Below are 123,878 nucleotides of genomic sequence, written 5' to 3'. Positions count from 1 at the left end.
GCGTGAAGCCAGAGCGCCCTGCCTGCTGCCTCGATTCCCAGAGGAACCAACCCGGCACCGACCAGCAGTGTGACCTCTGCGGCCACAGATGGTAGACGAGCGGAAACCCCCTCTGGTCTCCCTGTGCACCACCCTCCCAGCTCCATTGGTATCGGAGAGGGGGTGCGGGAGGATGGAACCTCCAGACCCCGATCTGGACGCCCGCGAGTAGCCAGCAGGTTGTCCAGCCGGATGGACAGGTCCATCAGCTGGTCGAAAGGGAGGGTGGTGTCTCTATAGGCCAGCTCCCGACGGACGTCCTCGAGCAGACTGCAGCCGGTAGTGGTCGATCAGGGCCCTGTTGTTCCATCCCGCGCCGGCAGCCAGGGTTCTAAACTCCAGGGCAAACTCCTGATCGCTCTTCGTCTCCTGCCTCAGATGGTAGAGGCGCTCACCCGCCGCTCTGCCCTCATGCGGGTGGTCGAAGACTGCCCGGAAACGGCAGGTGAACTCCTCAAAATGGTCCAACGCCGCATCTCCCTCTCTCCACACGGCGTTGGCCCACTCCAGGGCTTTCCCGGTGAGGCACGAGACGAGGGCAGACACCCTCTCATGGTCCGATGGAGCTGGGTGGACCGTGGCCAGATAGAGGTTAAGTTGAAGGAGGACTCTCATCGTACTTCTGTGGCAAGGAGAGACGGATCCCACTGGGCTCAGGCAGGAAAGGGGCGCTCAGGAGAGACGCCGGTTGTGCTGGTGGAGGCGCTGGAAGAACTGTCTGTCTCTACCAGCGGTCCATTGTCTGGACAACGCGATCCATGGCAGTGCCCAGATGGTGAAGCATAACCGCATGCTCCTGGACGTGCTCCTCCACCTCCACGGCCGGGGTACCTTCTCCTGCTGACTCCATAGGTGGTCTGAGATTCTGTAATGGGTGCGTGTTGGTGGCAGGGAAGTCAGGCGCAGGAGAATCGAACTTGGTATAAACGGAGTTGTTTAATCAGTGCTTCACAAAACTCCAAAACCAAAATTACAAAATAAATAAAAGTGGGTACAAAACCCATCGCGCACCAACACATAATACACAAACATATAATCAAACAATATCTGACAAGGATATGAGGGGAAACAGAGGGTTAAATACACAACATGCAATTGATGGGATTTGAACCAGGTGTGAAGGAAGACAAGACAAAACCAATGGAAAATGAAAAATGGATCAGTGATGGCTAGAAGGCCGGTGACAATCGACCGCCGAACACCGCCCGAACAAGGAGGGGGGCCAACTTCGGTGGAAGTCGTGACAAGCTCAGAGTTGTCTGAGGGGCCGGTCGCAATGAAACCCGCCACCCCTCTACAGTTTTTAATTGGGAAATACCCCACTATGGAAAAAGACAAACTGGGTTTCAAGAAATGGCATGATTGGACAAAAGACGCCTCTGAATATAGATGGCCCACAGATGGGTCATTTAATAAAACCAAGTATCAACATGTACAGAATATCATGTAAAGAAGACCGGTAAATAAAACCAAGGAAAATAAATAAATCCACCCTGTTTTCTGTGACTGCTTTAGCAATGTTGAAAACTGAAGGTAACCTATTCTGGACTCAACAGAACCTGAACCTGCTTAAAGAAACAGTTAACAAAGATCAAAGACCCTGCCTCCGTCAAGACAGAGAAGTTTCCTCTAGAATGCAACGCCCCACCATATGCTCCACCACCCTCTCCCTACTGCGGAGATAGGTTTAAAGGAATTTCTCCACTACTCCCAAATGAACTACTAGCTCCAGGCGATAAATCTTCTCCACCACCGCCACCGGGTAGAATGTATCAAGAACTAGGGGATATATGGAATGATGCCAGGGCACACTCAACGCTTCTCTACCCTGGAGTTGCCATGGAAAAGGACCTCATGGCAGCTCAAGAAAATAAGGTGCAGAGAGAAATGGATAAAGCTGTTGACAAAATCAGACGACATTGCGATGATGAAGACAGAGACAAAAGGATAAGTGGAAGTAACTTAACAAAGGGAAAGAAGAGAAGAGGAGATAAGACGAGAGCGAGAGAGCGGAATGTGAAGAAAGAGCAAGTGAACAATACATACATATCAATACATATCCTGCCTGTTTGGCCGTGTCTGGGGGTATCATCAGATGGGGCCAAAGTGTCTCCTGACCCCTCTTGTCTCAGCCTCCAGTCGTTATGCTGCAGTAGTTTATGTGTTGGGGGGCTAGGGACAGTCTGTTATATCTGGAGTATTTCTACTGTCTTATCCGGTGTCCTGTGTGAATTTAAATATGCTCCCTCTAATTTTCTTTTTCTCTCTTTCTTTCTGTCTCTTTCTCGGAGGACCTGAGCCCTAGGACCATAATTTAGGACTACCTGGTATGATGACTCCTTGCTGTCCCCAGTCCACCTGGCCGTGCTGCTGCTCCAGTTTTAACTGTTCTGCCTGCAGCTATGGAACCTTGACCTGTTCACCGGACGTGCTACCTGTCCCAGACCTGCTGTTTTCAACTCTCTAGAGACAGCAGGAGCGGTAGAGATACTCTCAATGATCGGCTATGAAAAGCCAACTGACATTTACTCCTGAGGTGCTGACTTGTTGCACCCTCGACAACTACTGTAATTATTATTATTATTTGACCATGCTGGTCATTTATGAACATTTGAACATCTTGGCCATGTTCTGTTATAATCCTCACCCGGCACTGCCAGAAGAGGACTGGCCACCCCTCATAGCCTGGTTCCTCTCTAAGTTTCTTCCTAGGTTTTGACCTTTCTAGGGAGTTTTTCCTAGCCACCATGCTTCTACACCTGCATTGCTTGCTGTTTGGGGTTGTAGGCTGGGTTTCTGTACAGCACTTTGATATATCAGCTGATGTAAGAAGGGCTATATAAATACATTTGATGTGATTTTGATTTGATTTACATAAGACAGTGTGAAGAAAAGAAGAGAGAGGAGAGAGAATGCGAACAATTAAAAGAACACGAAAGTGGAACTGAAGATGAAGAAGAATATGGGTCTTGCGAGAGTCACAAGGACTCCCGAGTGCATGCCGGCGGCCAACAGAACATAAAACAGAAACTGGATCAATCGAGGGAGACATTGAGGCGCCTATCAAACATGGTGGTGCAAAGTGAGGTAGCACCATTACAGGGTGAATTTAAAAACATACAGCCCCGAACGTCACAGAGACTGGAGAGGAAACAACCTGAATGGATGAAGACACAGCCAGGTGAAGATGACCGTCCTGTGGGAACTTACCCTCTGGTGATAAAACCCTCTGGTACAGGACAACCGTACTATGATTACAAACCATGGAGTTTTGGGGACTTGGACACGGCAGCGAAACAATTGCCCCGCCTATCTAAAGGAGCAGACAGGTGCATTCACACCTTTGAGACTGTTATAGCCTCACACCAGCAGCTGTGCCTGGGTGACCTCAGAGCTCTCATGGCTAAGGTCCTGACCCCTGGACAGTGTGACACTGTTTGGAATCAACTACAACTTATCAAGGCCATGTCGAACTGCCGTTTACCCATTTCAGACAACCGGCAGTTGAGGGAAATGTTTCCCACCACCGGAGACGTTGCCAGACTGGGTTAACTTCTTTTCACTGATATGATGATATCCTCAACTGGATGGATAAACTTTAGACAGAGTGGCAAGGAGAAGCCACTGAGAGGTTTGACTCCTCTGATACCACTGAAAACCTCCTCTATGCCAGACTCTGCAGGAATCTCCCTGAGTGGGTCAGAGATAAACTGATGAATGTTGTGGGATCGGACAGATTTGAAGGCCCTACTGAAGAGGACCACATTAGACATCACTTCAGAGCCTGGAACAAGATGAAGACTGAAGAAAAAGCAAAGAAGGCTGGCCTTGACACACAAGAAAGCCCAACTGGACAAAGGAAAAACCATCAATCTTAATGGTGGCTGTAACCCCAGCTGCCCTGTAGCAGCAACCTCCTCCACCGCCTGCTCCACAGTTTACCCAAGCACTTGCTACTCAGTTCCCTCCTCAACCATATGGGAACCCACAACCATACCTACCCACACAGAGACAACCGCGGGTGTGCTGGTACTGCGGTGTGGCAGGCCATATGAGAAACATGTGCCAACCACAGCAGCAGCAGCCACCCTGGCAGCAGAGAGGGAGAGGTCAATGGAGAGGGAATGCTGGCAGAGGGAACTTCCAAGGTGGTAGAGGTAGAAGACCAGCCTACACTGGACAGCCTCAGCCTGCCTTTTCCCAGACTCAGCCAATGAATGGTCGACAATATGGATGGCCCAACAGCCTCCTGCGACAAACCAGGTGTGTACCGCAGAAAAATCAACAATAGGGATGCCCTGACCTCCTTCGTCAGTGTCACCAGTACATATTTCCAGATGGTACCAAAGAACCAATCATTACAGCTTCACCTTATGATTCAACAATGTTCTGTTGTTAACCCAGCACAACTGCATGTGTCTCTGGAAGATCGAGAACCACACAACTGTCCTGATTTGGTCCAACCTGACTAACCTTTACGATGAACTTCTTGAGCTCTCTGATGTTACTCTCTTTGTTGATGGCTCTGTCTTTATTGACAGGGAGACTGGTAGGAAACATGCAGGGTTTGGTATAGTCTCACTATATAGGACATTGTTGATTGAACAGCCCTTGCCTGAACATTGCTCAGCACAACAAGCTGAGCTCCTGGCCCTTACTGAAGCATGAATATTAGGTAGTGGTTTGACAATTAACATTTATTCTGACTCTGCATACGCCATTGGTGTTTGCCTCTCCTGTGTTGGCGTTTGGAAGGGTAGGGACTTTGTCTGATACCCCTATTAAACACTGTTTACAGATTGAAGCCCTGCTGGAGGCCATGTTGCTTCCAGCTGAGTTAGCTATTCTTAGCGTCCATGCCCACACAGGTAACACTGACAGCGTTAGTTTGGGTAATGCAGCTGATGCTGCTGCTAAGAATGCTGCTTCCCGCTGCCATACTCATGCTGTTCTGCTTGCCTCCCCGTGTACGTCTGAAATCACTGATCTGGACCATCACCAGGCTGCGGATGCACTTAATCTTCCCTCGTGGGAGTCTAGAGATAACTCTAGGGGCCCCGATGATCTGTGGATCCCTCTCTGGCAAACCAGTTCTGCCTCTACCTCTCGTCTCCTCTGTGTGTCGCCTGGCCCAAGGGGTGGGTCACGCGCCAAGGGGGGAGATGGTAAGACTAATATCTGACACCTGGTTTTGTCCAAATCTGATTGAAATTTGAAAAACACACATGTTAAATGTACTACATGCATGCAATAGAACACTGGTTACGGTACCCCCCTGAAACCAGGGACATTTCCAGCGCCGGCCCGTTCACCCATTTAGCTATGGAAAGACAGAAAGAGATACTGCCTGGTAATAACTGACTGCTTTACCAGGTGGGTCAAAGCATTTCCAACCTTGCACTGTGATGCCAAAACAGTAGCGAAACTTCTGGTAAGGGAAATTATTCCTAGATTTGTTATTCCAGAATTTCTTTCCGCAGACAATTGACACCCATTTCACAGGAGATGTGGTTGCACAGGTGGCTGGCCAATTGGGGATAGATCTGAAGTTTATTTGTATCTACCACCCACTGTCATGCTGGAATAAAGGATTTGGAGACAGACGCAGGAATACACAATAGGGTTTTTTAATAATCCCCCCAAAAACATGTATACAAAAACACTGGGATGTACCCAAACAAAAGAGCAAGGGTAAACCTTGTTAAACGATACGGGACGATACCTGTAATACACAATATATAAAACACACAGCATAACAGCTGCACCAACGCATACAGTTGATGTCGGAAGTTTATATACACCTTAGCCAAATACATTTAAACTCAGTTTTTCACAATTGTTGACATTTAATCCAAGTAAAAATTCCGTGTTTTAGGTCAGTTAGGATCACTTTATTTTAAGAATGTGAAATGTCAGAATAATAGTATAGAGAATGATTTATTTCAGCTTTTATTTCTTTCATCACATTCCCAGTGGGTCAGATATTTACATACACTCAATTAGTATTTGGTAGCATTGCCTTTAAATTGTTTAACTTGAGCCAAACGTTTCGAGTAGCCTTCCACAAGCTTCCCACAATACATTGGGTGAATTTTGGCCCATTCCTCCTGACAGAGCTGGTGTAACTGAGTCAGGTTTGGAGGTCTCCTTGCTCACGCACACATTTTCAGTTCAGCCCACACATTTTCTATAGGATTGAGGTCAGGGCTTTGTGATGGCCACTCCAATACCTTGACTTTGTTGTCCTTAAGCCATTTTGCCACAACTTTGGAAGTATGCTTGGGGTCATTGTCCATTTGTAAGATCCATTTGTGACCAAGCTTTAACTTCCTGAGAGATGTCTTGAGATGTTGCTTCAATATATCCACATAATTGTCCTACCTCATGATCCCATCTATTTTGTGAAGTGCACCAGTTCCTGCCGTAGCAAAGCACCCTCACAACATAATGCTTCCACCCCGGTGCTTCACGGTTGGGATGGTGATATTCAGCTTGCAAGCCTCCCCTTTCCCTCCAAACATAACGATGGTCATTATGGCCAAACAGTTCTCTTTTTGTTTCATCAGACCAGAGGACATTTCTCCAAAAAGTACGATCTTTGTCCCCATGTGCAGTTGTTAACCGTAGTCGGGCTTTTATATGGCGGTTTTGAAGCAGTTGCTTCTTCTTTGCTGAGCGGCCTTTCAGGTTATGTCGATATAGGACTCGTTTTACTGTGGATGTACCTGCTTCCTCCAGCATCTTCATAAGGTACATTGCTGTTGTTCTGGGATTGATTTGCACTTTTCACACCAAATACATTCATCTCTAGGAGACAGAATGCGTCTCCTTCCTGAGCGGTATGATGGCTGCTTGGTCCCATGGTGTATATACTTGCGTACTATTGTTTGTACAGATTAACGTGGTACCTTCAGGCATTTGGAAATTGCTCCCAAGGATGAACCAGACGTGTGGTCTACATTTTGTTTTCTGAGGTCTTGGCTGATTTCTTTTGATTTTCCCATGATGTCAAGCAAAGAGGCACTGAGTTTGAAGGTAAATCAATCCCATTTTTCCCATGATGTCAAGCAAACTGAGTTTGAAGGTAGGCCTTGAAATACATCCACAGGTACACCTTCAATTGACTCAAATGATGTCAATTAGCCTAACAGAAGCTTCTAAAGCCATGACATCATTTTCTGGAATTTTCCAAGCTGTTTAAAGGCACAGTCAACTTAGTGTATGTCAACTGCTGACCCACTGGAATTGTGATACAGTGAATTATAAGTTAAATAATCTGTCTAAACAATTATTGGAAAAATCACTTGTGTCATGCACACAGTAGATTTCCTAACCGACTTGCCAAAAACTATAGTTTGTTAACAAGAAATTTGTGGAGTGGTTGAAAAACGATAATGACTCCAACATAAGTGTATGTAAACTTCTGACTTCAACTGTATATATACAGTACCAGTCAAAAGTTTTAGAACACCTACTCATTCAAGGGTTTTTCTTTATTTTTACTATTTTCTACATTGTAGAATAATAGTGAAGACATCAACACTATGAAATAGCACATATGGAATCATGTAGTAACCAAAAAGGTCTTAAACAAATCAAAATATATTTTATATTTGAGATTCTTCAAAGTAGCCACCCTTTGCCTTGATGACAGCTTTGCACACTTTTGGCATGATCTCAACCAGCTTCATGAGGTAGCCACCTGGAATGCATTTAAAGGAACAGGCGTGCCTTGTTAAAAGTTTATTTGTGGAATTAATTTTCTTAATGCGTTTGAGCCAATTGGTTGTGTTATGACAAAGGAGGGGTGGTAACAAAATATAGCCCTATTTGGTAAAAGACCAAGTGTCACGCCCTGGTCAAAGTATTTTGTGTTTATCTTTATGTATTTGGTCAGGCCAGGGTGTGGCATGGGGTTTTTGTAATTGTGGTGTGTTTGTCTTGGGGTTTTGGTGGTGGTATTGGGATTGTAGCTTAGTGGGTTGTCTAGCAAAGTCTATGGCTGTCTGGAGTGGTTCTCAATCAGAGGCAGGTGCTTATCGTTGTCTCTGATTGGGAACCATATTTAGGCAGCCATATTCTTTGAGTTTGTCGTGGGTGAGTGTCCTGAGTGTCTTGATGTCCTTGTTTGATGTTAGTTGACACAAGTATAGGCTGTTTTCGGTTTTCGTTTCGTTTATTGTTCGTGTTTAGTCGTGTTTACGTTTGTTTAAATAAACATGGATCGCAATCGACACGCTGCAGTTTGGTCCGACTCTTCATCACCACTAGAAAACCGTTACAGAATCACCCACCACCAACGGACCAAGCAGCGTGTTAACAGGCAGGAACCACAGGAGAGGCAACAGAGGCAGCAGCAGCAGGAGCAGCAGCAGCTGCAGTGGGAGAGGCTGCACCACCTGGAGAAATGGACATGGGAGGAAGAACTGGACGGTAAAGGACCCTGGGCTCAGCCTGGAGAATATCGCCGCCCCAAGGAAGAACTGGAGGCGGCGAAAGCTGAGAGGCGCAGATATGAGGAGGCAGCACGGCGTAGCGGATGGAAGCCTGAGAATCAGCCCCAAAAATTTCTTGGGGGGCTCAGGGAGAGTGTGGCAGAGTCAGGAGTCAGACCTGAGCCAACTCTCCCTGTTTATCGTGAGGAGCCAAGGAGGAGACCAGAACCAGAGACTGTGAAGGAGTTAATGGGGAAATTGGAGGAGAGAGAAATGAGGGAGTTGCTGTGTTGGTGCTTTTTGCATGGAATTCGCCCGACGGAACGTGTTGGGGATTTGATGGCACCTGGGTTAGCGCTCCATACTCGTCCTGAGGTGCGTGTTAGTCGGCTGGTGAAGTTGGTGCCAGCCTCACGCACCAGGCCTCCTGTGCACATCCCTAGCCTTGCACATCCTGTGCCAACACTGCTCTCAAGATCTCCAGTACGCCTTCACGGTCTAGCCCATCCTGTGCCACCTCCACACTCCAGTCCTCCGGTAGCAGCTCCCCGCGCCAGGCTTCCTGTGCGTGTCCTCGATCCAGTACCACCAGTTCCAGCACCATGCACCAGGCCTTCAGTGTGCCTCGCCTGTTCAGCGCAGCCAGCGCTTTTCTCCTCTCCTGCGCTGCTGGAGTCTCCCGCCTGTTTAGCGCAGCCAGAGCCTTTCTCCTCTACAGTGTTGCCGGAGCCTCCCGCCTGTTCAGCGCAGCCAGAGCCTTCCTCCTCTACAGCGCTGCCGGAGCCTCCCACCTGTTTAGCGCAGCCAGAGCCTTTCTCCTCTCCTACGCTGCTGGAGTCTCCCGCCTGTTCAGCGCAGCCAGAGCTGCCAGCCTGCATGGAGAAGCCAGAGCTGCCAGCCTGCATGGAGCAGCCAGAGCTGTCAGTCCGCATAGAACAGCCAGAGCTGTCAGTCTGCATGGAGCAGCCAGAGCTGTCAGTCTGCATGGAGCAGCCAGAGCTGTCAGTCTACATGAAGCAGCCCGAGCTGCCAGTCTGCATGAAGCAGCCAGTCTACATGGAGCAGCCAGAGCTGTCAGTCCGCATGGAGCAGCCAGAGCTGTCAGTCTACATGAAGCAGCCCGAGCTGCCAGTCTGCATGAAGCAGCCAGTCTACATGGAGCAGCCAGAGCTGCCAGTCTGCATGAAGCAGCCAGAGCTGTCAGTCTGCATGGAACAGTCAGAGCTGTCAGTCTGCATGGAGCAGCCAGAGCTGTCAGTCTACATGAAGCAGCCCGAGCTGCCAGTCTGCATGAAGCAGCCAGTCTACATGGAGCAGCCAGAGCTGTCAGTCCGCATGGAGCAGCCAGAGCTGTCAGTCTACATGAAGCAGCCCGAGCTGCCAGTCTGCATGAAGCAGCCAGTCTACATGGAGCAGCCAGAGCTGCCAGTCTGCATGAAGCAGCCAGAGCTGTCAGTCTGCATGGAACAGTCAGAGCTGTCAGTCTGCATGGAGCAGCCAGAGCTGTCAGTCTACATGAAGCAGCCCGAGCTGCCAGTCTGCATGAAGCAGTCAGTCTACATGGAGCAGCCAGAGCTGTCAGTCCGCATGGAGCAGCCAGACCTGTCAGTCTACAGGAAGCAGCCCGAGCTGCCAGTCTGCATGAAGCAGCCAGTCTACATGGAGCAGCCAGAGATGTCAGTCTGCATGAAGCAGCCAGAGCTGTCAGTCTGCATAGAGCAGCCAGTCTGCATGGAGCTGCCAGTCTGCAAGGAGCTGTCAGTCTGCACGGAGCTGTCAGTCTGCCAGGATCCACCAGTCAGCCATGATCCACCAGTCTTCCAGGATCTGCTGAAACCACCAGCCAGCCAGGAGCTGGTAGATCTATCTACCTGCCTGAGCTTCCTCTCACTCCTGAGCTTCCTCTCACTCCTGAGCTTCCTCTCACTCCTGAGCTTCCTCTCACTCCCGAGCTTCCCCTCAGTCCCGAGCTGCCTCAGTCCCGAGCTGTCCTTCAGTCCCGATCTGCTCCTCAGTCCAGTGGGGTTCTGGGTGAGGACTACTAGGCCATGGTCGGCGGCGAGGGTGGACTATCCAGGGACGAAGGGAGAGGGGACTAAGACATTAAATGAGTGGGGTCCACGTCCCCGCGCCGGAGCCGCCACCATGGACAGACGCCCACCCGGACCCTCCCTATTGTTTTGAGGTGCGTTCGGGAGTCCGCACCTTAGGGGGTTCTGTCACGCCCTGGTCAAAGTATTTTGTGTTTATCTTTATGTATTTGGTCAGGCCAGGGTGTGGCATGGGGTTTTTGTAATTGTGGTGTGTTTGTCTTGGGGTTTTGGTGGTGGTATTGGGATTGTAGCTTAGTGGGTTGTCTAGCAAAGTCTATGGCTGTCTGGAGTGGTTCTCAATCAGAGGCAGGTGCTTATCGTTGTCTCTGATTGGGAACCATATTTAGGCAGCCATATTCTTTGAGTTTGTCGTGGGTGAGTGTCCTGAGTGTCTTGATGTCCTTGTTTGATGTTAGTTGACACAAGTATAGGCTGTTTTCGGTTTTCGTTTCGTTTATTGTTTGTAGTGTTCGTGTTTAGTCGTGTTTACGTTTGTTTAAATAAACATGGATCGCAATCGACACGCTGCAGTTTGGTCCGACTCTTCATCACCACTAGAAAACCGTTACACCAAGTCCATATTATGGCAAAAACAGTTCAAATAAGCAAAGAGAAACGACAGTCCATCATTACTTTAAGACATGAAGGTTAGGCAATCTGGAAAAAATCAATAACTTTCAAGGTTTCTTCAAGTGCAGTGACAAAAACCATCCAAGCACTATGATGAAACTGGGTCTCGTGAGGACCACCACAGGAAAGGAAGACCCAGAGTTACTTCTGCTGCAGAGGATACGTTAATTAGAGTTAACTGCACCTCAGATTGCCGCCCAAGTAAATGCTTCGCGGAGTTCAAGTAACAGACACATCTCAACATCAACTGTTCAGAGGAGACTGCGTGAATTAGGCCTTCATGGTCGAATTGCTTCAAAGAAACCACTACAAAGAACACCAATAATAAGAAGAGAATTGATTGGGCCAAGAACTGCCGTGTCTTTGTGTATGCAGAGTAGGTGAACAGATGATCTCTGCATGTGTGGTCCCACCGTTAAGCATGGAGGTGTGATGGTGTTGGGGTACTTTGATGCTAACAGTGTCAGTGGTTTATTTTGAATTCAAGGCACACTTAACCAGCATGGGTACCACATCATCGATACGCCATCCCATCTGGTTTACGCTTAGTGGGACTATCATTTTCCAATTGAGCTGGTTTGCGATGAGTTGGACCTCAGATTGAAGGAAAAGCAGCATATGTGGGAACTGCTTCAAGACTGCTGAAAAAGCATTCCAGGTGAAGCTGGTTGAGAGAATGCCAAGAGTGTGGAAAGCTGTCATCAAGGCTAAGCATGGCTACTTTGAAGAATCTCAAATATAAAATATATTTTGATGAACCCTTTTTTGGTTATTACATGATTCTATATGTGTAATTTCATAATTTTGATGTCTTCACTATTATTCTACAATGTAGAAAATAGTACAAATAAAGAAAACCCCTTGAATGTGTAGGTGTGTCCAAACTTTTGACTGGTACTGTATTTATATAATTGTTTACATGGAATTTAGCATAATGATTATGGCTTCATATGGCAGGAAAAAGCTGTTTTCGGTGTTGGAAAAATGCAACATTCTCCAACTTCTGGACTGGTGGCCTACCTCCCCTCTGGACCACACCCAAGCCATCCTCACATACTTTATACTTTGTGCCCCCTCAGATTTTTGGGGTGCATGATGCCACTTGGTCAATAGCGATTTAATGTTATTTTTTAATCATCATTGCAAGTATTGGCTAAACAGGAGGAACACTTCTGGCTATATGACAGCAACTATACGGATTATATCATCAAACAAAATGCTAATTGTTTTGTCCCCAATGCAATGTGTTGACTGCATATTGATTGTGCTACTACGGCAATATCCGTTACAACAGACAGAGAAGGTTGTAGCCTTCACAATATTTTTGGAACGTTCGTTTAAATCGCAGCTGTTCATAAATATGAGGAAGAGACATAGGATTCATCATCATATCGATCAAATTGGTTGATGGTTCAGAAGAGGGTGATTAAAGAGTTTTCTGAAAGTTTCCAGAGAGGCGGTGGCGAAAACTCCCTTTTTCGTAACATTAGCCTTTTCCCAATGCTAAACTACATCTTAATTTATCCATCATCGTTGGTGTGGCCCATATGCTGCCGTACAGAGGAAAGTACAGGCGCGAGACCAATTGATGCAGTTAAATCATCGTTGGAACACCCATTGTAGGACTTTTATTTTGAAAAAGTGCCGGAAACGCTGTATCTCTCGTCTTTAAACTCGTGTTTTCGTCACTGTACTGAACGGACTCATCAACAGAGGTAGATTACTTTTTATATAAACCAACATTATGCCCAAACGTTGATTATTGGCTTTTCATGTAGCTCTTGTTGAAGGGAAGGTCATCTCTTTGCATTTTGAATTCAGCACTAACTATAGGCTACTGTAGTCGCGTGCTTGCACAATTCAACTTTCACCTACTTTCATCTCTTCAAGCTCGTCGACTGCTTGACAACTACAATTAAGGAAGAACATAAATTCAGTTTAAACATATGTGTTTCCTCCATCATGGATAAAGCAATGCAATAACTAAGGTAGCCGATTAAATCAAATCAAATGTATTTATATAGCCCTTCGAACATCAGCTGATATATCAAAGTGCTGTACAGAAACCCAGCCTAAAACCCCAAACAGCAAGCAATGCAGGTGTTGAAGCACGTTGGCCAGGAAAAACTCCCTAGAAAGGCCATAACCTAGGAAGAACCCTAGAGAGGAACCAGGCTATGAGGGGTAGGGCGCAGAGTTTTAAAACTCAACTCCAGGATTTATGATGGAGTTGAGTGGTGACTAGTGTTTTTATCAAAAACTCCTGATTTCAGCACTCAAAGAATAGGCTGCAATTACACAAGTCACCGCTCAACTCCATCGTAAATCGTGGAGTTGAGTGTAGTCTGCTATTACTAAGGGAGCTTGTAAGTAAATGTTCAGTTGTGTTTTTGCATCCTGAATATGTGAGCCTACTGTATGTGTGTGCATTGAGAAATATTATTTCTTTCCAGGTAATGCTGCGGTGTCTTGTTAGCAGGTGCCTTTTGACCAATCCCGTTGCAGGTCAGACAAGAAAGATGTCAGGAGGTAGTCTTGCTGGGTCTCAAAGCAGTCTTGCAGGGAAGGTTGCCATAGTCACTGCCTCCACAGATGGGTAAGTAATGGCTGTACCAGCTGTTTTGCTGGGGTTATATTTCATTTGTTTATAGTGAATTGCTCTCCTGCTCTATGTTCCTTATAGTGATTTCTGACCTCTTGACCTGACCTGGAAATTATATCTGGACAATTAGTTAGCCTATATTGTGTAACTAGGGTCTCTAAGGTATATCTACACTATAGGGCCCAGAGATTTCCCTGGTTAGGTCATCCTTGCAGGAAAACTCTGGGCCCTACAGTATGTCATGCAAAATATACATATTTCTCCTACTGACTGGGACTTGTGGCATCTCTTCCAGAATCGGTTTGGCTGCAGCCCAGGCTCTGGGGCAGAGAGGGGCTCACGTTGTGGTGAGTAGCAGACGGCAGTCAAACGTCGACAAGGCCGTGGCACTACTGCAGAGTGAGAAGATACAAGTGACCGGGACGACTTGCAACGTTGGGAATAGTGAAGACAGAGCTAGACTTGTTGACATGGTAAAGAAAACCTCCATACAGTTTGGTCCCATTCTAACGGTTGCATCCAGAGTAAACATCAATTGATCATTCTGGCTTGGCCTTATACAGGTCGATTTAATACATGACCACAGGCATCAGTCATAAGCCTAAACTGAATTTCAGTGTTGTTATTTTCTGTTTTGATGTTTAGACAGTGGAACAGTGTGGTGGTGTGGACATCTTTGTTTCGAACGCTGCAGTCAACCCTTTCTTTGGGAACATTATGGACTCGACAGAAGCAGTCTGGGATAAGGTGTGTGTGCCTGGCATCCCTATTATCTAGGTCAGTGTTTTTTCATCTTGTACCTGGCTCACGTCGTGGTGAGTAGCAGACGCCAGTCAAACGTCGACAAGGCCGTGGCTCTACTGCAGAGTTGATGATTTGAATCAGGTTTGTAGTGCTAAGGCAAACACAAAAATGTGAACCCCTTTGTGTCCCCAGGGTCAGGATTAAGAAACAATCATTTGGCCTCCCGGGTGGCGCAGTGGTTAAGGGTGCTGTACTGCAGCGCCAGCTGTGCCATCAGAGTCCCTGGGTTCGCGCCCAGGCTCTGTCGTAACCGGCCGCGACCGGGAGGTCCGTTGGCCTAGCGTCGTCTGGGTTAGGGAGGGCTTGGTCGGTAGGGATGTCCTTGTCTCATCGCGCACCAGCGACTCCTGTGGCGGGCCGGGCGCAGTGTGCTCTAACCAAGGTTGCCAGGTGCACGGTGTATCCTCCGACACATTGGTGCGGCTGGCTTCCGGGTTGGATGCGCGCTGTGTTAAGAAGCAGTGCGGCTGGTTGGGTTGTTTATCGGAGGACGCATAACTTTCAACCTTCGTCTCTCCCGAGCCCGTACGGGAGTTTTAGCGATGAGACAAGATAGTAGCTACTACAACAATTGGATACCACGAAATTGGGGAGAAAAAGGGGTAAAAAAAAAAGAAAAAAAGAAACACTCATTTAAATAACCAAACACAAAATGCATCAAATAACCATACATTTAGGAAGATATAGTTTCACTTAGTCTGAGAAGGATCATCCATAGCATATGAAAAAAGTGGTATTTGTAAAAATAAAATAAAAAAGAGTGTTGCAATATCAGCTGATTTTTATATTGTGCACTTCACACAGATCCTGGATGTGAATGTAAAGTCGGCTTTTCTTATGACCCAACTGGTGGTGCCTCATATGGAGAAGAGCGGGTAAGAGAGAGAACGAGGAATAGAAAGTTAGGAAAGTGTTTTGTGAGCTATAACATATCTGTTTTCCAGGGGTGGGAGTGTTGTGTTTGTGTCCTCTGTCGCTGGGTACCAGCCTATGCAGGTAAGTTCTTCTGATTTGACCTCTATATTCCTCTTGGTTTGATCATTAGATCAATTTGCATTGTTATGGAGAATTCTTACTTTCTTTGACCTCCCCACCACCAGGCACTGGGCCCTTACAGCGTGAGTAAGACAGCTCTGTTGGGACTAACCAGAGCCCTGGCCCCTGAACTGGCCCATAGCCACATCCGGGTCAACTGTGTGGCCCCTGGTGTCATTAAGACCCCCTTCAGCCAAGCAGTGAGGACCCCCTCCCTTTCTATTCTGTCATCTTTACCTGTGTACCCTTTTCACTTCACCTACCCTCACTGCTCTTCCTGTCACACCTTTTATCCTTTGTTTCCCTCTATAATTCATACAGAGAAGGGAGTTTTGACGATTCTGTGTTCTCAGTTGTGGCAGGACGAAGACGTTGTGGACGAGTTCAAGAAGCAGCTTTGCATTAAAAGGTTGCCTTCAACTTCATACTTGGTTGTATCATTTAGGATACATTCTTACCCTCGAGAGTTATTGTTTTTGTGATGTGTGGCCACAAGTGCCTCATTGTGACTGAATTGGGAGAAGGTCTGTGTTTGATTATTGATTTATTTTAGTGGCGTACACCATGAAGTAATCTGACACTATTCATCAAGTACAAAATGAAATGCATAATCGTAGCATGTACAACTGCCACCTTGTCACATAAGGTTATTTCATACAACAAAAAAATACATCCATTCTTGTAATATTCTCCCAGGTTTGGAAAGCCAGAGGAGATCGGTGGAGTAATCGCCTTCCTGTGCTCTAAGGATGCGTCTTACATCACTGGAGAGACGATCACTGTGACTGGAGGGATGAGCTGCAGACTGTGAGGCTGATTGACTGGAAAGTGTTAATAGAATCTGGTGACACTCAACGGAAACAATGCTTTTATAATATAATGGACTGTAAGACAGGAAGATTCACTATACAGTTGTCATTTCTTTCTCTCAAAATCAAATGACACAGCCAGGAAGCGATGGGGAAGTGGACAGTCGCCACCACATATTCTTTCTGGGTATGTTTTCCAGTGGGCACTATACAGTGCATTCAACAAATAAACGGCATGTTTTTTTGCTAAGCTTTTAAAGCTCCGTCACAGCACATTGTAAGCATTTGAGCTCACAAGCAGCGTCCAAACTCAGGCCAGTTTATGACTACACTGCTATTCATGTTTTGGATTATTGTACTTGATTAATAGAACTACATGGTAATTAGCAAAACCAAGAGAAGTGTATAAAAGACAGCCAAACCAGTTTAATACTTTGTAGTTTACACAGTAATAAAAAGACATTGAATGTGAAAAAGGTATTACTTTACTACTTGGCAGATGCTTAATTTACATTTAATTCATGACAATCTTTAATGAAATTATAGCTTAAACAGTTATTAGAATACAGTTATGAAAAGTCTGACAAGATACAAAAGGACACATTAAAACCCCACTCATTTACAGAGAATTGACAATACTTGATTGAAAAATACATTAAAAATATTTTCTCCAAGTTGTTATCACAACCAGGCATCAGAATCTGAAGATATTGAGCTGAAATAATCAGTTCAACTCTTGACAATTACTTAAATTGTCAGCCAATATGAGAAAGCTCTTGCCTCAGTTATCGCAGCCATCAACATTTGAAGATACAAGTATGACCCCTAAAAGAAAATGTGTTGGGACATCTGAACTCCTGACAATGACAGCACACAGGCTGTAAGTATTGGTGACATAGGTTAATCCTCTTGATTTCAAAATAAAAAAAAAGTCACAGGTTTTTAAATAATGCTTATTGCAAAGTGATTCAGATACAAAGAATCCTAAAACTGCCAATCATTCACTTTTACAACCATGGTTGTGTTCAGTTGGCCAAAATGTTTTTGCAGTAAGAAACATGTTCCTATTGGAAAAGTTCAGATGGTACCCTTCCCGTTTCAAAATTCATATTTTGCTCCCCATGGACGGTGAAAGGATTTTGCCGTACGTCTGTGAATTATTGAGTGTGTCATCTGTGTCCGTTGCCGGGAAACAGCAGGTCGGGCCAGGCTGGGCTTCCAGAACTCCCTGAGGGTGGGTACATAGGTGTCGTGCTTGGTCCTATAGTAGCGCTTCCTAAACAGCTAGAAGAGACAGAGCACATTAGAAAGACAAGGTAGTAGTCCATTTTATTATCCCACAATGTGAAATTTGTTTGTGGTCATTTTAAAAAGACATGCCAAACATGATAGCAGCAGTAGGGTCTCCGTAAGGAGGAAACATTTTGAAACAGAAATAGAACCTTTACTTTTTTTTGTGGTCTTCTGATGCAAAATGTTTTGTTACGATGTAACCTACTGAACATGAGGGGGGGAACTAAAGGTGCATCTCGATATTCTAAAGTAACTTCAACAGGATCAATTCTTACCCTGCCTTTGAAATTCTTTGTCGCCTCATCCTCTGAATCTCCTATGACGTCATCATTGTCACTGGTTACTGGTGAGGTCAGTATTTCTAGATGGAAAAACATAACAAATCTAAGAGTGTTACTAGGTTACCATTGCACTGTAAACTAATTCATAAACAGTACAATGAGTTCATTCTCACAGAAATGATCAAACATTTATTATCTTTTAGGGGGTGGGGAGATTACCTGTGCTTCTCATTTGAGGCAGAGGAACAATAGAGGGAGAGCTAACTGAAGGAAGCAAACAGTTCCTGAAAAATGGGAGGTGTAAAAATGAGTAAATGTCATACATTTCTGTTCGTATTGATAATCTTTTTACAATATAAATCGTTATGGCTCTAGTTTTAAGTATTAGTACTAGTAGTATTTTACTAGTTTAGTTGCCAGATCTGTTTGTGCTTTAATCAATTCCACAATTGTTTGTCGATCATTCCATGTATGAAATGACAATGAACAACAGCGGAGTTGGCTAAAGAAACCACAGCCAGATCTGGCAACCAGGCTATCATAAAAAAAAAAGTAGTCTTGGTTGTTTAATTAATCAGCACCAGACTCTCTTACTCTTTGTCAGCTGATGCTGGAAGCACCACATCTAGGGTCAACGAGCTGTCATTCAACTTCCGTTGCTGGGTCGAAGGAAGCCGACGCACAGTTATCGTCAGCCTCTTGTTCTGTCCCCATGGAGATCTACCTGCTGTTGGTGTCTCGTTGCTGCAAGAAGGACTGTGAGGTTGTGACCTCACATGTGCAATGATGTCTGTGGAAGTCAGTCGGGGGATGAGCACTCTGGGTTGGTTAAGCAGACATGATTTGATGTAAGAGCAGAGGTGCTGGTCTTCCGGAACCTTGAGGCCTGCAATCCCCAACTGATCCAAACAGTCCCTTTGAAGGTCCCTCTCAGTCTCTTCCTCTGTATCACTTGTCAAATCCTTCTCTTCACTCCTCCTCTTCCTCCCTCTTCTCACGACTATCACCTCCTCGTCCTCTTCAGATTCCACCTCAGTATATTTTGACCTTGCCGTTGACTCGGCTTTCTTCTCCACTTCTCTTGAATCCGATTGGATAGTAACGTCTTCCTTGCAAGTTCTTGGCCTGTTATTGGCTGAAGCCATGACTGGCAGGTCTTCGTTGCAAATCCCACCTATCACAGGCGTGATGGGCGATGACCTGTTTTGTGTCTGTCTGTGATTGGTCAATGGGGTTAAAGACTGAGGGTTTGGGGTGGAAACAAAGGCAGGCTTAGATCCTGATTGTTCGCTTTGCTGAGCTCTTCCAGAGGGAGGGAGAGATAGGGATGAGAGGATGGAGTCGCCCATACAGGGAGGAAGAGAAGCTGAAAGGAGATAACAGACTGATGAGGTTAGCTGATACATTAAACACCTAACCAGGTGTTGTGAGATATGGCTGGTGACGCCAATGTAGTCGGCCTGGAACGCGCCCTATGTAGACCCACCTGCCAAATCCAGGTGACCCAGGCAGATCTGGTGCTGGAGCAGGGTCCTCAGAAGCTGTGGTTGGGAGGCAGCCTTCGCACACTCCTCTAGGACAGGAGGGGCAGCAGTGAGCCAGGACACCGTCTGAGCCAGGTTAGGCACGGGGAGAAGTTGGTTCAGTCTGAGCAGGAACTCCCACAGCAGTTTCTCCAGTTCCTGGTCAAACTGAGGGCCATACTCTGAAGGAAACTCCTCCTGAAGGGAAGACGAGAGAAGAGTGAGGTGGGGGAAGAGAGAGAGAAAGGGACAAACAAGAGAGAGCGAGAAGGGGGGAAGTTCCTAATTTGATGGTCTCTCAATAAAAGCTGTTCATTTAAACATTGATACATTGCATCTGGGAGGAGGCAGTTTCACCATGTAGAACAGTGCCCTCTCTGTGGGGTCTCTCAGGAGGACTTCCACCAGGCCATGCAAGTTGGTGACTGCGGTCTCAATCTTCACATCCTTCTTCTGCAACATAGGCATACAAAAACATAACTTACAGCAAACATACTGTATTTCTCACAAAATGATTGGGGAAAATGTGTTAAAAAGGTGATAAAGGCCCATTCAAATACCACACTTGTGGTACAGAGAATTGCTGACTTAGAGGGGTCAGTATTTGACTGTCACTCACCAGTGCAGAGGAAGGAGTGAGGGCACGGATCCTGTCCAGCTGGGGAAGGATAACCGCTGGATCTGGTGGGTCCAGGCCATGACACACTTCTAAGATCAGCTATAAACAACCAGAGCAGTGAAAATTAGGGACTGAACAGAGATAGACAACAGCTCATACAGTGGAAGCACATACTGTATACATACAAGGTTGTATTCATTAGGACACACCATAGTAAAAGAAAACAAAATTGAGTCTCTTATTGGACAAGTTGAGATAAACAAACATTGTGGGACTGTTTTCTTCCGTTAGGTGCCAAAAGAATACAACCCTTTGCCACTACAACATAACTGTCCCAAAAGTCTCACCCACCCGTGCTCTCAGCCCCAGAGCCAGCTTGGCCTGGTGTCTAGATGTGAGCAAGCCAGGGACTGTCTCACAGGTTGACGTCACAAACTCCTCCAGCGTCCCATAATGCATCACATCGCGTTCCTTTATCACCTTCCACATGGCTGCAGAGACCAGCCGGAGAGGAGGGGCTAGGAGGCGTAAGGAAGATAAGGGGAGGGAGATGTCTGAGGGGGAAAGAGAGGAATGAGTGACTGGCTGTTCTTTAAGTAATTCCTGGATTACTGAGCAGAACTTCTTATTTTAGTTCAAATGTGTTCGATATGATATCAATGGCTCATTGTTACAACTGTTTATTGGAATTACAATTCTACTCAAAAACAACATATTACTGACAACTTCCTACCAGAGTAACCACACAAATATCAATACAAACAATATTGGGCAAAATGATACAAATGTAAGTAGTTGTTAGTAACCATTTACTACGTTAGCCAAGCTAACGTTGATGACACCAGAATTTATTGACTGGGTTGTAAAACTGTCTGGCAACTGTCAATGTCACTGATTTTACACTGACTAGCGGTCTTGTTTTACGAGACTAATTACTACTGGTATAAGAGATGGTTGAACAAGCTAGTATGGCATCCACCGTGGGGTTTGGATAGTTCTGAACTGATTAAAGTAATTTAGCCTGCCACGGCAGTTAGTTATGCCGTGTCTTCACTGTCAATGGTTGCTAACTACTGCTACTAGTTCACTAGTGTCAATGCAAAGAGAAAACAGTTAGAAACAAAATATAATCAAAGGTAATTACCCATTTCAGATAACTTCTTTGTTGCCATATCGTCCAGTCCGAATTTAGGCAAAGTTAGCTCGATTTCTATAGCTGGGATAGTTAACGTTGTATGCTAACTAACAAAGTGCTTATTCTGAGATTGCTGGATATTGTTAACGACGAGGTTACAACAGTGACTAACTAGCTATACAAACTGAAAATATGCAACTCTTGAAGTTCTGTATCTACTACACTGACTTTGAAAGTTTGGACATTTTAAGAAAAAAAACAATCTGTGTTCTTTTATATCTCAATCACCATGTCTTCTCCCGCCTTGTCCAGGATACTTTCCTTTCAGGATGTGACGTAATGTGATGGCTCTCGCAGTAGTAATGCCGCGTTCAAAACAACTGGGAACTTAATTCCATTTAAATTGAAGGGGATTTATTGGCATGGTAAACATATGTTTACATTGACATAACAAGTGAAATAGAGAATAAACTAAAGTGAAATGAACAATAACAAATTAACAGTAAACATTACACTCACAAAAGTTCCAAAATAATAAAGACATTTCAAACGTCATATGTCTGTATACAGTGTTGTAATTATGTGCAAATAATTAAAGTGCAAAAGGGAAAATAAATAAACATAAATATAGGTTGTATTTACAATGGTGTTTGTTCTTTAACTGTGATTGCACATTGTGGTATTTCACCCAATAGATATGGGAGTTTATCAAAATTTGAATTTCTTTCAAATTCTTTGTGGGTCTGTAAAATCTGAGTGAAATATTTGTCTCTAATTTGGTCATATATTTGGCAGGAGGTTAGGAAGTGCAGCTCAGTTTCCACCTCATTTGTGGGCAGTGTGCACATAGCCGGTCTTCTCTTCTCTCTTCAGATAACTTCTTAGTTGCCATATCGTCCCGTCCGAATTTAGGTAACGTTAGCAAGATTTCTATACTTAGCTAGGATAGCTAAGCAAGGCTATACTCACTGAGTCTGTACATAGTCAAAGATTTCGCTAACAGTCACAGTGGTCAGGTATTCTGCCACTGTGTATGTTTAGGGCCAAATAGCATTCTAGATTGCTCAGTTTTTTTGTTGTAAATTCTTTCCAATGTGTCAAGTAATTATCTTTTTGTTTTCTCTTGATTTGGTTGGGTCTAATTGTGTTGCTTTCCTGGGGCTCTGTGGGGTCTGTTTGTGTTTGTGAACAGAGCCCCAGGACCAGCTTGCTTAGGGGACTCTTCTCCAGGTTCATCTGTCTGTAGGTGATAGCTTTGTTATGGAAGGTTTGGTTATCGCTTAATTTGAGGTGATTGAAGAATTTAACGTCTGCCTAATTCTGCTCTTCATGCATTATTTGGTGTTTTACGTTGTACACTGAGGATATTTTAGCAGAATTTTGCATGCAGAGTCTCAATTTGGTGTTTGTCCCATTTTGTGAATTATTGGTTGGTGAGCAGACCCCAGACCTCACAACCACAAAGCGCAATGGGTTCTATAACTGATTCAAGTATTTTTAGCCAGATCCTAATTGGTATGTCAAATTTGTTTTTTTAATGCATAGAACGCCCTTCTTGCCTTGTCTCTCAGATCGTTCACAGCTTTGTGGAAGTTACCTGTGGCGCTGATGTTTAGGCCGAGGTATGTATAGTTTTTTGTTTGTTTTAGGGCAACGGTGTCTAGATGGAATTTATATTGGTGGTCCTGGCAACTGGACATTTTTTGGAACACCATTATTTTTGTCTTACTGAGATTTACTGTCAGGGCCCAGGTCTGACAGAATCTGTGCAGAAGATCTAGGTGCTGCTGTAGGCCCTCCTGAATGGGGTACAGAAGCACCAGATCATCAGCAAACAGTAGACATTTGACTTCAGATTCGAGTTGGGTGAGGCCAGGTGCTGCAGACTATTCTAATCAAATCAAATTTCATTTGTCACATGTGCTGAATTACAAAAGGTTAACCAATAATACAGTTTTAAGAAAAACAAGTGTTAAGTAAAAAATAATTAAAGACCAGCAGTAAAATAACAGTACCGAGGCTATATACAGGGGGTTCCGGTACAGAGTCAATGTGCGGGGGCACAGGCTAGTCGAGGTAATTGAGGTAATATGTACATGTAGGTAGTTAAAGTGACTATGCATAGATAATAACCGTCTGCTTGAAATGTTTAGATTTGATAGGGAAGCCGAGAGGTCAAATATACTGTTTAGGTTTTCTACAGCTAAGTTTACACCTTCACTATTACAGTGGAACGTTTTATCCAGGAAGTTGTCTAAAAGGGATTGAATTTGTTGTTGCCTAATTGTTTTTTGGTATATTTCCACACTATTTTCCTTCCAGCTATAGCATTTATTAATATTATTCTATTCCTTTTGCTTTGATGCCTCATGATTGTTCAAGTAGTGTGTTATTTTGCTGTGATCTGATAGGAGTGTCAGTGGACTGACTGAACACTCTAAGAGACTCTTGGTTGAGGTCAGTGATAAAGTAGTCTACAGTACTACTGCAAAGAGATGAGCTACAGGTGTACCTACCATAGGAGTCCCCTCGAAGCCTACCAATGACTATGTACATACCCAGCATCCGACAGAGCTGCAGGAGTTGTGACTCGTTTTTGTTGGTTATGTTGTCGTAGTTGTGTCTATGGGGGCATATGGCGGAGGGAATGCTGTGACCTCTAGGTAGGTGTTTGTCCCCCTTTGTGGTGAGGGTGTTGGGATCTTGTCCAGTTCTGGCATTTAGGTCGACACAGTACATGTCCCTGAGCCTGGAAATTGTTGATCTCCCCCTCTAGGATGGAGAAGCTGTCATTGTTAAAGTATGGGGATTCTTTGGGGGGATATAGGTAACACACAAGGACATTTTTCTCTGTTGAGATCATTTCCTTATTAATTTCTAGCCAGATGTAACATTTTCCTTTTTTGACTAATTCAATAAAGCGGGTTAGGGCTGCTCTATACCACATTTGCATACCCCCTGAGTCTCTTCCCTGTTTCACACCTGGTAGTTTGGTGAATGGGACTACCAGCTTTCTGTAACCTAGAGGGCAACCAGTGAGTCTGTCTCCTTTATACCATGTTTCTTGTAGGATGACAATGTCTGTATTTCCAATTTATTTGATGAAGTCTGGGTTCCTGCTCTTTAGGCCAAACACCTTGTATATTCCAGGATGAGATAGTAAAAGCTTTCTGTTCCATAGTGTCTAGTGTTGTTTTGTGTGGTTTAGGCCCGGACCATCACAGTAGGTGTGATCAGAGCATGTTGAGCATCTGATACATACTTCTTAGGTCACAGGATGGGGCTTGGGTGGGTGTATTAGTGTGGGTTGGACGTGTTGCTCTTCTCACGGCCTGGGCATATGTCCTGCTGTCATGTTGAGGTCCTTGCCGCAGGGGGGCATGGGGTGGGCAGAAGGGGCATAGGTCTGATATGGGGGCCTACATAGGGTGTGGCCGCAGGGGTGGGGGGCATGGGGTGGGCAGAAGTTGCATAGGTCTGATATGGGGGAGGCCTATATAGGGTGTGGCCAGGGTTTGCTTGGGGTGGTCTTAGCTGGTTGGGGTGTGGCTGGTGATGCTGTGGTCTGGCTGTAGCTCCTCTTGGCATGGGTTTTCTCGGTGCAGGTTCTTCTGGAGGGGGTCTTTCAGGACTGGGAGGGTATCTCGCTGGTCTGGGTGTAGAGTCCATTGTTCTGTTGCTCCTGTCTGAGGTGCTGGGGTTACGGTTGAGGGTGACGTCCTACCGGGTCCTGGCAAACATTGGGATTGCTGCCTTGTAGAGGTGGACCTGGTCGTAAAGGCTTTTCAATTCCAGGGTGGAGTGGTGGGCCAGGTAGACATTAGGTTTTGAGGCACAGTCTCGCAAAATGCTTGCATTCACCCACTGTATGGTGGCAGAGTGAAAGTATTTTCGTGGTATCAGGGTGGAGACAACCACTTGTGCGTTGGGGAAAGTGGAAGAAGCTTTTTCAATCACTCCCTTGAGTGCTGTTGCCACCCTTTCCTGCTGGGCCCTCAGGTCATTTGTGCTCATGTGAATCTTGATGTGGCTGGGGGACCCTGGTGTCTCTTCTGACAACAGCTCCAGGGCATGCCTAGTGTTTGGGCACCAGAGTTTAGCCACTTTGTGTCGTCCTTCAGTTCCATGTGTGCCTCTTTAAGTTCTCCCACCTCAGTCCGTAGAGCAGCCAGCTCTCTCAGACAGCCGTCCATCTCTACCTTCTGCCCTCCGGGTCTTGTTGGGGGGGGGTGTTGCGCTGGCCTGCTTTGTAGGCTTGTTCTGTCTGGATTGTGTGGACTAGCTCTCTGAGCTCCACCATGTCTCTCTCCAGCTCTGTGAATGTATCCCTCTCAATGATGGAGGAGCAGTGCAGTTGTGGGACCTGGGTGTGTTCAGTGCTGGGGGGGGGACTATCCTCGTCTGCAGGACAGTTTGAAGAGGTGTGATCAGGCTCACTCAGGATGGGGGAGTCGTCACAGTGTGAGAGCTTTTCCTGGGCCAATACCTTCTCTCTTTACATTGGGGTAGTTCTAATTAGCACTGTGCCATGACAGGGGATGGTTTGCTTACATCCCTCTCTTTGTAGCAGTCAGCAAATAGTGTCTCTGGATTGTCTTTGAGAAGTTTTTTTTTGTAGTTATTCCTTGCAGGGTTATTTTTAATATCCATGGGGTACTGTATTGATCTCTGGACAGGGATAAGCCATTGGGGCTTCTAAAGCCTCTGCGTTTGGGTGGGGGGCTGTGAAACTCTACTGCTATTGTTGGGCTCAAGAGTGTTCACACTTCTGACTTCACACTGTTCTGTCTGTCCTAGCAGCTTGGTAGCTTAGTATGCTTATTTACTTAGCTTTATATAACACAATTACCTAGAGATGATTGTCTTTTACTTTTGGGCTTCAGAAGTAGCTTCAGACTGAATTTTGTGTTGGAACGTCATCTGAACGGAAATCTTTGACTTCCAACTTCAGTGCGTTCACAATAACAGGGAACTCAGAAGAAATGAGCTCTGACTGGGAAAATCAATATTTATTTTAAATATTTATTTAACTACGCAAGTCATTAAGAACAAATATTCATATTTCCAATGACGGCCTACACCGGACAAACCCGGACGACGCTGGGCCAATTGTGCACCGCCCTATGGGACTCCCAATCACAGCCGGTTGTGATACAGCTTGGATTCGAACTAGGGTGTCTGTAGTGACTCCTCTAGCACTGAGACGCAGTGCCTTAGACTGCTGCGCCACTCTGCCATCCAACTCAAGTCTTGTTTTTGAGCTCAGACTTTCCAGCCTGATGATTTTTTGACGTCAATATTTGACCTATTTTTTCAGAGTTCCCAGTTGTTTTGAACCAGACATAAGGAACACCATTTGGGTATTTTTCCATGTTCAAAACAACTGGGAACTCAGAAAAATACGAGGTCAAATCATGACGCAAAGTTAGAGCTCTAGAAAGAGGCCTGAGTTTCCGAGTTGGATAACTAACAGTTCAAATCCATTGCCCCTGTGGGAGTTCACAGTTGTTTTGAACACACTGGGGTCAAAAACCAGAGATTTCCGAGTTCACAGTTGTTTTGAAAGCGGTAAAAGTAACATTATCACGCAATCAATGACCCCGAAGAATCGTTTGATCAGTGGTAGGCTTGATTACCAACAACGACGAGACGGCCTACAGGGAGGAGGTGAGGGCCCTCGGAGTGTGGTGTCAGGAAAATAACCTCACACTCAACGTCAACAAAACAAAGGAGATGATCGTGGACTTCAGGAAACAGCAGAGGGAGCACCCCCCCTATCCACATCGACGGGACAGTAGTGGAGAGGGTAGTAAGTTTTAAGTTCCTCGGCGGAGCGCCTCTTCAACATCAGGAGGCTGAAGAAATGCGGCTTGTCACCAAAAGCACTCAAAATTTTACAGATGCACAATCCAGAGCATCCTGCCGGGCTGTATCACCGCCTGGTACGGCAACTGCTCCGCCCACAACCGTAAGGCTCTCCAGAGGGTAGAGAGGTCTGCACAATGCATCACCGGGGGCAAACTACCTGCCCTCCAGGACACCTACACCACCCGATGTCACAGAAAGGCCATAAAGATCATCAAGGACAACAACCACCCGAGCCACTGCCTGTTCACCCCACTATCATTCAGAAGGCGAGGCCAGTACAGGTGCATCAAAGCAGGGACCGAGAGACTGAAAAACAGCTTCTATCTCAAGGCCATCAGACTGTTAAACAGCCCCCACTAACATTGAGTGGCTGATGCCAACATACTGACTCAACTCCAGCCACTTTAATAATGCCACTTAATATAATGTTTACATACCCTACATGACTCATCTCATGTGTATATACTCTACTCGATACCTTCTACTGCATCTTGCCTATGCCGTTCTGTACCATCAATCATTCATATATTTTTATGTACATATTCTTCATCCCTTTACACTTGTGTGTATATAAGGTAGTTGTTGTGAAATTGTTATTTTAGATTACTCGTTGGTTATTACTGCATTGTCGGAACGAGAAGCACAAGCATTTCGCTACACTCGCATTAACATCTGCTAACCATGTGTATGTGAAAAATCAAATTTGATTTGATCAAGACGTTTTTCAAACCGTGTGCTACCGAAAAAGAGATCCCACTGATTTCGCTATGGTTCCGGTGATTTCTTCGATTCCAAGTTAGTTTCAAACACCGATCTCTAGTTGATACCATACTTACGATGTAGTTAGGACTTTTGTTCATTGAACGGTATCTCGAAACACTGCTGCACTAAGATTTGATTGATATTATGGAGAAAAAAAACGTTTATATGAACGCTGATTTTCATTGTTGACCAGCAGGTGTCCCTGATCTACATTGTGTTAATCTCCGAGTAATAAACCGTTTCTCCGCTTTTCGGCACAGTTTGTTGAAGCCCCAAAGGTTTTAGAAAGCCACCGTTTCACATTACTAGTGACGTATGCTCTTCATTAGTATTATCGCAACTTCACTGAAAGGGTAGAAAACTGCTGAAAGGTAAAACGTTTTACAAATATGGAATTGAATGCCATGGCACAGTAAATGATATATGGTCAATGTTATCATCTCTCTCACGCACGCACACAGAGAGACAACTTTGCCCTATGCGTCTGTATCTGATTCATCGTCATAGGTCACTCACGGCAAAGTCCATCCAAAAGAAATTGGTGAGTCAGACACGCAGAAATCGAGAGGCCACAGCACTGACACAACAACAGGAGGAAAAACATAAAAAGAGAGAGGAAGATAAAGTGGGATATGGAGACGACGTCATCACTGATTAAGTAAGTACAGTTGCTTTCTCCTAATTTACCACATTTTGGGTTGCAACAGCTCATTCTCAGAGTATTTACGATAGAAAATATCTCTTTGGATTTTCATTTGTTCAATCAATTGTTATATTTTGAGATTCTGATTTGGTAAGCACGCTATTGTATAATACTATATCACTCACCGTTGGCTACTTGTTTAGGTGTGGGTTGTTGAAGGACCAGGGTAGGGATCATCAACTATAATGAACAAAAATATTTTTTATTTAACCAGTTAAACGAGTTGAGAACAAGTAATCATTTTCAACTGCGACCTGGCCAAGATAAAGCAAATCAGTGCGACACAAACAGAGTTACACGTGGAATAAACAAGCGTAGTCAATAACACAATAGAAAAAATAAAGTCTATATACAGTGTGTGCAAATGGCGTGCCGCAGTGTTTCGAGATATCGTTCCGATTTACGTTCCAGGAACAAAAATATAAACACAACATGCAAAAATGTCAAAGATTTTACGGAGTTAAAGTTCATATGAGGAAATCAGTCAATTGAAAAATGTATCAGGCCCTAATCTATGGATTTCACATGACTGGGAATACAGATTCATCTGTTGGTCAAAGATACCTTACAAAAAATGGGCCTTACAATGCGCCTCAGGATCTCGTCACGTTATTTCTGTGTATTCAAATTGTAGCTTATATGCCTGCCCATGCCACAACCCCACCTCTATCATGGGGGCTGTTTGACATCAGCAAACCGTTCACCCACATGTCTCCATACATGTAGTCTGCTGTTGTGAGACCAGTTGGAAGTAATGTCAAATTCTCTAAAACAACATTGAAGGTGGCTTATGGTAGAGAACTGAACATTCAATTCTCTGGCAACAGCTTTGGTGGACATTACTGCAGTCAGCATGCCAATTGCACGCTCCCTCAACTTGAGACATCTGTAGCATTGTGTTGTGTGACAAAACTGCACACATTTTAGAGTGGCCTTGCACCTGTGTAATGATCACGCTGTTTAATCAGCTTCTTGATATGCCACACCTGTCAGGTGGATGGATTATCTTGGCAAAGGAGAAATGTTCACTAACAGGGATGTAAACAAATTTGTGCACAAAATTAGAGAGAAATAAGCTTTTTGTGCGTCTGGAACATCTCTGGAATATTTTATTTAAGCTCATGCAACATGGGACCAACGGTTTACATGTTGCGTTTATATTTGTGTTCAGTGCAGATTCAGCCGTGGGCCAATTTGTTCTGGTGCAGGTGGTTGGGGGGCCGGGACATAATACAAAATGTAGACTTCAAATTGAACCCAAGAAGCCTAAAGTTATATATTTGACTATAACATAATCATTTCAAACCTTGATTACATTTGGGAACATTGTCCTGCGTCGGATGCCGGCTTTCGGATGGGTTGTTAAAATGGGTGTGCCCTGACTGTCTGTGGTCATTCAAATTCCCATAGCTCTTGTAAGAGTAGGGTTTGTTCACCCTGTTTTAATGGCTAATTTCCCAACTTGGCCAAATTCCTTCATGGCCACCTAATCATCCCCCTCATTCCTAATGGGCATATATCACTCCTCACCTCTCCACGTGATAGCTGATGTGTGGTGAGAGTTCTGGTACAAAAATAGTCGCTGTGCATCACTGAGGTTGGTGCTGCACATTGATGGAGGATGAGGTGAGTTTCCCCCTACTATGTAAATACTTTGAGTACCTCAGTTGATAAAGTGCTATACAAATAACAATAATTAATTGGATTTATATCACATACAGTATGTCTCTCTCTTATGCAATACTTGGGAACAGATTTCCCAATTTAAATCACTTGGAGCTGATTTCCTTGTGTTTTAACAGTTTTTATGGCCATCAACGAAAAAATAAATAATTAAATATCATTTTTTTTCCTTTTTCGGGCCACCAGTTGGGGAACCCTGGCCTAGGGAGTTGGCAAAAAGGCACAGTGACAACAAAGCACTGGAACATTTATATAATTGGGGCCTCAAATTGGAGTTGGACTTATTTCCACACTTTGTCTCACAGACACTGTATTGTCTCTACTACCACATTCATAGACGCTAACTGCTGTAGCGCCTATTGACGATAGTGTGTTCTGACCAGGTGAGTTTAGCTAAATTCCCCAACGCTTGCTGTAAACATTATCACACATCACTTGTGGTACTGTTTTGGAGACATAAGGAAGTATCTATCATGTCAGCGAGAAATGTTTTTCAAAAAACAAAAGTTTAAATTACTACACACCTTTTTTATAGGGTTAGTGCTCACAGCCATATCTCCATGTTACAGCGCTTGTGTAGTAGAAGTGTCTTTTTTTTCTTCGGATGGAGGCACCCATAGCTGTATATATCTGTGCAAAACTGCTACAGTTACTGCATATTTTATTTATTTGAAGGGTTCTTTCTCGCTGATGAAAGAGCCATATGTTTCGAAACCCGTATCGCAAGCGATGATTATTGAATTTTTCTGAACTTTAAAACACAGCGTCTGGATTGTTCACACGAGCCAGTAGTGGGCGAAGCTAATCGCTTAAACCTGTTAGGGGAAGGCAGAATGCCTCCTAGAGTTTTCGAGAGCTACACTACATGACCAAAAGTATGTGGACACCTGCTTGTGGAGCATCTCATTCTGAAATCATGGGCATTAATATGGAGTTGGTCCCCCCTTTGCTGCTATAAGAGCCTCCACTCATCTGGGAAGGCTTTCCACTAGATGTTGGAAAATTGCTACGGGGACTTCCTTCCATTCAGCTACGAGCATTAGTGAGGTCGGGCCCTGATGTTGGGCGATTAGGCCTGGCTCGTAGTCGGCGTTCCAATTCATCCCAAAGGTGTTCGTTGGGGTTGAGATCAGGGCTTTGTGCACTTCCACATCGATCTCGACAAACCATTTTTGTATGGAACTGCTTTGTGCCGGGGCATTGTCATGCTGAAACAGGAAAGGGCCTTCCCCAAACTGTTGCCACAAAATTGGAAGCACAGAATCTTCTAGATTCCCCCAGATTTGTCCGTCGGACTGCCAGATGGTGACGTGGTTCATCACTGGAAGAGAATGCGTTTCCACTGCTCCAAAGTACAATGGTGTCGAGCTTTACACCATTCCAGCCAACGCTTGGCATTGTGATCTTAGGCTTGTGTGTGGCTGCTCGGCCATTCTATTACTCTTACTATCTCTCAGTGAAATATTTGTAGACCAAATCAATCTTCCATAGAGCAGTACAAATGTATACACTTGTATCTATGGACTAGGTAGAAGTTGTCCCTAACCACTGATACAGAGTCAGGTTGTACATTCCCTTCATGGTTCAGGTTAGGATTGGTGTGTGTGGTAATCTGATACAAGAATAGGGCAACTTCAAGCCTTCCCTGAGATCTGGTTGCGTGACAATGACCGTAGGTGTTGATAAAACCGCATAAAAAGATCTGGGACCAGGCAAGGCAAATTCTACATTAAGCTGGCTGTGTCTGGCCTTGTGAACATCTTCTTACTCCTCTTCCTCCACAGGTCTGTGACCAGGCGGGTGTGGTCGTCGGCCCCTGCCCATCAGAGACCATTCAGGGTGTGTTCCCATGACAGGGGCACCAGGAAGGGCATCACAGCAGGAACCCTGGAGGAGCTGAGAGAGAGGGTGAGAGAGATGGACATGATGAATAAATAAAGAAAAAAAGGGTTTCCTGTTGTTATAAGGCCATGAGTGACCATGTGACCTGAACAGGAAAAGCTCTGTACTGTAGTTGTATAAGGACAGGTCTGGGATCTGAAGCACTTGCCAGAGAAGAATGTATTTGTGCCTTCAAAATACACTGTGACTGTATGTCCTCTGACTATATCTACCTTTGTTGCTACCCCAGGTGTGCCAGGCCAAGATGCTGTGTTTGTCCAGTCTGACTGTGGTGCTGGTGTGTGAGGAGGATGGGACAGTGGTGGACTCTGAAGACTTACTGATGTCTTTGCCAGACAACACAGTCCTCATGGCCCTGGAACCTGGACAGACATGGAAAACTCCTCCGGTAGGGGTGTCCTGATCTACACTACCGGTCAAAAGTTTTAGAACAACTACTCATTCAAGGGTTTTTCTTTATTTGTACTATTTTCTACATTGTAGAATAACAGTGAAGACATCAAAACTATGAAATAACACATGGAATCATGTAGTAACTAAAAAAAAACGTGTTAAACAAATCAAAATATATTTTATATTTGAGATTCTTCAAAGTAGCCCCCTTTGCCTTGAGGACAGCTTTGCACACTCTTGGCATTCTCTCAACCAGCTTCACCTGGAATGCTTTTTCAACAGTCTTGAAGGAATTCCCACATATGCTGAGCACTTGTTGGCTGCTTTTCCTATACTATGCGGTCCGACTCATCCCAAACCATCTCAATTCGGTTGAGGTCGAGGGATTGTGGAGGTTACGTCATCCGATGCAGCACTCCATCACTCTCCTTCTTGGTCAAATAGTCCATTCACAGCTTAGAGGTGTGTTTTGGGTCATTGTCCTGTGGAAAAACAAATGATAGTCCCACTAAGCCCAAACCAGATGGGATGGCGTATCGCTGCATAATGCTGTGGCAGCCATGCTGGTTAAGTGTGCCTTGAATTATAAATAAATCGCAGACAGTGTCACCAGCAAAGCACCCACACACCATCACACCTCCTCCTCCTCCATGCTTCACGGTGGGAAATACACAGTGTCCCACAAAGACACGGCGGTTGGAACAAAAAATCTCAAATTTGGACTCCAAACTAAAGGACCATTTTCCACCGGTCTAATGTCCATTGCTCGTGTTTCTTGGCCCAAGTAAGTCTCTTCTTATTATTGGTGTCCTTTAGTAGTGGTTTCTATGCAGCAATTAGATCATGAAGGCCTGATTCACACAGTCTCCTTTGAACAGTTGATGTTGAGATGTATATGTTACTTGAACTCTGAAGCATTTATTTGGGTTGCAATATCTGAGGCTGGTAACTCAAATGAATTTATCCTCTGCAGCAGAGGTAACTGGGTCTTCCATTCCTGTGGCGGTCCTCATGAGATCTAGTTTCATTATAGCGATTTATTGTTTTTGTGACTGCACTTGAAGAAACTTTAAAAGTTCTTGACATATTCCCTATTGACTGACCTTCATGTCTTAAAGTAATGATGGACTGTTGTTCCTCTTTGCTTATTTGAGCTGTTCTTGCCATAATATGGACTTGGACTTTTACCAAATAGGGCTATCTTCTGTATACCCCCCTACCTTGTTACAACACAACTGATTGGCTCCAATGCATTAAGAAGGAAATAAATTCCACAAATGAACTTTTAACAAGGCACACCTGTTAATTTAAATCAAATCAAATCAAATTTTATTTGTCACATACACATGGTTAGCAGATGTTAATGCGAGTGTAGCGAAATGCTTGTGCTTCTAGTTCCGACAATGCAGTAATAACGAGCAAGTAATCTAACTAACAATTCCAAAAAAAAACTACTGTCATACACAGTGTAAGGGGATAAAGAATATGTACATAAGGATATATGAATGAGTGATGGTACAGAGCAGCATAGGCAAGATACAGTAGATGATATCGAGTACAGTATATACATATGAGATAAGTATGTAAACCAAGTGGCATAGTTAAAGTGGCTAGTGATACATGTATTACATAAGGATGCAGTCGATGATATAGAGTACAGTATCAACGTATGCATATGAGATGAACAATGTAGGGTAAGTAACATTATATAAGGTAGCATTGTTTAAAGTGGCTAGTGATATATTTACATCATTTCCCATCAATTCCCATGATTAAAGTGGCTGGAGTAGAGTCAGTGTCATTGACAGTGTGTTGGCGGTAGCCACTCAATGTTAGTGGTGGCTGTTTAACAGTCTGATGGCCTTGAGATAGAAGCTGTTTTTCAGTCTCTCGGTCCCAGCTTTGATGCACCTGTACTGACCTCGCCTTCTGGATGGCAGCGGGGTGAACAGGCAGTGGCTCGGGTGGTTGATGTCCTTGATGATCTTTATGGCCTTCCTGTAGCATCGGGTGGTGTAGGTGTCCTGGAGGGCAGGTAGTTTGCCCCCGGTGATGCGTTGTGCAGACCTCACTACCCTCTGGAGAGCCTTACGGTTGAGGGCGGTGCAGTTGCCATACCAGGCGGTGATACAGCCCGCCAGGATGCTCTCGATTGTGCATCTGTAGAAGTTTGTGAGTGCTTTTGGTGACAAGCCGAATTTCTTCAGCCTCCTGAGGTTGAAGAGGCGCTGCTGCGCCTTCCTCACGATGCTGTCTGTGTGAGTGGACCAATTCAGTTTGTCTGTGATGTGTATGCCGAGGAACTTAAAACTTGCTACCCTCTCCACTACTGTTCCATCGATGTGGATGGGGGTGTTCCCTCTGCTGTTTCCTGAAGTCCACAATCATCTCCTTAGTTTTGTTGACGTTGAGTGTGAGGTTATTTTCCTGACACCACACTCCGAGGGCCCTCACCTCCTCCCTGTAGGCCGTCTCGTCGTTGTTGGTAATCAAGCCTACCACTGTTGTGTCGTCCGCAAACTTGATGATTGAGTTGGAGGCGTGCATGGCCACGCAGTCGTGGGTGAACAGGGAGTACAGGAGAGGGCTCAGAACGCACCCTTGTGGGGCCCCAGTGTTGAGGATCAGCGGGGAGGAGATGTTGTTGCCTACCCTCACCACCTGGGGGCGGCCCGTCAGGAAGTCCAGTACCCAGTTGCACAGGGCGGGGTCGAGACCCAGGGTCTCGAGCTTGATGACGAGCTTGGAGGGTACTATGGTGTTGAATGCCGAGCTGTAGTCGATGAACAGCATTCTCACATAGGTATTCCTCTTGTCCAGATGGGTTAGGGTGTGCAGTGTGGTTGAGATTGCATCGTCTGTGGACCTATTTGGGCGGTAAGCAAATTGGAGTGGGTCAAGGGTGTCAGGTAGGGTGGAGGTGATATGGTCCTTGACTAGTCTCTCAAAGCACTTCATGATGACGGATGTGAGTGCTACGGGGCGGTAGTCGTTTAGCTCAGTTACCTTAGCTTTCTTGGGAACAGGAACAATGGTGGCCCTCTTGAAGCATGTGGGAACAGCAGACTGGTATAGGGATTGATTGAATATGTCCGTAAACACACCGGCCAGCTGGTCTGCGCATGCTCTGAGGGCGCGGCTGGGGATGCCGTCTGGGCCTGCAGCCTTGCGAGGTTAACACGTTTAAATGTCTTACTCACTTCGGCTGCAGTGAAGGAGAGACCGCATGTTTCCGTTGCAGGCCGTGTCAGTGGCACTGTATTGTCCTCAAAGCGGGCAAAAAGTTATTTAGTCTGCCTGGGAGCAAGACATCCTGGTCCGTGACTGGGCTGGGTTTCTTCCTGTAGTCCGTGATTGACTGTAGACCCTGCCACATACCTCTTGTGTCTGAGCCGTTGAATTGAGATTCTACTTTGTCTCTGTACTGGCGCTTAGCTTGTTTGATAGCCTTGCGGAGGGAATAGCTGCACTGTTTGTATTCAGTCATGTTACCAGACACCTTGCCCTGATTAAAACACACACCGTATCAGCGTATTCGTCAATGTTGTTGTCTGACGCAATACGAAACATCTCCCAGTCCACGTGATGGAAGCAGTCTTGGAGTGTGGAGTCAGCTTGGTCGGACCAGCGTTGGACAGACCTCAGCGTGGGAGCTTCTTGTTTTAGTTTCTGTCTGTAGGCAGGGATCAACAAAATGGAGTCGTGGTCAGCTTTTCCGAAAGGGGGCGGGGCAGGGCCTTATATGCGTCGCGGAAGTTAGAGTAACAATGATCCAGGGTCTTTCCACCCCTGGTTGCGCAATCGATATGCTGATAAAATTTAGAGAGTCTTGTTTTCAGATTAGCCTTGTTAAAATCCCCAGCTACAATGAATGCAGCCTCCAGATAAATCGTTTCCAGTTTGCAGAGAGTTAAATAAAGTTCGTTCAGAGCCATCGATGTGTCTGCTTGGGGGGATATATACGGCTGTGATTATAATCAAAGAGAATTCTCTTGGTAGATAATGCGGTCTACATTTGATTGTGTGGAATTCTAAATCAGGTGAACAGAAGGATTTGAGTTCCTGTATGTTTCTTTCATCACACCATGTCACGTTGGCCATAAGACATACGCCCCCGCCCGTCTTCTTACCAGAAAGATGTTTGTTTCTGTCGGCGCGATGCGTGGAGAAACCCGCTGGCTGCACCGCTTCGGATTGCGTCTCTCCAGTTAGCCATGTTTCCGTGAAGCAAAGAACGTTACAGTCTCTGATGTCCCTCTGGAATGCTACCCTTGCTCGGATTTCATCAACCTTGTTGTCAAGAGACTGGACATTGGCAAGAAGAATGCTAGGGAGTGGTGCACAATGTGCCCGTCTCCGGAGTCTGACCAGAAGACCGCTTCGTTTCCCTCTTTTTCTGAGTCGTTTTTTTTTTTTTTGGTCGCTGCATGTGATCCACTCGGTTACACTGGTTGTAAGGCAGAACACAGGATCCGCATCGCGAAAAACATATTCTTGGTCGTACTGATGGTGAGTTGACGCTGATCTTATATTCAGTAGTTCTTCTCGGCTGTATGTAAAGAAACCTAAGATGACCTGGGGTACTAGTGTAAGAAATAACACGTAAAAAAACAAAAAACTGCATAGTTTCCTAGGAACGCGAAGCGAGGCGGCCATCTCTGTCGGCGCCGGATGTCCCTGCATTCCAGGTGAGTACCTCATGAAGCTGGTTGAGAGAATGCCAAAAATGTGCAAAGCTGTCATCAAGGCAAAGTGTGGCTATTTTGAAGAATCTCAAATATAAAATATATTTGGATTTGTTTAACTTTTTTTGGTTACTACATGATTCCATATGTGTTATTTCATAGTTTTTATGTCTTCACTACTACTTTACAAAGTAGAACATCGTAAAAATTAAGGAAAACCCTTGAATGAGTAGGTGTCCTAAAACTTTTGACTGGTAGTATAGGTATCTCAACTTGAATATGTTTTGTTAGCACAATATGTCCATGTGTGCACCCTTGGCAGATGATTAAAGAAAAGCAGGGTTCTGAGTTTTTCTCTCCCACATGACCCGATCAGGAAAATCTTAAAGGCCCAGAGTTTTTCCTGGTTAATAATGTATAATATATGCCATTTAGCAGACACTTTAATCCAAAGCGACTTAGTCATGCGTGCATACATTTTACCTATGGGTGGCCCCAGCGTGAAACAAACAGTAGCAGTGCATGGGTAAAATCACTGGGGAAGCCAAGCCAGAAAAAAGCCATATTACAACCCACGTGTTGTGATAATTGCGTTGTTTGTTCTATAACCTGCTAGTTCATATGCCTCGCGACCGTGATATATAGGCCTAAGGCCTAGACAATACGAATACACAGTGGCAGAATAAATTAAACCACACCTTTTGTTTCATCACAAAACCGGAGAGCAACCTCTGTCCGGTGAAGTCCACAAAGCATATTACATGTAACAAACAGTTAGGTGACCTACTGTTTGACCTTGCATGGTCAAGCAAGTTTATGTTTCCAACATTTTCAGACTACTAAATATCTATTGATTTAGAACCTCGGAGAGTTACCACCATTCTAGCACCATTTCAATTTCTACATCATCAAATCATGCTTAGTCTAATACAGTGACAACTGTATTTAGTCCAATCAGCGTAAGCGAAGTATGTGGCTATCCATGGTTCTGATTTGTGTGTGTGTGTATCTGTGTGTGCGTTCGTGCAAGTAGAAAAACATGTTGACTCACCCTACTTGTTGAGAAAGGCCAATGCCATCCTCTTTCATGTTGACGAAATGGTCTATGTCATACAGTACACACTTGTATTTTTTGTTTTCCTAAGCTACCTGGCTAAAATGCTTGCTGGCTAACCTAACTTCCTTTCATGGGCAATGTTAGCTATTTAACGTTAGCCTTCTACATCTAGCTACATATTGAACTTACATCCTCTCAGGCCAGGGCCCATTGTATACATTTATGGTTGGATCAGAATCGGCATTATAATCATTGGCCAGTACGGAGAATTAAGTAAAACCACAAGTCCAAATCCCTGTCTTCATCCATGGCTAATTTAGGAAAGGGACAATTTTAGCTAGTTAGCCACTGGAGGACAACAACACAACGAGATGCAACAATTAAAGTTGTTTTTGTCAGTGACGGTATTGCTCTCGATGTGATTGGAGTGAAGACAAATCCAAACTGGCTTCCCAAAACATTTTTTTGTGTGTGCCAGGACCATTCACAGTTGAGTTCACTCGGTTTAGCTCAACGCTGATTGACTATTTTTTTAATCAAGGGAGGCCAAACGCTAGCTGGCATCCCTTGCATTCAATGCTACGGGCGGCAACAATCTTATACTCTTTTTGACCTGACAGCATCAGATAGATGGCCTACACATATAGAGAAAACCCGCTGAGCTCTAAACCAACAATGCTACCATCTCTTCTGGAGTAGGGTGCTGATCTTGGGTCAGCTTTGCATTTCCCCCACTAACCTGATCCTTAGATCTGTACTTAGGGGAAACTTCACCCTGGAGCGTCTCTCCCTCTCACACCATATCCTATGCTAAACCTACAGGGTACAACGCTCTCTAAAGCCCAAGACCCCACCCAGCCGCGGACAGGAAAGGATATAGCCCGCGTGACCTTTGACCTGTACCGGCAGAACCCCAAGGACGTGTTTGGCTCCCTGAACGTAAAGGGCACCTTCTCAGGCCGGTACTCCGTCAGCGCCGACTTCAAATGTCTGGGGCCCAAGAAAGTCCTCAGGTGAGTAGAGTAGAGTAGAGTAGAGTAGAACGGGATGGGATGGGATGGGAGGAAGTCTTGTCCCTGGTGGAATGTGTCTGTAACAATGGTAATTTATAATACTCTCTTTCCCCATTCTCTCTCTCAGAGAGGCCCTCCGCGTGGCCTCCACTCTCCTCCAGGCAGCGGGTCACATGTTGATCACCTCAGCTAATCTGATCAAGCGGCTCATCGAGGGAGCAGAGTTCTGGCAGCCCCATAGGGCGGAGGTTGCAGAGTACTGAGACAGTTGAGGCTGTAATTAAGGCTTTTGAGGGTAGAATTGAGTATGTACAGGTCCAATCTTAACACGAGCTCAAGTTAGGACATGGCCCTATAAAGTAGAGAAGAGATCCGATGTTTATTAAAGCTGAACACAACAACCACACTTGTAGTAATACCAATGGCTGCAGCGCAACATTCCTATTTGTCTGTTGAATTTTAAATACTGTACCATGTGTATGATAGCGTGATGCAAGGTTGTGATGAAGCTATGTGTAGAAAGACAATTACTCAAATGGGTGTGTTGTAAAATAGGATGTATCTATTTCTATAAATCTTGGGAATTTCCCATGAAAGTAAGGAATTGAATTTAAAAAAGAGTAGGCATACATTTTTTACTTTCTTTGTAGTTTCTAATCACTGTCTCATCTTGTGTTGAAAATGCTTTCAGTTGTTACATTCAGACGGTCACCTGTCAACAAGGTAGAGGTTCATGATCCAAAATATAAAAGATACCCAATTGCAGAACAAGGAGAACAGTTGTTTTTATTCACAAATGGGAAGAAACCTGTTCACCACACAAAGAACCAGATACGACTCCACATACTAGCTCTGAAATCAAAATAAATGATCTACTTTCTTACTACCAATAAGACCACACCTTAAGCTATGTCCCAATAATCTCTGTTCTCCCAAAGTGTGCACTTGTTCAATTCCCTTAATGGACTCCCCCCTAGCCCATGTCTTACATCACTCCAATGATTTTAACTTTATGGGGAGAAATGAATGCGCAAGTGCACACTTCAGGAGGAAGGAGAGATTATTGGGATGCACCCAAGGACATAGGTTGTCGCAGGTCTGGTAGTTTCCCTAATTCTTTACACTCTGAACATATCAAACAAGGAACATCAATGCAATGTCATAGAAACTTCCCAGCATAAAATCGTGATGGAACTTGAAACATGAATTGCCATTTGAATGAATAACTGAACAGGAAGTGCCAGTTTCAATAGTGCTACAACTAAAGTAGACTAGAACATCATAAACATAACAACTTGTAACATAAAAACAGAATGCTGCCTCATTCGTGACAATTCCTAATATGTAGCCCTTTTCAGCACCCTCCAGGCCTCTCCAGCATTACAGCAGGGGTGTGACTCAATACTCGGCTTCCTTTTCCATCACTGCAGACAGGTGAGTTTCAGATTTCAAGTTTCAACAAATAACATTTCACCTGTTAGGCCATGCTGGATCAGTGCTCCTAGAGGAGAGAGCACAAAGGAGAAGAAGCCTTTTTATACTATTGAGTACCCCAAGTCTGTCCCAGCGGTCACTCCAGCTTCACGCCATTCATAGGTCTCAAAGTCCCAGCTCCATCCTCCTCCCTGCCAGCCTCCCCATTAGCACTATGAGTCACGGTAAGCAAAAGACGGCACGGAGGAGGACCCTGATGGACCGGTTTCCTCAGTCATCAACCAGTCCCTCTGCCGTTGCCTCTGCTTCCCCCTAATCTGCGCCAGGACCTTCTGGTGCTCTTCCCCACTCATCCAGCGTTCCATGCCCTTCTTGACGTAGTAGCGGGTGTCTCCGAACCACTGGGTGAGAGCTTTCCGCGAGAGGCCTGTCTGCTGCTGCAGCTGCGTGTAGTCCCCTTTGGTGGGCCACTGGCAGGTGAGGAAGAAGTGTCTCAGGAGCTCCAGCTGGGCTATTGTCTTGTTCTTCGGCCACGGGCCCATTTTGAGAACTTGTTCTTCTCCGTCGTCATCGATGAATTTGGTGATCCCCACCGCTTTCCGCTCCTCCTTCAGTTCCTTCTTGACGTTCTTTGTCCATCTCTTAGCTCCAGCTCTGGCCGTTTTCTCTTTGTCTGCTGCTCCAGTCTTCTTCTGTATGTCCGCTGGTTCTATCTCTTTTTCCTTCACCTTCAAGTTTGACCTAATCTGGTGGGGGGTGTTAGCGGGGTTGCCATGGACAGGGTTACCATTGCGGCTCCTGCTTAGGAAGTCGACATCATCTACTTGACAGACCCTTTTCTTTGCCGGTGATGGTCTGACCCTGCTGTCAGTTGGCGGTGGTGGTTGTGTCAGACGCTGAATAAGCTGTGTCTGTGACGACAGGAGGTCGTTGGACTGTGACTGGCCGTTCTCTTCAGACTCTGGGTCGGCCTTGACGCGGTGGTGGAGCAAGAAACGCCGGTTGCAGAACCACTTGCGGATGTACTTCATGTGGAGCCTGGTGAGGGCCTGCAGACGCTGGAGCTCCTCCTTCGGAGGATTTGTGTTACGGCCGAAGCTCCGCCACAGCTCTGAGTGAAAATCCTGACAGTGCCTCTGGGGTTTGTCGGGGGCTTCGAGGGTTTGCCCTGTGGTTGTGGGGGGCGCCACTAAGCACAGAGGGAGTGGAGGAGAAGGGTGTTGCAGATTGGAGTTATTGGGTGCAACAACAAGGTGGTGTTTACGGCTTTTTCGAGGAACGGGTGAGGAGGACTCGAAGGACAGGCTGCTAAGCTGATTGGAGGTGGAGACAGGTGAATGTTCGATCCTGTTTCTCCCATCATCCTCCTTACTGAGGGGAGGCAATACCTTCTCCTCTTTCTCTTTTTTGTCCTTCGCCTGGTTTGGTCCGCACATCTTGCACCGTGCCATACAGATCTCTTCTGCATCCCAGCTGATCCCATAGCGGAGCCGCTGGACCATAAACCACACTCTGACCTAAGATAAGGACAGGATAAGATTGGTTGTTTTCACAAGACATGTGCTGCTGACTCCTAATGACTAAAGGAAAGAAGCTGAGCAAGGACCATGTGTTGGTAGTTTGCCCATGCTATGTAGATGTCAACTAGAAGTGGACAACCATGTATCAGGGCAAGAGGACTGGGGACTGTACAGGGGACTATACCTGGTCCAGATGTAGAGAGCAGCTCTGGGCGAGCGATGCCGTCTCCCCCAGGGTCGGGTATGGGAACACGTTGAAGGCCTCTATGAGATAAGTCACACCGTCCAGTTCCTGGGTCTGGTCTGAGCACGCCCACAGGAGCTTCAGGTGCTCGGAGACCAGAGGCAGACACACCACGTGGTTCTGGTTGAGGCCGAAGGGAGCCGGAGCCAGATTGTAGGGGGATGCTGTGCCTGCCCTCCCCTGACTTTTGGGGGACATGATCCCTGTGCCCCCCTTGCTGCTGTCAGCGGGGCCTACGGGAGGGAAGGGAGTTTGGTCAGGGATGGAGGCTGGGTACCGTGGTTGTGGTATAGGTGTAGCTGATGTTAGGGCTGGAGCTTACTCACTCTTCTCTGTGAGCTTAGCAGCTGAAGCTGGATCCAGATGCTTGTCCAGCTCTGCTGTCTGCTTTGTTCTGGTCATCACAGCACTCTTATGGTAATAGATATATAATTTAAAAACTCCTACCTTTTTTGTATATTCTTTTCATAATTTAAACAACAAAGTTGGCTAGCTAGTTTGCTACTATAGTTTGAACTGCTTTGGACAAATTAGCTAGCTACACTTCCATCCAAGTGTTTAGGTCATTGTCATGTATTCCGTGCATGTGTGCGTGTCATGCGTCAGCGCGCTAACCACTGGGTGTGTGCAATGCAATGTAAGCTACAGTACTTGCTACTGTTAACCAACAATGCTAGCTAACTATTTGCTAGCTACAATAGCTAACTGGGATTCATAGTTAGCTAACTAGCGCTACTTATGACTGTTATCATCCCAACAACAAATATTTATCTAACTTACCAGTACTTACCAATAGATACCATTAAACGAACTCGCAGTATGGCTAGCTAACGTTAGTTTGCTGTGCTTCACTGTTGTTTCTCATAACATGGGCACCGTATCCATGACCACATAGCTAGCTAACTTTAAGCGTCAACCCTAGCTACATGCCACCGATTATTATTTTTGATTAAAGGATGGATGGATTCAGGTTTACATGTAAACTCGCACTTTGTCTCCCCCTGTTGGCTATGTTGTACATCTAACATGAGTTCCATTCATTTATGCCCTGGGTCTCTTTCTCCCAATTTCCACTAGATACAGTGGTGGAAAAAGTACCCAATTATCATACGAGTAAAAGTAAAGATACTGTACCTTAATGAATCATGTAAAAATGAAAGTCACACAGTAAAATACTAGTTGAGTAAAAGTTCAAAAGTATTTGGTTTTAAATGTCATTGCTAAAATATAACGTTACTTTCAGTATCAAAAGTAAAAGTATGAAACATTTCTTATATTAGGCAAACGATGTATTTGTTATTTAAATTTATGGCTAGCCAGTGGCACACTCCAACACCCAGACATAATTTACAAACGAAGCACTTGTGTTTAGTGAGTCCGCCAGATCAGAGGCAGTATGGATGACCAGGGATGTTCTCTTGACAAGTGCTCGAAATTTGAGCATTTTCCTGTCCTGCTAAGCATATGAAATGTAACGAGTACTTTTGGATGTCAGTGAACATTTATGGAGTAGAAAGTACATTATTTTCTTTAGGAATGTTGTGGAATAAAAGTAAAAGTTGTCAAAAATATAAATAGTAAAGTACATAGACTTAAAAAAACGACTTAAACAATAACCCTTACCTAACTCTTACTTTAACCATTTAAAATGTCAACTTCAATGGTGTAGCTATGTCTCAAGAATTCAGGATGGCACTGACCAATTCCACAGCCACAAAGTCTAAATTTAGTACAAAAGGTATAAAATATGTGTGTTATACATAAGGTTAGCAGTGTGGTTAGGATTAGGATTAGGATTAGGATTTAAAATACAATTTTAAGAAGAGAAATTATAGAAATGGACAGGGTTTAGACAATATTGGCCATATTTAAGTGGATCAAAATGACTGCAGGCGACTGCTCTACAAAGCACCTTTTATCAAAACGACTCATTATTTGAAGATCGGTCAGTCACAATTTACCCATGATGCATTGCGGGTTTGAGCCTCTCGAACATGGCCTACGACTGTTGCTGTGTTAATGATACATTGGAGCTGAAGATTCGAATCACGTTCTTTTACCACTACTTTACGCACATTTTGGTGGTCATCCAACCTCGAGTCCGTTCACATTTCCCACTGTCCACCATGAATGATAATTCTTCAAGTTTTCACTTAGGGCCCTCAAAAGGCTAGGGACGGCTTTGACTGCATGTGCTGGTATGGATGTGGGTACTCAGACCCGCAAGCCACTGAGGGCCCTCATGAAGACTACAGATTTTTTGTGGCCCCCACCCCTATCCAAGTTGGCATCCCTGATTTAGCTCTTCTTGAGATGCTGTTGAGTTTTGGCCACATGAGAGAAGCATGTGACCATGTGCACAATCATCCTAAAAACCTCCTAAGAAATTTGGTGGTGTTTTTTGTCTTCCAGTAATGTTATACTATGCTATTACTACAGTATATTTGGGTATGTTATGTAGAATACTATCATTATGTGATCTTGCAGCCATCCCTAAATCAGGGATGCCAACTTGGATAGGGGTGGGGGCCACAAAAAATCTGTAGTCTTCATGAGGGCCCTCAGTGGCTTGCGGGTCTGAGTACCCACATCCATACCAGCACATGCAGTCAAAGCCGTCCCTAGCCTTTTAGGCTTTGACCTAACTTTATTAAAACAAGCACCATTCGCCAGAGTAACATGTTCTCAGGAGGTGATCCAGCCATTGCCAGACAGTATGGAGAGCAGCAGTGGGGATGCCCATGTGTAGAGGTCTATCACTTTTAACAGCAGTCTTACCACCACCAAAATCTAATGAGTGAGTCTCACCAAGGTCCCATGTGCAAGTGTGAGAGGGTTATCGGTATGCCATATATAGAGGAATTCTGTGAGCTTGTCTAGGCAATATCTTAAATGTATTGAATTCAGTTTGGATCCCGACTATTGTGCTGCCATGCTATGTTGTCGTCATAGGTCTCTCTTTATGTGGTGTTCCTGGTGTCTCTCTTGCATTGTGTGTTTTGTCCTATTTTTATTTAATTTTTAATCAAATCAAATCAAATTTTATTTTTCACATACACATGGTTAGCAGATGTTAATGCGAGTGTAGCGAAATGCTTGTGCTTCTAGTTCCGACAATGCAGTAATAACGAACAAGTAATCTAACTAACAATTCCAAAAAACTGTCTTATACACAGTGTAAGGGGATAAAGAATATGTACATAAGGATATATGAATGAGTGATGGTACAGAGCAGCATAGGCAAGATACAGTAGATGATATCGAGTACAGTATATACATATGAGATGAGTATGTAAACCAAGTGGCATAGTTAAAGTGGCTAGTGATACATGTATTACATAAGGATGCAGTCCTATGTATCTACGTATGCATATGAGATGAATAATGTAGGGTAAGTAACATTATATAAGGTAGCATTGTTTAAAGTGGCTAGTGATATATTTACATTTTCCCATCAATTCCCATTATTAAAGTGGCTGGAGTAGAGTCAGTGTCATTGACAGTGTGTTGGCAGTAGCCACTCAATGTTAGTGGTGGCTGTTTAACAGTCTGATGGCCTTGAGATAGAAGCTGTTTTTCAGTCTCTCGGTCCCAGCTTTGATGCACCTGTACTGACCTCGCCTTCTGGATGACAGCGGGGTGAACAGGCAGTGGCTCGGGTGGTTGATGTCCTTGATGATCTTTATGGCCTTCCTGTAGCATCGGGTGGTGTAGGTGTCCTGGAGGGCAGGTAGTTTGCCCCCGGTGATGCGTTGTGCAGACCTCACTACCCTCTGGAGAGCCTTACGGTTGAGGGCGGTGCAGTTGCCATACCAGGCGGTGATACAGCCCGCCAGGATGCTCTCGATTGTGCATCTGTAGAAGTTTGTGAGTGCTTTTGGTGACAAGCCAAATTTCTTCAGCCTCCTGAGGTTGAAGAGGCGCTGCTGCGCCTTCCTCACGATGCTGTCTGTGTGAGTGGACCAATTCTGTTTGTCTGTGATGTGTATGCCGAGGAACTTAAAACTTGCTACCCTCTCCACTACTGTTCCATCAATGTGGATGGGGGTGTTCCCTCTGCTGTTTCCTGAAGTCCACAATCATCTCCTTAGTTTTGTTGACGTTGAGTGTGAGGTTATTTTCCTGACACCACACTCCGAGGGCCCTCACCTCCTCCCTGTAGGCCGTCTCGTCGTTGTTGGTAATCAAGCCTACCACTGTTGTGTCGTCCGCAAACTTGATGATTGAGTTGGAGGCGTGCATGGCCACGCAGTCGTGGGTGAACAGGGAGTACAGGAGAGGGCTCAGAACGCACCCTTGTGGGGCCCCAGTGTTGAGGATCAGCGGGGAGGAGATGTTGCCTACCCTCACCACCTGGGGGCGGCCCGTCAGGAAGTCCAGTACCCAGTTGCACAGGGCGGGAACGAGACCCAGGGTCTCGAGCTTGATGACGAGCTTGGAGGGTACTATGGTGTTGAATGCCGAGCTGTAGTCGATGAACAGCATTCTCACATAGGTATTCCTCTTGTCCAGATGGGTTAGGGCAGTGTGCAGTGTGGTTGAGATTGCATCGTCTGTGGACCTATTTGGGCGGTAAGCAAATTGGAGTGGGTCTAGGGTGTCAGGTAGGGTGGAGGTGATATGGTCCTTGACTAGTCTCTCAAAGCACTTCATGATGACGGATGTGAGTGCTACGGGCGGTAGTCGTTTAGCTCAGTTACCTTAGCTTTCTTGGGAACAGGAACAATGGTGGCCCTCTTGAAGCATGTGGGAACAGCAGACTGGTATAGGGATTGATTGAATATGTCCGTAAACACACCGGCCAGCTGGTCTGCGCATGCTCTGAGGGCGCGGCTGGGGATGCCGCCTGGGCCTGCAGCCTTGCGAGGGTTAACACGTTTAAATGTCTTACTCACTTCGGCTGCAGTGAAGGAGAGACCGCATGTTTTCGTTGCAGGCCGTGTCAGTGGCACTGTATTGTCCTCAAAGCGGGCAAAAAGTTATTTAGTCTGCCTGGGAGCAAGACATCCTGGTCCGTGACTGGGCTGGGTTTCTTCCTGTAGTCCGTGATTGACTGTAAACCCTGCCACATGCCTCTTGTGTCTGAGCCGTTGAATTGAGATTCTACTTTGTCTCTGTACTGGCGCTTAGCTTGTTTGATAGCCTTGCGGAGGGAATAGCTGCACTGTTTGTATTCAGTCATGTTACCAGACACCTTGCCCTGATTAAAAGCAGTGGTTCGCGCCTTCAGTTTCACACAAATGCTGCCATCAATCCACGGTTTCTGGTTAGGGAATGTTTTAATCATTGCTATGGGAACGACATCTTCAACGCACGTTCTAATGAACTCGCACACCGAATCAGCGTATTCGTCAATGTTGTTGTCTGACGCAATACGAAACATCTCCCAGTCCACGTGATGGAAGCAGTCTTGGAGTGTGGAGTCAGCTTGGTCGGACCAGCTTTGGACAGACCTCAGCGTGGGAGCTTCTTGTTTTAGTTTCTGTCTGTAGGCAGGGATCAACAAAATGGAGTCGTGGTCAGCTTTTCCGAAAGGGGGGCGGGGCAGGGCCTTATATGCGTCGCGGATGTTAGAGTAACAATGATCCAGGGTCCCAGCCCCCGTCCCGACAAGAGACTTTTTGCCTTGTGGTAGGCCATCATTGTAAATAAGAATTTGTTCTTAACTGACTTTCCTAGATAAAGGTGAAACAAAATACAAATATTGTGTCTTACACTGGCTAGATTTCGGTTAACTTGTAAGGCAGGACTTTGTCTCCCCCTGCTGGTTAAATTACCCACATCACAATGTTGTCCCATTGAACTTCCATCTTTTCATGTCCCTTAATCACATTTCATTGACCTCATCATTGTACAATAAATAACGTAAATATTCAGTTGATTGAATGTAAATGCTGATGTTTCTGTCCAGATATTTTGAAATGGTTAATTTACAAACAGGTCTGAGGAATACATTGCCATTTTCTTGACAGTATATCAATGCCAATATATCAAACAGTACAGTTTATTTATGTACTGTATTTTGTATACTATATTATGTGGATATTTCTGTCATGTTAAGATGTACTCTTAAAATGAACAATAAACAATGTACTAACAATAAACAATGCTCTCTGAGTCAAGATCACTCTCTGAATCAAAATACAACAACTTAAAAAACACAAGCCTACGCAACATAAACCAATTAAACAGTTGTGTAGCAATGAGGTTTGTGCAGTAGGCTATAGGCCCAATACATTATCACTGCCTATTGGCAATGCTTGCATTGCCCTGCTAATGTTGTTCTTCTCAGACCATCTTGTAATCATATTTAAACATGTTAGGTGTATGATCACACTGGTAATAGATCATTTATTGTATTACTTGTGAGGCACAGCTGAGTGAGCATAATAACGACATTTTGTTTATACTGGACCGATGGCCTGCATCTGATGGTCAGTCTGAGGGGAGAGAAGGAGCAGTGGTGAGGCTGCCTCTCACCGTCCCTCCGCTCTACCTTCCCTCCACTGGGGAAAGGGGACAGTTTTCCAGCTGATGTCAAAACCTATTTCTGCCTCATGCACAAATTCATGTTGTTAACCCTATGACCAGAGAAAGTGAAACAGTCCTTCACATTAGAAAAGACAAGCCACTAGTAATAACAAAAGCAAGCTTATCGGGAACACTTCGCCATCTATACTCCTTCATTGCAGCTGCAGTGATGGTTGCAGCGTGAGTGGAAGTAGGGAGAACATGCATTTTATGGCTTAACATGTTGACAGTGCTGAATAACAACTTAAACGTGAACTTACTCATGAAAACATCCGCTCTTTGCTGTATTCGTTGAGTCTCTTTGTAGTCTGGGTTATAAACTCTCACAGTATACATTTTTGCTGTGCATTCCAGGCTTATTTTTAGTCTCTGGCTCAAGGAAACTGTGCAGATAGGTGATCTGAGCTAAAGTGTTGTAGTCTTATAGGTGCACTTGATTTGCTCTCTGGACCTACAGGGTAGGCCGGGTTCTACATTCAAACACATGAAATGGTTTAAAATTGGAATACTTTGCCTTCCTTTTGCTGGGACTGCTGAATAAAGTGCACCTACTGCCAAATATATGAAATAAATACAATTAAATAAGGAACGCTAGGCTTCATCACAAAGTTTCTAAACCCAGTTGACAATGAAAGAGAAGTCAATGAAAGAAGTGAAAAATTCTACTTTAGCTGTTAATTTTCTAGATTCGAGACAATGTCTTAAGTTGTTGAACATGTTATTACTCCAACCTCGTCAAAGTAACAAACTGGGACGTTTTAATTTTCGTTTTAAAAAAAATATATCAAATGAGTGCCTTTGATTTGACAGCTTGCACATCTTGCGCTGTTCGATGCGAGACGACCGTTAGACCCGATGGCGTGTTTCTGCGCTTTATCGTTGTTTTATTTGACCTAAATGCTTGGTGATCTAGGAATGCCTTGGAGCTGGACCGGTCGATGGTGACCAATTGCTCTAAAACAAACGGTGAAACAACTCATATGGAATGCTCTTTATTGGTCAGAACCAGGGGCGCAACTTTCACTGGGGCGGACATGTCATTCTGAAATTGCATTTTCAGTTTTATTATTGGAATGTGATACAAAACAAGGCAACGGTGTGCTTTATGACCATGCGGACGACCCCGAGTGGTCGGGTAGGCTGTTTGGAATGTTTATCTGACTGGTCAGAACTGACAAGACTGAAACAACAACAAATGTGGCTTAAAAACTGCATGACATGTTTGACTAATACCAAATTATATGAAAAGGAATCATCCTGGAAAACACTATGAAGTAAAGTAAATATACAGACATAATGAAAACTAGTCAGTTGCACACCTTAAAATAATAATGCATAGACAACATTCTAGCAAAGTAACTGAATATCCAGTAAAGTAATAATGTGAATACTGATTGAATGGAGATTCTATCTAGTCTAAATTAAAAGAAATTCGAGGTAACAATCAAAGCTGTCCTGCCTTCCTTAGCATCAAAACATACTGTAGGGAATTCAGGAGGGAGCCCTAACAAGGACTCGAACCATGTCCAGTGACTGTCAAGCCAACACCTTAACCATTAAGCTAAGAAGTCCGAACCTCTTGACGAAGTCGCTAGGTGTTGTGTTAAGGTCGCTACAATACTTTGAATTAGGGTTGCAAAATCCTGGTTCCTTTCCCAAAATTCCCAAGTTCTCCAGAAATCCTGGTTGGGGGTTTGCTGGATTTCTTGCTTTTTCTGCCATATTCTGGGAATCTTCCAAGTTCCACTCAGGACTTCTGGAAAACCTGGGAATTTGGGGAAAGTTACAGGAATTTTGCAACTCTATATTTTGTATTCCACAACAGTTTCCCGTCAACCTGCGGTGTGTCATTTGACTGACCGGGTTGCTGTTGTAGCTGTACAGCACACGAAACTCCTGTTTGTCAGTATTTTCATTCAGTATCTATTTCCTCCTCGCCTTAATATTTGGTCCGCATGAGAATAGCAGAAAAACTAACTTTCTATGGGGAAAACGACTGGAATACTACATCATTGCAAATCTTTAAGTGCAATATATATTTAAGTTATTTTGAAAAGGATAAAATAATCTAAAATATTTTAAATCGGCAGTATTGGTCATTATTATGAACATCTGAATCTCTTCACTGTATGTCCACTTGACTCAGAATTTGTTGACTATCTAAAATAATAAAAGCAGAGGTTTTTAATGCTTGCAATCTCAATATAGTACATACTTCATACAGTGAAATACTGTATATTAATTTATGGCATATGGTTTTCAAACAGCATGGCGATGAGATGTCTTGAAAAACAGGGATGTACATAGAAGTGTTAGGAAAATGGGGGACTGAGAGATAAAGAGAGAGAGAGAGAGCGCAAGATCACGTGAAATGATAGGACATGGTCGATAATATTGGACATAGAGAGAAGCCTGTACTCACCGCCCCCAGAGCGGAATGGGAATGATTGAGCAAGATGACAAAAGAAAAACCTGGAAATACGTCCTGAAGTGCCCTCAGTTCACTTATTACCAAGAAATGTACATTTATGGCAGTTTAGAATAAGTCAAATTAAAATTGAATTATGAACTGGGTGGATTCGAGCCCTGAATGCTGATTGGTATGACAAAATGTTTATTTTTACTGCTCTAATTATGTTGGTAATCAGTTTATAATAGCAATAAGGCACCTCGAGGGTTTGTGGTATATGGCCAATATACCACGGCTAAGGGATGTATACAGGCACTCCGCGTTGCGTCGTGTGTAAGAACAGCCCTTGGCTATGGTATATTGGCCATATACCACACCCCCGAATGCCTTTTGCTTAAATATGACTCTTAGATAAGGGATTGTTTGATAGTATTATCTAAAAAGGTTTTGGTTTTGGCAACCAAACATTTATTCTAGGTTTAAGTTTCTCAAATGACTGATTCTTACTATCAATGGTATGGTGTGTGTATATGTGAACCAGCCTGGGCCTCGCCTAGTTATCATTCCCAAAGACGGTGTTGAGCTGCTGGGTGACCCTGATGAAGGTGGTCCTGCGGCTGAGCTCCTTGAGCTTCCCTGCACCCACGTAGGTACAGGTGGAGCGTACCCCACCCAGGACATCCCGTATGGTCACGTCCACGGGACCCTTGTAGACTACCTCTACCGTCTTCCCTTCAGATGCCCTGGGGGAAGAAGAGGGAACGGTTTCGCGATCTCTTACGCTTCCCCAGATTAGAGTCCTGTCCAGGGGGTGTACTTGTACATCAAGCTGCCTCATGCTACAGAAACAGGAGATAGGTTCCTGGCATGCCCCCGTGGGCCGTTCTGACTCAGACAAGGCTTACTTGTCCAATACTGACTTACTACTTATTCTTTCCCTAAAGTGTGCTACAAAGTTAAAAACGGCTAATTTCCTGCTTTGTTGCCAGTAGCATCTCTGACCTGTACTCGGCCACGCCCCCAGCGTGTCTCTTCATGGCCGTGTCGGAGCTCATGCCGTAGAACAGCTTGTACTTCTTCCCGTTCTTCTCGATGACCTCTCCCCCGCTCTCTGAGTGGCCGGCCAGCATCCCGCCCAGCATCACAAAGTCCGCCCCGGCACCTGTGAGTCACACACAACCACAGCACACAGCCAATCAAAATGCAGAGCAAATCCAGCCGGGGTCAGACACATAGTACTCTGTTGTAGAGTCTCTGTCCATGGTTGAAGGCTGATTAAAGTAGGTACTGTGTGCTTTGTGAGCTGAAAAATCGAATTTGACCGTTACAAAACTCACCAAAAGCCTTGGAAACGTCACCAGGGCAAGTGCATCCACCATCCTTTATGAGAGAAACGGAAATCGGGAATAATAAGATCGTGCACATTTTCAGACAAAGTCTCTGCCTACGGAACAATCTTTGTATGTACAGGGACACGCCTTGTTTGTAAATAAGAATATAATGTTTTAAACACTTGCACATTAATGTGGATGCTACAGTGATTACAGATAGTCCTGAATGAATTGTGAATAATGACGAGTCATAGCGTCCACATTATTTGTAGATGTGTTTAGAAACATATTCTATTCTTATTTACAATAAAAGTGACTCCAAAATGACACAATACATTATTTACCATTCATTTGTATTGGGCACAAATATAATCGAAAACGCAAACAAAACAAACAGCAAATGCATCCAACAAGTTTGTAGAGTCACAAGCTATATGTATTCTGCTTGGAATATGAGACAAAATACAAAATGTTTGACTACACTATAAGTGAAATTGTCCCAATACTTTAGGTCCCCCAAAATGAAGGGACTATGTTTTAAAAAATGCTGTAATTTCTACACGGTTCACCAGATATGGATGGAAATACCCTCAAATTAAAGCAGACTGTCTGCACTTTAACCCCATAGTCATTGTATAATTTAGAATCCAAAGTGCTGGAGTACAAATCAACACAAAAAAACGTGTCACTGTCCCAATACTTTGAATGTACAGTTCATTCAGAAAGTATTCAGACCCCTTGACCTTTTCCACATTTTGTTACGTTACAGCCTTATTCTAAAATGGATTTGTTAAAAATCCTCATCAATCTACACACAATAGCCCATAAGCAAAAACAGGTCTTTTGATTTTTTTTTTAGAAATGTATATGTTCCAAAAACAAATTGAAATATCACCTTTATATAAGTATTCAGACCCTTTACTCAGTACTTTGTTAAAGCACCTTTGGCAGCGATTACAGCCTCGAGTCTTCTTGGGTATGACGTTACAAACTTGTATTAACTGTATTTGGGAAGTTTATCCCATTCTTCTCTGCAGATCCTCTCAAACTCTGTCAGGTTGGATGGGGAGCGTCGCTGCACAGCTATTTTCAGGTCTCTCCAGAGATGTTCGATCGGGTTCAAGTCCAGGCTCTGACTGGACCACTCAAGGACATTTAGAGACTTGTCCCGAAGCCACTCTTGCGTTGACAACAACCCTAAGCACACATCCAAGACCTGTTAGAAGGTGAACCTTTGCCCCAGTCTGAGGTCCTGAGTGCTCTGGAGCAGGTTTTCATCAAGGATCTCTGTTCTTTGCTCTGTTCATCTTTCCCTCGATCCTGACTAGTATCTCAGTCCCTGGCCCTGAAAAACATCCCCACAACATGATTCTGCCACCACCATGCTTCACCATAGGGATGGTGCCAGGTTTCCTCAAAACGTGACGCTTGGCATTCAGGCCAACAAGTTCAATCTTGGTTTCATCAGAACAGAGAATCTTGTTTCTCATAGTCAGAGTCCTTTAGGTGCCTTTTGGCAAACTCCAAGCGGGCTGTCATGTGCCTTTTACTGAGAAGTGGCTTTTGTCTGGCCACTCTACCATAAAGGCCTGATTGGTGGAGTGCTGCAGAGATGGTTGTCCTTCTGGAAGGTTCTCCCATTTCCACAGAGGAACTCTAGAGCTCTGTCAGAGTGACCATCGGGTTCTTGGTCACCCCCCTGACCAATGTCCTTCTCCCCAGATTGCTCAGTTTGGCCGGGCGGCCAGCTCTAGGAAGAGTCTTGGTGGTTCCAAACTTCTTCCATTTAAGAATGATGGAAGCCACTGTGTTCTTGGGGATCTTCAATGATGCAGACATTTTTTGGTAACCTTCCCCAGATATGTGCCTCGACACAATCCTGTCTCGGACCTCTACGGACAACTCCTTCGACCTCATGACTTGGTTTTTGCTCTGACATGCACTGTCAACTGTGGGACCTTCTATAGACAGGTGTGTGCCTTTCCAAATCATGTCCAATCAACTTAATTTACCCCACGTGGACTCCAATAAAGTTGTAGAAACATCTCAAATATGATCAAAGTAAACAGGATGCACCTAAACTCAATTTCGAGTCTCATAGCAAAGGGTTCTGAATAATTATATGAATAAGGTATTTCTGTTTTTGATCTTTTATAAATGAGCAAAAATGTCTAAAAACCTGTTTTCGCTTCGTCATTATGGGGTATTGTGTGTAGATTGATGAGATTATATTTAAAAATATATATATTTTAGAATAAGGCTGTAATGTAACAAAACGTGGAAAAAGTGAAGGGGTCTGAATACTTTCCAAATGCACTGTATGTGTGTATAATGATGTTCAGGGTGTATAGACGTTTTATAAAGACTGTTGAGCCAAAAGGATGTGAGTGTATAACTATAGGTGTATAATAATAATGGAGGCTAACAGAGATGATGTGTCCTCCCAGGCCGTGGGCAGCATCTGCACACTCTATCACAGCGCTCAGCTGGGGATAACCCACCCCTGTTTTCTTACGGGTGGTGCACACAGAGCCTACAGACAGACATACATACAGACAGAAAGTTAGGTGTTTATCAGTATGATCACACTAAGGCTTCAATTCAATACGACGATCCAGAAAAAACAGCAATGTGATAGTCCCCAGTTTATGACATCACCTGGTCCGATGCCCACTTTGATGATGTCAGCGCCAGCGAGGATCAGCTCCTCCACCATCTCCCCGGTAACCACATTCCCCGCCTGTGGCAAAGACAACACAATCACTTTAAATGGTGCACTACTATATAGTGCACTACTTTCGACTAGTCCTATATGGCTTCAATTGACACCCTGAGTGCACTACTTCAACAAGAGCCCTCGGGAATAGTGTGATTTGAGACGTATCAACTATCATCAATGTCATCACTGTAAAAACACTCCAAAAGGCCTAACCAGAGTTCGCCCAATGGAAAAGACAGCGTAGAGGAGTCACTGACCATGATGGTGTGTGTCGGGTACTTCAGGCGCACGTCTTTAACAAAGTGGACAAAGTGCTCAGAGTAGCCATTGGCCACATCCACACAGATGTACTGGAGCTGAGGCACAGCGGCTGTGATCTCACCCAGCCTGTCAAAGTCCCCTTCGCCTGTCCCTGTGCTGACTGCCATACTCTAAGAGAGAGGGAGCGAGAGAGTCAGAGAGCGAGAGAAAGAGATAGAGAGACCAAATGAACACATCATTCAAAAACAAGAGGAGTCTTGTCATACAGTTATTACAAGGAGTCATACATTGGATTGCAACTGATATTGTTTCAACGTACCGGTACACATTCTGGATTCTTTGTTGCAAACTCCTTCCAGTTATCTACTGAATAGTGCTTGTGAATGGCAGTGAAGAGTGTGAACTGTGGGGGAGAAAGAGAGACAAGAACACTTACTTTACAAACACCTTTTAAAGTTATAAAACCTATGTGTACAGAGACTTCAGAAAGTATTCAGACCCCTTGACTTTTTCCACATTTTGTTACGTTACAGCGTTATTCAAAAAATGGATGAAAAAATATAAAAATCCTCAGATCTACACACAATATCACATAATGACAAGGTGAAAAAAGGTTTTTAGAAATGTTTGCAAATGTATAAAAAAAATAAGGAACAGAAATACCTTATTTACATAAGAATTCAGAGCTATAAAACTCAAAATTGAACTCAGGTACATCCTGTTTCCATTGATCATACTTGAGATGTTTCTACAACTTGAATGGAGTCCACCTGTGGTAAATTCAATTGATTGGACATGATTTGGAAAGGTACACACCTGTCTATAGAAGGTCCCACAATTGACAGTGCAAAAACCAAGCCATGTGGTCGAGGGAATTGTCCGTAGAACTCTGAGACAGGATTGTGTCGAGGCACAGATCTGGGGAAGGGTACCAAAACATTTACGCAGCATTGAAGATCCCCAAGAACACAGTGGCTTCCATCATTCTTAAATGGAAGAAGTTTGGAACCACCAAGACTCTTCCTAGAGCTGGCCGCCCGGCCAAACTGAGCAGTCGGGGGAAAACGACCTTAGTCAGGGAGGTGACCAAGAACACGATGGTCACTCTGACAGAGCTCTAGAGTTCCTCTGTGGAAATGGGAGAACCTTCCAGAAGGACAACCATCTCTGCAGCACTCCACCAATCAGGCCTTTATGGTAGAGTTGCCAGGCAGAAGCCACTCCTCAGTAAAAGGCACATACATGACAGCCCGCTTGGAGTTTGCCAAAAGGCACCTAAAGACTCTCAGACTATGAGAAACAAGACTATCTGGTCTGATGAAACCAAGATTGAACTCTTTGGCCTGAATGCCAAGCGTCACATTTTGAGGAAACCTGGCAACATCCCTATAGTGATGAAGCATGGTGGTGGCAGCATCAGGCTGCGGTGATGTTTTTCAGTGGCAGGGACTGGGAGACTTGTCAGGATCGAGGAAAATATGAACTGAGCAAGTACAGAGAGATCCTTGATAAAAACCTGCTCCAGAGTGCTCAAGACATCAGACTGGGGTGAAGGTTCACCTTCCAACATTACAACGACCCTAAGCACACAGCCAAGACAATGCAGGAGTGGCTTCGGGGCAAGTCTCTGAAAGTCCTTGAGTGGCCCAGCCAGAGCCCGGACTTGAACCCGATTGAACATCTCAGGAGAGACCTGAAAATAGCTGTGCAGCGACGCTCCCTATCCAACCTGACAAATATTGAGAGGATCTGCGGAGAAGAATGGGAGAAACTCCCCAAATACAGGTGTGCCAAGCTTGTAGCATCATACCCAAGAAGACTCAATGGTGTAATCGCTGCCAAAGGTGCTTCAACAAAGTACTGAGTAAAGGGTCTGAACACTTATATAAATGTGATATTTCAGTTTTTTATTTTTAATAAATTAGTAAACATTTCTAAAAACATGTTTTTGCTTTGTTATTATGGGGTATTGTGTGTGGATTGATGAGGGGGAAAAAACTATTTAATACATTTTACAACAAGACTGTAACGTAACAAAATGTGGAAAAAGGTGTCTGAATACTTTCCGAAGGCACTGTACTGTATTTGTAGTTTCCTTTCTATGGGAGCCAGGAGGGGATATTTGCGGGAGTAGAGGTTGTTTAGTATTAGAAGGTTGGACTGAGGGAGGAGGTTGATGATTGCTTTTTGCTATCTATACCCAATGATGTATATACACACACTATGTATTTCTCTATGTCTATACCTTGGACAAAGCCAGAGCCATCTCAAAGGTGCCGACAGTGTCCATGTTGGCTGCAACAATGGGGATTCCTCTGTAGCTTCCCTTGGAGTTCCTGAAGGTGTAACTTCTCATCAGGTCCACCTGGAGGAGAAGGACAGACAGACAGGCAGACAGACAGACAGGCAGAAAAGCAGGCAGACAGGCAGAAAAGCAGGCAGGCAAAAAGACAAAGACAGACATACGTACGGAGGGACAGACAGACGTGTTATAATTTGAGAAAAAGCCTTCATTTTTATTGAAGAGCGATACGCTGTGTTTGTTTGGTACAAAATGGGTATTTGAATACAACAGAACAATACATAAAGAGTACAAAATAGGACAAAGGAGTATTGCACCTCACTACGGGACTTGAGTGTGCTTCGTTTCGGACGGAGAAGTACATCCTTGAAGTCCAACTTGATGTCATTCTCAATGCGAGGCATTTCTACTGCTGGTTATCTGTAGTATGGACACGTATCTATTTCTGCTCTGTCTGCAATGAGATGGACAAAACGAACAACAGAATAGAACAGGCTGTCACACCAACACAAGGTTGTGTTGGTTACTTTCTAAATGTAATCCGTTACAGTTACTAGTTACCTGTCCTAAATTTTAATCAGTAACGTATTTTCTGGATTACCCAAATCCGTAATTACTTTGTTACTTTTGGATTACTTTCCCCTTAAAAGGTATTAGTAGAAGACAAAAATAATCCATCAAATACATCTGGCGTGTGATCATAGCGGTCTCTGACTTGTGGTCAGACTTGCTCAGGCAGAACAAACATCCTAAGTGAATAGAACAATAATCCAATAAATCATCATCTAGTTTTTCAAAAGTATCTGTAATCTGATTACAATATTTTTTGCATGTAATGTAACTGATTAAATTTACATTTTTTTTTGTAATCAGATTACATCTCAGCTAACATTATGATAACCATATGTTTCTTAGAGCTTGGTGAGTGTACTGTATGGTCGTCCTATGGTTATTTTGCATACAACCTTCTCACAACTTTCTGGGAATGGTGCAGGGTAGTTGCTTGGCTTTGGAACATTCTCAGCACATTTAACGAACTTGACAAGAAACATTATTTTCTTGGTATTTCATTAGGCTACTTTAACAGAACGTTTCCTTAAAGTTAAAACATGGTTACGTTCTAGGAACGTTCTCCAACTGGTTTGACATTGGGTATGTTCTCAAATAGGCTAGTTTAGAGAATGCTAAGAAAAAATATATGTGGGAATTTCCGTACTTCAGCATAACATTTCCTACAGGTTTCCTCATGGTTCTAGTTAAAATAATCAGTGGCGTCAAACTCATTCCATGGAGAGCCATGTGTCTGCAGGTTTTTGTTTTTTCCTTTCATTTAAGACCTAAACTACCAGGCGAGGGGAGTTCCCTACTAATTAGTGACCTTAATTCATCAATCAAGTACAAGGCTGAAGCGAAAACCGGCAGACACTCGGCCCTCCATGGAATGAGTTTGACACGTGGTTTGAATAGACTAAAATGAACAGCTTTGCATGCGTAAAAAAAACATGGAATTCAGTAAAAGTTTTAAGAAAAACAAAAACCTAAAAAAAAACTGTAATTTTTGTTTTCAGAGCGTTAATAAAACCTCCCAGGAAAACTTTCAAGGAACCATAGTAAAACCTTTTCAGAACCTCGCTGCAACCTAAAAATAAACGTTCCCAGAACAGGCTACATTTTCACTTCTGTTCTCAGTGCATTTAAATAAATTAGTAAATCAGTTTTACCAGTCAGGAAACGTATGGACTTGCTCCCAGAAACAATGTCCAACCAAAAACATACGTTCCCACAACTTACATGTAATCACTTACCACTCCACAACCCTCCCCATACACACGCACTCACTCAAACTTAACGCACAAATGCACACACAATATTTGTATTAATTCATACACAAATGGACATGTTTGCAATTGTATAATTATACAAATTCCAATCAAACATAAGGAAAAACGAGGGAGAATGTGATAAACAATGTGTGCCTTACAAATAGGTCACAGAAAACAGCAGAGTAAGCACATTTTTGCATAAAATCCCATTGAGGGTCTGTTTATTTTAGTGACAGCGGGGCAAGAAAAACATTACACCCTTTAAAATGTTTAAAGTTATTTTATAATCCTCACTATCAAATGAACAGAATATCCATAATGGGCCAATTGAGATATCGCTTGTGACTAATGAATTTCAGTTCACTACTATAGAAAGATTCAAATTACTATAGAAAGTTTCAAAGTGGCACCGTCATAGGATGCCACCTTTCAAACAAGTCAGTTCGTCAAATTTCTGCCCTGCTAAAGCTGCCCCGGTCAACTGTAAGTGCTGTTATTGTGAAGTGGAAACGTCTAGGAGCAACAACGGCTCAGCCGCAAAGTGGTAGGCCACATAAGCTCACAGAACGGGACTGCCGAGTGCTGAAGCGCGTAGAGCGTATAAATCATCTATCCTTGGTTGCAACACTCACTACTGTGTTCCAAACTGCCTCTGGAAGCAACATCAGCACAATAACTGTTAGTTGGGAGCTTCATGAAATGGGTTTCCATGGCCGCGAGACACAAGCCTAAGATCACCATGCACAGTGCCAAGCATCGGCTGGGGTGGTGTAAAGCGTGCCACTATTGGACTCTGAAGCAGTGGAAACGCGTTCTCTGGAGTGATGAATCACGCTTCACTATCTGGCAGTCCGATGGATGAATCTGGGGTTTGACGGATGCCAGGAGAACGCCACCTACATCTACAGTGCTAACTGTAAAGTTTGGTGGAGGAGGAATAATGGTCTGGGGTTGTTTTTCATTGTTCGAGCTAGGCCCCTTAGTTCCAGTGAAGGGAAATCTTCAAATCAAATCAAACCACACTGCCAGTTCTCTGACCTCCTCCCTATAGGCTGTCTCATCATTGTCGGAGATCAGCAAACTCGCCAGCAAACTTAATGATGGTGTTGGAGTCGTGTTTGGCCATGCAGTCGTGGGTGAACAAGGAATACAGGAGGGGACTAAGTACACACCCCTGTGGGGCCCCAGTGTTAAGGATTAGCGTGGCAGACATGTTGTTACCTACTCTTACCACCAGGGGGAGTCCTGTCAGGAAGTCCAGGATCCAGTTCCAGAGGGAGGTGTTTAGTCCCAGAGTCCTTAGCTTAGTGATGAGCTTCATGGGCACTTTGGTGTTGAACGCTGAGTTGTAGACAATGAACAGCATTCTCACATAGGTGTTCCTCTTGTCCAATTGAGAAAGGACAGTGTGGAGTGCGATTGAGATTGCGTCATCTGTGGATCTGTTGGGGCGGTATGTGAATTGAAGTGGGTCTAGGGTGTCTGGGAGGATGCTGTTGATGTGAGCCATGACCAGCCTTTCAAAGCACTTCATGGCTACCGACGTGAGTGCCACGGGGCAGTAATCATTTAGGTAGGTTACCGTCACTTCCTTGGGCACAGGGACTACGGTGGTCTGCTTGAAACATGTAGGTATTTCAGACTCGGTCAGGGAGAGGTTGAAAATGGCAGTGAAGACACTTGCCAGTTGGTCCGCACATGTTTTGAGTACACGTCCTGGTAATCCGTCTGGCCCAGCGGCTTTGTGAATGTTGACCTGTTTAAAGGTTTTGTTCACATCGGCTACCGAGAGCATTATCACACAGTCATCCAGAACAGCTGGTGCTTTTTTTTTCTTTCCTGATTGCACGTGACATGCTGGTAAAAATGTGTTAAAACTGATTTATGTTTGCCTGCAGTAAAGTCCCGGGCTAGGAGTGCCGATTCTGGGTGAGCATTTTCTTCTTTGCTTATGGCCTTATAGAGTTGGTTGAGAGCGGTCTAAGTGCCAGCTTCGCTTTGTGGTGGGAAATAGACGGCTACGAATAATACAGATGAGAACTCTCTTGGTAGATAGTGTGGTCGACAGCTTACTCTACTTCATTTTTTATTTATTTCACCTTTATTTAACCAGGTAGGCCAGTTGAGAACAAGTTCTCATTTGCAACTGCGACCTGGCCAAGATAAAGCATAGCAGTGTGAGCAGACAACACAGAGTTACACATGGAATAAACAATTAACAAGTCAATAACACAGTAGAAAACAAAGGGGGGAGTCTATATACAATGTGTGCAAAAGGCATGAGGAGGTAGGCGAATAATTACAATTTTGCAGATTAACACTGGAGTGATAAATGATCAGATGGTCATGTACAGGTAGAGATATTGGTGTGCAAAAGAGCAAGTAAATAAATAAAAACAGTATGGGGATGAGGTAGGTGAAAATGGGTGGGCTATTTACCAATAGACTATGTACAGCAGCAGCGATCGGTTAGCTGCTCAGATAGCTGATGTTTGAAGTTGGTGAGGGAGATAAAAGTCTCCAACTTCAGCGATTTTTGCAATTCGTTCCAGTCACAGGCAGCAGAGTACTGGAACGAAAGGCGGCCAAATGAGGTGTTGGCTTTAGGTTCATGTGAGCAATACCTCGAGACTTCTTTAATATTAGACATTGTGCACCAGCTGTTATTGACAAAAAGACACACACCCCCACTCCTCGTCTTACCAGAGGTACCGTCTCCGTTCTGCCGGTGCATGGAAAATCCCACCAGCTCTAAATGGGCAGTTTCTTCATTCAGCCACGTCTTGGTGAAACATAATGTTTTTAATGTCCCTTTGGCAGGATAATCTTAATAGTAGGTCATGAATTTTATTTTCCAACTATTGCACGTTAGCAAGGAGAATGGAAGGCATTGGGAGTTTGCTCGCTCGCCTCCGGATTCTTAGAAGGATCCACGATCTGCGTCCCCTTTTCCGGTGTCTTTTCTTCACCCAAAAGGCGTGGATCTGGGCCTGTTCCAGTGAAAGCAGGATATCCTTCTCGTTGGACTCGTTAAAAGAAAACGTTTCTTCCAGTCCGCGGTGAGTAATGGCTTTTCTGATCTGCAGAAGTTATTTTCGGTCATAAGCAGCAATATTATGTACACAATAAGTTACGAAATAAGTTACACAAAACACTTTTTTATTTTTTATTGCACAATTGGTTGGGAGAATGTAAAACGTCAGTCATGTTCTTCGGCGCCATCTAACGCTACAGCTTACAATGACATTCTAGATGATTCTGTGCTTCCAACTTTGTGGCAACAGTTTGGGGAAGGCCCTTTCCTGTTTCCGCATGGCAATGCCCCCGTGCACAAAGCGAGGTCATACAGAAACGGTTTGTTGAGATCGGTGTGGAAGAACTTGACTGGCCTGCACAGAGCCCTGACCTCAACCCCATCAAACACCTTTGGGATGAATTGGAATGCCAACTGCAAGCCAGGCCTAATCGCCCAACCTCACTAATGCTCTTGTGGCTGAATGGAAGCATGTCCCTGCAGCAGTGTTCCAACATCTGGTGGAAAGACTTCCCAGAAGAGTGGAGGCTGTTATAGCAGCAAAGGGGGGACCAACTCCATATTAATGCCCATGATTTTGGAATGAGATTTTCCACGAGCAGGTGTCGACATGTAACGTAGCTACTCGAAAAAAATCTAGTCAATACAGGCTATCCTGCTGTCATTTCGATGGTCCTTTCAAAATTCAAGGTTAGCTAATATTGAATCAAAACCGCCAAATTAGGTTAAATTCCCTATATCTGTACGGTTAGATGTAATTATATAATTAACCATATTCTTCTCTACGAAATGAGGCATAAACTTCTTACCGTTATGAAATGTGTGAGAAAGATATCTTATTTCACCAGCACTGTTTCCGCTACAAATGCGAGGCATGAATGTTTAAGAGGACGGGTCTTTACTGTTAAGCCATTATTGTAGTTCTATTATTCGGCTATCTGTGATATTTTTGGTGCAGTGGAGGTTGAGAAAAGACTACAAAGAAAGACTAATTTACGTAATTCCTAAGACTCATTTACGTACGTTTTTAAAAAGGTCTACGAAAATGTATTTTTTTAACAGTAGTTATGGGGCTACCTCTAGGGATTTTTCGAACAGTAACTAAACTATTTAAATAAACATATTTAATCTAATACAACTTTTTGACGGAGAAAACGTAACACCGTAGTTTACTAAGCACATCGCGGAACTCTTTCGTTGTGAGCACGGAGAATAGTGGGACCTATTTCTGAGAAACACAGGAACTTCAATTGAATTATTTGCGACAAAGAAAGATTGGTGTAGAAATGTCTCATGTTGTAGCTAAGCAGGATACCACATTTATCTGATATTACACAGATACCAATTCAGTTATAATATAATTGTGTTTAGGAAACAAAATAAGTTAAAATGTTGATTAAAGTCAAGGTAAGAGAACGTCAGACACATACAGTATATGCAGCCACACAAGCAATTTGGCTAGTTTAGGTTTTAATTCAGCTGCTCAGTGCACACAGTCAGTAGCTAGCTAGCTACATGCGTCCATAAAATAAGAATCGAATAACTTGGATCATAAGTAACTAACTGACGTGTGCTGGTTATGAAGGCATCCTCTTAAACATGACTAACTATTTGATCAATGTCTGTCTCTCAGACACTCACTGGGAAAGAAATTGAGATTGACATAGAGCCCACAGACAAGGTATGTGCTAGAATTTTTTCCACTATTCCCATTGTGTGTGTGTGTGTGTGTGTGTGTGTGTGCGCATGCCACAGCCCTCAGTGAAACCATACAGTGATATTATGTATTCAGTGTGTGTATTTTCTGGCTCGTCTCTTGTCAGGTGGAGAGGATTAAAGAGCGAGTGGAGGAGAAAGAGGGGATTCCGCCTCAGCAGCAGAGGTTGATCTACAGTGGGAAACAAATGTAAGGCACAGAGGCAACATCGTGGAATTAATCATGTGTAAAAGAAACCTTAGCTTATATATTCTCTGTGTTCAAGTGATTGCGCCGCATTAGTCTTGGAAGTTCCAGACCTAGGGCAACAGCACTGGACCATTGTTAATGTAGGAGGCAACCCGTCTTCCTAGGAAGAGTACACGTCCACAGACATTCTCTAGTCAGTGGTCAGATAACAACACACACAAAAATAACAGTTTGTGCATGAGAATGAAATTGTCCCTCTCTTCCTAATATCAGTTTCTTTCCCTCAGGAACGATGAGAAGACAGCAGCAGACTACAAGATCCAGGGAGGCTCCGTACTACATCTGGTCCTTGCGCTAAGAGGAGGGGAGGTCCTCCACTGGTCCCACGAGCCTCCTGCTTGCCTTGTAACCACCACACCCGCCTTGGCCCCAGTAGATGTTGCCCTTAGGCATAGATCTAGGATCAGCTTAAACCTCCTCAAATCGAAACCATAACCATTATGGGCTATAAATGCTGAACTGATCATAGATCAGTGATTATGGGCAACTTCAGCCCTCTCCCCTTGGGACAGGCCACCCTAGACCTTCTTGGAGATGTATTACCCTGTTACAATCACTCATGTGTCATTAATATTAAAATATGAGGGCCCTGCTTCATATCTGTAAAGAGAAGGTTTTGTCCTTTGGGCTTATCACCATGTCAGCACTCGCTCCTGTCCCTCCCTCTTTTGAGTGCATCAAACTGATGATGCCGATGTTACGTTTACAGTGCATGAAAGTGAGAAATTATTATTATTTTAAGTAGATTAATGTAATGGTTTAGTTTGTCAATAAAAAAAAAAAACATCAGTTACCGGTGTTGTGTTGTCATTAATGATATGTTTAATGTTATAGAACTGAAAGCTACGTTCTGTAGGAAAAATACAAACGCCACACCAGTCATCAACAATGAATATACTTCAGTATATATTTATTTATCTCTTGTTACTATATGTACATTCATGCTGAAACTCACAAAAAGAATCCAGAAGAGACAGGAGGTTGGTAGAAAGTTAAACAGTTATCATGTGGTCAAGAAAATCTCTTGGCTCTATGTGTAAGGGAGATGGTTGGACTCAAAAATAATTTGCAGTAGAAAAGTATTTTTTTTAAATAGCTTAATTTATTTGAACTATCTGTCTATTTGGCTCCCAATGGTGCCAGGAGGATTAAGTATGGGGCTCACAATCTTATTGCTTAAAACAAAAACGCAGTGAGACCTCACATCATGTATTGCATGAATTTTAGCGCGTCCATCTCCATCAACACATAGATAGGCATTGCCATAGCCTGGTTAAATGTGTTGTTATTGCGCTCACCATTGTTTCACTTGGTGAGTGCAACGTTCAGTGTGGTTTAACCAGGCTAGCATAGACAAGAAGGTGGGCAATGATTTACTGAGGTGTGTTTTGCAATATATAAAAATAGAATTTTTAGAATACCTATTTTATTTCTATGTTGCAGTACTACACACACCAAGGCTTCTACTGTATATTCCTGAACCACCATTGAAGGCCTGCAGTCCTCTGTTTGGTCTGTGTCAAGGGAGGCAATTGCTTGGTGTTATTAAATAGCTCATCAGTTTAGATGATGCATTGATTGAGTAGCCTGGTTCTATCTGTAGTCTATGTGCTTTAGCCATTCATTGTACGCTACCACAGTGATAGTCATGGTTGCATATACAGATCTAAGACCAGGCTAATATTGACCAAGCAGAACAGAAGGTCTGATACTACAACGTAAGCAGAACAGTAGGTCTGATACTACAACGTAAGCAGAACAGTAGGTCTGATACTACAACGTTGCTACAACGATTTCTCATTGGTAACGCATAGTAGTTGAAAAGATGAATATTCTACTGAAGGAAATAGCAAAATGGGGATATTTAAGTGCTATACCTGTGGGATTCTTCCTCAGTAATACACAAAGGATACACATTGGGTTTAACATTGGGTTACCATGAATGTATATGAAGACATCAACCCTGTGCACATGCATCGCAATGTCCTTCTGTTGTAAGAGTAAAGCCAGTTTGTTTCTGAGGCGACTGAGCTGATGGTAGTGGATTAATAATGCACAGTTATGTCGATAAAGAGGATACATTACCCACTTTAAAAAACAAAATGTTTTTCCTGTGGTGAGTTCCCATACAGTACGTACAGTAGAATATATAGTTAATGTGACATCTAGTGATATATAGGCACATATCACACAACTTTCAGACACCCTGTCTGAGCTACAGTATATGTTGAAGTTCCAAGCAGACTACATTGCAGATGCATGCCAGATCTCACAATGCCTGGGTAGGTATTTAACACATCAACTAACCACATGATATAATATAGCAATCTGATGCCTGACTGCCCAGTTGATGACGTGACACATAACCATTGATTGATGCAATGCAACATCAGCAATGTAGTCGCCCTGGAACTCGACCTTTAACCCTGAACGAACGCTGTGATTATTAAACCTTCACAAGGACAACAGACACCAACCCATACCATGACCTTTGACTTGTGCTAGCACTGCAGAGGGCAAACTGTCTCTATACAAACTGGTTGACTTATCATAAACTGCATGTATAGATGTATATTGGTTTCAATGACTTTAATACTGTAAAGTATGTGTCTAAGGTCCAAATCTGTATTATTATTGTACATTATTAATACAATTGCATCCATTACATTATTTTTGTTTCTGCATGATCAGTAAATGACCATCGGAAATAACGTTAATGTGATTTCAGAGGAATGTGTATACATCTATGAAAGACTAAGACATCTAGACTAAAGGAATGACTTCTTCACTTCACTGGTAAGAGGTCTTAAGACAAAGGTGGTGGTCATTAACATAAAGCCAGCCCTCTATGGAAACCGGTAAACTCTTGAGTGTTCATTGGTTTTTGGCAGTGTGGAGAAGGCAGTGTGAATGTACTGAGAAGGCCCCAAACTGGTTATAAAATCTGAAGAAGAACAGTGTGTGTACGTGTGTGTTTCAAAGGTCAAATAGCAAGGCCATTGTTGGTATACTGGGCCACACCACCATCCATAGTATACACTACCGGTCAAAAGATTTAGAACACCTACTCATTCAAGGGTTTTTCTTTATTTTTACCATTTTCTACATTGTAGAATAATAGTGAGGACATCAAAACTATGAAATAACAAATATTGAATCATGTAGTAACCAAAAATGTAGCCAATAGCCACCCTTTGCCTTGATGACAGATTTGCACACTCTTGGCATTCTCTCTTCATGAGGTAGTCACCTGGAATGCATCTTTCTGTCTCTCTCTTTCTCTCTTTTCTCTCGGAGGACCTGAGCCTGATGACTCCTTGCTGTACCCAGTCCACCTGGTCGTGCTGGTGCTCCAGTTTCAACTGTTCTGCCTGCGGCTATGAAACCCTGACCTGTTCACTGGACGTGCTACCTTGTCCCAGACCTGCTGTTTTCAGCTCTCTCTCTCTACCTCACCTTCTGTCTCTAACTCTGAATGATCGGCTATGAAAATCCAACTGAGATGTACTCCTGAGGGGCTGACCTGTTGCACCCTCTACAACCACTGTGATTATTATTATTTGACCCTGCTGGTCATCTATGAACGTTTGAACATCTTGGCCATGTTCTTATATAATCTCCACCCGGCACAGCCAGAAGAGGACTGGCCACCCCTCAGAGCCTGGTTCCTCTCTAGGTTTCTTCCTAGGTTCTGGCCTTTCTAGGGAGTTTTTCCAAGCCACAGTGCTTCTAAATTTCCATTGCTTGCTGTTTGTGGTTTTAGGCTGGGTTTCTGTACAGCACTTTGTGACATCGGCTGATGTAAAAAGGGCTTCATAAATACATTTGATTGATTAACAGGTGTGCCTCCTTAAAAGCTTATTTGTGGAATTTCTTTCCTTCTTAGTGTGTTTGAGCCAATCAGTTGTGTTGTGACAAGGTAGGAGGGTATACAGAAGATAGACCTATTTGGTAAAAGTCCATATTATGGCACTTTTACCACTTTTACTATTTGGATAGTCCATACTATGGCAAAAACAGCTCAAATAAGCAAAGAGAAATGAGAGTCCATCATTACTTTAAGACATGAAGGTCAGTCAATACGGAATATTTCAGGAACTTTGAAAGTTTCTTCAAGTGCAGTCTCAAAAACCATCAAGCGCTATGATGAAACTGGCTCTCATGAGGACCGCCACGGGAATGGAAGACCCAGAGTTACCTCTGCTGCAGAGGACAAGTTCATTAGAGTTACCAGCCTCAGAAATTGCAGCCCAAATAAATGCTTCACAGAGTTCAAGTAACAGACACATCTCAACATCAACTGTTCAGAGGACTGTGTGAATCAGGTCTTCGTGGTCGAATTGCTGCAAAGAAACCACTACTAAAGGACACCAATAATAATAAGAGACTTGGTTGGGCCAAGAAACATGAGCAATGGACATTAGACTGGTAGAAATGTGTCCTTTAGTCTGAGTCCAAATTTGAGATTTTTGGTTCCAACCGCCGTGTCTTAGTGAGAGGCGGTGTGGGTGAACAGATGATTTCCGCAGGTGTAATTCCCACCGTAAAGCCTGGAGGAGGAGGTGTTATGGTGTGGGGGTGCTTTGCTAGTGACACTGTCTGTGATTTATTTAGAATTCACACTTAACCAGAATGGCTACCACAGCATTCTGCAGCGATACGCCATCCCATCTGGTTTAGGCATAGTGGGACTATCATTTGTTTTTCAACAGAACAATGACCCAACACACCTCCAGACTGTGTAAAGGCTATTTTACCAAGAAGGAAAGTGATGGAGTGCTGCATCAGATGACCTGGCCTCCACAATCCCCCGACCTCAACCAAATTGAGATGGTTTGGGATGAGTCAGACCGCAGAGTGAAGAAAAAGCAGCCAACAAGTGCTCAGCTTATGTGGGAACTCCAAGACTGTTGGAAAAGCATTCCAGGTGAAACTGGATGAGAGAATGCCAAGTGTGTGCAAAGATGTCATCAAGGCTATTAGAAGAATCTCATTTGTTTAACACTTTTTTGGTTACTACATGATTCCATATGTGTTATTTCATAGTTTTGACGTCTTCACTATTATACAATGTAGAAAATAGTGAAAATAAAGAAAAACCCTTGAATGATTAGGTGATCTAAGACTTTTGACCGGTAGTGTATGTATACGGTATATTACAGAGTCACCTGACAACAAACAAACAGAACATTTCTCGTTCATATAGGGGGTGTATTTAAATCCCTGATGTCACTTTAACAACAAACGTAACTTTACATTCATGTAATATTATCCAGTTATTCTTTTGGGGATAAAACATGATCAGTTATATTAATTCAAACGTCACCAAATAAAGCACTATCAAACTACATTGAAGAGTAGATGTGTAGATGTGTATTCATCTACACAAATACTGAATTACCTCATTACTGATAGACATTAATAATAGACATTTACATCAACACCAGCACGCCACTGCTGTTGATTTACACTGAAGTAAGCTTAGCTACACATACAATTCAACTTCTGACAATTTTCTCCCAGGGCGTTGACAATTGAGTGTGTGTTTGTGTGCATGCGAGTGTGTGTGTCCGTGTCTCTATAGGTGTAAGAACTGTAGTCGGCTTGTTAGTCTGTGCTTCTCGTCTTTTAAATCATCAGACTGTTCATTTGTGGAGTTGATTGTCTGCCTTTAATGAAATCTTCCTCAGGTATGCAGTAAACACACTGAGTCAACCTGGAATATTCAAAATGGCCATTTCTTTGTTTTTTTCATCAACATGATTAAAAAAAAAAAAAAAATCTCTTTAAAAATCTCTGGATAAAATAACCTGTCAATGATAACAATTACATACCACTACCTAAGGCACCGAACCAGATCCCTCATAGGCTCTTAAAAGTATACCTTCGCTGTTGCAAAAAAGAAAAGAAAAAGAAGACCCAAAAGTTATTGATATAGAACATAAAAAAACGAATATAATAACAATGACACGTGAGATAAACAATTACAACGATTATAAAAAAAATATTTTGGAATCAAAGACAGTATTTAGTGTATTTGAAACAGAACATTCAAAGAATGGTATCTGAATTTGATGGTTTTGATAAAGGAATACAGCTTTGGTGTGTTTTCAGTAAGACAAGGCAAATTCTATTCCAAAGGTGGCAAAAAAGAAACAAAACACAAAAGCAATGCTGATGATGAATCTGCCACAGTACAGTACGAGTACTTTAAAATGGCCAGCGCTCTCTCACTCATGGAGTGTTCAGGGAGTGTGTGGAGGAAGATGAGGAGGATGAAAAAAAAGAGTAGTTAAGGGGGTAAATGAAAGGATTAGAGGATGAAAAGATGAGTGTGTATCTGTGAGGATGTCAGGTTGGATATGCAATAAGCAGCGTTGAAAGGTGGCACACTGAAATGTAATGACCGGATATAGGTCTATATAGGTCTCCTCCTCCTCTCCTCTATTTGGCACAACATTGGTGATTGAAACAAAGATACAATCAGATGGGTGAACACATAAAAACAGTGTGTGTCACTAAGAGTATTTCCGAGTCTATGAGTGTTAACTCCTCTCTGCCATAGTGATATACCTGAAACTCTGACTCTACCTCAATGAGAGTGTGTTTCTCTGAGTTTGTGTGTGTGTGTGTCTGTGTGTGTGTGTGTGTGTGTGTGTTGAGGAGTTGGTGGGTGGTGGTGGTGTGGGGGGGGCTAGTAAAGGTGTGTGTTTAGCAGTCTGCAGACTTTCGTGTCTCCCCATCGTCTTGCGAGAGAGGAGCCTGGGACTCCTTCAGCTCCTCGCCCTCCTCCCCGTTCCCTGCTCCCTTTGTTTCCCCTGGATACACCACCACACAGAACTTCTGGCCCAGGTAGGTCATCTTGGCTGAAGAGAGAGAAGAGGAGCAGTTAGGACACTAGAGTAGACTCCAAAACTAGTCTGTGGATCCATAGTAGAAATAGAGGGAAACAAGAGGATGACAAAAGACTGCAAACGTATAGTGAATGCAAAGTTGATATAGAGAGAAAGACAAAGAAGTTTATAAGTATCACATCATAAACACAGTACAATAGAGCCTTGGCACATGTAACAGGAAAATACACAGGGTTAGATAGTTAGATTAGTAACTGTGGCCTTGTCTGAATCCCCATACTTGTGTTCTAAATAGTAGGCATTTTGGGTTTGGGAAAATAGAATGTTTTATGGTAAGTGGAATTTTGAAAATCTAGTATGCTTTAAATCCCAGGATGTCATACTCATTTTGGCTTTTCATCTAGTAGAATTCCCTGCACAATAATGAGGCAGAGAATCGTCTTTTGAGACCTCCGTGTGATTACTACACAGTACATACTAAATGATACACAGGTTGATTAGTACACAGTGTGTTGTTTTAGTAAGCAGTATGCAACACATATTTCGGACACATAGTCTATCATAACAGCCTTAACATTGCTGATTTGGTTTTGGCTACTGAGATTAGTAGTGACACGCTGTGAATCAACATACGTAACATAACGTCAAGTGACTAGAGACAGTTGAGTTAATAAAAACAACTAAGGTTGAATAAAGTTGAATTCATCTGAAGGAAGTTCCAGTTTATTGTAAATACGAAGTTATTCTTAATTGACTTGCCTGGTTAAATAGAGGTTAAATAAAGAAATAAAGTTGCCGTACCAACGAAGCTGTTGAAGCATTCAGGCTTGTTGTCCCAGTAGACACCCAGGAAGTAGACCGGCACTCCAGTCAGCATGATAGCCATGCCGAGGCCACACACAATGGGCTCAGAGTACAGGGAGAAGATGAGCAGGAAGGCCCAGAACAATAGGTAGATGACCGGCCATACCAGACTGATCTGGAGGGGGAGAGAGAGAGGGTGAGAGAGTGAGAGAGAGAGAGAGATCGGTGGAGTCATAATGCAAAAACACAATGAGAATAGGCCCTCAAATACCTACAGTCAGATTTACCAAAATCTTTGCACTAACTATAAAATTAGCCCATACTTTCAAAAGGGAATTAAACACTGTGAAACAAACTAGATGGTACTTTTACATTAAGTAAACTTGTGGGACATGATTTAGCTCTTTAAAAGTATTATTGTGGTAGTGGAGGAAGTGTTCTGATTTCAGATTTAAATTGCAGAGAAGTAGACCAGGATGTCATAATGTGACACCCCTATGCGACACTCGTCCCTCAACTGATCTGTCTTGTAGGACGTGGAACTCGTCTCTAAAAAAAAATCTAGATTTTTGCTCATCGATCTAACACTAGTTCCTAAATTAAAAAAATCGCAGTAGCTATGACGCACTGGCTACTACGGCAAACTCATCATCTGAGCAAACTTGCTCCAGCTAGCAGCCTAGTGCAAGGTTGTTTGAATGGTCTTTATTTAGGTAGCTTGTTTGCCAGCTTGTTGATGAAGTTGAACTGCACCAAAGTTATTTGACTGTAATCAGAAATCAGCACGTACAGCATCTGACTGACAGCTGGCACTGTGCCTTCGCTACTTTGTAACATTTGTCCAACGCGATGATAATGTCGCAGATGACAGTCAGCTGTGCTGTAGAACTGGGCGCACTATTACTGCAGAACAGATATATTGAAAACGTATTTGTGCATTAGCCACATCTTCACTACACTACCTAGCTAGGAAACGTGGCTAGGTAGTGGTAACATTTTCAAACGTTAGAACAGCCAAATTGATTTTTTAGCTATCCCGTGAGTGCGCGTTATCAGACAGATCAGTGCAGACGGTCGTCACGCTATCTAACATGAGACAATGGGGGAAAGTGGTCAAAGTAGCTGATTTGTGTCAAAGAATTACATTGTTGACATGGAATAGAATGTTTGAAGTCATGGAAGTTTATAACAATGGCACTTTTAGAAGGTTTTAGAAATCCCATTCAAGTGGAGGATTACATTTTTTTAAGGACAAAAAGCGTAATAGGTTAAAAAGTACAAATATTATCAAAAAGTTGTATGCAAGCAACTTAATCCAGACACATTTTAAAGTTTGAATGTAATTTCTAGCTTAAATGGTGTCAGAGGAGTAACATAAACTCACCCCATTCTGTACAAATGTGCGCAACCGCAACATTCAAATGAGGCTACAAAGAAAACTAATGGGACTGTGTTGACGTCAAAATCGGGGGTGAGAACTAGGTTTCTATTCAAGCGTTGATCGACATGGTAATGGCTCTATAGTATTGGAGAAAAGTTGAAAAAAACTGACCCTCCGTTACATCTTGACGTGTCATGTAGTTACATACAGCAGGCATAAAGCAACTATTTCTGTCTTACAATCTCTGTCCACCAGGTGTAGCACTTCTACCCTCCTTTAAAAACAAGAAATGGACAGTGACGGGGGTAATGGGGGGATACCTAGTCATTTTTTTGCGTCATCATTGCATGCGATCATCATTCTCAAAGCTGTTGGACAGATCGAGTGAAAAAAAGCAATTTTCCCACACAACATCTCTCCTTCTCACTATCACGCATTAGTTTCTCTTCCCCACCCGCCATTTTTAAAAAGACCAGATGGGGCTCATTGCCTGCTTGAATTATGCAGAAACAGGCAGCGTTTAGGTCATGTAATTGATTCTGTTGGAAAGGGGAGAAATTGTGCTTTACAATGGTATTGACAGTACAGTTGATCTGGAAGTATTACGTTTTTGTTGAGCTAAAATAAGGGCAATTGTACAGACCGAGGCGATGTACGAGTTTACATGAGTTAACGTTAGTGTACTAAACAATCATATAAAGATAGATGTATGACAAAGATTTAAAGTGGGACGTCCAATTAAAAAGTATATATAAAGTGTATCCTAAATGAAGATTTGTTGGAAACATTTAGTAAGTATAGCCTCAAGAACCCAGTTCCAAGAAAATGTCTTCTTTGAAATTCACCCTGATTGGTCGGTGCATGTCGGGTGCCTTGATGCGCAGCACGATCTGCCCGGCAACAGTGACCCCGTAGAAGAGGTAGTTGATGAAGCCCACGTAGTTAATGAGGGTGTACATGTCACTGGTGCACAGCATCAACAGGGTGGACAGACACTGGGGGAGGGAGAGAGGGAGAGAATGGGTCAATATGGGTACAGTATATGAAAATATAAGGTACACTACATGACCAAAAGAATGTGGACACATTTTTTACTTTTATTTAACGAGGCAAGTCAGTTAAGAACAAATTCTTATTTTCAATGACGGCCTAGGAACAGTGGGTTAACTGCTTGTTCAGGGGCAGAACGACAGATTTGTACCTTGTCAGCTCGGGGGTTTGAACTTGCAACCTGCCGGTTACTAGTCCAACACTCTAACCAATAGGCTACCCTGCCACCCCAAATGCTTATGCTCGTCAAACATCTCATTCCAATATCATGGGCATTAAAATGGAGTTAGTCCTCCCTTTGCTGCTATAACAGCCTCCACTCTTCCACATACTTTTTATTCCCACTGTATATACAAAAGTATGTGAACCCTTTAGAATTACCTGGATTTCTACATAAATTGGTCATAAAATGTTATCTGATCTTCATCTAAGTCATAACAATAGACAAACACAGTCTGCTTAAACTAATAACACAGAAGCAATTATAAATGTTAATGACTATTTTGAATACACTGTAAATATTCAAAGTGCAGGTTGGAAAAAGTATGTGAACCCCTGGATTTAATAACTGGTTGACCCTTCTTTGGCAGCAATAACCTCAACCAAACATTTTCTGTAGCTGCGGATCAGACCTGCACAACGGTCAGGAGGAATTTTGGACCATTCCTCTTTACAAAACTGTTTCAGTTCCACAATATTCTTGGGATGTTTGGTGTGAACCGCTCTCTTGAGGTCATGCCACAGCATCTCAATCGGGTTGAGGTCAGGACTGACTAGGCCACTCCAGAAGGCGTATTTTCTTCTGTTCAAGCCATTCTGTTGTTGATTTACTTCTGTATTTTGGGTTGTTGTCCTGTTGAATCACCCAAGATCTGTTGAGCTTCAATTGGCGGACAGGTAGCCTTACATTCTCCTGCAAAATGTCTTGATAAATTTGGGAATTAATTTTTCAGTTGTAAGGTGTCCAGGCCCTGAGTCAGCAAAGCATCCCAAACCATGAAGCTCCCTCCACCATAGTTTAAAATTGGGATGAGGTTTTAATGTTGGTGTGCTGAGCCTTTTTTCTCTCCACATATAGTGTTGTGTGTTCCTTCCAAACTACACAACTTTAGTTTCATCTGTCCACAGAATATTTTGCCAGTACCACTGAGGAACATCCAGGTGCTCTCTTTTGCGAACTTTTTTGGACAGCAGTGCCTTCTTCCATGGTGTCCTTCCATGAACACCTTTCTTGTTTAGTGTTTCACATATTTTAGACTCGTCAACAGAGATGTTAGCATCTTCCAGAGATTTCTGTAAGTCTTTAGCTGACACTCTATGATTCTTCTTAACCTCACTGAGCATTCTGCGCTGTGCTCTTGCAGTCATCTTTGCAGGACGGCCACTCCTAGGGAGAGTAGCAACAGTGCCGAAATTTCTCCATTTATAGACACTTTGTCTTACCGTGGACTGACTTTTAGAGATACTTTTGTAACCCTCTCCAGCTTTATGCAAGGCAATAATTCTTAATCTTAGGTCTTCTGAGATCTATTTTGTTTAAATTATGTATTCAATATAGACAAGAAAAACACAATCATTTGTGTGTTATTAGTTTAAGCACGCCGTGTCTATTGTTGTGACTTAGATGAAGATCCGATCAAATTTTGTTGTAAAATGTATGCAGAAATCCAGGTAATTCCAAAGGGTTCACATACTTTTTCTTGCCACTGTATAGTGTACTGTGCAGACACAGACACCTGTGTCAAAGGTAAATACATAGAGAGAAAGAAAGAGAGAGGGGAAGAGAGATGGAGAGAGAGAGAGAGAGAGAGAGAGAAAGGATGTAGCACTCACAGTGAAGAGCAGAGCAGGGATGGGGGTACAACGCTTCACGTGGATCATGGCCAGGAGACTGGGGAGGTGGCCCTCTCTGGCTCCAGCAAAGAACAACCTGTTTGAGAGCGAGTGAGAGATGGGTTAACTACTAATACAATCCAACCCAGTGCAACAATACGGAGCAATGAACGGTTGACGTGGGTGGGATAAGTACACCGATAAAAAAAAACAAGAGAGTTCACAGAGAAAGATATACAGTACCAGTCAAAAGTTTGGACACACCTACTCATTCAAGGGTTTTTCTTCATTTTTACTATTTTCTACATTGTACAATAATAGTGAAGACATCAAAACTATGAAATAACACATAAGGAATCATGTAGTAACCAACAAAACAAAATGTATTCATCATCATGTTGAATCATGTTAAACAAATCAAAATATATTTTATATTTGAGATTCTTCAAAGTAGCCACCCTTTGCCTTGATGACAGCTTTGCACACTCTTGGCATTCTCTCAACCAGCTTCATGAGGAATGCTTTTCCAATAATCTTGAAGAAATTTCCACATATGCTGAGCACTTGTTGGCTGCTTTTCCTCCACTCTGCAGTCCAACTCCTCCCAAACCATCTCAATTGGGTTGAGGTCGGGTGATTGTGGAGGCCAGGCCATCTGATGTAGCACTCCATCACTCTCCTTCTTGATCAAATAGCCCTTACACAGCCTGTAGCTGTTTTGGGTCATTGTCCTGTTGAAAAACAAATGATAGTCCCACTAAGTGCAAACCTGATGGGATGGTGTATCGCTGCAGAATGTTGTGGTAGCCATGTTGGTTAAGTGTGCTTTGAATTTTAAATAAATCGCTGACAGTGTCACCAGCAATGCACCCTCACACCATCACACCTCCTCCTTCATGCTTCATGGTGGGAACCACACATGCAGAGATCTTCCGTTCACCTACTCTGCGTCTCACAAAGACAAATCTCAAATTTGGACTGATCAGACCAAAGGACAGTCTAATGTGCATTGCGCTAGTTTCTTGGCCCAAGCAAGTCTCTTCTTCTTATCGGTGTCCTTTAGTAGTGGTTTCTTTGCAGCAATTCGACCATGAAGGCCTGATTCACGCAGTCTCCTCTGAACAGTTGATGTAGAGATGTGTCTGTTACTTGAACTGTGAAGCATTTATTTGGGATACAATTTCTGAGGCTGGTAACTCTAATGAACTTACCCTCTGCAGCAGAGGATGAGAGCCAGTTTCATCATAGCGCTGGATGGTTTTTGCGACTGCACTTCAAGACACTTTCAAAGTTCTTGAAATTGATTGGCTCAAACAAATGAAGTTTTTTAAAATTAAACTTTTAACAAGGCACACCTGTTAATTTAAATGCATTCCAGGTGACTACATCATGAAGCTGGTTAAGAGAATGCCTAAAGTGTGCAAAGCTGTCATCAAGGCAAAGGGTGGTTACTTTGAATAATCTCACATTTTAAATATATTTTTTGTTTGTTTTAACACTTTTTTAGTTACTACATGATTCCCTATGTGTTATTTCATAGTTTTGATTTCTTCACTATTATTCTACAATGTAGAAAATAGTAAAATATAAAGAAAAATCTTGGAATGAGTAGGTGTGTCCAAACTTTTGCTGGTACTGTATATGGAGATAGATAAAGAAAAACAGAGACACAAGAGGCAGATAAATAATGTGGAGGAGAATACCGTGACGAGGTGAAGAGGGACCCGTTGACCCCTCCGAAGGTGGACAGAGCAACAGAGATGGGCATGATCCATGACATCACGCCTAGCAGCTTCTCACCAAACGTCTGGAGAGAGAAAGGAAGGAAGGAAGGAATAGACAGAGGAATATAGGGAGGATGAGAGGGGACAAGAGAATATGGTGAAACACACAATTACACATTCAATGAACTGCTACATAGCTACACCACAAGGTTTGATACTTATACACTTAAAAGTTAAAATTGTAGCATCAGTTGATTGATAATATGGTACAGATATGCCACTCCACTAAGCAGAATTCAAAGTTGAATCTGAATTTAAGGACCATTAACTCTCTGTGACCGACAAGGGGGCGCCAGAGGCCTTTGTTAATACTGAGGTTGAACGCGAATAAACCCAGAGCTGCTTCCTGATCCTGGCAGGACGGTGGGTGGAGCTACTCACTACAGCAACAGCGTTGGAGGCCAGCAGCTCCTGAGGACTCATGGCGGTGACGTAAGCGATGTTGGCAAACACGTACACGAACGTCACCAAGGGGATGGAGATGAAGATGGCACGTGGAAGATTCCTAGAATAGAGAGAGGAATGGAGGGATGGGGAGAAGGGATGGGGGAAGGTATATCATTCATTAGAGACATGTAGGTAATATGTATCAGTCCAGTTCAGAATAGAGAGAGGGATGGGGAAAAGGTAGACCATTCATTAAAGACATGGAGATAATAGGTATCAGTCCAGTTCAGAATAGAGAGAGGGATGGGGAAAAGGTAGACCAAAAAGGTAGACCCTTCATTAAAGACATGTAGGTCTCATTCAATAGGGATCAGTCTAGTTCTCAAATATAATATCAAAATATAGAATTTGGGACACACGCATGGACTAATTGTAGTAAGGCTTTACACATAGGGGTCAACCAGCTCCTCAGTGACGTAGTTGAGGAAGTTCCATCCTCCGTAGGCGAAGGAGCCTTGTAGGAAGGCCAGGGCTATCAGCCCCACGTCGTACTCCTGGAAGGACTCAAAGGCATGGGCTGGCTCCAGCCAATAGTACTCCCCTGGAGGAGTAGAGAGGAACAGAGGGGAAGAAGAGCGAATGAATGGGGTTTAGAATGAGGATTTTATGGTGGTGTAAGGCCTAGATTTTAGAGTGGTGTAGGCCTAGATTTTAGAGTGGTGTAGGCCTAGATTTTAGAGTGGTGTAGGCCTAGATTTTGTATTTTTGTGAAATATGTATTTATAAAAATGAAAAAAAATTGAATGAGGATTTTTTGGGGGGATGTGTAGAGATTTTAGCTTTGTGAAATTGGTTCACTACTACTGCCTCTGTTATAGCAATGCAGATTGATAAGGGAGCTGCCAGGTCACACATAGGACATAACAATAAGGATGCAGTGTGTGCATGTGTGTGTGTTTGTGTGTGTGACAGACAGACAGAGTACGCACTATTGGCTTGCACACCATGTCTACTTCCGACCCCGTCTATCTCTGTCCTTTCCTCCTAGTCTCATCTTTTCGTTGTCATGCCAATACGAACAGGTCATGCATCCTTAATCTCTCTTCCTGCCTCCCTCTTTCTTCCTCTCCTTCTTTCTCTGTCATTGTCTGCCTCTTCCCCGCCTCTCTCCCTCATCTCTCTCTGGTTGATGATTCTCCCATACTCTCACCCATTGTATTCTTACACAAACACTCAGAATCCCTCTTTCCTTTCTCTGTGTCTATAGCCCTATTCTCACTGTTGTCTCTGTCTGTCTCTCTCATAACTGACCCTCATTAGTGTTATGCTAACTAACCCACAGACACGACTGGGATGAAAACCACCATAAAACTCTATTAGCTCTGTGAGTTTTATCAGAGGCCCCAGAACTGTGACCTCTTATCTCTGTGAATCGGGAAGCTATGTCTGTGTCGCAAACAGCACCCTATTCTCTATGTAGTGCACTACTTTCGATCAGGGCCCATAGGGCTGTGGTGAAAAGAAGTGCACTATATGTGGATTAGGGTGTCATTTGGGACACAGACTTTGAGTCCACAGTGACCCAGACTTTGAGTCCACAGTGACCCAGTGATGGCATGTCAGTGGGGTTTGGTGTCTTTGTGGTGTCTCTGGACCAAGAGAGAGATGAGAGAGATGGGCAGACTCTGTGGTATGGAGTGTGACACACACACACACAATTGCACGCACAATTGCACACACACACACACACACACACACACACACACACACACACACACACACACACACACACACACGGTGCCTAGTCCTACCCTTGCAGATCTGCACAATGCCCATGATAATGATGAGAGCCAGTGCCAGCAGCTTGCCAGCTGTGAAGATGTCCTGGACTCTGGTGGCCCATCGCACACTGGAGCAGTTCACCCACGTCAACAAAACTGAAAAAGAGAGAGAGAGAGAGAGAGAGAGAGAGAGAGAGAGAGAGAGGAAGCGATAAGAAAGAGTGTTATAATTGATTAAATGTGTATTTATCATTATGCGTTTTTGCTGTGGCAATATAAGATAGGGACTTATAATGCCACGAAACTGAATTCAATTGTCAATAAAGCTTGAGTTAAATTGAACTACAAGAAATATTACACAACAGAGATCAACACAATACAATTCACGCTGGGCGTTGTGCTCCGTTCATTCATGTCCTCCACTGCTCTCTGCTACAATTGTTAGTTAGATTACTTGTTGGTTATTACTGCACTGTCGGAACTAGAAGCACAAGCATTTCGCTACACTCGCATTAACATCTGCTAACCATGTGTATGTGACAAATACAATTTGATTTGATTTGATTTGATTTGATTTGATTTACACCAGCCAGGCCAGAATAACACAGGAACACAATGGCGAATCCCAGTACAATAAACATAGTAGACTGGAGGAATTCTCACCATAGAATTCTCATCAGCTCAGCAGAGATCTGTTGCTAACAATGCACAAAGGGAGAAGTACACGACTACACTACATTTCCTTCTGTTGTGTTTTTTTTGAAGGGTTTCCAACAGCGATCGGTGTGAGTGCACGGACACTAGCTAGTGGTCATAGTACTATAAACGGTGACGTAAGGAGAGAGGAATAGAGGAAGCAAGAGAGAGAGACTGAGAAACAGAAACAGTAGTAGCGGATGGATAGAGAATCGGAAGGAGGGAGAAGAAGGTGTGTGTGTGTGTGTGTGTGTGTGTGTGTGTGTGCGACGGGAGTTGCAGTAACACACATTGAGCTACAACTGGTCGTGACGCGTCACAAAAGGTGACGCACGCAGCTACCTTTGCTACCGTCATTGAAATGACGTGCAAACCACGTGGATTCAACCAGTGTGTGCCCAGTGGGGCTGTACTATCACAACGTACTAGGACCCCCCCCTCTCTCTCCTTGCCTCTCAACTTCTCGGACACAATGACACGTACCACACGCCAAAGGCTCATGGGTCTGAGTTCATCCACAGACACTGACTGGGGTTCAGTGTGTCTGTCCTGCACTCTGTCCCACCTCCACCTTTCTCGTGCTGCAGTTTCTCGTGCTGCACTGTCTCCTGACCCCTCCTGTCTCAGCCTCCAGTATTTATGCTGCAGTAGTTTATGTGTCGGGGGGCTAGGGTCAGTTTGTTATATCTGGAGTACTTCTCCTGTCCTATTCGGTGTCCTGTGTGAATCTAAGTGTGCGTTCTCTAATTCTCTCCTTCTCTCTTTCTTTCTCTCTCTCAGAGGACCTGAGCCCTAGGACCATGCCCCAGGACTACCTGACATGATGACTCCTTGCTGTCCCCAGTCCATCTGACCGTGCTGCTGCTCCAGTTTCAACTGTTCTGCCTTGTTATTATACGACCATGCTGGTCATTTATGAACATTTGAACATCTTGGCCATGTTCTGTTATAATCTCCACCCGGCACAGCCAGAAGAGGACTGGCCACCCCACATAGCCTGGTTCCTCTCTAGGTTTCGGCCTTTCTAGGGAGTTTTTCCTAGCCACCGTGCTTCTACACCTGCATTGCTTGCTGTTTGGGGTTTTAGGCTGGGTTTCTGTACAGCACTTTGAGATATCAGCTGATGTACGAAGGGCTATATAAATACATTTGATTTGATTTGATTTGAAGTACAGTACATGTCACCATGGTCCCCGCAATGGAATTAACGTCCTGTCCAGGTGGTGTACTTGTACATCAAGCTGCACTACGCCACAGAAACAGGAGATGTATGGGCTGTTCTGGCAGAGCTGCTTCCTTACTGTTGCAAGGGTAAGGATACCTACTTACTCGGGTAATGTTAGACGTGATGGTAACAATAGGGGCAGCAGGTAGCCTAGCGGTTTAAGAGAGCTGGGCCAGTAACTAAAAGGCCGCTAGTTCAAACTCCCCCAGCCGACTAGGTGAAAAATCTGTTGGTTAACCCGCTCTGCCAGGCACAGATGGAGAGGAGGAGAGGAACAGGGGAAGAGAGGAGGGGCTTGTTAGTAGTTGATAGTTGTGAAAGAGTGTATGATGTTTAGAGGTTTGGGGGAAGTCGAGGGGGTAGTGAGAGGAAAGGGGGTAGGGGGCTGTTTGGCCTGATCTGTGGGCATGTTGTCAGCCGGTAACACATACAGTGCCTTGCGAAAGTATTCGGCCCCCTTGAACTTTGCGACCTTTTGCCACATTTCAGGCTTCAAACATAAAGATATAAAACTGTCTTTTTTTGTGAAGAATCAACAACAAGTGGGACACAATCATGAAGTGGAACGACATTTATTGGATATTTCAAACTTTTTTAACAAATCAAAAACTGAAAAATTGGGCGTGCAAAATTATTCAGCCCCCTTAAGTTAATACTTTGTAGCGCCACCTTTTGCTGCGATTACAGCTGTAAGTCGCTTGGGGTATGTCTCTATCAGTTTTGCACATCGAGAGAGTGAAATTTTTTCCCATTCCTCCTTGCAAAACAGCTCGAGCTCAGTGAGGTTGGATGGAGAGCATTTGTGAACAGCAGTTTTCAGTTCTTTCCACAGATTCTCGATTGGATTCAGGTCTGGACTTTGACTTGGCCATTCTAACACCTGGATATGTTTATTTTTGAACCATTCCATTGTAGATTTTGCTTTATGTTTTGGATCATTGTCTTGTTGGAAGAGAAATCTCCGTCCCAGTCTCAGGTCTTTTGCAGACTCCATCAGGTTTTCTTCCAGAATGGTCCTGTATTTGGCTCCATCCATCTTCCCATAAATTTTAACCATCTTCCCTGTCCCTGCTGAAGAAAAGCAGGCCCAAACCATGATGCTGCCACCACCATGTTTGACAGTGGGGATGGTGTGTTCAGGGTGATGAGCTGTGTTGCCAAACATAACGTTTTGCATTGTTGCCAAAAAGTTCAATTTTGGTTTCATCTGACCAGAGCACCTTCTTCCACATGTTTGGTGTGTCTCCCAGGTGGCTTGTGGCAAACTTTAAACAACACTTTTTATGGATATCTTTAAGAAATGGCTTTCTTCTTGCCACTCTTCCATAAAGGCCAGATTTGTGCAATATACGACTGATTGTTGTCCTATGGACAGAGTCTCCCACCTCAGCTGTAGATCTCTGCAGTTCATCCAGAGTGATCATGGGCCTCTTGGCTGCATCTCTGATCAGTCTTCTCCTTGTATGAGCTGAAAGTTTAGAGGAACGGCCAGGTCTTGGTAGATTTGCAGTGGTCTGATACTCCTTCCATTTCAATATTATCGCTTGCACAGTGCTCCTTGGGATGTTTAAAGCTTGGGAAATCTTTTTGTATCCAAATCCGGCTTTAAACTTCTTCACAACAGTATCTCGGACCTGCCTGGTGTGTTCCTTGTTCTTCACGATGCTCTCTGCGCTTTTAACGGACCTCTGAGACTATCACAGTGCAGGTGCATTTATACAGAGACTTGATTACACACAGGTGGATTGTATTTATCATCATTAGTCATTTAGGTCAACATTGGATCATTCAGAGATCCTCACTGAACTTCTGGAGAGAGTTTGCTGCACTGAAAGTAAAGGGGCTGAATAATTTTGCACGCCCAATTTTTCAGTTTTTGATTTGTTAAAAAAGTTTGAAATATCCAATAAATGTCGTTCCACTTCATGATTGTGTCCCACTTGTTGTTGATTCTTCACAAAAAAATACAGTTTTATATCTTTATGTTTGAAGCCTGAAATGTGGCAAAAGGTCGCAAAGTTCAAGGGGGCCGAATACTTTCGCAAGGCACTGTAGTTAGTCTGGTCCCAGATCTGTGTGTGCTTTATCCAACTCCTCTGAATATTGTTGTACAATGGAGCGTAAAAAGCACATAAAGTACAAATCTTGGATCAGGCTAACAAAATAACAGCTGCAACACACTGTAGACACAACAGTGGTAGTGGTGTGTGGGAGAGCCAGTGTGCGCTATGGGGAGTAAGACTGTGCTGTTTCTGCTCTCTGATTCGGTAAACAGGAAATACAGACAACCACATATGAGTTGAGCTGTGTGTGTGTGTATGTGTGTCGAACCCCATATCTACATTTAAACAACAACTATACGTAACGAAGAACGAACCGTACAGATGTGCTCTCACTGCCAAGCGGCAAGTGCGTTTGCAATCATTACAGTAACAATAACATACGTAACGAAGAACGAACCGTACAGATGTGCTCTCTCTGCCAAGCGGCAAGTGCGTTTGCAATCATTACAGTAACAATAACATACGTAATGGAAAACACTGGTGACATTTCTGCAAAATGCCCCTGACAGTGCAGTCATATCCACTTGGCAGCACCTGTGCTACAGGGCAGGGGCACATTTTAATCAGCCCTACTGTGGGCTGTCTCATACTCTCATTTTTCAAAACAGCATGAATCCCACTCCTCTCTGTTCTACATGTGGTCAGGCTAAGAGGAACGTATACTGGTTAACACCTGGGAAACCGGGCGCGTTCTGAGAACCCGAGCCATTCTCAGCTGTTCGTAAGCTGAGTACACACTGGGATCTGAGGAACTCCATAACAAGGCACCAACTCCAGGCCACAGAGACAGAGAGAGGGGAGGAGCTGGCTGGTGGCACGTTTCTGAACCCGGTGACACTTTCCTAAAGTATGCCCGTGGCTGCAGCACGAGTCCCCAGTGACCAATGAATGGTTAGTGGTTGTGTGTTTACAAAAACAGGAGTGTGGGGGGGGCAGTTAATATATACATATATATACTGTATTGTAGTTTTTTTTTTTGTGTGTATAGTCAGAATAAGTGATTGCACAGCACCATTCAGGTACTGGAAACACATACACCCTCACAAAAAACATCCCCATACCTGCTATAGATTGTATATTGATTTTCTAGGGCATATGTAATAGAAAACAGACAGCAAGGACGTCTGGACTCTCACGACTCTTCTTAGACACATGAAACCTCTTGTAGAACACAAACCTACAGAATATCTCGGACACCCTCCCTCCCCAAGACACAGTCAGCCAGTCACAGATCCAGAGTGTACTGTACGTTCAGGGGCAGTAAGAAACAACAACAAAAAACAGAGATGGAGGAAGAGCAGAAAAAGGGAGAGAGGGAAAAGGGGGATGAAAAAGAGGAATTGTAATAAGGGTTCAGCTATCAGAGTATACTGCTCTATGGGCAACAAGACAGATACAGGTACATGCCATATAAAGTGGGTACTGTAGACGTGAATGGTGACACTAAAGAACAGTTTCCCAAACTGTTAATCAGTCGCTCAAGTAACAATTGATCCAAGTGCAAAGATCTATTGATAAGATCTTCTTAGAAAACACTGATTTGAAGATGATTATTAAACCGTTCTTAGGTTGTTTTTTTTGAAAGATTTAACAGACAGAAGACAAAGGATATTTGGGAGGTTGTTTGCTTTTTCACAAACTAGCTTCACACTGTTCATGTTCCCTCTCTCTGTTCCCTTTGTCGCTATGACTCTCTGCCTCTCTGTCTCTGTCTCTGTCTCTGTCTCTGTCTCTGTCTCTGTCTCTCTCTCTCACTCCCCATCTCTCTCCCCATCTCTCTCTCTCTCTCTCTCCCCATCTTTCTGTCTCTCTCTCTCTTTCTCCCCGTCCCGCTCTCTCCCTCTCTCTCTCTCTCTCTTTCTCTCTCTCTCTCCCTCTCTCTCTCCCTCTTTCTTTCCCTCTCTCTCTCTTTCCCTCTCCCTCTCCCTCTCTCTCTCCCTCTCTCTCCCTCTCTCTCTCCCTCTCCTCTCCCTCTTTCTTTCCCTCTCTCTTTCCCTCTCTCTTTCCCTCCCTCTCCCTCTCTCTCTCCCTCCCTCTCTCTTACCCTCTCTCTCTCCTCTCTCTCTCCCTCTCTCTCTCTCTCTCTCCCCTCTCCCTCTCTCTCTCTCTCTCTCTTTCCCTCTCTCTCTCTTTCCCTCTCTCTCTCCCTCTCTCTCTCCCTCTCTCTCTCCCTCTCTCTCTCCCTCTCTCTCCCTCTCTCTCTCTCCCTCTTTCTTTCCCTCTCTCTTTCCCTCTCTCTTTCCCTCTCTCTCTCCCTCTCTCTCTCCCTCCCTCTCTCTTACCCTCTCTCTCTCCCTCTCTCTCTCCCTCTCTCTTACTTTTCCCACATAGGATTCACGATATGTAGCCTATTAAAACAATTGGGCACCTAAGAATCTAACGTTAGCAACAAACCAAAGACATTTCTATAAAGTGGCTTTTAGTTGCCTGGCTTGCTAGATTCAGCTATCCTAAATCCATTCTTAAACGGATGTTTCTTTGTGTGCACAAAATAGAGCAGGTAACGTTGCTACTTGGACCAGACTGCTATTTAAATGAGCTACAAGTTTGAAATCGGACAACAACAATAGAATGTTCATGATTTAATGCATGCCAAAGCCGGTAAGATGAAAGGAGACATTAATACCGAGGGGTTGTCAGCAATTTTAAACATAATACTGCAACGATTACGAGGTCAGTTGGAGGAAATAAAAGTACAACACCTTTCAGATATAAAGAAAAGTCTGCAAAAACATTTGGCGTCAAAACGCCCCTTTTAGAAAGGTGTAGCTGTCTCTCTCTGACTGTCTGAGCACTGCTTGTGGTATTTGGGCAGCGTGTGTGAAGTTTTCAGAGAGTTCCGGCACTACGACTCTCAGAGTGGAGCAAACACAAGTATCCGTTTGTCTTAAAGCACTCTCCCACTTTGCTACCTTCTTTTACCCACTCTCTTCCTTACATGCTCTTTGACCCTGGGTGAAGAGAAAAAAGGGCAGAAGGAGGAAGTGAGAGAGAGAGAGAGAGAGAGCGAGAGAGAGAGAGAGAGAGAGAGAGAGAGAAAGAAAAGGACAGACAGAACCTCACAAAGTCGTTCCCTTCTTTTTGCCCTTCACTCTCATTCACAGATCTGCTATGATTGGATAGTTGAAAGCTATAAGGCGTAAACCAGGTGTAGCTACTGCTGGCACCTATCCCATATTCTTAGATTTGTGAAAGAACAGTCTGTTGATGTTTCATTCCTCTTTCTTTCTTATGTCCTTTTCCCGCCCTTTCCACTCTTCTATCTCTCTCTCTTTCACATCCATGTGTGACTTTACCCATGGTCAGAGAACTCGGATCATGGCCAAAACACCAAGTGGCGCTACTACAACACAAACAAAGAATCTTTAGCATGCAGAGAGTTGACAAAAGTGTGTCTACAGGATAACTCATTAAAGTTGTCAAAGTTTAAAGAGTTTTTCAGACTTTCAAGTAATTGTTGCACAGCTGAAAGTCCCTCCCTCCCTCCCCACCATCTCCCTCTCCCTCCAGGATATAGGGTACTCACGTAGGCAGACGGCGGCCAGCAGGCGCAGTCCGTTCTCCGGGGGAAGCAGGTTGGGAAGAGGGGCTGTAGGACGTAGTTGGAGAAGGTGAGGGCGATGACTGCCTGGTTGGTGGGGTAGATCACCAGCACCGCGATCCACAGACGCAGGAACCTAGAGGAGAAGGAGGGAGGGAGAGATGGAGACAGAGGGGTCAATTAGGGTTATGAACGGCATTTAGACACTGACGTACATACACACACACACACACACACACACACACATACACACACACACACTAGCTTCAGGTCAGAGTGTGGTAACACATAATTGTATTAATGGGGCAGAGTCTACACTTAGAAGAATACAGGTTATTCACTTAGAATGTGTGTGTGTGTGTGTGTGTGTGTTAGGGAGGGGGCAATGGGGAGTTGAGATTTAGCTGACTAGAGAGGAGGCCACATTAGGACATGGTTTTTCCACAAATTCTCCACAAGCTTATGGAGAGAGCATTACGCGTCGCTGCGTCCACCTTGTTAGCCTGGTTGTCCCTCACAACGAATGTGTGTGTGTGTTTATGCGTGTGTGTGAGCGAGTGTTGAGCTAATGTATGTCTGTGTTTCTATATATGTGTGCGTGTGTGTGTGTGTGAACAAATGTTCACAAAGCAATAAGTCTGTAAGATTAAAGAAAAGCCCCAAAGCTGAGCCATCAGTAAAGGACTTTATTTGCTAACACTGCGGATAGCGTGTCATCACGACTGTATGTCACCACCACCACCAAGTCTGGCCCCTGGAATGCTTGGCCCTGCACCGCTGGGGTGAGTGGGCACTTCCACAAACCCCTATGGAGACCTGTGGAGAGTCTCCGTGGAAGAGTCCACTCCCCCCGGGAACACGGGGGTGTCCTTATCGACACCCTCCTCCTACTCCTATACAGTACACCATCCAAACAAACACTCCTTGATTGTAGCTTGGTATCACAGAGAGAAGGAAACAGGGAAACAGTATGCAACCCGAAAAACTTCAAACCAAAACATCTGAGGCACCTGGAGGAAACAGTTCGAGACCATTTCTAACATACCAAACAAAGCCTTCAAACAGAGAATATCAGTTGGTTCTGGGTAGAATATCATGTTTCATTGTAAATTTCTCATTGATGTATTGATGTCTATAATGGGACACTAACAATAGTCTGAGGTGCTGTTTTGTCTGGGTGGATTCCTATCTGAAAATACCCATGTATCCATGAGACTGTTACAAGACAAGGTCAAAACTTAATCTGAGTGTGTTTACCGTCTGGGAGAACACTATGAACACACAGACAGTCTTCAATCAATGTGTACAAAGGTTTGATGATATGTTCTGGGTAGAAGTTGTCAGAGAAGATAAGAGGGTGAGTGAGTGAGTGACACAGAGAGAGAGAGAGAGAGAGAGAGAGAGAGAGAGAGAGACACATCCTCCTCCATGTTTCACGGTAGGAACCACACATGCAGAGATCATACATTCACCTACTCTGCGTCTCACAAAGACACGGCGGTTGGAACCAAAAATCTCAAATTTGGACTCATCAGACCAAAGGACATTTTTCCACTGGTCTAATGTCCATTGTTCGTGTTTCTTGGCCCAAGCAAGTCTCTTCTGAACCATGAAGGTCTGATTCACGCAGTCTCCTCTGAACAGTTGATGTTGAGATGTGTCTGTTACTTGAACTCTGTGAAGCATTTATTTGGGCTGCAATTTCTGAGGCTGGTAACTCTAATGAACTTGTCCTCTGCAGCAGAGGTAATTCTCTTCCTTTCTTGTGGTGGTCCTCATGAGAGCCAGTTTCATCATAGCGCTTGATGGTTTTTGCGACTGCACTGAAAGAAACTTTCAAAGTTCTTGACATTTTCCGGATTGACTGACCTTCATGTCTTAAAGTAATGATGGACTGTCGTTTCTCTTTGCTCATTTGAGCTGTTCTTGCCACAATATGGACTTGGTCTTTTACCTTCTGTATACCAATCCTAACTTGTTACAAAACAACTGATTGGCTCAAACACATTAAGAAGGAAAGAAATTCCACAAATTAACTTATAACAAGGCACACCTGTTAATTGAAATGCTTTCCAGGTGACTACCTCATGAAGCTGGTTGAGAAAATGCCAAGAGTGTGCAAAGCTGTCATCAAGGCAAAGGGTGGCTACTTTGAAGTATCTAAAATATATTTTTGATGTCTTCACTATTATTCTACAATGTAGAAAATAGTACAAATAAATAAAAACCCTGGAACGAGTAGGTGTGTCCAAACTTTTGACTGGTACTGTATGCTGTGGGTTAAAGGTCACCAAACACCACAGCTCTAGTCACTCACCCTGCCAGTCCTCCGAAGATGTCCTTGACGTATGAATAGTCTCCCCCTGACTTGGGGATGGTGACACCCAGCTCGGCGTAGCACAGCGCTCCGATGGCCGTGATTATGCCGGTGACAATCCACACGATCAGCGCCAGACCCACTGAGCTAGCATTCTCCATCACGCCCTTAGGGCTGACAAAGATCCCAGAGCCGATGATATTACCTGGGGTAGAGAGAAGAAGAGGGGGATGGTTATTCATGTGACACAAACAGTTATTTGAAACACTGAAGAGAAAGGGGAACGATTATTAGTGTGACACCAGTGTCATTCATAAGCTGGAATAGCTGAAGGGGGGTTGGAACATTTTAAGTGAGAGAACATCTGACTTGCCTAGCTAAATAAATGTTAAATGAATTAAATAAAAACATCTGTTCCACCAGCTCATGATGAGGGGAGAGTGGACCGTTATCGACGGGACACCAGCATCTGACACAGAATGCAATCAGGAGCTCAATTGGGGGGAGTGGAACAGAATGAACACAATGGAGAGGGATTCTAATCAATATATGTAACAAAAGCACAGTTCCATCTCCTACAGAATCCCTATTCCAACCATGAGTGTAATCTACACTGAATATACAAAACATTTGGAACACCTGCTCCTTCCATGACATAGACTGACCAGGTGAATCCAGGTGAAAGCTATGATCCCTTAACGATGTCACTTGATGGCTGACATTTTACATGCTCCTAACCACCTGTGCTATTTTGTTAGTTTTTACTTATTTTGTACATAATGTTGCTGCCACCATCTCTTATGACCGAAAATAACTTCTGGACATCAGAACAGTGATTACTCACCACGAACTGGAATAAGCTTTTTCCTTTAACGAGTCCAACGAGAAGGATATACTGCTCTCCCCGGAACAGGCCCAAATCCCCGTCATTTGCGTGAAGAAAAGATGAAGGAAAAGGGGGCGTGTGGTAAGACGAGGGGTGGAGGGTGTGTGTCTTTTTATCAATAACAGCTGGTGAGCGATGTCTAATATTAAAGAAGTCTCTAGGTATTGCTCACCTGAGGTAGAGTACCTTATGATAAGCTGTAGACCACACTATTTACCAAGAGAGTTCTCATCTATATTATTCGTAGCTGTCTATTTGCCACCATAGACCGATGCTGGTACTAAGACCGCACTCAACCAACTCTATAAGGCCATAAGCAAACAAGAAAATGCTCATCCAGAAGCGGCGCTCCTAGTGGCCGGGGACTTCAATGCAGGCAAACTTAAATCAGTTTTACTACATTTTTACCTGTATGTCACATGTGCAACCAGAGGTGAAAAAAACTCTAGACCACCTTTACTCCACACACCGAGATGCATACAAAGTTCTCCCCCACCCTCCATTTGGCAAATATGACGATAATTCTATCCTCCTGATTCTTGCTTACAAGCAAAAACTAAAGCAGGAAATACCTGTGACTCGCTCAATACGGAAGTGGTCAGATGACGAGGATGTTTCGCTACAGGACTGTTTTGCTAGCACAGACCAATGGCATTGAGGAGTATACCACCTCAGTCATTGGCTTCATCAGTAAGTGCATCAACGACGTCGTCCCCACAGTGACCTACGTACATATCCCAACCAGAAGCCATGGATTACAGGCAACATCCGCATCCAGCTAAAGGCTAGAGCTTCCGCTTTCAAGGAGCGGGACACTAATCCGGACATATATAAGAAATCCCGCTATGCCCTCAGACGGACCATCTAACAAGACAAGCATCAATACAGGATTAAGATTGAATCCTACTACACCGGCTCTGACAATTGTCGGATGTGGCAGGGCTTGAAAACTATTACGGATGACAAAGGGAAACACACACGCGAGCTGCCCAGCGACGTGAGCCTACCAGACGAGCTAAATGCATTTTATGCTCGCTTTGAGGCAAGCAACACTGAGGCGTGCACGAGAGCACCAGCTGTTCTGGATGACGGTGTGATAACGCTTTCGGTAGCTGATGTGAGCAAGACCTTTAAACAGGTCAACATTCACAAAGCCACGGGGCCAGACAGATTACCAGGACATGTCCTCAAAGCATGCACAGACCAACTGGCAAGTGTCTTCACTGACATTCAACCTCTCCCTGATCGAGTCTGTAATACCTACATGTTTCAAGCAGACCACGAAGGTAACCTGCCTAAATGATTACCACCCCATAGCACTCACGTCGGTAGCCATGAAATGCTTTGAAAGGCTGGTCATGGCTCACATCAACAGAATCCTCCCGGATACCCTAGTACCACTCCAATTCACTTACTGCCCCAACAGATCCACAGATGACGCAATCTCAATCATACTCCACACTTCCCTTTCCCAACTGGACAGAAGGAACACCTATGTGAGAATGCTGTTCATTGACTACAGCTCAGCGTTCAACACCATAGTGCCCATGAAGCTCATCACTAAGCTAAGGACCCTGGGACTAAACACCACCCTCTGCAACTGGATCCTGGACTTCCTGACTGGTCACCCCCAGGTGGTAAGGGTAGGCAACAACACATCTGCCACTCTGATCCTCAACAATGGGGCACCTCAGGGGTGTGTACTTAGTCCTCTCCTGTACTCCCTGTTCACCCACGACTGCGAGGCCAAACATGACTCCAACACCATCATTAAGTTTGCTGACGACACAACAGTGGCCTGATCACTGACAACGATGAGACAGCCTATAGGGATGAGGTCAAAGAACTGGCAGTGTGGTACCAAGACAACAACGTCTCCCTCAATGTGAGCAAGACAAAGGAGGTGATTGTGGACAACAGGAAAAGGTGGGCCAAACAGGCCCCCATTAACATCGACGGGGCTGTAGTAAAGTGGGTAGAGAGTTTCAAGTTCCTTGGTGTCCACATCACCAACAAACTATGGTCCAAACACACCAATATAGTCGTGAAGAGTGCAAGACATAACCTTTTCCCCCTCAGGAGACTGAAAAGATTTGGCATGGGTCCCCAGATCCTCAAAAAGTTCTACAGCTGCACCATCGAGAGCATCCTGACCGGTCGGATCACCGCCTGGTATGGCAACTGCTTGGCATCTGACCGTAAGACGCTACAGAGGTACGGCCCAGTACATCACTGGAGCCAAGCTTCCTGCCATCCAGGACCTATATAATAGGTGGTGTCAGAGGAAAGCCCATAAAATTGTCAGAGACTCCAGTCACCCAAGTCATAGACTGTTCTCTCTGCTACCACATGGTAAGCAGTACCGGAGTGCCAAGTCTAGGTCCAAGAGGCTTCTGAACAGCTTCTACCCCCAAACCATAAGACTGCTGAACAATTAATCAAATGGCCACCGGACTATTTACATTTACACCCCCATTTGTTTTGTACACTGCTGCTACTCGCTGTTAATTATCTATACATAGTCACTTCACCCCTACCGCACACTGACTCGGTACCGGTACCCCCTGTATATAGCCTCGTTATTGTTATATTATTGTGTTACGGGCTCGGGAGAGACGAAGGTTGAAAGTCATGCGTCCTCCGATACACAACCCAACCAAGCCGCACTGCTTCTTAAATCAAATCAAATCAAATGTATTTATATAGCCCTTCGTACATCAGCTGATATCTCAAAGTGCTGTACAGAAACCCAGCCTAAAACGCCAAAAAGAATGCAGGTGTAGAAGCACAGCGCGCATCCAACCAGGAAGCCAGCCGCACCAATGTGTCGGAGGAAACACCCCTACTGGCATCCCTACCGGGGGCATCCCTACCGGGGGCATCCCTACCGGCCAAGCCCTCCCTAACCCAATTGTGCGTCGCCCCACGGACCTCCCGGTCGCGGCCAGTTACGACAGAGCCTGGGCACGAACCCAGAGTCTCTGATGGCACAGCTGGCGCTACAGTACAGCGCCCTTAACCACTGCGCCACCCGGGAGGCCCCTTTGTGTTACTTTTTATTATTTTTTACTTTTGTTTATTTGGTAAATATTTTCTTAACCCTTCTTGAACTGCACTGTTGGTGAAGGGCTTGTAAGTAAGCATTTCATGGTAAGGTCTACACTTTAAAAAAAAATGTTTGATTTGATTTGATAAATCCACTTCAATCAGTGTAGACGAAGGGGAGGAGACAGGTTAAAGAAGGATTTTTAAGCCATGAGACAGTTGAGAAATGGATTATGTAGGTGTGCCATTCAGAGGGTGAATGGGCAAGACAAAAGATTTAAGTGCCTTTGAATGGGGTGTGGTAGTAGGTGTCAGGCGCACTGGTTTGTGCCAAGAACTCTGGGGGTGCAATGGGGGCGCAACTAAATATTAGGAAGGTATTCCTAATGTTTTTTACACTCAGTGTATATCACTGAGAGACCACCCACTGGGCACACACTGGTTGAATCAACATTGTTCACACGTCATTTCAATAAAAGGACGTTAAACCAATGTGGAATATACATTGAATTGACATCTGTGCCCAGTGGGAATACTGTGTTACCATACCCATGGGGAAGAATAAGCTTTGCACCAGAGGCCGTTAAGGCCCCTCATTGCTCCGCCTCTCAGTTCTAATGAGAGTGTGTGGAAAGAGGAGGAGAGAAAAACAGAACAATGGGAGATTAACATGGGTGTAGTGCAAAATGGATGAGAGGGAAAAAAAATGGGGGCAGAGAGAAAATTGGACGAAGGAGACAGACAGACAGAGAGCAAGAGAGAGGCAGCGAGACATAGAGAGATAAACAGAGAGACAGAGAGAGAGAAAATGTTGTTTTAAAAGCAATGAGCAGACCCTCCAGCAGACAGAGTGGGAACGCAATGTGCTGAGTTAGCACTGAGGATGAGGAGTCATAGAGAGAGAGACTGAGGGAGAGAGAGAGAGAGAGCGAGAGAGAGGGGTGGGGGGGTTACAGAATACAATGAGGAATGAGAGGCCCGTGTGTATGAGTGTGTACTAGGGAGGAGCCAAAACTACATCTGAACATCAGAACAATGCCCTGACAGCCTCTATAAGCATCAGACTGTCAGTCAGTTTATAGAGCAAGGAAACATGAAAGAGACTGCGTGTGTGCCTGTATGCGTGTGTGTGTGTGTTTCTGGTTCAGACAGGTTCACTACTCACGCCCCATCAAAGATCTGACAAAGCAGTAGGGATCAGAGGTCAGGGGTTGAGAATCAGAAAGCTGACTGATTGGCTCATAAACATTGACAGCCAATAGGGCTTCAGGGCCAAAGGTTATATGTTAGAGCTTGCAGTCGGATCTGAGTGTGGAGAATTTAAAGTTCAAAGTCAAAGATATTGATACCGATCTGTTTGAGATTTAAATGTGCCAGTGGTGTAGTTTGATAAGGGGTTGCGTGTCTCTGTGTGTGTGTGTGTGTGTGTGTGTGTGTGTACGCGCGCGTGTTTTAACACACATATGTTCTCTTTCACTTCAGCATTTCTCTACACGTGCAGTACCAGTCAAAAGTTTGGACACACCTACTCATTCAAGGTTTTTTATTTATTTATTTTTTACTATTTTCTACATTGTAGAATAATAAATGAATCAAAACTTTGAAATAACACACATGGAATCATGTAGTAACCAAAAAAGTGTTAAACAAATCCAAATGTATTTAAGATTTTAGATTCTTCAAAGTAGCCACCCTTTTGCCTTGATGAAAGCTTTGCACACTCTTGTCATTCTCTCAACCAGCTTCATAAGGTAGTCACGAGGGCTTTATAAATACATTTGATTGATTGATTAACAGGTGTGCCTTGTTAAAAGTTAATTTGTGGAATTTCTTACCTTCTTACAGCGTTTGAGCCAATCAGTTGTGTTGTGACAAGGTTGGGGTGGTATACAGAATAGAAACCTATTTGGTAAAAGACCAAGTCCATATTACGGCAAGAACAGCTCAAATAAGCAAAGAGAAACAACAGTTTATGACATGAAATTCAGTCAATCCGGAAAATGTCAAGAACTTTGAAAGTTTCTTCAAGTGGGCTCCCGAGTGTTGCAGCGGTCTAAGGCACTGCATCTCAGTGCTAGCGGTGTCACTACAGACCCTGGTTTGATTCCGGGCTGTATGACAATTGTCCGTGATTGGGAGTTCCATAGGGTGGTGCACAATTTTCCCAGCAGCGTTAGGGTTTGGCCGGGGTAGCCCGTCATTGTAAATAAGAATGTCTTCTGAACTGATTTGCCTAGTTAAATAAAGGTTCAATTAAAATAAAGGTTAAATTGCAGTCACAAAAACCATCAAGAGCTGTGATGAAACTGTCTCTCATGAGGACCGCCACTGGAAAGGAAGACCCAGAGTTACCTCTGCTGCAGAGGACAAGTTCATTAGAGTTACCAGCCTCAGAAATTGCAACCCAAATAAATGCTTCACAGAGTTCCAGTAACAGACACATCTCAACATCAACTGTTCAGAGGAGACAGCGTGAATCAGGCCTTCATGACACCAATAAGAAGAAGAGACTTGCTTGGGCCAAGAAACACGAGCAGTGGACATTAGATCGTTGTAAATTTGTCCTTTGGTATGATGAGTCCAAATTTGAGATTTTTGATTCTGACCCCGCCGAGTCTTTGTGAGACGCAGAGCAGGTGAACGGATGATCTCTGTATTTGTGGTTCCCACCGTGAAGCATGGAGGAGGAGGTGTGATGGTGTAATGGTGCTTTGCTGGTGACACTGTCTGTGATTTATTTAGAATTCAAGGCGCACTTAACCAGAATGGCTACCACAGCATTCTGCAGCACTACGCCATCCCATCTGTTTTGCGTGTTTGTGGGACTATCATTTATTTTTCAACAGGACACACCTCCAGGTTGTGTAAGGGCTATTTGACCAAGAAGGAGAGTGTTGGAGTGCTGCATCACCTGGCCTCCACAATCACCTGACCGCAACCTAACTGAGAAGGTTTGGGATGAGTTAGACAGCAGTGACAGAAAAGTAGCCAACAATTGCTCAGCATATGTGGGAACTCATTGGAACTGGAAAAGCATTCCAGGTGAAGCTGGTTGAGAGAATGCCAAAGCAGTTTTACTTCCGGCGCCGACAGAGATGGCCGCCTCGCTTAGGAAACTATGCAGTTTTTGTTTTTTTACGTGTTATTTCTTACACTAGTACCCCAGGTCATCTTAGGTTTCATTACATACAGCCGAGAAGAACTACTGAATATAAGATCAGCGTCAACTCACCATCAGTACGACCAAGAATATGTTTTTCACGCGGATCCTGTGTTCTGCCTTACAACCAGTGTAACCGAGCGGATCACATGCAGCGACCAAAAAAAAAAAAACCGACTCAGAAAAAGAGGGAAACGAAGCGGTCTTCTGGTCAGACTCCGGAGACGGGCACACCGTGCACCACTCCCTAGCATTCTTCTTGCCAATGTCCAGTCTCTTGACAACAAGGTTGATGAAATCCGAGCAAGGGTAGCATTCCAGAGGGACATCAGAGACTGTAACGTTCTCTGCTTCACGGAAACATGGCTAACTGGAGAGACGCAATCCGAAGCCAGCGGGTTTCTCCACGCATCGCGCCGACAGAAACAAACATCTTTCTGGTAAGAAGAGGGGCGGGGGCGTATGCCTTATGACTAACGTGACATGGTGTGATGAAAGAAACATACAGGAACTCAAATCCTTCTGTTCACCTGATTTAGAATTCCTCACAATCAAATGTAGACCGCATTATCTACCAAGAGAATTCTCTTCGATTATAATCACAGCCGTATATATCCCCCAAGCAGACACATCGATGGCTCTGAACGAACTTTATTTAACTCTCTGCAAACTGGAAACGATTTATCCGGAGGCTGCATTCATTGTAGCTGGGGATTTTAACAAGGCTAATCTGAAAACAAGACTCCCTAAATTCTATCAGCATATCGATTGCGCAACCAGGGGTGGAAAGACCCTGGATCATTGTTACTCTAACTTCCGCGACGCATATAAGGCCCTGCCCCGCCCCCTTTCGGAAAAGCTGACCACGACTCCATTTTGTTGATCCCTGCCTACAGACAGAAACTAAAACAAGAAGCTCCCATGCTGAGGTCTGTCCAACGCTGGTCCGACCAAGCTGACTCCACACTCCAAGACTGCTTCCATCACGTGGACTGGGAGATGTTTCGTATTGCGTCAGACAACAACATTGAATACGCTGATTCGGTGTGCGAGTTCATTAGAACGTGCGTTGAAGATGTCGTTCCCATAGCAACGATTAAAACATTCCCTAACCAGAAACCGTGGATTGATGGCAGCATTCGTGTGAAACTGAAGGCACGAACCACTGCTTTTAATCAGGGCAAGGTGTCTGGTAACATGGCTGAATACAAACAGTGCAGCTATTCCCTCCGCAAGGCTATCAAACAAGCTAAGCGCCAGTACAGAGACAAAGTAGAATCTCAATTCAACGGCTCAGACACAAGAGGTATGTGGCAGGGTCTACAGTCAATCACGGACTACAGGAAGAAACCCAGCCCAGTCACGGACCAGGATGTCTTGCTCCCAGGCAGACTAAATAACTTTTTTGCCCGCTTTGAGGACAATACAGTGCCACTGACACGGCCTGCAACGGAAACATGCGGTCTCTCCTTCACTGCAGCCGAAGTGAGTAAGACATTTAAACGTGTTAACCCTCGCAAGGCTGCAGGCCCAGACGGCATCCCCAGCCGCGCCCTCAGAGCATGCGCAGACCAGCTGGCCGGTGTGTTTACGGACATATTCAATCAATCCCTATACCAGTCTGCTGTTCCCACATGCTTCAAGAGGGCCACCATTGTTCCTGTTCCCAAGAAAGCTAAGGTAACTGAGCTAAACGACTACCGCCCGTAGCACTCACATCCGTCATCATGAAGTGCTTTGAGAGACTAGTCAAGGACCATATCACCTCCACCCTACCTGACACCCTTGACCCACTCCAATTTGCTTACCGCCCAAATAGGTCCACAGACGATGCAATCTCAACCACACTGCACACTGCCCTAACCCATCTGGACAAGAGGAATACCTATGTGAGAATGCTGTTCATCGACTACAGCTCGGCATTCAACACCATAGTACCCTCCAAGCTCGTCATCAAGCTCGAGACCCTGGGTCTCGACCCCGCCCTGTGCAACTGGGTACTGGACTTCCTGACGGGCCGCCCCCAGGTGGTGAGGGTAGGCAACAACATCTCCTCCCCGCTGATCCTCAACACTGGGGCCCCACAAGGGTGCGTTCTGAGCCCTCTCCTGTACTCCCTGTTCACCCACGACTGCGTGGCCATGCACGCCTCCAACTCAATCATCAAGTTTGCGGACGACACAACAGTGGTAGGCTTGATTACCAACAACGACGAGACGGCCTACAGGGAGGAGGTGAGGGCCCTCGGAGTGTGGTGTCAGGAAAATAACCTCACACTCAAAGTCAACAAAACTAAGGAGATGATTGTGGACTTCAGGAAACAGCAGAGGGAACACCCCCCATCCACATCGATGGAACAGTAGTGGAGAGGGTAGCAAGTTTTAAGTTCCTCGGCATACACATCACAGACAAACTGAATTGGTCCACTCACACAGACAGCATCGTGAGGAAGGCGCAGCAGCGCCTCTTCAACCTCAGGAGGCTGAAGAAATTCGGCTTGTCACCAAAAGCACTCACAAACTTCTACAGATGCACAATCGAGAGCATCCTGGCGGGCTGTATCACCGCCTGGTATGGCAACTGCACCGCCCTCAACCGTAAGGCTCTCAGAGGGTAGTGAGGTCTGCACAACGCATCACCGGGGGCAAACTACCTGCCCTCCAGGACACCTACACCACCCGATGCTACAGGAAGGCCATAAAGATCATCAAGGACATCAACCACCCGAGCCACTGCCTGTTCACCCCGCTGCCATCCAGAAGGCGAGGTCAGTACAGGTGCATCAAAGCTGGGACCGAGAGACTGAAAAACAGCTTCTATCTCAAGGCCATCAGACTGTTAAACAGCCACCACTAACATTGAGTGGCTACTGCCAACACACTGTCAATGACACTGACTCTACTCCAGCCACTTTAATCATGGGAATCGATGGGAAATGATGTAAATATATCACTAGCCACTTTAAACAATGCTACCTTATATAATGTTACTTACCCTACATTGTTCATCTCATATGCATACGTTGATACTGTACTCTATATCATCGACTGCATCCATGTAATACATGTATCACTAGCCACTTTAACTATGCCACTTGGTTTACATACTTATCTCATATGTATATACTGTACTCGATATCATCTACTGTATCTTGCCTATGCTGCTCTGTACCATCACTCATTCATATATCCTTATGTACATATTCTTTATCCCCTTACACTGTGTATGACAGTAGTTTTTTTGGAATTGTTAGTTAGATTACTTGCTCGTTATTACTGCATTGTCGGAACTAGAAGCACAAGCATTTCGCTACACTCGCATTAACATCTGCTAACCATGTGTATGTGACAAATAAAATTTGATTTGATTTGATTTGATTTAGCTTTGACCAAAGCTTTCATCAAGGTGGCTACATTAAAGAATCACAAATATAAAATATATTTTGATATGTTTAACACTTTTTTTGGTTACTACATGATTCCTTATGTGTTATTTCATAGTGTTGGCGTCTTCACTACTATTCTACAATGTAGAAAATAGTAAAAATGAAGAAAAACCCTTGAATGAGTAGGTGTGTCCAAACTTTTGACTGGTACTGTATGTACATATCACATGTGCAGTGTCTAGCCTAAACCCCTCTCCTGTATTATTCCTTAGCAAGGTTACCTTAGTGGGTGAAAGGTAAAAGCATGATAAATCTCAACCTCGACAAAAGCAAGTGACTGCTCCAAGATAGCTGACTCCCGGTGGTCTTTGGTACTCCGTTGTATGAGCAGTGACTGTGTCAGCTTTATAATGCATCAGTTCAGCAACTTTGTGTGTAACACTGATGATAAGACAATGAGGAGACTGGGTTAGGTTGTAGTGTCACTGGTGAGCTGGTGAGAGCAGTATAAAAGAGACTGGTTTAGACTGGTTAAACTACGGTACACCTTATCTGTGGGATGAGCTTCTAGTTTCCTTATTCAGACTGTGTGTGTGTCTGTGTGTGAGAGTGAAGGGTGCTGACTAAAGTGGAACACACATGCATACACGCTTACACACACGCATACACAACAATTCGCACACGCGCACGCACACTTACGTTTCCTATTCTCACTTTCACCCTGCTTCCCCTTTGTGTGAATTGTACCGGAAACACAACCATGCACACACACTCCCTCACACACATACGCACCCACACACATTTCTTGTTCTCTCTGCCTACCTGCTTCCACTTCCTGCTTCCTGTTCTCACTTTCCCCCTGGTCCCCTTTGTGTGAACTGTACGAGAAAGAAACATCCCTGACACACTCTGACACAATGCTCCAGAACGGGTGGTTTTTCCTCTCTCCTCTTCCCTCTTCCCCTCCTCTCGTCCTACCTCTGATGCCAGGGCTGCGATTCTCCACCCTTCTTCAAAGTGGGCACTTGCACACTCCCGTGATGGATTTAAAAGTTTAGGATTGGTGCAAACGTTGGCTGGAGGTAGTTTCCGCCATTGTTAAATCTATGACGGGGAGTGTGCAACCGCACACGTCTTGAAAAGGGTGGATCATCCCTGGAAGCACCAGAGCAGGTAAGAGCCAAACCCAACGTGTGTCATCTCCAGGAGAATATAGCCAAAACATCACTGGCCTTAAAACGAAGCTACGGTAGTAGGCCTAAAGCTCAGACAAAGCCGTTCAAGTCATGGACGAGGCTTACTTACTCGGACAATGGTTGCATCCCAAATGCACCCTATTCCCTACATAGTGCACTACTTTATTTGGAATAGGGTCCCATTTGGGACGCAACCATTGTCTACTTCAGCTTTCTGATCCCCTTTTCAGGAACAATGTGCTGTGTAGTATAGTGCCTACTCAGGCTTTTGCACATGAAATGTAATGATACATAGAGTGTCAGCAGCAGTGTACTACTACGGTGTAGTTTCGGGGAGATCGCTGATGATTGGTGTCAAAGTTGACTTCAGGAAATGCCTTCGAAATCGGCCACTAGTGGCAACAGTGAGCACTATCACCATCAAGTGGGCTTGGGTTTTGCTAGGGTGTTGTGGACGGGCGTCGCGTCATCCCATGACTCTGGATCAGAAGGTTGCGTGTTCGGTCGTGGACACTGTTCTCTATTTTTATTTTACCCTATCCAAAACCTTAACCCTTGCTTTAAACATTTGGAATGACTGCCTTAACTTTACCCTTAACTTCTACATTTGATGTTCGGAGAAATAGAACAATACAGAGCAGCAGGAACAACAACAAAAAACGCTTTCAAATTTTACGTTTGGAGAACGTGGATGAACGTCTAATTCTGTAGTGAGAGCTTGTTGGTAGTTTAGCATTTTCCCCATTAATGGTTGAATTTAGGATCGGGGCCAACTACTGCTTGGACACTGTCCAACCTCTCCGAGGACACACACACACACACACACACACACACTCCTCACCCACCCCAGTCTTCACCCTCCTCACACACCTGAGTCTTCACCCTCCTCACCCACCTCACTCTCCTCAGTCCTCACCCTCCTGCCCGTTTCCTTCCCCTTTCATCCCAGTCCAAAACACACCAACCTCACCATAGAGATGATGATGATTTCCCTTACTGTCACCCTAACTATGTCTGAAATGACACCCATAGTGCACTACCTATACTGATATAGTGCACTACTTATAACCAACCATATAGCGCACTACCATAAACGCTATGAATAGAAGCCATAGAGGCCTCACAGGCTACAAAAGCTAAGCCAGCTCAGCTAATGAAACAGCAGTATCACCTTGGGAATCTTAGTTCCACCAAATCTGCAAAAGTTCACTTCTGATCCCAGCTTTGCGTGGAGGAGGGGAGGGGGGGGGGGCTGAAGAAGGGGGTGGAGGTGGACTTGAAGGAAAATAGGTGTACCTTAAACTCATAAAGAACTCCCTCAGCCCACTTTGAGGAAGAAGCAGACAGAGAACAAAGGGAAGAGTTTGAACATGGCAGTTTGAGTTCAGTGATCTGACGATAAGGCCGCTCACGTGAGATAGGAGGAGAGATCAGGGTCATTTTCATTTGGCACCAAACGTACAGAAGAAAACAGGGAGGGGCACTGTCTGAACTTATCCAATAAGAAACGTCCCTTTTTGTATTATGTTGCAAAACCTTTTGCTATGGTGTAAATAAAAATTCAAAATTAAATTATTTCACCTTTATTTAACCAGGTAGGCCAGTTGAGAACAGCTGCGACCTGCCCAAGATAAAGCAAAGCAGTGCTACAAAAACTACAACACAGAGTTACACATCAACAAATGTACAGTCAATAACACAAAATAAAAGAAAAAAAGAAAGATCTATATGCAGTGTGTAAAAAATGTAGAAGAGTAGGGAGGTAAGGCAATAAATAGGCCATAGAGGCGAAAATAATTCAAATGTAGCATTAATACTGGAGTGATATATGTGCAGATAATGATGTGCAAGTAGAGATACTGGGGTGCAAAAGAGCAAAAGGGTAAGTAATAATATGGGGATGAGGAAGTTGGGTGTGCTATTTACAGATGGGCTGTGTACCGGTACAGTGATCGGTAAGCTGCTCTGATAGCTGATGCTTAAAGTTAGAGAGGAAGATATAAGACTCCAGCTTCAGAGATTTTTGCAATTCGTTCCAGTCATTGGCAGCAGAGTCCTGGAAGGAGAGGCGGCCAAAGCAGGTGTTGGCTTTGGGGACGACCAGTGCAATATACCTGCTGGAGCGCTTGCTACAGGTGGGTGTTGCTATGGTGACCAGTGAGCTGAGATAAGACGAAGCTTTACCTAGCAAAGACTTATGGATGACCTGGAGCCAGTGGGTTTGGCAACGGATATGTAGTAAGGGCCAGCCAACGAGAGCATAGAGGTCGCAGTGGTGGGTAGTATATGGGGCTTGGTGATAAAATGGATGGCACTGTGATAGATTACATCCAGTTTGCTGAGTATAGTGTTGGGGGCTATTTTGTAAATGACATCGCCGAAGTCAAGGATCGGTAGGGTAGTCAGTTTTACGAGGGTATGTTTGGTGGCATGAGTGAAGGAGGCTTTGTTGCGGAATAGGAAGCCGATTCTAGATTACATTTTGGATTGGAGATGCTTAATATGAGTCTGGAAGGAGAGTTTACAGTCTAACCAGACACCTAGATATTTATAGTTCACATATTATAGATATTTATAGTCCGCATATTCTAGATGTCTACAGAATGGTGTTGTCTGCATAGAGGTGGATCAGAGAATCGCCAGCAGCAAGAGCGACATCATTGATATATACAGAGAAAAGAGTCGGCCCAAGAATTGAACCTTCATGAGGTAGTCACCTGGAATGCATTTCAATTAACAGGTGTGCCTTGTTATAAGTTAATTTGTGGAATTTCTTTCCTTCTTAAAGCGTTTGAGCCAATCAGTTGTGTTGTGACAAGGTAGGGGTGGTATACAGAAGATAGCCCTATTTGGTAAAAGACCATGTCCATATTTTGGCAAGAAGAGCTCAACTAAGCAAAGAGAAATGACAGTCCATCATTACTTTAAGATATGAAGGTCCGTCAAAATGTCAAGGACTTTTAAAGTTTCTTCAAGTGCAGTCGCAAAACCCATTATGCTCTATGATGAAACGGTCTCTCCTGAGGACAGCCACAGGAAAGGAAGACCCAGAGTTACCTCTGCTGCAGAGGATAAATTCATTAGAGTTACCAGCCTCAGAAATTGCAGCCGAAGTAAATACTTCACAGAGTTCAAGTAACAGACACATCTCAACATCAACTGTTTAGAGGAGACTGCGTGAAACATTGTTGAATTGCTGAAAAGAAGCCACTACTAAAGGACACCAATAAGAAGAAGAAGAGACTTGCTTGGGCCAAGAAACACGAGCAATGGACATTAGACAGGTGGAAATCTGTCCTTTGGTCTGAACAGTCTAAATTTGAGATTTTTGGTTCCAACCGCCGTGTCTTTGTGAGATGCAGAGTAGGCGAATGGATGATCTCTGAATGTGTGGTTCCCACCGTGAAGCATGAAGGAGGAGGTGTGATGGTGTGGGGGCGCTTTGCTGGTGACACTGTCCGTGATTTATTTTGAATTCAAGGCATACTTAACCAGCATGGCTACCACAGCATTCTGCAGCGATACGCCATCCCATCTGGTTTGCACTTAGTGGGACTATCATGTGATTTTCAACAGGACAATGAACCAACACACCTCCTGGCTGTGTAAGGGCTATTTGACCAAGAATGAGAGTGATGGAGTGCTGCATCAGATGACCTGGCCTCCAGAATCACCTGACCTCAAACCAATTGAGGTGGTTTGGGATGAGTTGGACCCCAGAGTGAAGGAAATGCAGCCAACAAGTGCTCAGCATATGTGGGAACTCCTTCAAGACTGTAGGAAAAGCATTCCAGGTGAAGCTGGTTGAGAGAATGCCAAGAGTGTACAAAGCTGTCATCAAGGAGAAAGGGTACCTACTTTGAAGATTCATTTTGAATTGTTTAACACTTTTTTGGTTACTACATGATTCCATATGTGTTATTTCATAGTGTTGATGTCTTCACTAGTATACTACAATGTAGTAAATTGGAAATAAAGAAAAATCCTTGAATGAGTAGGTGTGTCCAAACTGTTGACTGTACTGTATGTAAATGTAATGTTTCCGTTTTTTAAATTTAAAAAAATAAATTAGCAAACATTTCTAAAAAAAAACCGTTGTCATTATGGGGTAGTGTGTGTAGATTGATGAGGAAAATACGTTAAATAGATTTTAGAATAAGGCTGTAATCTAACAAAATGTGGAAAAAAGCCAAGGTGTCTTAATACTTTCCGAAGGCACTGTAGCTCTGGTGATCAGATTTAGTGTCCAGATTTAGAAATTATACATAGAGTAGTTCACTGGTTACATCGGGTTTCCAATTCTACTGGTAACGTGGGTATAAATAACTTGCATTTACAAAAAGAGTCAGTTCAGTCATCTTCATTTACAGTAATGATGGGGATAATGTCATGACAGTTTCGGTTTGCACTGAAGATCAAAGAGATTTTCAAACCACCTCACAGAGAGATAAAGAATGACTGTCAACTGCTGAAGTGATGCCATAGGCATCATTGATAATTAGCCTTAATTAGAAGCTTAAACACCTACATTATAAGTTGAAAGTGATCCATAACCAATAATAGAGTAGGTGACCTTATGCTACTTAACCCAAACCTTGTTCTAGTCTTTGTGAACTCACTATATAAACCCGACTGCAAACCAACTCTAAGCAAACCTGAGCAGCAGTGGTCAGTTACATTTTCTACTAGGCCTATTCATAATTCACACACAACCAAACCTTTGCAAATATACATCAAAATTAGGACATTATCTATACCCATTTTTTAAAATTTACTTACCAACAATAATTCCGCACGCGCTCACAAGACCGATCTCTTTCTTCAGAGCCACCCCTCCTTCTCCGGACTCTTTCCCGGACTCGGAGCCAGCATCCCCGCCAGACGCCGCTGAACATCCTCGTTGCCTTGGTCCGTCCGTCATTTTGTTGATAAGAGTTGTTCAGTCCTCGTTGACACTTGCTGCTGCAGCTGTACCTGTGGTCGCTCTCAGTTGACAGCTAAAGAGCGCTTGGAAAGCAGGGGCTCAATTTGCGCTTTGGTAAGACAGCACAACACACCTCACCCAAAGTTGTCGAAGATGATCGGACACAAGTTATTTTGACTTGTTGCTGTATACTGGTTTGGCAATTCAACCCTTAAAAAAAATCGAATGGAGATTTCAGATGTTATGGGCACCGCACTACACAAATGGTTAATTTATATATACAAAAAGTCAGTGCACACTTACACTTTATGTAAACTTTGTTTTTAGCTCTGTATCATCATCATGTTTCTGTTGTCCAGAATACCAATGTATTTGTTGTTATAATGTTGCACTCGTGCGCTGCTTGCGCACTAACGAATTTTGTAAAATAAAAACATGTGCCTAGTTTGCGCTGCGGGCAACCACAACAAAACATTAGATGAGATAGCTTTCTATCTCGTTTGACCGGTAATGCGACTAGCACATTTGTGATTTCATTGTGCTATAATATATTTTCACTGTTTGACGTCTTATTAAACATGTCTAAGCAAACAAGTTACACGTATTCAATAGTACATTTAGTGAACAAGAATTGCGTGTTCCAGTGACATACTGCGAAAGAAACCTCCTGTCACAAAACAATAGCGTTCACTGCTTCCTTGTTTCCAGGCGAGAGCTCGAGAGACCCGACTAAAGCATCCTTTTTTTAAACTCACAAACAAAACTGGTTGAAAACCACACGGCTGTGTCTTCCTATCCCAAAATCGACCCTCAATAAAAATGTCCTTTCTGGTCTTCAGACACGAGCTGTATCCTTGCTGCTTTGGTTTGACTCAGCAGTGAGCAAGATATTGGGTACATATACATATCCCTTCATTTGAGTACAGTAGGACCGCCCCTTTACCGCACTAGCCCGCTCCTCTTCTCGCCACCACTATTTCCTGAGCTTGTTTTCTTCCTTCAGTTCAGCCTGTTCCATATACCCAAACCCTCCTCCCCCATATTCAAGCAATCAGCTGTTCCTCGACCCACCTCTGCTCCGTACAGTACACCACCATATCCCCCCCAAAACACACAGCAAACGTAGTACTACACTGTCTCTCCCTCTCACTCATAGGTCTTCGTCAAGGTGCAACCTGAGTCTAAGTGTAGCATGTTCACTTGCACCTCTTGTGGAGTGAATTTTTCTGACTTCAGGGTGATGAAATTCCACTATGACCTTGTCATTGCACACACAGGCTACACACACCATGCACACGCAGACACACAACACACCATGCACACTTTGAATGCATTTCTTGTGTTTCCAGCAGGTATCTTTGGATTTGCTGACGTGCTGCTCTCTGTATCCTTGATTATACGCGGTGTGTGTGTGTGTGTGTGTGTTTGTCTATCAGACCTGAGCAGAAAATTGTTGTCTTTTTCAGTTTATTTAAAAAAAAAAAAACTTTTCAAATCCTTGAGTTTGTCGAATATAGTTTATATACTGGGCTACCATCGGCTACGGCTGATGACAGGAACAAGTATAAGAAGTAAAAATCGATATATTATATATTTATTTGATGGCTGCCAAATATTTTATGAAGAACCAAAAACTACAACAGTTAGTTGAATTAGTCTAAATATATGAGCGTAAGCACATGGTTTTGAGGGCTTTAAGATGTGAATCTTAATATAGCCTATAGCCTAGAATTAAATACATGAGGGTCATGGAATCCCCTCGACATTAGAGTAGACCATTTACGCAGCTTCAAAATGACTAACAAATATATTTTCAGAATGAGTGAGACATAAGGTAATACAGTAACGCTTGACATAAAGTTCTTATACTGTACATGTATAGTAACTTTGTGATTATTACAATAACAACATTGTAGTTATAGAGGACTTTATAATTCCATAACAACCAAGTTATTACATAAGTGGATTAAGGAACAGTCACTATTCCTATTGTGTACAGAAGTTACCGAAACGCCCCGCTCGTTGTTATGCAATTAAAATGCAATTTCCAAAGTATCATGTCACAACATGCTAATAAAACGTTGGTCCAAAAGTATTTACAGTTTTATTACAGACACAATAACAGTTTAATATTTTTTATTTATGATTTTTTAATTTAACCTTTTTTTTTTATTTAACTAGGCAAGTCAGTTGCCTACCAATAGGCAAAAGGCCTCCTGCGGGGACGGGGCCTGGGATAAAAAAAATATTATTGTTACTGAGAATGCAAACAGTACCAAAATATGGATATTAAGTGTCAAAAAGAAACAAAATATTCCAAAACTGCCTTCTTGAATCAACTACAGCCAAGGTGAAAAATCATGTTAGTTTGCATGTCCGCAGGAAGATGTAGTTACTTTCTGAGATCTGTATTCAAATAGTTTTAAAAAGTAGTTAATTTCTGAGATCTGTATTCAAATAGTTTTGAAAAGTAGTTACTTTCTGAGATCTGTATTCAAATAGTTTTGAAAAGTAGTTACTTTCTGAGATCTGTATTCAAATAGTTTTGAAAAGTAATCATTTTTGGGGATCTGTATAGTTGTAGTCACCTCCAAAGTAGCTATTTGTTCCCTGGGTAAAATAGTTACTTTTCCATAAAGCATAGTTAAACCTATAGTTAACCCAGGTCGGATGTGTGTACTGTATGTCTAATATTGAGTAAGAGATGGTGAGAGATTCTGAAAAAATGTGTTTTTTTTTAAACGATTCCATATTGTGTTATATGTTTTCTCTCACCCATCTACACACAATACCCCGTAATACCCTTTGGATGGTGTATCAATACACCGAGTCACTACAACGATAAAAGCGGCCTTCCTTACTCAGTTGCCGGAGAGGAACAAATCCGCTCAGGCATTTCACCATGAGGCCAATGGTGTCTTTAAAACAGTTGCAGAGTTAAATGGCTGTGATAGGAGAAATCTGAGGATGGATCAGCAACATTGTAGTTACTCCACAATACTAACCTAATTGATAGAGGGAAAAGAAGGAAGCCTGTACCGAAATACAACTATTTTAAAACATGCATCCTGTTTGCAACAAGGCACTAAAGAAGCTCTGCAAAAAAATGTGTCAAAGCAATTCACTTTTTGTCCTGAATACAAGTGTTATGTTTGGGGCAAATCCAATACATTACTGAGTACCACTCTCCATATTTTCAAGCATAGTGGTGGCTGCATCATGTTATGGATATGCTTGTAATTGTTAAGGACTTGGGAGTTTTTCAGGATCAAAAAGAAACTGAATGGAGCTAAGCACAGGCAAAATCCCAGACACTGGCAGATTAATTCACCTTTCAGTAGGACAATAACCTAAAAAAGCAAGGCCACTGGAGTTGCTTACCCAGAAGACAGTGAATGTTCCTGAGTGGCCGAGCTACAATGGTGACTTACATCTGGTTGAAAATATATGTCAGTGGTTGTCTAGCAATAATCAACAACCAATTTGACAGAGCTCGAAGAAATTAGAAAATAATAATGGGCAAATGTTGCACAATTCAGGTGTGGAAAGCTTGTAGAGACATAACCAGACAGATTCACTGCTGTAATCGCTGTTAAAGGTGCTGCTACCAAGTATTCACTCAGGGGTGTGAATAATTATGTAAATAAGATATTTCTGTATTTCATTTTCAATAAATGTTTTTTAAAACATGTCTTCACTTTTTCATTATGGGATATTGTGTGTAGATGGGTGAGAAAATAAAAATCTATTTAATCCATTTTTAATTCAGGCTGGAACACAACAAAATCTGGAATAAGTCAAGGGGTGCGTATGTGTGTGTGTGTTTATGTGTGTGTCAGTGTGTGTGTGTGTCAGTGTGCGGTCACTGTAAATAAGACCTACTACACTCTAAAAAATGCTGGGTTGTTTGGAAGACCCAACTGCTGAGTTGCAGACATTGGGTCACTTAGTTGGGTTGTTTTCTTAAAATATAGCAAGGTTGAGTTGTTCATCCTGGGTCATTGATGAGTAAATGTCATTCCGGTTCATCTGTTCAGTTGATTTGTCATCACATGTTAAGGTTGAATGAGGCTTTAATGAGGCTTACACAAGTGTATGGATTCCTCAAGAGCCTATGCATATCCCACTTTGTTACAATATGTAAATAATAATGTTATGAATTTTATATTAAAACATGTAACGTGCAAAAATATTCATGGAAAATGGAACATTGCAATGTACAATCTTAACATGAGCAGCAATGACATTAACTCTCACGAGTGGCCAAAAATAACTATCTGAAAGCCACAGTCCTAATAAGCCAAGCATCTTGAAAATAACCTGTGGATTATATTTAATAATACCCAGCTGCTGGATCAACCCAGTATGAAAGTGAATAAAGGCCCAATTGATGGTTAAATTAACCCATGTTTGGTTAATCTAAACAACCCAACTGGCTGGGTCAAAATAACTCAGCGTGTGATCTGTCCAATATTTACCCAGCGCTGGGTTACCTAATAACCTACATTGTTTTTAACTGAGCATTTTTTTTTAAGTGTAGGTGATACTTCTCATCTGTCCCTCTCAACAGAGAGCAGGCATGCCAAATGGCACCCTATTCCCTATATAGTGCACTACTTTTGACCAGGGCACATAAGGAATAGGGTGCCATTTTGGGACGCAACCTCGCTGAAGGCTATTTTAAGAAATCATTCGTCCAGGTTATGCAACTTGTTCTTTGTTCTGAGTGCTTAGAGCTCTAGTGATGAAAGGATTAAATGTGATTCGGATGTTTCAGCTTGTTCCAACACTGTATGCGAGGGTGAGGAGCTAAACCTGCTTTGCTTGTGTAAATTAGCATGACATGTTTAGTTTATTAGGATCCCCATTAGCTACCGCACATGCAGCAGATAAACTTCCGGGGGTCCACATAAAATGTACAAATACATGACAGTACAGAACTGCAATAGACAAGAACTACATAAGATATTACATTCAATTCAAAATAAAAATGTTAATAAGAGATATGTAGCAAAGACACCAAGAGACAACAAAAATACTATTTACACACGATTCATATACATCTTCATATTCTTATGTACAGTACAGTTAAAGTAGATCTTTAGAAAGAGGAGAGGCGTTGGTGATACAATAGTTTCTTATCTGTTTTTTTAAAGCTTATTTTGTTGCCTGAGTAACCTCTGGTGGCAGAGCATTCCAAATCGGGTTTTTTTATTGGTTACCGTGAAGAAACACATAGTGGTATGGCTGGTGGGGTATGTATGCCTGTTTGAAGTGTATGCAAATAGATTAGACAAGTGGTTAGGCATTTTCAACAGACAAATGTTTCTTAAAAAGACGAGAAGAGAAGTAGTCCATTTCTCCTCAACCCTCTGTCACACCTTGGTCTTAGTATTTTGTGTTTTCTTTAATTATTTGTTCAGGCCAGGGTGTGACATGGGTTTATTGTGTTCGTATTGGGGCTTTTGTAGGCATTGGGATTGTGGCTGATTAGGGGTGTGTCTAGTATAGGCTTGGCTGCCTGAGGCGGTTCTCAATCAGAGTCAGGTGATTCTCGTTGTCTCTGATTGGGAACCATATTTAGGTAGCCTGGGTTTCACTGTGTCTTTTGTGGGTGATTGTTCCTGTCTCTGTGTAGTGTTCACCAGATAGGCTGTAATTAGGTTTTCATGTTTCGTTTGTTGTTTTTTGTATTTATTTAGTTATTTCATGTATCGCTATTTTTTCATTAAAGAACATGAGTAACCACCACGCTGCATTTTGGTCCGATCCTTGTTCTACCTCTTCGTCAGAGGAGGAGATAGAAGAGAGACGTTACACCCTCAGCCAGGAAAGACTATGATGCATGTTGTTGATGCCAGTTCTGTGTGTGCAAGGGCAAGGCGTGCTGCTTGGTTCTGAGCCAGTTGCAGCTTAGCTAGGTATGTATTTTCTGCACCTGAACACATTACTGGACAGGTATCAAGATCAAAGACTGAACAACTAATACAGTTGATCTTTGTGTCAAAAACAAATAACCTTTTAATTTTTTTTTTCAATAACAGACATACCTCTCCCCATCTTCACATCAACTTTGTCAGTACGACTGGACCATGCTAACTGACCATCCAATGTTCCTCCCAGGACCTCAGCTTATTCAACTTGTTTTGTCAATAACAAATTATGATCAATAACATCGAAAGGCAACACTGAAATCGAAATCCTTTTCTATTTTTAGGCTGTGGAATTACTTTAGCGTCCTTCCACGCCTGTGGACACACAGGCTTTGGTTCAAGACATGGCAAATGCGGGTGGCAATACCGTTTCCCATCTAGGTTGTCTATACCTGGTGGCTTATCATTATTGATGGAGATAACAACTGTTTTTCCACCTCTTCCACACAAACTTTCATTATTAGATCTTCATGACACACATATGATGTCATTTCACTTCTCGGTTTTCCCACTTTACCGGGTGAAATAGTCATAGGAATGATTGTCTATATCAAAAGGTTTCGGTATGAATGACTCATCAACTTCATGACTCATCAATGACTCATCAACTTTAAACGACGGAGATGAATTGGGTTTTCATCCCATAATATCATTTAAGGTGTTCCAAAGTTTTTTTATATGTAATTTATCTTGTTTTGGTAATATCATTTCAGTTTAGTCACATTTCTCAATTAATACAAATCATACCAACATACATTTTTAACATCTTCAACAAATGAGTCCTGGTATACTGTCACGTCTACTCCCCCTCTCCGGCGCTCAACATCAACCATCATTACGCACACCCAGCACCATCATTACGCGCACCTGCACCTCATGAGACTCACCTGAACTCCATCACTTCACTGATTACCTCCCCTATGTCTGTCACTATGTTCATTCCCCAGGCAGTATTGGTTATGTGTTTCCTGTCCAAACACTAATCTTGATTTGTATCATTCCATGTTTCTTGTATTATTAACACTCATCCCCTGCACCTGCTTCTTGACTCCCAGCGACTCCGTTACAGAATACTGCCTCACCAAATGGAAGCAGCATTGAATAAGGACATCTCACAGATGGTCAACGAACAGGGATACCTACTTCGTCAGCACCATTACCAGCTGGCGCAACTGGGGACGGCTATGGAGGAGGTCCTTCGCATTCTTCAACGTCTCGAACATACAGAGGATAGCAAAGGATACTCTACCACCATTCGAACCAGCGAGCTAGCACACCAGTCCATTCAGCCGTCTGCCCATGTCAGTGATGTCTGTTTGTCCCTACCAGACAAATATGACGGAACTCCATCTAAATGCCGTGGCTTCCTACTCTAGTGCTCCCTCAAATTTGCGCACCAGATGGGAGCAGCCGAGAAGAGATCAACATCCGACGAGCTTCTCCTTCACGTCTCTATGGATTAAAATGACATTCCGGTTACCTTGTGAAGATGCTGAAGGAAACAGGTACAAAAGTATCTATAGCCACAGTAAAATGTTCCACTATACAGGATAATATATTCATAGAGATTAAAAATCTAATTGGGACAGCAGGGAAACATTCAAACAAAACAGCAATCATTTTTTTCCAGGCCTAACAGTCCATTAAGTGACCAAGACCAAGAGGTCCAAGGTTGCCACGGTTATTTCTCTGCTGACTAGGCGGGCGTTGGAGTGGGCTACGGCTGTCTGGGAAAGAGGAGAGGAGGAGCTGGCTTCGGATGAGGGGTTCATGGCTCTGTTCAGAGGTATCTTCGATCATCCACTGGAGGGCAGAGAGGGCGGTGAGCACCTATTCCAACTATGGCAGGATGACCAGACCGCTGCCAAGTACGCGCTCACCTTCCAGACAGTAGCAGCATCCAGGGGATGGAATGAGCCGGCGCTCCGTACACTATGCTTAAGATTTTCTGTCTTCAATAATTTTCAACATTCATAAGAAATTACTAGAATCTGTAACGCTCATCCTCTTCTTCTGATGAGGAGGAGTAGGAGAGATCGGACCAATGTGCAGCGTGGTAGGTGTCCATTTTAGTTTATTAAACTGAACACTACAAAATACAAAATAACAAAGTGAAAGAATGAAACAAACGAAACAGTCCCGTATGGTGCAAACAGGCTACCTAAGTATGGTTCTCAATCAGGGACAACGATTGACAGCTGCCTCTGATTGAGAATCATACCAGGCCAAACACAGAAATCCCAAATCATAGAAAAAGGAACATAGACAGCCCACCTAACTCACGCCCTGACCATACTAAACAAAGATATACCAAAATAACTAAGGTCAGAATGTGACAGTATCCCCCCCCCAAAGGGGGCGGACTCCGGCCGCAAAACCTGAACCTATAGGGTAGAGTCTGGGTGGGTGTCTGTCTGCGGTGGCAGCTCTGGCGCGGGACGTGGACCCCCCTCCACCATAGTCTTTCTCCGACTCCTTAACCACCTCCGTGGCCTCTTTAAAGCGGCTACCCTCGCCGCCGACCTCGGACTGGGGACCCTAGCAATGGGTCCCAAATGGACGGGAGATTCCGGCAGCACCGGACGAACGGGAGATTCCGGCAGCACCGGACAGGCGGGAGACTCCAGCAGCTCCGGAGTGAAGCGCGATTCTGGCAGCTCCGGAGTGACGGGCGATTCTGGCAGCTCCTGGCTGACGGACGGTTCTGGCAGCTCCTGGCTGACGGACGGCTCTGGCAGCTCAGGACAGACGGGCGGCTCTGGCAGCTCAGGACAGACGGGCGACTCTGGCAGCTCAGGACAGACGGGCGACTCTGGCAGCTCAGGACAGAAGGGCGACTCTGGCAGCTCAGGACAGAAGGGCGACTCTGGCAGCTCAGGACAGAAGGGCGACTCTGGCAGCTCAGGACAGACGGGCGACTCTGGCAGCTCAGGACAGACGGGCGACTCTGGCAGCTCAGGACAGAAGGGCGACTCTGGCAGCTCAGGACAGAAGGGCGACTCTGGCAGCTCAGGACAGACGGGCGACTCTGGCAGCTCAGGACAGACGGGCGACTCTGGCAGCTCAGGACAGACGGGCGACTCTGGCAGCTCAGGACAGACGGGCGACTCTGGCAGCTCAGGACAGACGGGCGACTCTGGCAGCTTTTTTTTTTATTTGACCTTTATTTTACTAGGCAAGTCAGTTAAGAACAAATTCTTATTTTCAATGACGGCCTAGGAACAGTGGGTTAACTGCCTGTTCAAGGGCAGAACGACAGATTTTGTACCTTGTCAGCTGGGGGATTTGAACTTGCAACCTTTCGGTTACTAGTCCAATACTCTAACCACTAGGCTACACTGCCGCCCCAGGAGCTCAGGAAAAACGGGCGACTCTGGCAGCTCAGGACAGAAGGGCGACTCTGGCAGCTCAGGACAGACGGGAGACTCTGGCAGCTCAGGACAGACGGGAGACTCTGACAGCGCTGGGCAGGAGGAAGACTCTGGCAGCACTGGACAGGTGGGAGCACCTGTAGGGAGGAGACGGAGAAACAGCCTGGTGCGAGGGGCTGCCACCGGAGGGCTGGTGCGTGGAGGTGGCACCGGATAGACCGGACCGTGAATGCGCACTGGAGGTCTCGAGCACCGAGCCTGCCCAACCCTACCTGGCTGAATGCTCCCAGTAGCCAGGCAAGTGTGGCGAGGTGGAATAGCCCACACTGGGCTGTGCTGGCGAGGTGGAATAGCCCGCACAGGGCTGTGCTGGCGAACTGGGGACACCATGCGTAGGGCTGGTGCCATGTACCCCGGCCCGAGGAGACGCACTGGAGACCAGATGCGCTGAGCCAGCTTCATGGCACCTGGCTCGAGGCCCACTCTAGCCCGGCAGATACGAGGCGCTGCTATGCACCGCACCGGGCTATACCTGCGCACCGGGGACACCGTGCGCCTCACGGCATAACACGGTGCCTGCCCGGTCCCTCTCTCTCCACGGTAAGCACGGGGAGTTGGTGCAGGTCTCCTACCTGACTTCGCCACACTCCCCGTGTGCCCCCCCCAATAATTTTTTGGGGCTGCCTCGGGCTTCCAACCGCGCTGCCGTGCTGCCTCCTCATGCCTCCAGCTCTGCCTTGGGGCGGCGATACTCTCCAGCCTGTGCCCATGGTCCCTTGCCGTCCAGAATCTCCTCCCATGTCCAGGAGTCCTGAGATCGCTGCTGCTGCCCATTACCATGCTGCTTGGTCCTTTGGTGGTGGGTGATTCTGTAACGCTCGTCCTCTTCTTCTGATGAGGAGGAGTAGGAGAGATCGGACCAATGTGCAGCGTGGTAAGTGTCCATTTTAGTTTATTAAACTGAACACTACAAAATACAAAATAACAAAGTGAAAGAACGAAACAAACGAAACAGTCCCATATGGTACAAACACAGACACAGGAAAATAATCACCCACAACTCAAAAGTGAAACCAGGATACCTAAGTATGGTTCTCAATCAGGGACAACGATTGACAGCTGCCTCTGATTGAGAACCATACCAGGCCAAACACAGAAATCCCAAATCATAGAAAAAGGAACATAGACAACCCACCCAACTCACACCCTGACCATACTAAACAAAGACATAACAAAAGAACAAAGGTCAGAACATGACAGAATCTCCTTTTGTTGCTCCAAAATCAGGTACGACAGTCAGTAATTGATCAATACAGTATATTTCCTTATTTTAATGCACTTACAGTAACGTGCTCTGGATGAGAGGGTCTGCCAATGATAACATTGTACATTGTTTCTCTTTTGAATAAATAGCATCCTTTGATAAAACCTGATAACACTTGATCAGGTTTTTTTGTTGTTGAAATGCCATGATTGATTAAATGCATCTGACGGGAACAGTCTTTGCTTTGAGTAGCACATGACTTTGATAAGTGGTTGAAATGAGTGGTTGAAATGAATGGCAACAAGTGATTAGTGATTTAGAAATACGATGCTTTGGGAAACGGGTGATTAGCACTTAATCAAAGATCAATCAATTGATAAAAAGTATTTATAAAGGCATTTTCACATCAGCAGTTGTCACAAAGTGTTTTTCAATAATCCCATGTTTGGGTTCTGTTTACAAGTTTACAAGTGTACTGTGCTGATCTAATCTAGTAGTCTTAAGTATCATATGTTTGTGTACTAATGTACCCTAGTGTAGACTAAAGAGTAGTCAAAGTGTTTTCCTGTTTTGATCATTGAGACAGAGCAGTGAATAGGTTAAGAAGGATCTTTCTGTTTGCACAGTTGGTTGTTGGCTCACATAACAGACCTGAGGTAGAGACAGGCTCCTACAGTATGTGTGTATATATGTGTGTGTGTATGTGTGTGTGTGTGTGTGTGTGTGTGTGTTGTGTGTGAGTGTGTGCGCACAGGTGTGTGTGTGTGTTTGTGTGTGTTGTACGTGAGTGTGTGCGCACAGGTGTGTGTGTGTGTTTTGTGTGTGTTGTACGTGAGTGTGTGCGCACAGGTGTGTGTGTGTGTGTTTGTGTGTGTTGTACGTGAGTGTGTGCGCACAGGTGTGTGTGTGTGTGTTTGTGTGTGTTGTACGTGAGTGTGTGCGCACAGGTGTGTGTTTGTGTGTGTTGTGTGTGAGTGTGTGCGCACAGGTGTGTGTGTGTGTTTGTGTGTGTTGTACGTGAGTGTGTGCGCACGTGTGTGTGTGTGTGTGTGTGTGTACGGCTTGATGATCTTTCCACTGGACCATTAGGGCAACGAGATAAGGAAAGACAATGCCTGCTAACACACAGGAGACGGAGGTGAGAGAGAGAGGGAGAGACAGAGGGTCGAAATAATTGGCAGATGAGAAATGCATAGAGAGAAGTATGATAGGCGGGAAGGGGGATCTGTGCAAAAAGGAAAAATGAAAACCACAAAATATCTAAGACAAAAAGATTACAGGGAGGGAGCTAGAGGTGAAGAAAGAATGTAGAAGGAGAACCATAAAGAAGTGTAGAGGGGATGAAATGAGGCTAGAAGCAAAAAGGAGCATAGAAGAAGAAGAAAAGGCAGAAGAAGAAGAAGAAGAGGAAGCAGAAAGGAATGTAAAATAATAATAATAAGAAGAAGAAGCAGATGAAGCAGAAAAATAATAATGTAGAGTAAGGATAAAGGAGCACTGTAAAACAAATCTAAATATTATATAAATATATAAATATTATTAAGTAACTGGTTCCACGGGCTTTTAATACTCAACTTTTCTGTCAAAGTGTTACCTGAACTTAATGTTTTTAGTTGTCCCAAACTTAGCTTTAACATGAGAAAACACTTGAATTCTGTCAGCCTAAAAGGATGTGTGAGCTCAAATGGTGTCATGTTAATTCAACTAGAAATTATTATTTGGGCATCTTATCTAAAAAAAAGGCTGTGGAACTAGTTACACACAGTGCTTTAACATATTTTTTTCCCGACTTACATATTTGACAAACTTTGACACACACGTTACATTGTGCATATTCATTTATACACTCTTAGAAAAAAAGAGCTATCTAGAACCAAAAAGGATTCTTAGGCCGACCCCATTGTCACGTCCTGACCTTAGTTCCTTTTTTATGTCTCTATTTTGGTTTGGTCAAGGCGTGAGTTGGGGTGGGCATTCTATGTTTTTCATTTCTATGTTTTGTTCTGTGTGTTGTATTTCTACGCGTTTGGCCTGGTATGGTTCCCAATCAGAGGCAGCTGTCAATCGTTGTCTCTGATTGAGAACCATACTTAGGTAGCCTGTTCCCACCTGTGTTTTGTGTTTTGTGTTTTGTACCTTGCAGAACTGTTTGTTTTTTGTTCAAGTGTTCATATTTATTAAACGCAATTACTTACCACGCTGCACCTTGGTCCTCTTCTCCTTCTCCCGATGACATTCGTTACACCCATAGAATAACCATTTGACAAATCCCTTTTGGTTCCAGGTAGAACCCTTCTACCTGGAACCAAAAATGGTTCTCCTATGGGGACAGCCTCAGAACCTTTTTTTCTAAGAGTGTACAGTAATTATTATTCAACATGTCCTTACCTGGGATATGAACTCTTGGATCACAGCATACCAATCTTTCTGCTTTGCCACCAATAACTGATTTCACCTGTTTTGATGCACTTTGCAATTCAAAGTAAATCTCAGCTCTATTAAAAGTACACTCAAGAAAAACTATTTAATTGATCATAGTGATTAAGGAGTAACATTAAAACAGAGAAATTTGCCCCACCAACATTAGACAACTATACAGAAAAAACTCAAATTGGCTAAATAAGTAAATCAAATAAATTATGAAAGAATAGTCAAATTACATTTTAATTGACACAGACATGGTGGCATAGCAGGAAGATTGGAATTCTGTGAATTAAGAGGTTGTGAGTTCAAGTCCCAGGTAAGGACATGTTTGAGTAATAATGACAGTCTAAATGAACATGCACAAAGTAAACATGTGTGTCAAATATGTAAGTTGAAAACACTATGTTAAAACCTCCTGGCGCACAGATCCCTTTAGCGGGATCATTTTCGTCAACATCCGGTGAATTGCAGAACGCCAAATTCAAATTAAATCACTAAAAATATTTAATTTTCATGAAGTCATAAGTGCAATATACCAAAACACAGCTTAGCTTGTTGTTAATCCACCTGGCGTGTCAGATTTCAAAAAGGCTTTACGGTGAAAGCAAACCATGCGATTATGTGAGGACAGCTCTCAGCAGACAAAACATTACAAACAGCTAGCAGCAAAGTAGATGGTCATGAAAGTCAGAAAAGCAATAAAATTAATCGCTTACCTTTGATGATCTTCGGATGTTTCCACTCACAAGACTCCAGTTACACAATAAATGTTTGTTTTGTTCAATAAAGATTCTCTTCATATCCAAAAACCTCCAATTGGTTGGTGCGTTTTGTTTAGTAATCCAAAGGCTCGTGCGGTCATGACGGGCAGATGAAATATATATCCGTATCTGTAAAGTTCGTAGAAACATGTCAAACGTTTTTTATAATCAATCCTCAGGTTGTTTTTACAATAAATAATTGATTATATTTCAACTGGACGGTAGCCTTTTCAATAGAAGAGAGAAAGAAAAGGTCTCGCTCCAGTGGCACACGCATGCACAAATCTGAGGACATATGGCTATCCACTGACACGATGTGATCATTCTCGCTCAGAATAAAAGCCTGAAACTATGTCTAAAGACTGTTCACACCTTGTGGAAGCCACAGGGAAAGGAATCTGGTTGATATCCCTTTAAATGGAGGATAGGCTTGCAATGGAAAAGAGAGGTTTCAGAGAAAAAACAGCACTTCCTGGATGGATTTTCCTCACACTCACAGACAATAGTTTGACCGTTTTGGAAATTTTAGAGTGTTTTCTATCCTAATCTGCCAATTATATGCATATTCTAGCTTCTGGTTCTGAGAAATGGGAAGTTTACTTTGGGCACATTTTTCATCCAAACATCAAAATACTGCCCCCTAGCCTCAAGAGGTTTTGAAAGCACTGTGTGTTAAACTGACTGCATTCTTGCCAAAGTTTTCTCAAGTTGGAGCTATATTTGGAGCCACATTTGTTTGTGGTTCAGTTAACACTTGGACTGAAAAGTTGAATAAAAATAAGGCTGTGGAACCACTTAATAATTAGTTGAAACATCTAAATTTGTGTGGCTGTGCTTCTCTTTTTACTGTGAGCGGCAGTGCTGTGCTCTGTGTCCTGAGTGTGAACTCCAAAGGCCTGTCCTGACTCAGCGGTTCCTCTGCTTTTATCACAGTGATAACATAAAACAGTATGCTTCGCACGCACGCACGCGCACATGCACGCACACGCGCATGCACGCACACACGCGCATGCACACACACACACACACACACACACACACACACACACACACACACACACACACACACACACACACACACACACACACACACACACACACACACACACACACACACACGCCTCTATGGGTGATGAAACACCAGGTAAAAGGCGGGGATATTCTCCAGATATGGAGGGTTAATGTGTAACCGTGGCTTTTCAGTTCGTTTGCTGCTCAGTGGCTGGAAAATTGGAACAATAACATGCAAACACAAAGGTAATGGCTGTGGTGCCACTGAGACCCGAGAGAATGCCAAGTAGTCAACCGAACCTCACCTAACAGGCCATTAGATTAGTTAGTTCTACAACAATCACGACCGTCCCTACCAGACCCAGCCGTAAAGCTCCTATGGCTGTATATCAGGGTTATATTTGTGGGAAAGGAGCAAGACGATTTTGTCCATCTCATCTCATCGCATTTGAAGCCATTCCCTGTACCTACCTACAATAAAAAGGAAATAAGAAAAGAAAGCTGTTTATTGTTAAGACAAGTGTGTTTTACTACTTGCAGTAACATCCACCATCCATTATGATTGGAATGTGCATCATCTGGTCAATCTGTGGGCTGATTGAGGTGATAAAATGGATGGGCCCATTGCAAAAGTGAATGATAGTTGTTCCACTTGGTATTTCCACCTGGAACTGCTATGATGCAATAGGCAGAGTGCTGGGGCTGGGGTGAGGAGGAGGAATGGGTGGGTGGGAGAGTCACACTCACTGTGTAAACCATAAGTACTGCTGTGGAAGTAATCATCACATGGGCCAGGAGTGTTTACTCATCATGTGACCTAGCAGGGAAAATCTCCTGGCCCTTGTTATCACACACAGTTACACTATATATACAAAAGTATGTGGACACCACTTCAAATGAGTTGATTCGGCTATTTCAGCCACAATCGTTGCTGACAGGTGTATAAATTCAAGCACACAGTCATGCAATCTCGATAGACAAACATTTGCAGTAGAATGTTGCATCGTCATAGGATGCCACCTTTTTAACAAGTCAGTTTGTCTCATTTCTGTCCCAGTCAACTGTAAGTGCTGATATTGTGAAGTGGAAATGTTTAGAACCAGCAACGGCTCAGCCGCGAAGTGGTAGGCCACGCAAGCTCACAGAATGGGACCGCAGAGTCCAAAAATCATCTGTCCTTGGTTGCAACACACACTACCGAGTTCTAAACTGCCCCTGGAAGCAATGTCAGCACAACAACTGTTGTCGGGAGCTCCATTGCCGAGCAGCTACACACAAGCCTAAGATCACCACGCACAATGCCAAGTGTCGGCTGTACTGGTGTAAAGCCCCAGAGCATTGGACTCGCATTGGAAAATCGTTCTCTGGAGTGATAAATCACGCTTTAAGATTTGGCAGTCAATGCATAGTGTCAACTGTAAAGTTTGGTGGAGGAGGAATAATGGTCTGGGGCTGTTTTTCATGGTGCAGGCTCCTTAGTTCCAGTGAAGGTAAATCTTAACACTACAGAATACAATGACATTCTAGACCATTCAGTGCTTCCAACATTGTGGCAACAGTTTGGGGAAGGCCCTTTCCTGTTTCAGCATGACAACGCCCCCGTGCACAAAGCGAGGGCCATACAGAAATGGTTGCTCAAGATCGGTGTTTAAGAACTTGACTGGCCTGCACAGAGCCCTGACCTCAACCCCATCGAACAACTTTGGATGAATTAGAACGCCAACTGCGAGCCAGGCCTAATTGCACAACATCAGTGCCAGACCTCATTTATGCTCTTGTGGCTGAATGGAAGCAAGTCCCCGCAGCAATGTTCCAACATCTATTGGAAAGACTTCCCAGAAGAGTGGAGGCTGTTACAGCAGC

General features: G+C 43.9%; 7 protein-coding genes across 14 annotated transcripts; 3 read left to right on the top strand and 4 right to left on the bottom strand.

Moving 5' to 3' along the window:
* Window positions 1-12,795: 12,795 nt before the first annotated feature.
* LOC112214630 (dehydrogenase/reductase SDR family member 4) lies at window positions 12,796-16,587 on the top strand. Of its 2 annotated transcripts, XM_024373532.2 has the most exons (9): window positions 12,796-12,912; window positions 13,651-13,793; window positions 14,095-14,272; window positions 14,445-14,546; window positions 15,408-15,478; window positions 15,548-15,599; window positions 15,704-15,838; window positions 15,992-16,047; window positions 16,335-16,587. In XM_024373532.2, exons 2-9 carry the CDS (start codon window positions 13,654-13,656, stop codon window positions 16,447-16,449), a joined length of 849 nt encoding a protein of 282 aa, XP_024229300.1. In that variant the 5' UTR covers window positions 12,796-12,912; window positions 13,651-13,653; the 3' UTR covers window positions 16,450-16,587. The 2 variants fall into 2 exon arrangements, with proteins under 2 accessions (XP_024229300.1, XP_024229301.1); XM_024373533.2 differs by lacking the exon at window positions 16,335-16,587 and having other exon boundaries at window positions 15,960-16,047.
* A 266-nt stretch (window positions 16,588-16,853) lies between these two features.
* tinf2 (TERF1 (TRF1)-interacting nuclear factor 2) lies at window positions 16,854-28,823 on the bottom strand. 4 transcript variants are annotated; one of them, XM_024373527.2, is made up of 9 exons: window positions 28,757-28,823; window positions 20,515-20,717; window positions 20,164-20,262; window positions 19,902-19,997; window positions 19,508-19,742; window positions 18,616-19,387; window positions 18,241-18,305; window positions 18,016-18,101; window positions 16,854-17,731 (listed from the first exon to the last, which is right to left on the bottom strand). In XM_024373527.2, exons 1-9 carry the CDS (start codon window positions 28,806-28,808, stop codon window positions 17,546-17,548), a joined length of 1,794 nt encoding a protein of 597 aa, XP_024229295.1. In that variant the 5' UTR covers window positions 28,809-28,823; the 3' UTR covers window positions 16,854-17,545. The 4 variants fall into 4 exon arrangements, with proteins under 4 accessions (XP_024229295.1, XP_024229296.1, XP_024229297.1 ...); XM_024373528.2 differs by lacking the exon at window positions 28,757-28,823 and adding an exon at window positions 21,308-21,645; XM_024373529.2 differs by lacking the exon at window positions 28,757-28,823 and adding an exon at window positions 21,587-21,606.
* Window positions 28,094-40,122, top strand: LOC112214632 (cell death activator CIDE-B). 2 transcript variants are annotated; one of them, XM_024373534.2, is made up of 6 exons: window positions 28,094-28,299; window positions 28,436-28,586; window positions 32,099-32,222; window positions 32,446-32,604; window positions 39,174-39,364; window positions 39,492-40,122. In XM_024373534.2, exons 2-6 carry the CDS (start codon window positions 28,561-28,563, stop codon window positions 39,625-39,627), a joined length of 636 nt encoding a protein of 211 aa, XP_024229302.1. In that variant the 5' UTR covers window positions 28,094-28,299; window positions 28,436-28,560; the 3' UTR covers window positions 39,628-40,122. The 2 variants fall into 2 exon arrangements, with proteins under 2 accessions (XP_024229302.1, XP_024229304.1); XM_024373536.2 differs by having other exon boundaries at window positions 28,390-28,586.
* A 2-nt stretch (window positions 40,123-40,124) lies between these two features.
* LOC112214629 (zinc fingers and homeoboxes protein 1) lies at window positions 40,125-43,944 on the bottom strand. Of its 2 annotated transcripts, none has more exons than XM_042327164.1 (4): window positions 43,343-43,944; window positions 42,889-42,973; window positions 42,503-42,795; window positions 40,125-42,315 (listed from the first exon to the last, which is right to left on the bottom strand). In XM_042327164.1, exons 2-4 carry the CDS (start codon window positions 42,962-42,964, stop codon window positions 41,011-41,013), a joined length of 1,674 nt encoding a protein of 557 aa, XP_042183098.1. In that variant the 5' UTR covers window positions 42,965-42,973; window positions 43,343-43,944; the 3' UTR covers window positions 40,125-41,010. The 2 variants fall into 2 exon arrangements, with proteins under 2 accessions (XP_042183098.1, XP_042183099.1); XM_042327165.1 differs by having other exon boundaries at window positions 42,889-42,971; window positions 43,353-43,944.
* Window positions 43,945-48,544: 4,600 nt separating this feature from the next.
* LOC112214626 (guanosine monophosphate reductase 2) lies at window positions 48,545-63,919 on the bottom strand. 2 transcript variants are annotated; one of them, XM_042327163.1, is made up of 11 exons: window positions 63,783-63,844; window positions 62,643-63,019; window positions 58,434-58,570; window positions 58,060-58,179; window positions 56,134-56,217; window positions 55,811-55,984; window positions 55,493-55,574; window positions 55,261-55,367; window positions 52,841-52,883; window positions 52,506-52,665; window positions 48,545-52,246 (listed from the first exon to the last, which is right to left on the bottom strand). In XM_042327163.1, exons 3-11 carry the CDS (start codon window positions 58,518-58,520, stop codon window positions 52,057-52,059), a joined length of 1,047 nt encoding a protein of 348 aa, XP_042183097.1. In that variant the 5' UTR covers window positions 58,521-58,570; window positions 62,643-63,019; window positions 63,783-63,844; the 3' UTR covers window positions 48,545-52,056. The 2 variants fall into 2 exon arrangements, with proteins under 2 accessions (XP_042183097.1, XP_024229291.1); XM_024373523.2 differs by lacking the exon at window positions 62,643-63,019 and having other exon boundaries at window positions 63,783-63,919.
* A 249-nt stretch (window positions 63,920-64,168) lies between these two features.
* On the top strand, window positions 64,169-65,728 carry LOC112214627 (NEDD8). Its single transcript, XM_024373526.2, has 4 exons — window positions 64,169-64,380; window positions 64,607-64,654; window positions 64,797-64,879; window positions 65,167-65,728. The coding sequence occupies exons 1-4, from the start codon at window positions 64,363-64,365 to the stop codon at window positions 65,372-65,374; spliced, it is 357 nt and encodes a 118-aa protein (XP_024229294.1). The 5' UTR covers window positions 64,169-64,362; the 3' UTR covers window positions 65,375-65,728.
* Window positions 65,729-70,656: 4,928 nt separating this feature from the next.
* LOC112214625 (solute carrier family 7 member 8a) lies at window positions 70,657-108,360 on the bottom strand. Its single transcript, XM_024373522.2, is given in 13 exon segments — window positions 70,657-71,805; window positions 72,595-72,772; window positions 74,824-74,973; window positions 76,862-76,958; window positions 78,565-78,668; window positions 79,027-79,150; window positions 79,480-79,633; window positions 80,844-80,969; window positions 88,324-88,365; window positions 88,368-88,474; window positions 90,656-90,860; window positions 107,107-107,461; window positions 107,555-108,360. Coding segments are annotated over 12 exon segments (1,584 nt in total). The 5' UTR covers window positions 107,249-107,461; window positions 107,555-108,360; the 3' UTR covers window positions 70,657-71,650.
* Window positions 108,361-123,878: the final 15,518 nt, after the last annotated feature.

This window comes from Oncorhynchus tshawytscha, linkage group LG09, assembly GCF_018296145.1.
Source record: "Oncorhynchus tshawytscha isolate Ot180627B linkage group LG09, Otsh_v2.0, whole genome shotgun sequence".
NCBI classification, from domain to species: Eukaryota; Metazoa; Chordata; class Actinopteri; order Salmoniformes; family Salmonidae; genus Oncorhynchus; species Oncorhynchus tshawytscha.
Note: the sequence above shows the minus strand (reverse complement) of the source record. Positions and strands in the feature narration are given on the sequence as shown.

Coding starts and splice junctions, on each gene's coding strand:
- LOC112214630 (XM_024373532.2), top strand. CDS start 13,654: ATGCTGCGGTGTCTTGTTAGCAGGTGCCTTTTGACCAATCCCGTTGCA. Junction 14,547..15,407: donor CAGAAGCAGTCTGGGATAAG/GTGTGTGTGCCT, acceptor CACTTCACACAG/ATCCTGGATGTGAATGTAAA. Junction 15,600..15,703: donor CTGGGTACCAGCCTATGCAG/GTAAGTTCTTCT, acceptor CCCCACCACCAG/GCACTGGGCCCTTACAGCGT.
- LOC112214632 (XM_024373534.2), top strand. CDS start 28,561: ATGGAGACGACGTCATCACTGATTAA. Junction 28,587..32,098: donor ACGACGTCATCACTGATTAA/GTAAGTACAGTT, acceptor CTTCCTCCACAG/GTCTGTGACCAGGCGGGTGT. Junction 32,223..32,445: donor TGGAGGAGCTGAGAGAGAGG/GTGAGAGAGATG, acceptor TTGCTACCCCAG/GTGTGCCAGGCCAAGATGCT.
- tinf2 (XM_024373527.2), bottom strand. CDS start 28,808: ATGATCCCTACCCTGGTCCTTCAACAACCCACACCTAAACAAGTAGCC. Junction 20,263..20,514: donor CTCTGGGGCTGAGAGCACGG/GTGGGTGAGACT, acceptor GGTTGTTTATAG/CTGATCTTAGAAGTGTGTCA. Junction 17,732..18,015: donor CAAAGAATTTCAAAGGCAGG/GTAAGAATTGAT, acceptor TGTCTCTTCTAG/CTGTTTAGGAAGCGCTACTA.
- LOC112214629 (XM_042327164.1), bottom strand. CDS start 42,964: ATGACCAGAACAAAGCAGACAGCAGAGCTGGACAAGCATCTGGATCCA. Junction 42,796..42,888: donor TGCTAAGCTCACAGAGAAGA/GTGAGTAAGCTC, acceptor TCCCTCCCGTAG/GCCCCGCTGACAGCAGCAAG. Junction 42,316..42,502: donor GCTCTCTACATCTGGACCAG/GTATAGTCCCCT, acceptor TCCTTATCTTAG/GTCAGAGTGTGGTTTATGGT.
- LOC112214626 (XM_024373523.2), bottom strand. CDS start 58,520: ATGCCTCGCATTGAGAATGACATCAAGTTGGACTTCAAGGATGTACTT. Junction 55,985..56,133: donor AGAATCCAGAATGTGTACCG/GTACGTTGAAAC, acceptor CCTCTCTCTTAG/AGTATGGCAGTCAGCACAGG. Junction 52,884..55,260: donor TGGGAGGACACATCATCTCT/GTTAGCCTCCAT, acceptor TCTCTCATAAAG/GATGGTGGATGCACTTGCCC.
- LOC112214627 (XM_024373526.2), top strand. Junction 64,655..64,796: donor ACATAGAGCCCACAGACAAG/GTATGTGCTAGA, acceptor GTCTCTTGTCAG/GTGGAGAGGATTAAAGAGCG. Junction 64,880..65,166: donor ATCTACAGTGGGAAACAAAT/GTAAGGCACAGA, acceptor TCTTTCCCTCAG/GAACGATGAGAAGACAGCAG.